General features: G+C 40.1%; 1 protein-coding gene across 1 annotated transcript; it reads left to right on the top strand.

The window, feature by feature from the left end:
• Nucleotides 1-54,914: 54,914 nt before the first annotated feature.
• Nucleotides 54,915-125,774, top strand: spon1a (spondin 1a). The gene is made up of 16 exons (XM_073464939.1): nucleotides 54,915-55,146; nucleotides 56,090-56,196; nucleotides 60,746-60,879; nucleotides 70,564-70,637; nucleotides 71,124-71,246; nucleotides 76,573-76,721; nucleotides 105,585-105,649; nucleotides 113,795-113,996; nucleotides 116,884-117,024; nucleotides 118,065-118,140; nucleotides 118,251-118,433; nucleotides 123,040-123,210; nucleotides 123,304-123,471; nucleotides 123,805-123,969; nucleotides 125,252-125,518; nucleotides 125,611-125,774. Exons 1-16 carry the CDS (start codon nucleotides 54,915-54,917, stop codon nucleotides 125,772-125,774), a joined length of 2,421 nt encoding a protein of 806 aa, XP_073321040.1.
• Nucleotides 125,775-134,663: the final 8,889 nt, after the last annotated feature.

The following is a 134,663-nucleotide window of genomic DNA, read 5'->3' as shown; positions in this document are numbered from 1 at the left end:
GCTACATCAACATCAGGTAATTCAAGCATCCACACCATATCAACGTACCGTATCTCTTTTAAAAAAGTTCAAGTTTTACACTTGACTGTCCTTGGCTTGCAAATAATTCTTACGAGACTAAAATTGTAGTTCCTATTAATTGAATTAATCTAAAAAGGAGCAATTTGAAAGACATGGCCAGCATTTTTGTGTAAAACCTGTCCTGCCTAAGACACGACAGTCCAATAGCCCCATAGTTTCAGCTGTGTGTGTGTATATATATATATATATATATATATATATATATATATATATATATATAGATATATGCCAGCTGTTAGCGTAATAAATGAACAAACTAAACTTACAAAATGTCAAGAAATGAAATCCTCTTACTTCTATTTTCCTCGCTAAAAATAAAAAATAAAACCGACACCACCTGAATTCTTTTGCAGAGCTAAAACGAGCACTTCATTCAAACCCGACATATACTACATGAAACTCATCAACACGGTCTTAGTTTGACTTTTGGTCGAAATAAATCCTCGATTCTCAGAGAACGATGTGAAAATATTCTGTCTTGTCGTGTCTTGTCGACCCAGAGTCCTAGTGCTGGTCAGAGCAGCTGTAAATCACCTCCATACTGTATCCCCTGTTGACCTCTGTCAGTCTCGAAAGCTGTTCACTTTCATGCCAGGCTGCCAAATCCAGTTGAGGTGGGATCCGAGGTCCTGGTCCAGACAACCTCTACGACAGCTGGCTAATAGCTAATGGTAGCAGGCTACACCTAAGGATAGCTAGCAGAGAGTCATATCTATGTCACCCATGTTTTTTGAGATGCCTTCGAATTCTGGCCATATTCAACAAATTACACCTTTAAGCTGCATCTGTTATGATGCAACATATTGGTGGACATGTTTGCCTTGATGTACCCTGAAATGGAGGGAAGCATTTATCCTTGATTGATGATGATTGACTTGGATGACTTATCAGATGATTATTACAATACTCTATATTACAGCTGTTAAGTACTGAAACCACAAACTTTGAGTTAAAGTTATTTGCAAAAACTCACATGGAAAAACTTTTAAGTGACTTCATATTTGCAGATGGCGGGACATAAAAGAGTTGTAGTTTTATACTGAAATCAGTGGTTATAAGATGCACAGATGATTTAATGCACATTCAACCCCAAAAACTTTGTCACAAAACAGTTCTTTTCCCCACAATTTCTTGTAAAGTTAAACCATAAAGAAGGTGAATTCATTATTTGTTTACTGGCCTTAATACATCTTGGTCTCAATGGGTGCATTTCATGAATAATATACAAAGTATAAACTATTGGCCTAATGACAGGTCTTACATCAGTACTCCTGTTCTCGGAAGTTATAAGTGCACAACCTGTGATGTCTTTGTGTAACATTGTGAATGCCTGAGCGTCGACTCAGACTGAGTGTACAGTACAGTACAGCACTTGTCATTTTCCAAGAGCTGTTTCAGAAACACTTTGTTCAGTCTGAACATATCAATGTACCCCGGCATCATCCAGTCTGTTATGGTGTAAATGGCATATGTGCTGAGGTAGACATTTACCTCAAAAATCTAATTTCATAATCGGTAACTTGATTTGATAAATGCTTCTTCACGTAATCAATCGTAATGATACTTAAAATCATCCCCGACAGTACATGAGTGTATGACAGAGCAACGTAACGAGCTTCCACCGACCAAAAACATCATAATTATCAACATGTGGAAAAAAAGTAGACTAAACGAAAGACTACAAACATAAACAAAAGCAAAGACTCCTCCCGACTTCATGTAAAGTACAAAGTAAAGACACAAGTGAAGATGTTAAAAAAAAGACTTCTGATAGCTGGAATAAGGAGAAACCTGCATGCCTGAATTATTCCAGTAGCGACTCGAAGGAAAGAGGTCAACTCTTCAAGGATCCAACGAACCTTTTTGATGACACGCTTCAAATAATATCTTATCGAAACACATTTATTAATCATTTAAAAAAAATAAAAAATAAAATCAGACAAAGGCCACCATACCAGGACAGTGCACAAAACAAAACTCTGAATTATTCCATTAATCTCCTGTGAGAACAAAAGTCATTAAATCATTGCACGCATGAAAGTAATTCATCTTCCTCGGACAAACACTCACATTTCACTGTGGCATAAAAGCCGTCAATAGGTCATGATGAGACGCAGGGTTGCTCGGGAATGGAAAGCGGGACTGAGTGCATGTAGGCCTATAGCAGTGGTGCTGCAATATATTTGCATAAACATTCAGATGCTATAGCTTACCTACTTTTACTGTGTTATTGCAAATCACACTGAATGCTTTGCCGATTATTATAATCAACGCTGTCGTGAGAGAGATGCCAGTTGTGACGCGAGAAAGAGAACTTTGAGTAAAAATGCCTTTAAATCCTTATTTCCTGTCGTGCTGTCGCAGCAGCCCTTGAGTTCAGCCTAATTGCATTCTGACTTGTGCGCAAACCCTCCCTCTCTTCTTTTATACTCATGCCTGTTGGTGTGTAAGTAGGTTTAAGGAAATACTGTATGTCTTAAACTCGACAAGAACTTTGTTGTTGCTTGTTTTTTTCCCCAAGATTCCTTTTACCCATTATTCAGAGGAGCACTTAATGTCTTAAGAACTGTACTAAATACAGTGGAACCATTTTTGTGTATACCAGAAGTGAACACCTTTCTATACTCTCATGCTGGAAAACTTAGCGTTATTAAATAAAAAAGGGTTTTAGGTGGTTTTATTGGTTTAGACAAATGACAAGTATTTATTCTATAAAATGAAATATGAAGTGAGCTAAATCTATGAAAAATCAATGTCTTTTTTGTCTTCCTGACAGGTTTTCTCATTTCCTTTTCATCTGCTTGATCTTGTTATATTTGATGTTCCTCAGAGATTGATCTGACAGAGACCTTGAGACAGATGGAGAATGAAAGAAATATTAGCCTACATGATTAAAATCAAATAAAAGATTTTATTAGAAGAATAAATCTTCAATCTGTGTCTTCAATACCTCTTACTTTCTGCATGTCGTTTTTCCTCATGAGCAATGTCAAAAGAGTTGAAGCAGTTGTTGCGCTGATTCTCTTCTTCTGGTACTTCAGTATGCTATTGTCTTGTCATCTTATACATAATTAGTAGTATGAGTGATTATTATTACCACCTACTTACACCAGAGACGTCAAAGATCTTTTGTATCACAGTTCATACCGTATACAATTCACAGATTACTCTCTCGCTCCACAAGGCAGAGTAATGTGTGAGCGTGAAGGCGTTCAGAGGCCCGTCAAACGAGCTGTTGTCAGCCGCGATCGTGTAGCTTTTATCATTCGCTAATGCAACATCGAGACAGCTGAGACACAATACACACAGATATTTATGTCTTTTGGTGCACTGTGATGAATATAGAGGGAATCGTTTACTCATCTAAGAATTTATCGGCAATAAAAAATGAATTTTAATCACTCGGTGTCTGTAATCACTCATCCAGTACTACATTGTTTGGCTGAAGGAGAATTGGTAAACACCCAGTTCTCATCTATGTTTTTGTGAGTTCTTCAAACCCCTGGATGACAACAAGCATCCTATTTTGGAGCCACTGTCGACTCGTCTAAGCCTTTGGCTCCACCTAGCAACCATCTGAAAGCTGAATAAGAGAATTAAATTCTACGTCTATCTTCCTAATTCACATTACAACATTCCTCCTCTCACAGCTCACAAATTAAAATGTCTCTAGCATCTATGAATTTAAATATTTTTCAAGGGCGCAAGTCCAGTTTCTTCCTGTACTGTAGTCTCTCCCAGGACAACTCTTACCTTGTAGGATGTTGTCACAACATGTACGAATCTGGCCCTGTTTTTTGAATGAACTCCTGAATCTACTTCTGGCTTGCGTACCCTCTCGCATGGACCGATTCTGACTCAGTTAACACTCTGTCCCGGGTGATGTTTGTTTTTCCTGATTCCATTCAACCTTTCCAGTAAGTGAAGGACGCACCCGGTTTTGCTCTGTCCTTAACCTCCAGTTCATTAGCAGCTCAGCAGGTGTGGCTCCAGTGGCGGTCTAATGGGTCGATATTTCAGCAGACACCTAGTAAACTTTGTTTCAAAGCCCCCTCCCTCCTTCATCTTCCTGATGCCGTCATGATGCCTCCTTGCAGTTGTCACATGCTTGATGCCAGTCCGCTGACAGGAGACAGCAGGGACTGCGTGTGTGGTAAAGATTGTCCTCAATTTTTCTAATGTTATGTGTCACTGTCAAGTCATAGACTGCATTGTGTGCAGCTTCAATCTACTCAAAGGAAGTGTCAGTGACAATCAGAAACATCTTCTCCAGTACAAAAAACCACATGAGGTCTAATGGTTGATTTGGCCACTCCCATGGATGTAGTGTTGGTGATGTTAGTATATCTTGCTTAATTTGGCATTCATGGCATTTTCTTGCTGCAGACGATGCCTTCATCCTTGAAACCCCTGGATGTACCTCATGAAGTTCCTTAATCATTCTCCTTGCAATGCAATTAGCACCCTGCTTCTCCACATATTTCCTCACTGAAATGCCAAGGGCTGGAGAGGATAAGAAAAATGACATACTGAATGCAGAGATGGTGCCTGTGCAGTCCAATGAGAATTGCACGTCTGGCGCCTACGCCATAAAAGTTTTCTATTGTGGTGAAGTTCTTTGAATAACCGTCGATAATGCCTTTCTTTTTTGCTATGCCACTTTGGAAAACTCTGCATATTGTGTCAATAGTGCCAACAATTGTTGTGGCAGCTAATTGTTGTAGCCTAACAGCCTTCAACCAATTCCTGCCGAGCAGATTTGGACCTTCCTCTTTAACAACAAGCTCTGCCAGCCTCTTTGTTTGCCCCTTAAACCAGTCTGTACATACATCTTTGCCTGGCACCCCTGCCCTATCTCTAATTTAAGTGTACATCTTATATCTTGTGGGATGAAATAAGTCATATTTTCATATTTTAAACTCGTATGAAATCTTTTTTTTTGTCTTTAGTTTTATTGCTTGAGCGTTGTGGCGTATGTGAACTGTAAGCTGTCACAAGGAATCCAAATAGCAAGCACACTGCATCAAAACTGGCGACGTGACATGGAGAATAATGACTCAATGCAATCCTCAAGTGACTGATGCCATAGCTGCTGACAGGTATTAGCTTTTTAAAAAAACCCTCTACTACCGACTTTAGGTATTTACTTTCTACACCCTTGCTCCATTTATTTGACAGTTGAGCCACAGAGAAATATATGATTGTCAAGCCAGACATCTAAATGCATTCCCATTTACTGTTAACAGTTCAGTGTGAGGAGCATATTCAGACTGTTTCTGTGTGTACTCTATTTACCCCACACTCAGGACCTGCACTCTGAAAAAAACCCTCCCAAATGTGAACATCTATAGTGTATGAAGGTAAGCTGATGGTGATATTAGAAAAACTCCCTGTACGCCTGAGAATATGGACGAGCAAGCCACGTGTCAACTGAGTTCCTAATTTTGCTGACCATCTTTCTGGAAAGTCTCATTAGTAAGTAAGTCATTTTACCAAATGTTGTCCAAAGGAATTTTTCTTGACCTTCTTAGATTTGTTTTCATAAGAGGTATTTTCCTAAAGGGGTTGTAGAAAACGCAGTGGAAGTCATTATTCTTTACTAAATCTGAGAAACATTCAGAAATGCCACCCTCAGACTTGATATGCATTGTAATACCCAGATGCTTCAATAGGTTTCCTGGATATTTTAATGGATTCCTACTCTGAATGCCCACATAAAGAAGAAATACCACTCAGATGAAATGATGAGGAGAATTTCTGTGTCACTTTATCTACACAAACACATTGACAATTTTATTTTCTGTCCTTGTGTTGACAGCACTGGTGACAGAATGTTTCATCTAGTCTTTTCTCTGTGTGTGCGTGTTTGCATCTCTGGGTAGTAAATCTGTAGTTCAGCATTTTCCCACCAGGGCTCAGCCTAAAGCCGTACAAACAAATGTTTTCTCTCAGCGAGGGAAGCATTTCCTTATCTTGCTCTAAGTCAGAGCACGGTTAATTTGATTTTCTTCCAGATTTTATGTGTATTCATGAATTAAATATTGCATGGAGTAGACAAAAAGAAGCAGGAAGACTAGTCAGTATTGTATGGTATAGTTTAGTACAGGAGTTTTTCCAATTAATATCCTTTTTGAAGTCTGTAATGTGTTTTGATGGCATTCTGTCAGAGCATTGTTTATTCAGCTGTGTGTATGGATTTGTGAGGCAGAAATTTGTCATAGTGCTGTATGAAAATGCATTATATTAAAAGGCTTACAGCAGTGGTATGCATAGATACTGCTAATTAACCAGGGGTAAACAGTAAAGGTAATCTAATCAGGGGTTAAACCTGTGCATTCATAGGGTTGATGTCAACCCAATCACCAGAATAAATGTTGGCAATGTACGTTTCTGCAAACAGATATGTTGCAACTTTTCAATTTTCAATTTTTGTCTTGTAACAGCACAGTGCTTACGTTGTGGTTAGGTCTAGGCACAGTTGCCTGTGTATTATTCATTTTCTAAGAAAGTAACTCATTACATCAATAGGGCACTACATGACAAATGGGAAGGGATGATGGAAGTAATAATTAGCAATAATAAAACCCCAAACACTGAATATAGTCAAGCAGCTAAATTTCCTCTGTCATGATTTCTGAATGCACAAAGTTCGCCATTATCCTTCATAACACAAAGAGATTTGTTTGATATTGTAACCCTCATGAACAATGGCTCTATATCCGTCTCTAATTTTGTTGCCATTTCTTCACATCATATTCAGTTCCACGCTGTTACATGGGCACCCTCAAAGTATTATTCCTCAAAAAAAGAATAGGGAGAGTTTCATAATAAGAGAATGAAAAAAATGTTTCCCATCTGATATTTTTGTCTGTCGTCAAGGGAAATTATGTATTACGTCTGTAGTTTGCACTCCTCCACTTGTTTACACACTTATCTGATTGCGCTCCTTTTGTATCTGTCTCCTGAAGACAAGTCTGTGTTTTAATTCATCGACTTGTACAACACTTGTTAAACTCTCTCAGGTGGAGTGTAGATATTAGAGCCTAATTTGGCAGCTGTAATTAGATGTGTTCTAATGCTGAAGGTCCATTATCTCTAATAAAGGCTACTTAAAGTAATTATAGTGCAGCCTTCTTGAGCAGACATCAGCACAGAGATTAGATAATTACCACAATGGTCAGTGCAAGGACAGGTCAAGGGAGGAAAACCGACTTAAAAGCGGCTGAGTGGACAAATCTATGATGTTCCCAATCTCTGATTGTCTTTTACATCACTCTCAAACCGGATTCAGACTGTGGTGTTGATGGGAAGTCTGGGGAATTAGACAAGATGGTGAAATGAAGTGTTACCACAGGTTCCCGGATATTATTCAGTGTCAGAAGGCCTTGATGAGACAAATGATAAATGACTTCACCCTGAAATTATCTCATCCAGAAAGATAACATTTTCTTCTTCTATCTATATCATTTGACATGGATGAAAATGACACATTGTTTTCCACTGACTGAACTCTCTACCAGTGCTGCAATTTCAGTATGTGAACTCAGTGGGTGGTGCATTGAAAGTCAGACTCCAAACCAGACTGACTGAGTCTCATTAACTGAGGCGCCTCTGAACTACTCTGATCCACAGAGGAACAGAACATTAAAATTATCTTATCGCCTGTCGTGCCTCTGCAGCTGATGCTCCAGCTCAAATGAATCATGCGTGTGCAGTAAATAAAAGCTTTTTGCAACTTTCTTCTGTGTCAGCGCAGTTGAGCTCTAAATAGACACACCTTAAGGGTTTTCGTAACAGCAGTTCTGTGTGGTTCAGCCTGATATTTCATGTAATTCTATTGATTATTTCTCTGCCTACTCCCGTTGGTGCATCGCAGCAAATTCCACAGTCCACCAAAAGTCGTCCACCTCCTCGAAAAATGATCAGACCACTGCTTTGACCTGGTTAGTGTGAGTGAAAAACTTTGTGAAGATTGTCGGTGCACAATAGTGAGAAAACTGCATGCCCTTTCCAGTCTTCCTCCTCACGCATGTGTTGTAGTGCCTGTTTGAAGACACTAGGGGATGTCCAAGATACTTAAACGTGCAGATACAGCATCACCTCAGTACCACCTTCCTGCTGAAAGACAGGCAGTTAGGGGCTTTTTCATCACTGAAAGCTATCAAACATTTATTGCACTGATAAAATGTATCTCTCAAAGTCAACGCTACATATTTATGCTCTGATTGAGGCTTTGCCAACATATATATTTTTAACCAAATGAGCTCACAACAATTGTTTTCTGACTGGTTCATAGATTGCACTTTCATCTGGCTGGTAAAGCCTTTTTTTTTTTTTTTATCTCAGTGTGAAATTACCCTTTTGATGAAGACCAGTTTTCTCTTGCTAGTTTGTTTTGTTACACTTTGAATTAAAACAGTCTCTGAATGTAATTTAAAGGCATTAAGTAACAAAAGGGCACACTCACCCAGTGAAGTGATGAACTCGCAGGGTGTTTACTGCATTATTGCTAGAGCACAAGACAGTACACAAATTATCACCTTAGTATTTCTCTCAGCTGATTTTCTCATGAAGCTCATCGTTTACCAAGGCTTGGGGTAATACGGTCTGATATTTTTGCTTCATAATACTGATTGAGTGTTAGGGAATATGAGTTTCTATTCATTTGTCATTTGAGCGCCACAACTAATCTTTCTGTTATTTCAGTTGGAATGTGTGTGCCTGCAGAAGACTCCTCACATCTGTAAACCAAAGCCAAGTCTGCATGATTAGGTACCACTATGGGTAAAGAATAAAGCATACATTTGTAGTTTGTTTGGGTGGTTGCTTAACGCCTGATTCATTTCTGATCCTGATGCTGCTGCACTCAGGTCAGCTATCAGAAATACCTCACTATGCTCCACCAGAATACCAGAAACTTCATTCATTATCTTCTCACCCCCATGACGATGGAAAGTCGGATGAATTTTTCGTAGTCCACAAAACATTTCTGGAGCCTCACAGGAAAACCGTGTCGCAGGTATTCTATTGAACAACTGAAGAACATGGGAACTTATAAGCTTATAAAAGCTTATTAAACTTATAATCTTGTTATAATTTGGGATCTCAGCACTTCCAGAGACGCCGGACGGGCTGTATGGAGACATTTTATGTTTTTATTGGCCTGTAATATATGTTTTAAGTCCCCATCAGTTCAGTGAATGCTGCAACGCCATTTTGCTGTGAAGCTCCAGAAACATTTTGGGGGACTACGAATTTTCATTTTTGGGTGAACTTGTCCTTTACACAAGAGCTAATAGATAGCAATAGAAGACGTAAACAAATAAGTATGTAGTTAGTGCAATGCAATCTGTGCATCAAGGCTGAATACAGAGAGAAGACTGATCTCTTAAATGTTGGTACGATTACTGTGTGGCTTTGGCGTCTTAAAGAATGCACTGAAACCCTGCAAACACCTCCGAAATCTCACAAATGCATAGTATAAACCAAGTTAATTGGTTAATTTATTTCCTATTTGGAGGCTGGTCCAAAATCAATGAAAACATTCTACATACAAGAAAAAAAAAAGAAACAGTCACACGAAGGTCTCTGAGCAACCCCCCTGGGACTGTTTACCTATGTGCAGCCCAGAGAAACAAAAGGCAAAGCTTTATTCAGCATTGATTCATGGTGGTTGTAATAGACACCAGTGGCAGTTTGAAACCACTCTGGCAGTATAATCCACTTCCCCTCGCCCATTTGGAGGTTTGGTATGTTGCAGGCACTCAACTGGCTGAATACACAAATTCTGTTTGTCGTGAGCACAACAAGCTATTAGTTGAAACGCTGAATGCCTCTCTTAAATGCTCGCTTGTGCAAGTAGATATGGCGTATACCGTATTTTTTATATGTGTGTTGTTATGTACAAACATTTGTATTTCTCTGCCAGTCCATTATGTGCATCCTCCACTTGATATGATACAGTAACTCAGAACTCTGGAGTCCAGACAATACAGCATCATTTATTCACATCAGTGTATGTGAATCACTTTTGTTGTTAATGACAGGTGGACTAATATAAAAACAGGCTTGTTGTTAACTTACTTAAAATCATAGTTTCCTCCACCAAGGAGGTTATGTTTTCACCTGTCTCATTCCAGAAAAGACCCCACTGAGTTTTGGTGCAGATCAGGATAAAAAGGATGAATCCAGGATTTTTTTTCTCACTTTCTTTAAATTGCAAGATTTTTGTTGACATTTTCTTTAATTTCTGGGGGTATAACGCATGGATCTTGATGAAAAAATAATTAAAATATGTTTTATTTGATATTGGATTCGGCTTGACTGAATTAAAGTGGACTGTTGGGCCTTGGTGGAGGTATGTGCTCTACTGAGTGCCATTCTAGTTTCATTTAATTTTGTTGGCAACCGGCCAAAGTGGTTATGACAACCAAGGAATGTGTCCAATCCAAGAAAAATGACAGCTCACTGTAGCTCGGGCAAAGCACTGAGTGGGAGCTGATTAGCTGTTAAATATGCACAGGTCTATCTTGCGACCACTTTACAGTCGACAGAAAAAGCGATCTAGACCAGTATTGTTTCAGTGCGCCCTTGCTCTTTCAAAGAGCTGATGAGGCAGAGCCACCAAACTTATAATTCATCCCGAATGCAAACTCTAGAACGCCAGTTAAACCCATTCTCCAATGCTATCTGTGGGATGAGGGCCTCAAGTGTCTGATTTGGCTTAAGAGGAAGTGAGACAGCTGTAGCCTATGGGTTCAGATGTGTTATACAGCTCCTGCTGGTGCAGCTATAATGTGACGGTCCTTTAATTCAGATCCCCGGTCTAAACTTTTCTCCTGCATGTGCTTCTCTTTACAGCTTGTGCCTGCTCTGGGATTTTAACTATCTGGCCAAACTGCAAACACTAATAAATAAGACAAGTTGTTCTTTGAAATTAACAGCAATAATTTGTGCATATTTATATAATAATTTGTAGTGAAGATTAGGCACAGAGCTATAGTTTATGGACCAATGAGGTATAATTTTGGATTAAATTTGGAACTAGGTTGCAAGCTATGTGGCCAATAGCAGACTAGTTCCTCCTTTGTAACTTGGCCTTTAGATTACAACTGTCCCAGTTCTAATTGAAAGCATCTTTAGCTGGATGGGATATGAAGGGCTTTGGCTGGAGCAGAGAATCTGGCAAAGCTTAGCTCTTTTATTTGGATTAATATCCCCAACACCTGTCTTTGGGGAAATTAATGGGTGTTACTGTAAGCAGCTTTCTTTCTTCTTCTTCAAACCTTTTTCTGCTGATTTCTTACTTTCTTGACCCCTTCTGCCAGCTCCCTCCCTCTCTCTGTTGTCCTTCCCATACTTTCCCTCAGTAGATTAATTGCTCGGTGATACCGTATGTTAAGGACTGCTCTGAGTTTCCATACCCAGCTGTTTGAAAGCAGAGTAGTCAGCAGGATTTGGCTGCTTGGTCCTCACTTGCCTCTTTAATGCACTCCCTTGTCTCTTTTCCAGCTCTCCTTCAAGGTTCCTCATCTTGTCCTTCACCCCTTTCACTCATCTGCCTGCTTTCAGCGCAATTTTCCCTGCTGGTACTTCATGATTCGGCCAATTTTGGTTTTATCATTGCCATTTCTGTTGCAGGCATGACCATTCTTACATGTTTTATGGTAGTCTCGATAAATAGATCTTATTTTCTCAGATTATAACGAACAACAAAAATGTTCATCCTTATTTGGTAACCATGTTAACAAGTATGGGCTTTTGCATGACCCCTTCTGCCTTCTGTAAATTACTATCCGTTCTTTGTCATGTTGTTGGTTTTCACTTTAGACGTTTCCTGTTTTTAATTTGTATTTTGTACATGAGTTCATCCTCATGTGTCTTGTCGTGACTTTTCATTTCCTGTCTTTGTCTCTTTCCTGCCGTTTTACTGTGTGCACCAGTGTTTAATTTGTGAATTAGTCCCTGTATATTTTGGCCTGTGCTTTTCCGGTCCTCATCTTTTTGCCAGCCATAACATCAATAATATAACAGTAAGAGACGTATCGTCATTACCTGTACTTAATTTCTCATGTGAGATCAAATTACAATCTGGACTAATGAAGCTCATAATCAGTTATTGCTTGGTGAGCTCTCTGTGACACCAGAGTAGATGAACAAAACACATCATGTTCAGTAAAGTACTGCATGACTCACTGTCAGTCACATGAATTGTTCCCATGTGTAAGCAAACAAACAGGAGAATAAGGGGTTACAAGGTCATTGAAACAAGAAGGAGCAAGGCTGAGTAGTGATATAAACACAAGCAATAAAAGTAAATAAATTCTATTGTGAAAGCCACAGGTAGCCAGTGCAATGAGGCAAGGATGTGAGAAAATGTGCTCATATTTTTTGTGTTTTGTTTTTGTAAGAACCCAGCAGCAGTGTTTTGTACAAGTTGGAGGCAAATAAAGAGTTACATTAACCGAGATGGCTATTGAAGGCTTTAACTATTTGGAATTCCAAACCAATCCATAATGTAATCTGGACAATTTGCAGTTTCAATTAAAGATACCTACAATTTATTTTTAACTAGTCAAAATGTTGGTTCTTGATATCATCAATTCATTTCTTACTAGTGGAAATGTTTCTTCATAGATATCTGCTTAACTTAATTGCAACGAGTCAACTTTTACCATTGACTACTATTCAAACTTAACGTCTTAACTCCAGGTCGACACACTGTATGCATAATGTTATTTTGACCAGATTAACTTGCTAGCTGAACAACCTTGCAGGAGGTATTCACAGAGATACAGTGTGTTACTGCTGCAAAGCAGCCAATCGAACAGCCGTTACAGCAGGTTCATGGTGCACTTGTATTCTCACCTACCCAGGACACTTCCCATGCGTTGGCTTTTCTTACTGCTGCTGTCAAGAATAAGGAAGTGAAATGAGGGGAAGAAGGGAATGAGAGCCAGAGAGGCTTATTGAATACATAAATCACTTCCTGGATAGAGGGTATGTTGTTTCATTGCTAATGGATCTCTGCCACTGCTCCGTAAATCACAGTACACGCAACCAGACGTGGTACTACTCGGAGGCAGGACTCTACTTTAGGTAGGGAAAGAGAGATTGAATACATTATTCTGTTGCTTTCCATTTTGTGTTTTTCCTTTTCTCCCATACTCAGGGATCACAGAGAATTGCAAAACAAGCAGTATTTAGGTTACTGCTCTCAGCCCAGCCTCTCCCCTTTCTGGGTAAATGAGCACTTACTCAGCTCGGTCTGGATGGAAATAATCCCTGATGCTGAGCAAAGTCACCAAAAGTTCACACCTGACCAGGAAAGCCATACTGTCCCAGATTGTCACATATTTCTTTAACTGTAGAAAATCAAATTCATGTTATTTCCAGGAGAGCCTAAGTATGTATTTTAAACAAAACATCCTCTAGTTTACTCTGTTTTTTTCTGATTGAAGTCAACAAGACACAGAGGGTTGCTACTTTTGTATGCTAATGTAATCAAGGAGACTGTGTAAAGGAATTGTAATACCTTCCCTAGGCCCATAATTGAACCAGAGCAGCTGAGGACTTAAAGCAACATTATGTAGAAATTGGCATTTTGTGCGATTTGGCGCCCCCCCCCCCACAGTTTCTGAGTGCAACACCACTGTCGCAAATACAAATCTGTAACAACTTGACTAAATGTAGGTGCTAATTACAAACAAAGCTCATCACGTCATAACAATGTTATGTGTTGAAAACTTGTGTTGAAGTATAAGTGTATGTAACGCTGTGATCCTACCCTCTCACTGAAGTTACATAGTGCAGAAACAAGTGATAGGGGGGCGGAGCGGCTGAGACAGAGACACCATTCAACCTATTACAGGACACTGTTCCATCAAAATGATTGTGAAGCTGTTATTTTAAGGTAAAAAGTTACACAGTGTTGCTTCAAGCTCAACAAGAACACAATTTCAACCCTGAGCGCAACACCACCAGACTCCCTTACAAATCATGTGATCTTGAGTGAAGGGAAACTTAACAAAAATGGCTGCGGCAAATTCTAAATCATTTGAGCCTTCTTGTTAATTCGGCACCCACTGAATGTTATTCACCTGCCATGTAAATCACTATGTGCCAAGTGTGACCTTTTCTTGATCCTATGACTTTATTCTACTCTATTTTTTATGGGTGTCTCTGCAGTAAAGATTTTGAGATAATGAGTCAGATTCAATCACATGTGCCTAGTTCCTGCCAGCTGCTTTTCAAGGGTTGACGTTGATACTGACCCAATCTGTCTGCCTTCTCTGAGGGGTGACTTTGACTTTGTGCTCCTATCGGCTCCGGACTCCTCATGCTGAACTAGCTTTACTGCAGCGATTGCTAAAACCCCTCAGCCAGAAAAAGGCTCATTAGAAGGGGGAGATAGTTAATGAACTCTGACCCCATGTCTTCAACTGACACGGAGCCGTCACTCCCAACTTTCACTACTTAGCAACCCTTTTCACCTTTGGTCATCACTCTTCCTATTCCTTGTGAAGACCATGGCTACATATGAGATGGCACTTCCTGAAAGCAGCTGTGTAGACCTTTCTCAGATGAAAAAAGGGAGAGGTGACACTTAATCATGGTCTTTGGCTGCGAGGCATGTGTCCATTAAGGATGTATGAGTTGGGCTACCTCTGCAGCCTTCTGCAGAGAATCATAATGGTTTTTAACTTCAGTGAGATGTTATAGCTGTGGGAGAAATAGCTGGCGATTCTGTGTATGGCTATTTTCTAATCAAATGAGTTCTGTTGGTGCTGTGTTCAATCATTCAGGTGTGAAATGTTTTATAATATGTATTCATATGAAATTTAATGAATATTTTCTTCCCTTAAATTACTGAATTCAGTCCCATTAATAATCTATTTTAAATGACTTAATCATGTTGTTGTAGGCACTGAATGTTTCATATCATACACATACTGTTGGTGATGGCCAAGATCTCATCTCATCTCATCTCATCTCATCATCTGCCGCTTTTTCCGTGAGGGTCGCGGGGATGTTGCCGCCTTATCCCCCTTTCAGGGGGTTGCAGGGGTTGCGGGGGTTACTGGAGCCAATCCCAATTACTCTATGGGCGAAGGCCAGGGTACACCCCTGGACGAGTAATTTTGGGGTTCAGTATCTTGCTCAAGGATACTTCGATACTTCGAGCCAGGATTTGAACCAGCGACCTTCTGATCGCTAGTTACCTGCTCTACCCACTGAGCTACAGCCCCCCGTTTTATTCAGAATCAGCTGACTGAGGCTGTCATTTATTTGACTCAGATTCATTACAAATACCAGCTGAGAGAATAATCAAACAGACATCAGAAAAAAAGAAAAGGAAAAATGTTTAGACATTTTAATAACCCGTCTACTACTGAGATTCTGTGACAATAAATAGTAAATAGGAAAACACAACAGAATATATGAAAATGCAACACAACAGCAAATCAAAAATCACAACCACAAAACAGAAAACGCAGCAACATTAACTTCTAGTGTGAATGAAAGACGCCATTCACGAATTATACTGTATCCTACTGTTATTATTTAGGTCTACGCTTGACTTAAAATGTTAACTCATGGTTTATCTTTGGTAATGTCTGTTTTGCTTGTGGTACTGATGAGCGGTGGTTTATGAGCTGTAGTTCCCCAGGAAACACACCGACCTCTTCAGCCTCTCTACCGGTCTGCTGCTGCTCCTCTTGGGGTCACTAGTCCTCCGGAACCACGCTTTGTGTTACAGGATCTGAGCTAGCCCAAGTGTACAGACTGGCTGTCTGCAACGAGGGCTGCCCTGCTGCTGGTCCGCTCTGTCTCATGAGACCAGCTTCTCTGGCAGCTGTGACAGCCAAAGAGGTCAGTTTGTTTACTGGAGAAACGACAGCTAATAATCTGCTATCAATTGCTACCAATCTCCCTCCATATATGTTTGATGCTTTTCAGCCCAATTATCATAGGCCACGAGTGAGGCTGAGGATAAGGAAGACTATTATTTGACCATCATCATCGTACTTGTTATACCATAGAGTTATTATGTCAACAAACAAAGCTACCAGATTACATTTATTATTCAGAACATTCACAATAACCACTCAAAAACAGGGGAGGCGAGTAGAAACAGGTGTTTACATTTTTTTTTGGAAGGCATGCGCACACTCACAGTATAACGCCAAGTCAGTTAAACTTCAGGGATATCAATCTGTCCACTTAAGAAGCACAAGTGATTGTGAATCAATTTCACCCGCTTTGGTGGGTTGGTTGGTTTTGGATGTGGTGGCCACAGACAACTGCTCGCTCCTTATCCTTCCTGACTGATTCGTCTCTAGTTTTGTCTTCTGCTAGTGTCCTTGTCACTACTGGCAGTACCTGCAGCCCAATCAGGTTGCACAGGTAGTCCAGCTACTCCAGAATGGCACATCCATACGTGTGGTCTCAAATCAGTGACTGGCCTTCTCGTTCCCCTGACCTAAATCCAACTGAGCACCTATGGGACGTTATGTATCGTACATCCAACGCCGCAAAGTACTGCCACAGACCGCCAGGAGCTCACTGATGCCCTGATTCAGGTCTGGGAGGAGATCCCCAGGACACCATCTGCCGACCCATCAGGAGCATGCCCAGATGTTGTCGGGAGCGCATACAGGCAAGCGGGGGCCATACACACTACTGAGTCACATGATGAGTTGATGTGATAAAATTCACACAAGAACAGCCTGTGATTTAAATTGTTTACTTTGCTTTTTGGTTTGATTTTGAATCCAGCCCTCAATGGTTTGATGAATTTGGTTTCCACTGACCGTTGTTACGTCATTTTGTTCTCAACAAATCACACAATGTACGTCAGTAAATATTTTCAACTTGAATCATTTGTTAATCGAGATCTGATGTGTGATTAAAGTGATTGCTTCATTTTTTGAGCAGTGTATATACTGTATATGTATGTTACGGGGAGATGCAGGTTAATGGTCCTTTTACAAGGGAAAATGAGTTGTAAAAGGATAACCTTTAGTCCTGTTCTGTGTTTTCTACAATACCCTTATTTCATAAAGATGGACTATGAATGGAGTTGGAGAGTGCAGCACAGTGAACCTTTCCTGTCCATTGTAAATGTAGTGGCTCTCACTATTATGCTTCCCTCGAATGATGGTTCTCATGTTTGTAATTTGATTTATTGAAAAAGTAGCTATGTACAATGAGATATCTGCCCCTGTTTTGGTTAATTAAAACAGTATATTTTACCTGCCCTGTTGCTCTTTCAGAACACCCTTGTATTTTTTGTAAAACTGACATGCACTTTGGTCTTTAATTTATATAGACACAAAGGTGTAAAAGAAATAATACCTGACATTTCAGGCCTGTCAGAATGTGAGGCTGATTAGTTCAGCCTTTCCAAGGACACAGTACTGTTATCAGCTCTATTCAGGGTTCTTCTTTTGTTTTCAGTGTGTGTACATTGTAATGTTTGTCACGATCAACAAACTGAACGACTCTTAACGAGAAGAGAAATTACTCTGGTGAGGTGTTAATTGTGTTGCACGCACTGTATAGTGAACAACATAGTAAACACTTTCTGTTATACTGTATATTTCAAAGCTAGGACTAAATGCATGGCTAGCAAAAACTTAAAGAATCATGTTTTCTGTTGGAGGATCATCTTTGCATCAAAACTGAAGTCTGGTTGTTGGACTATGTCTCTGTGTGTACACACATGTACATACTAGCAGAAATGTGTTTTCCGTCTTCTATTTGTTTACAGTTTTATATATTATTATTATATAAAATATGAGTGCATGCAGGAGCTGGACTGAATGTTAGATGGTAAAAATGTATTTAAGAGTGTAGATTCAAGTGAGTCATTTTTTTAATGAATGGAAACAATATCAAATCACTTGAATATTCATTAAAGGGCACTGCGCTGCCACTTGTTTGAACTTCCAATAGACTGACCCACCACACCTCTTTACCTTCACCTTATTTGGCCTTGTGCTCATTTTGTTGGAGGGCATAGAAGATGAGTGACTGCATATTACCAGCAACCACGAGAGCCATTTTAAAGTTTTGATTACCAATCTAATGGCTGGGGAGCCAGATGGGTTTGGAGCTCAATGCATGAATTAGTCTATTAGTCTTGAATTGAGTTTTTTATTAGATGTTTTTACAGCAAGGAACACTGTGGTTTGACCTTCATCATGTCATCATATTCCCACCTCTGGTTTTAGTCTACTTTAATTTACTTTATCCTGGCTCACGGATGCGAACCAGCTTTTTAGAGTCTAGGCCAAGTATGCAAGGAAGAATGTAGAGAGATGCCATAGTGACTTTAACACTGAATGAACAGGGAATGAACTTCTGTGGCAGCGAACACAATACATGGCCTTTATGCAACTCTTGTGGTGCAACCTGACCTTATCTAGACACCTTTTGGCTGACTAAAGTAACATAACTACCCCTAGCATGCACTTTCAACGGGGAGGCTTGGCTGGTAACACATAAATGTAGTTAGACTGTGGGTGTGCTAACTTAGCTTGTTAAAAAGCTAATTTACAAAAAAGGTATTACACGCAGGAATTGCCCACCTGTTGAATTCATATTTATTTTTCCAATTAAGGGCACAATATCGACAGAGTTGAGATGTCCAACCTAAGGAGCATATAGGTCTCTCTTTTTCTCTACTTCAACAGCTGTAATGTTAAACAATTCACAACCTTTAAGCTTTTGCTAAAAAGCCTAAAGTTAGTAGCTGTTTAGTTACAAGTCTAGAAGAGAATCCCACTCGCCAAGATCTGTCGCCAGTTGTGAAAAGCAAGGCTAATGTTAACTCTTGGTTTGCTTCTATTTCTATCACTTCTTTTCTTTGCTGTTGGGTTCTTGCTGGGAGCGGCAGAAACAGAAAACGCCTTCGGAGTAGCACTACTTCTTCATCTCATGTTGGACTGGGGCAGAGTGGACGCTACAGTGACTCACTATTGCATCTTAAAAAGGTACAAAGTGGTGGGCTATTATGAGACAGGTCAGCCAAAGGGTAGCTGGTTAGCATGCTAACTTCAGTAGATGTCTCAGCCACACAACACATAGATGTCTGTGGCATAATATCAAAACTGTTATTTCTCTACATTAATTTCAGTTAATTTTTGAATGTTTTGAGCTTAAATTCTTACATGTAGCCCCTATATGTAATTTTTGTTTACACTGATGGTAACACTTTAGAATAAAAAGATACACAAAAAGAGTATCTAATATACTATTGGTAACTACTAATCATTATCAAATGATTTATTAATATAGTATCTCCCAGTCTGTTCTCTAGCAAATCATCATTATCAACTAAATTGTACTGAAATCTTAGTTATTCAGGAATTACTCATTAACAATTCATTAACTATCTAGTCGTTCCTCATTCGTTCCTTACTCACTCCTCAGTAACGACTCATATTTTGTTTACCTTATTGTAAAGTGTTGCCGCATTGATGGAAAGAAAGGGAAAACCCTTCTTTCCAGAAGAAAGATTGTACATCTGATTGTACACGTGTGTGTGAAAACTACTGAATTAACACGCTTTTAGCTCTTTAAATACGTCTACGGTACAACCTGATGTTGACTCTGTGGACTTGATGGGAAACCAAATGCTTAGAAATCCCTAATGCAAGTCTCCCTGGTCTTGTCTCTGTGATCTTTGAGTAGCAAGGACCAGTAGTGGCAAGCTCTCTTGATGACCATGCTCCATTGTCATTGTAGCCGAGTTGTGAGACTGTACTGCAATCGCCATAAATGTGTCAGCTTTACCATTTTGTCGCTAATGTTAGTTTGCCTCGTAAGAAATGTGCTCCCATTGAAGAGGCAATTCTCCGCATGGCTGACTCCCCCCTCAGTTTCAGACACCCCTTCCGTCTTAACTGAACTAGAATGGGAGATAGCTGTGATCCCCTATGAACACATTATTTTCATCTCACACAAATTCTTTCCTTTTTCCCCCTCTGTGCCTGTGAAAAAATATCTGAGCTTAACAGTGTTCCTGTCTGAATACTTCCAAAAAGCTTCTCCCAATCCACAATAGGTGGCCTCCTTCCATAGGCGGAGGAATGATTTGTAATTTCTGGAGCGCCTGCAGCTTGTAAATTGCAGTTCTATCACACCATCACACGTGCTGGTGAATACTGACAAGCCCGTATCTCGCACTCAAACAAACTGACGTTGCTGAAAAGTGTGTGTGTGTGTGTGTGGGGGGGGTGTAGATATGAGAGATTTGTTGTACACTATTGTATCAAAAGTGACTGTGTCCTTGTGAAGCTCCTAAGGACTGCCTAATAAATGTCATTGCCCTTTAATCATCCACAGCATCCTGGTGCCAGCTCTTTATGTGCTGTCACTTTCCATCCAGGGACAATGGACTGTTTTAAAGTCCCCTTCAGCCAGTGTGTGAGCATATGGTCCTAAACAGTGAAATGTCGGCTCGAGCCTCAACTGCTGCATGTGGAGCACTTAAAGCCGGGACCATGACGCAGGTTTTACTGGTGCACAAATGGACTCACAAATGCACACCCTCGCCCATACACACAAACACATGACTTCTTAGAGCAAAGATGTCTCCAGATTTAATGTGAAATTAATTAATGAGGTGGAGAAGGACATCAGTGTTTTCTGTGAGCTGACCTCAAGGAAAAATTTGTTGCATCTCTGTGCATGACACACTTTTTAAACGGTTAATAAATAGGGGTATATGATCAGTGATGTAAAGCCTCTAAAACATTGATATGACAGCTTACTTTTGATTGAGATGTAGTTCTAGTCAGTCAGTAGGGGAAACCAACCTTTTCTGTTACATATTTCATTGTGGCATTTTAAGTAATTCAAGGCATCCCATAAATTACACTGCCCTTCCACAGAGATTTGTCAATGATCACTCAAACACACGACTGCAATTATGCACACATGATACCAGGCTCCAGCCAGACCCATGGACTGTGTGTTGAGTTGTATAATAACAGCCTTGCAAAACCAATTTTCTTTCTTTTTTTTTTTCATATGGTCTGTGGTTGGTTGGTTCTTTTTTATATTCTCGCCCTTAATTTCCTTTTCAGAAAACTTGCAGCACTCTACTTCATTTAATCATTTATTTTCTGCTGGTAATACTAGGAGTAATAACAGGAACATTGTGATCCTTTTACCGCGATCATTCCAGGTTGTTATGACAAGATGACTGCATGGACTAAAGGGGACAAAATGAATAAAATATAAATTCACTTCTGTCTGGTTTCATGTGATTAAGCACAGAAGAGCTGGTCACTTGACCATATGTGATTTATGTGTGTGAAAATGTATGACTGTGTCTATTATGAAACCGACCATGCAGTATTTTTGTCTGGGTGAAGATGTGGTTGTCTCTTTCAAGGTAATAAATATACTGAATCCTGTAAAACACATTTTTCATTCAGCTTAGATATTTCACAGCTTTATTGGAAGCTCAAGGAAAAAGTCTTCAGGATATCATATGGTAAGAATAAAATATTTTGCAGTCATCTGTGGTTTTTCTCAAGGTGTTAAACTTTTCTCCCGCAGTCCAAACACATGCAGTTTAGATGAATAGGTGTCAGCTGGTGTGAATCTGTTTATCCATCTGTGATAGATTGGATAGACAGGCTCCACCACCCTGTGAGCCGAAATAGGATAAGCAATGAAGAACATGGCTGAATGTAGAGGATTTTTGCACTATTTTGTTGGTCTATGTAACTCAACCCTTTGATGCACAGGCTCTGCAAACCCCTCCTAATGCACAACATGGGTCGAACATTAGCCTTATTATTTTCTTATGTAATTTCATGCACGGCTGAGCAGTTCTTTGCTATTTCTTTTAAAATCTAATTATTTTATCCTTCCAAGCTGCTTCCAAGTATTCATTTAATACAATGTTTTTCATTGACACAAATTATTTTATTTTGCCTTTCCCACTTTATGAACAAAAATAGCAGTGTGATTTGTACCAAACAACAATACATTTATATATTTGAAACATTTGTGTTTATCACTTTGAAAAACATCACATTTCAGCTTTGTTTTGTTGACCTAGCAAATGCTAGGTAGCTAAAATGCAGTATGTCAACAGCTGGCTTGCTAATAGGACTACTGGACATGTTTCTTTTTCCTCACAATTAATGGATGTCAAGGTCTAGGTAACTGTAACCTCATGTTCAAATATGATGTAGGCCTATAGTTGTCTTTAACAAGACAAACATTTTCTAAGATATAACAATTCACATCAGCTGCGATGCCAGTCAACATGTTGATGATATTTGATACCCGTGTTTCCACCCGTGTGTCCAGTCACCTGTGCCTCCATCTCCGCCTCTACCTCCCGGTACTGTGAGCCCCAACTACGCCACCTGCTGTGCCACTAGCCTGAGCCTGAGCCACTATCATCTATCCTTCCACCTGAGCAAAACAATAAATTCCTTTAAAGCTATCCCCCTGCCTTGGTGTCTGCTTTTGGGTCCAGAAACCAACCTCCAAACGATAACAAAAAAAAAAAAGGGAAAAAATGTCAATTGAAATATCACAGAGCCTAAGGATCAAGAGTCCAAAACCTAAATATATTGTATTTAATTAACAGGGACATGACCAAAAAATTAAATAAAATAAAATAAATCATCTCATATGAGAAGCTGGAATCATTTACTCGATGGAATGAATAAAGGAAATTACTAAAATGATAGTTATCAAAATAGTTGCAGATTACTTTCTTGTCGATTGATCAACTCATCATTTCAGCTGCACATGGATCTACTCTGTACGTTCAGATTGTGCTCTGAATCTTGACAGTTGAGTTGTCAGCTGCCGCGTTCTACAAACAGAGACATCAAGAAACAATATTAACATTTGGTTAAGACACATACTATATTATTTAACCAAACTGGACAGGATTGAGTCTTGCAAGAGATCTTTATTTTAATGTATCTACTTGTCTCTTCCCCATCTGTCCCGTCTCTTTTCAACCAAAAGGGACAAGTAACCGCAACACCCAGCGGGCGTTGCTCTTGTGCTAAGACGCTGTGTCTTTTTTGCCCTGATATTCTGCACCATTGAATAACTGCTTTGGCACAACAAAGAAAGTTTTTTGTTTTTTTAATTAAAATTCACTCTTGACTGTAGTCAAGGTCACTACACTGGCAGTAACCATCATGTTCTTTCGCTATGACAGTGCTGTGATCCCCACATTTACCGAAGACATGCAGCGCAAAGATCCTCTGGTTAGGATGGAACAGCTGGAGTCTTTGATTGCTTTGTCCCTCTGCACTCATATTCTCATGAATCTAATTTAGTGTCTCAGAGATGAAGAAGGATGTTGTAGATGGCAGTTCACAGTTATAGCTCTTTTGAGGTGAATATGGTTTTTATCAGCTTTGAAATACATGCAAAGAGGTGTAGCATAACATCTGTGTCTGAGTTGTACCATTACATTCTGAGCACCGGTCACTCCTGCTATTGTTTTGTTGCATCTTTGAGTAAAAAAAACAAAATCAATAATCAATTAATCAATTCAGTTGAGTCGCTGTAATCGTCCTTAAGCTGCCAACACCCCAGTCTGTAGCTCTGTCAAATTTTCAGCTCATAGTTAGAGTTTGACAGTCCAACAGACCGACACAATGCTGCTCCTACACCTACTTACACATTCTCTCTCTGACTTGTTAATAAAGCACAGTGACTATTCCTCTGCCATGGTTATTGAATGAGGTGCCAACTCTCCTTCCCTCCTTCCATTCTCCTATCCATCACGGCTTTGTTGACAAGAGAAACAGCCCAGCTCTGTCTGTTGACAGGACATAATGGGCCCCTGTGGCCTTGTGTCATGTTGTGATTGACAGAGATTATTGAAAGCTAGATGTCAGTGCAATATTCTATGAACTTAGCAGTGCTGATCATTTACAGGAGCAAATAACAGATTAAAGTAATTTGTGCAATGCTCAACCGAATCCTCCTCAGTGCTGAGGACAATCTGTTGATACTGCACATGCTTTCCATTTCTAGAAACACAGACATGACAAATTAGTTGCATCTTTTTTATGCTCCTGAAGATTGTTCATTTGATTTTATGATTTCCACTTTATGATTTTCCACCCCGATTTCCACTCCGCTCCTGTGGTTTGTACTTTCTCATTTATTCATATTTTGGTTTATTTGCTCATTATAGTGTATGTGATTTACAAAACGATTGCACATGACACATAAAAAAACACTTTTACCCAACACAACAGGGAGCAGAAAGAAGAAAAACTCACCTGCCCCTTTCTTAATAAAAATTAGAGAGGGGCATTAGATACTGCGGATACAGATGGCCACCAACTCTTCTATAATATGGGAGAGGAATAGATTCTTTTAAAATGAATATTATTTGAGCAGCATTTAAAGTCATTGTCCAGAGAAGCACTGTGTGTGTTTGCGTGTTTCTCAGTGAATTGAAAGGAGCCCAAAGCCCCTCTCCTACTACTGCACAGAGTAGAGTTCCCTGTTGATTTAAACTTTCTTCTCTTCCGGGGATGATGAACAAGTGCCTTTTCAGGGGATAATCAAACTGAAATGTGCCTTTACAAGCTCTCAAGTCCCCAATGAAATAAAATGTTAAAAAGCTAAAAGGTGTATAGGGGCTTGGGTTTCAAAGGGTTCAGTCAAGATTAACAAATATAAACAAACAAAAGAAAACCTGCAGGTGTCCGGCTATTTCTAAGGAAAGCAACACAAATAAGGATGGCCCTGATGCAGGTAGCCTAGTTGACTGGTGACTTTTGTGGTCTCTCAACTTGGCTGCAGAATAAACACAATTTCCCTCAACTAGAACAAAATGGGGCAGCAAAGAAATCTCAATATGGGCCTAAACAGACCAGAGTTTCTGGCTGGCAGTCTATCCGGATGAGGTCTACAGTGATCCAGATCCAGAATGAGAGTGAGTCCAACCTGGGTGCCAGTCCCCACCTAGCTTAAGTCTTCACAAAAGGGGCGTCGTCACCGTCTGATTGGCTGGGAGGGGAATGCCCCAAGCTGCTTCCACTCATTCATTAGGAGTCAGTCCCCCCACCCTGTGCACAGGTGATCTGAATCCACTGCAATCAGTCCTGAGGGATTTTGAAATTCAGCCCACAAATTTCCATGTGACTTACACACTGGTCTCTTTATATATTCTTTATGAGGTTTCCAAGTTAAGTTTGTCATCTCCTACGTCTCCTAAAAATTTAGCTTCAGGCACTCTTTCAATGTGAACACCATCTATAACCATTTTGATTTGAAAAACAACAACAGAAAAACAACCCATACATGTATTAAAATTTAAGGATAATTTATTTTCATCAAACCACCTCTTAAGTCAAACATTAAGAAACTATTTTATATGTAAATAACATTATTTTGAGCTAATAAAAAATTCAAAGCAATACCGCTGCAACAAAGCCAATTATTTATTTCAGGCCTATTGTTTGGACAATGATGTATGCCTGTTTAGTAAAACCTCCTGACTGCATGCTACAACATTCACTGTGTCGAGGCTAGCCCACCTAATTATATATATCTGTCGATACCCCCGAAGACATGCTGACAGGAGATTAATGAGAAGAAAAGAAAACCCAAAAGTTGTTTTATCGCCACCAATCAGACAGACTGCTTCAAAAGTAGAGAGCTGAAATGTTGAAAGTGTTGTTATGTATGCTTGCGGGCATATAGGCACAGTAAATGAGTCATTACCAGTTTACTGGAGAGCCGAAGTTGTTTTTTTTAGATGCTTTCTCAGGCTCTCTACGGACAACATTTAAAGACACACACACACACAAAAACAACAACACAAACTTTAGCTGTAGATACTCTTACTATTAATAGTAATGTATATGAGTCTAGTTAAAACTCCTTGCCAACTTTTCCCCCATCGTTTCATGTAAAACTAAACAGGCTATTACATTTCACTCCCTCCAGCTGCAGCCCTCCTGATGTTTGAATGAGCGTTGCCAACTGCAAACCCAGCAGGAACACCAAACCCTGCATCAAAATGAGGCTCTGTAATGACCACTTAGTACTCCAAAGAAACTCTAAGTGACTCTGCTGCTGCTGCTACTGCAGGCACAAAAAAAAAAAACTAAGAAATAATTGATATTAACATTCCTGGTAAGTGAAAGTGATTCATGGATGTCCTGTTTTGTTTAATATTCTTAATGACCGGTGTTTTAATGATGTTCATCACTTATGTGTTTTGAAGCCAACGCTGTGCACAAAACAACAGAGCGACTGAATTGTCCTTCTCATTTTATATTCTTGGAAAAGTCTATTTATGAAAGGATCCACAGATGTTTCTTGCTCAAGATGCGGATGACAGACTTTTGCATTAAGACAGGAGTTGGAACCTATAGGTTCTGTTAGAGAGGAAAAAATGCAAGAGAAATGACAGGATGTGTCTATTTTCAGGTTCCCCGTTTCACATAATGACATCATCTGGTGAAGCGAGGTTTCTCTCCAGCTTTTGCACACACACCTGCCTTTCCTCACCTGGTGCAACCCCCACATGAGTATTTACTTTGAAACTGAAGGTATAGATCACTGAGGGGACCTACGGGCTAGCTTTCCATTGCACTCAGCTGTCTTTTCTTCTTGTCTTTGCCTTTGCAGTCAGTCAGAGGTGCCATACTAGTTACTATGTTGTGACTGAAGCCATCATCATCGGTTACAGTTAGCGATTGCTTAGTACTTAGCCAAGATAGATTGTTAGCAAAAAAAAAAATGCACAGGAAATGTTTGAAAGTGAATGTTTGCAGTGTTACAGCCATGGTAAACTGAATATAATCAATAATGTATAAACTAACAGCACTTCAAGGAATCATTCCACATGAATGCACGTCTACTCAGGCTGGACAGTTCATGATTGGATTCCAACACCTGATTGTGTAACCCTACTTTAGTTTGCAAGTTACGTTATCGATAAACTAATTGTGGTTGCTCACTCTTCCAGACAGAACTACACTTTTGACACTTGATAAAATTGTGTTTTATTTGCAGCTGTTGGGAATCATTCTCACAGCTTTGTGCCCATTACCCAAGGACTTAGATACTGAAAAATACAGTTTGACTACAAAGCAGTCACTTTGTGTTGACAAAGGACATACGGGATGAGGAAAACATTTTTTAAATGGTCATCGATGTCGAAGATTTAAGGTCAAGTAATGAGGTCAGAGTAGATAATTAAGACTGTAAAAATTGCAAATTGGGCATAAAAATTAATTTCATCTGACTAATTGTGCTCTTAAAAAGTGACAGGGACAAAATCGGTCATTTTAAAAAGTGGTTGGGACATATCCCATTGCCTCGGTATAAATGACACCTATTTTCGACTTTGCATATTTCAATTGTTTTCAATTGCATTTAGTTTTAATTCAACTGCAACATTCATGCAACCTTGACAGTGATTGACGAATGGTTTGTTCAATCACCTTACATGTCTTTTTTTTTAAGTGCCCGCCCTTTTTTAAACAGTTTCTAGTGGTTCTTTTCCAGATGGATTTGTGACACAAACCATCTGTCACGTCAGGTTAACATTAATTTAAAGCTGATATTTTTTCTCTCAAGTTATACATCAAGTAAAAAGTGCACATACTGTGTGGCAGCTTACCATCAGAAAACCACTCTAACAACCTTTAAAGATTGATTAGAAAATATTGAAATATGCGTCTGAGTCCATGCCCGTCTTCCACTGAATTTTGTTCTCTTGCATCTCATTATTGGATTCACCTCCACAACAAAGAGGTTATCGATTCCCACGCAATGTCACAGTTGCCTCCACATACGAGATTAAAGTGGAAAAAAGTACCTTAAATGAAGCCCTGTAATTTCTCTCATTACCACCCACCTCAAGTGTTAGGCAAGTGCCTTTGAAGAAAAAAAGCCAATTAACTTACCAAGGTGATTCTGAGGACACAACTTTCCTTCAGGGAAATAGAAAAGAAATTTGGATGTATTGGAGTACCCTCTTTTCTCTCCACCTATTTTTCATGATAATGTGCAAGATACTGAAGAGAGTTGGCAGTATATAAAAGACAAAGGTTCTTCAGTATAGAAATGTTCTAATTAAGCTTTACTCTGATACAATTACATGTTCCTTTTACTGTGTCATCTTCTCTGCAATAGGGTTACTTAGGAGGCATATTATTCTCATTTTCAGGCTTGTAATTTATTTTGAGTTGCTCCTAGACTAGATTTGTGTGTTTCTTTATACTGCTCAGTGCTGCAGCACTGTATTCACCCTCTGTCTGAAATGCTCTGTTTCAGCTCCCGTCTCTTTAAGGCCCCTCCTCCCATCGATCATTGATCAGCTCAGACATGCCTGAGCCAGCACTGCTTACAACAACAGAAGAGTGAAGCTAAATAAATTCTTATGTTCCAATCTAGCCACGAGGCATAAATTATGCAAATGTGTGACACTTTGAAGTAATGTGATGTGACAAAGTCACAGATTTAAAGGCAGGACTACTACTGGAGCAGTGTTTTCTGAGAGTGGCTCTTCTGTTGCTGCGGACTTCGACCTTTTTAACTCTAAATATCTTTAACATGCACAATAACCTATAAAAAACACTGAAGGAAAGGAAAAATAACCTATCCTTTTAATGGTGTCTGGCAATATCTAGTAGTATTGTCGCCATATCTGCCAACCTCACCCATTCTGTCTTTTGGGTCTTGATTTGCCCCTCCATAAAGCCTTCGTAGTAATAGTAGGATATGATGGCACAGAGGGACCATATACATTTTCATCCATTTTTGCTTTTTGTAGGAAAAACCATACATTGTATTTACAGTATAGTGAAGTTGATGTAGCTTGAAAGAGTGGTAGAAGGTATGCCACTAAGGGTTTGATTCTGGTCATTTCATGTCAAAATGTTTCCTCTTGCTCACCTAATTCTGAAATGAATACAACTAAAAGGGAATGCATGATGCATTGAATATCATTAGGCTTAGGTGCAGATACTGTATGACTGTAAAAGAGGTCAATGATCTGCCAAAGGAGGAACATATTGTTGTCTTGTTGCTAGAGATCAGGATCACAGTGACCACTTCTTTCGCTCTGCAAGGTCCAAAGGCCATCTGTGAGTACTGCTCTGTTTTGCTAATATTTTGCCCTCCAGCAATCAGGCTTAGTTATGGAAAATAGAATACGCTGGCAATAACAAATGTGCATTTCCATGTTTTTTAAATGAGAGGAAAGCATAAAAGGTTATTGATGGATGGACCATAGTAGAGATGGCTTGAAGGTAAAAGGGAAATTATCTCCGTTCAAACTTGAGATAATTTATAAAGTCATATTATTGAGAAAGGACTAAAATGCCAAAAGGCAGGACTGCATTCCACAATTACTGGCTGCAATATTTGCTCCTCACACAAGGGTTAAATGTCAAGCTATTCACCACAAACATAGCTCTCTTTTATTATTATCAAAGGTGGAAAAATTCTAAAACTCAGTGCACTCAGTCTTGTCTAAAGCATAGCACTGATGTCAAGCTAGGTTTCTTGGTCTTGATGAATGTCTTTGTAATGCATGCTTTGAAACTCATTAGTTCTCTTAAATGAATTGCATGGTAACCCCACTGAATTGGTTTAAAGTAATTAGTTTCACCTTAAATTATTCACCGGAACCCATCAGAAGCGAGAAGGAGAGTGTCTTGCCATTGAAAATGCACACACTGACTGCATAGCATTATGATCCAGAGGCTTTGGAAAGCCATGGAAGTGTTATATGTAGGAATGGAAGTATTGTTTGCTCATGCTAAAATGCTAATCTTTGCTTATAGGCTAATATGCTAATGACAAAATGCCAGGAACTTGCATCCAGGTCAAAGATAATGCTAATGCTATGAGACAAAACTCAGCAATGAGTTAGGGAGTAAGGACTTGAGTAAAATGAACTCATAACAACTGGCAATTGCCCCCCCAGTGCCCCCATCTTGAAAAAAAATGCCGCGAAAGTGCCCTCTTGGATAGTCCTACGGTAGATTAAACATGATAAACTGCCCTCTGGGATGCCCTTTCTGTGCCCTTTCTTTGGTGCGCTGGTGCCCCCCCCCCCAAGTACAGCTGGTGCCCTTTAAATTTTTTTTTGCCCATGCCACTCAAATATCCTGAGTCCGCACCTGGTCATTACTGATAGTAGCGGTGACCAAACCATGACAACAAGACCTAGATTGTAAAAATAATTGTTTCACATAGTCAAGTGCATTTTCTTTACTCACTGCAGCAACAGGACGTTGATGTGAATGTGTCTGTATGTGTAGGAACTCCTCCGTCTCATATACAGTACTTTATGTCTGCGTCTAATATGGCTGTCATCTTGTCCCCTTGTGCACTCATAAAGTACAAAGTGACCAGACCAAGAGTTAATAAATGGAGCAAGTTCAGGACAAGTTCAGAGACCTCCGGCAATGACAGTCTTTTATTTCTTTTTTCCATGTTCAAGGACACAAGCTGCATACAAATTAGAGGCAGGACTAGTAGAGCATCGATCGCCTGAGGTTTTTAACATCTACATTGGTGAAAATTGATAGTCAGATAATTCTAGTGAACTGAGGCTGAGAGTCGGAATAGCAGGTGTTAGCTTATAGAAGAGTCATATGATGGTCATCTGCGCTGTCTGAGATTTGCAGGCTGGTCATTTCCGATGGTTTGTCAGTTTTACCTGTTTTCTCTGATGAAATTGCATCACATGTCAGGGTTATTTTTATAGAATGTGAAACATTCATAATACTCTCTGCTAGTATACTTATAATGAGCACATACAGCTTTCAGTGGATTTTTTAGGAGCTTGTTATTCTGTTGTCTTACACAGTGAGATATTTGGCACAACCTCTGAATGCTGTGGGTTTCCTAATGATTGTGATTTGTGTGACTTTTATGCGCTACTATACACTAGCTCCCCTATACTGAACCCCTCGGGCTGTTCTGTAGCTCTCACAATGTACTGTTTTGTCAAACTGCCAGTCTGTTTTTTTGTCCATTGTAGGTCTGCTTATCTTGGCCTGTATGTGTTGCGCAGTGTGCTTCAACTGCTGCGCTATACTTAATTTTATGCTATTGTATTTATGGGTCATGTGTGCTTACTTTATATTCTATATTCTGCGCACTTGGCAAGATGTTTTAATAACAGGGCTCATACTGCATTTTTAACATGCAGCCAGCAACAAACATGTTAACATGTGTTTTCTTCTGTGCTGGCCTATATAAGATGCAAATAATGCATCACTGATGATATAAAATGATCAGTAAAAAAAATTCTGATATGTTACATTTCCATGGCCGTTTGTCACCTTGATTTACAGAAGTTAGAGATGGTTGATTGTACGCATTACCTCCATGCTAAGTCACTGTAACTTTGTGTGGCACCTTGACACATTATTATTAAACTATTCTCTTTCCCTGAGATTGAAGAGTATAACTACTCTTCAGCAGGGCAGAAAATTACATCACTATTATCAAAGGACATGCTGTTCTACCTGTGTTTGACGGGGAGTGATTTTGTCAGTGCTGATGAGCTACATTATCTGGGAGACAATGAGAGAGCGAATGTGATGCAGCAGATTGGTCTAATTAAAACCACATTTCCACTGGGATTTAATTTATCTTGTGTCTTACATCGGGTAGACCGCAAAACTTTTTGGTGTATATGCATAATTGAAAACCTTGTAGAGCGGGTAAGGCGTACGTGTGTGTGGCGTGGGTGTGGGTGTTTGATTGTGTGTGTGCCTGCTATATTTATGGTACTTTTAGACCCTCAAAGTGAGTTCTTTCTGACTGGTTCTCACTTTTCCATGCCACTGTTGTGCAGTAGTACTCAGGTTCATATTAGACTTAGGAGTATGATAAGGGGACAGGGAATTCATGTAGTTGGAGAACAGTTCAAGAAGATAGTGTTAGTCCTAAGTGTGTGTGCATGCTTTTATGTACTGTATGTGTGATATACTGTATGCACTCTGGTTTTGTTAGGAAGCTGATAATTTCAATACTGCCCTGTTGCAATGGGGAGTTTGTTTGTCACATGCTGTTGGCTCGCTCCTGTCTCCTCACTGGGTGGCCTTATTGTGCTGATGAAGCTCTTTACCGCAACACTGGATCAGCTGACTCGGGTCCAGATGTTTCTTACTGAGAGTTTTCTTGACTATCAGGTTTTTGGGCAAATTAAACGCTACATTTATTTATCATACCAGCACATGGATGTGGTTAGAATGGACTGTGGTCATGCAAAATGCATAACCTGCACACCAGAGAACAAGGTTTGCATCCAAAGCCCTGTCTGAGGTAAAGTTTAGTCAATAAAGCTGATAGTGAAATGCAAAATCCAACATTATGGCGGAAAAAGAACACATTTATTTATTTAATTACTTACTTATTTATCTGTCAGGGACAATACAAATTAATAAATATTTCCTATAAATATGCCAGAATCAGCAAAGAGGCTAGTTTTCATCTGTAGTCCCTGGCCAGGAACATGTTCAGAGTCAGAATATTTAAGATGTGCCAGATATGCTAACTAACAACATTTCCTCATTATGTTACTAACAGAAAGGGTTGCATGGTGATGGCTTAATTATCACATTAAATGATAAGTAATGAATATGAACTGCATGTGTATTTACATATAACTTCCCTGTTTAGATGACATGATGACAAATCCATAAATGAGATAAATAATAAAAAAATATATATAACAATTACCTCAAATTAAAATAAAGTTTTTAATATATTTTTCAAGAACGTAAAATATTTTCGTTACGTAACGACAGGAGTGCTTTGCATAGGCCGGGCTCCTCTGCGCGAAAACACGCCCCCCTCTCCCCGGAGATACCCGAGAGGGGGGCGTTCATCCCCGAGGTGAAGGTCGGCGTGTCCAGCGGTAAGATAGCAGTGTCGCAATGTAGTCGCTCAGAGCTAGACACGCAAATTGCTCTGTTGTTGGTTGTAAAAATCAACATAAGTGCCTTTATTCTGTCCCAGCTACAGAAGAACAGAAGAGACAGTGGTTGCGTTTCATTTTTAACACAATGTGCCGGCTACGGTTCATTAAGTCTGTTTGTGTGTGCTAACCACTTCACATCGGACTGCTTCAGTAAAGAGGGTCAGTACAAAGCGGGCTTTGCCTCGACACTGACCCTCCTAAAAGGATCAGTCCCAACCATACGGGACCGGCAACTGCACCCGAGCCACAGGTAAGTGTCGCCACGTGTTGATAGTATTTACAGTTGCCTACGAGTGTGGTGACGTCAGCTTGAAATTGGCTAACTAGTTAGCTCCGCTTCGGTCCGCTATGCAACGGCGTTTGAAGCGAGTTTAATGTTAATAATATTACGAGGGAGCCTGGTTGTCACAGTGAAAAGTCTGGAAACATGTGCAGACTGGAGACAGAGACTATGCGAACAGTGTCCAAGAGTTTGGAGACAAACACATCTTTCGCTAGCTGTTTATAGGTGTTACCTGTTGCAGGTCAGTGGGGGATGGGAGCCGGGCGGTTGTGTTGGGGAGTCCTGCTGCAGCCGCAGAGTCTGTATTTCTTCAGGAGCCTCTCCTTCTGGGTCCGATTCTGGGTCAAACTGGTGTGGTTGAACGACAGCATCTCGGCGAGCCATAGCGATACATCCACCGTAAACATTAGCACATGCTACCGCTAGCGTTATGAGCATCCTCTCCCTGAGAGGGGCGTGTAGCAGGCAAGGCAGGCGCTGACAGACGGAGCTCATTAGCATTAAAGGTGCAGGCACAGAAACAGCCTGCTCTCAGTAGAGCTCACTTGAGCGACTTTTAGACAGCTGAAGTTCAGGACCAGGATGGGTTTGGGGCAATACATTTCGAATACAGTGTTGTTGGACCTCTGACAGCTGTGTGAAATTGATTAAAAACAGTATAATATGGGACCTTTAAGGGACATTAGAAAAGAATTGTCTTCTTTTAAACATTACATTTTTTTTTACATTACTTATCCAAAAAAGTGTGTGGGCATGTAGTTTTGCTGATTGATGGTTTGTCTAGGTAACACAATGCTTGATTTAAGAGATTCAGCTTTGCAATTTCTTTATGAGGAAGGAAATGCATTCAACACCTCAGGAGACACAAAATGCATGTTGTTAATGTCTGACAAGCCAGAGAAAAACATGTGTATTTCATCTGCATAACATCGGTAATTTACATAGTGATAACGTTGCAGAATAGGTCCCAGAATGCTTTCTTGAAGAACTCCACAATCAGTATCATCTATTTTGGTTACAAATTGACCTTAAGGCTCCTATTTGTGAGATAGCTGAATTTTGAGCTGCATTCACAACTCATCAAATACTGACGCTGTGGGTTGGAGACCAACCTGGGCTACCAACCTAAAGTGTAAGTTTTTGATGAGTTTGGAATGACCCAAATATCAATTCTCTTACTAAGAGGAGCTTTAACTAAACAAAAACGTTGTTGCTCGACAAGTATGAACAAACCTAAAAAGCACAATATCAGAGACACCCACCCATTTCTCAAATAGGTTGGATACAGTGTCATGATCTAATGCAGGACGTAGATCTAACAGAATGAGAACACTGACTTTATTGTCACTATATCAATTCTAATCCTCAGTATGTCTGTTTCAGTGCCGTGGACAGACTGCTAGCCAGATCGGATGGAACTTTTCTAATATATTGTTGTTACTAAAGTTGGTTAAAAACAATCTCTCACAAAGTTTACAAAGAAAAGAAAGATTTGAGATGAGCCTGTAATCACCAAGGTCAACAGTTCGGGCTTCACAAACAGAGGTATTTTCAAAACCTCAGGGAAAATGTTTAATTGCAAGAAATGTTAATTACTCTTCTTGTTTCCTGGGAGAGGCACTGAATTGTTACTGTGGGATGCATTATTACTTCATGACTACCCTACCATTAGTAAACATTTTTGTATCGCCTCGAGCAAATTATACCACCATTCAACCAAGAGGCCAACTACAGTAACTACTGAGTTTTAATTGGGAGTGTACCATTCAAAAGAGCTCATGAATGTAACAAGGCAACAAGAGCAGAATTATTTTATCTTTTATTGTATTCACCTCAACACTCCATACTAATATATGTAGCTAAAACAACCACACAAGGCCAAGTTGTGCATGTGTCTCTGTGCCCTGTTTTAAGGCAGACACATTGAAGCCCTGCTGATTTGATGCTGTTTCAGGACCGCTCACACATTTAAGATCACATTGCTGAGACTTTGTAGGACAACCATAGCTAATGTAGCCTGACCAATGACTTTTAGTAGCACTGTACGTGACAATGGTAACTGTGGAGAGCAGCTACAATGCATTAGAGTTCACCATCCCCAAGAAAGCTTTGAAAAATGTCAGATTTTCTCCGACTCAGATGGGCCAACCGATGGGCCAAAATCAGCCGTAACGCTGGCCATGTCTCAACAAATAATAATTATTATAACTGTGTTTTGTTTATGGAATCTCTTTTACTGCTTAATTCAGCTCATATCCTCAAGAGAAATGTTCTTTCAGTTCAAAAAGGTTACGTTAGATTTTCTGGTAAAATGCTGCATCTTAAAAAGAAACAAGAGCCAAGAAACTTACAGCGTTGCCTCCAGCCCGACCACTGTTCAGTCTTAGCTTCATCGCTTATACTCCTCAAACCGGTGGACCTATTTTTTTTTTTAATTCATAGCTGCTATTATGTATTGCAGATATTGGAGTTCGGTTCTGTTCTTCTTTGTATAATATCTGTGGTTGCTTTTTCCAGACTTTCATTAGTATTCCTATATCATAAGTAAGACTTTAAGAGCACAATGCCTTTATTTGTGCCAGTTATGCCAGGGGAAATGTTGATTTGGGAGGTATTGTGGCTTTATAAACTTAACTTTGTATCTGAAAGATTTTCCTAATTTCTACTTGCCACACAAGGTAGTGACTGTCAAAATGGCAGGAGAATGAATAACAAAAAAGAATCTCATTTGTATCTAATTTGTGTGGTTAATGTGTTTACTGCTATCAAAATAAGCTTTTTCAAAATCTAATTGAAAACTGGGAGCCCTTTTTACATACAACTGTGATTTGAAGAGTGAAGCCAGAATGATGAAATTGCCATTGCCCTGTATAAAATTAAACTCTTTCATCCAAATTCAAACAACCAACCACATTTTCAGAAGTTTTTCTGTATTCTGGCTTGTCTTAGTCTTGCTGTGTGTCCCTGTTGTCTTTTGTTCAAGCTGTAAAGTACCAGGACAAATGTTTAATCAAGATTTGTTATGCTCAATCATATGCTGGTTATAAAGCATACTCTAGAGTGCAGTGAGAGTGAGTGGGAGTGAGTGTGGCCAACAATCGACATCCACATCAAAAACCATGCTAAAAGAGATTGCTGGCATGTTCCTAAGCAACACACAAATGCACAAACACACATAGATCCATCCAGGAGTGGGAGATGTTTTTTTCTCATAGTGTACTTCAGCTTCCTCTGATCCCTGATAGTCCTCCATTTTTCTGTATCCAACTACAAAACATCTCTAATGCTCCCTTCAGAACCCTACGCCTCCAGTCTCAGGGGGATGAGTCAACCTTCAGTTCAGCATCTAGAGCTTGCTAAACTCCCCTCTCCCACTTACTATTATTGTAATTGAAATAGAGAAAAAGTTTCATTAAAATGAAGGTAAAGATAATGAAACTGAAATTAAATTCAGAATGGTTGTACGATAAGTAAACTGACTGGTGAATAGATGTAACACACATGACTATCACATGCTGACTTTTTTCACTTGCTCTCTCTGCTCTCCACTATTTCTCCTGCTGATTCTCCATAGCCCACTCTCAGACAGCCCTCTGCATCTCCATCTCTGACCAGCAGACTACTTGACATTGTCTGATCCTTGCTGAGGCCAAAGTCAGGTTAAGATTGCAAGCTCTTCATTAGTATTCAGGTTTACGAGAGCTCTGTGGAGCTGAGTGGGCTTCAACTTCTGGCCAAAGCCTGGCTCAAACAAAGAGCTACTGAGACCAAGCAGCAAGCATCCTGATTCATCGTTCACACGAATGCAATTCTACAATAGTTTTTATTTCTTGCGGACTCTGTTATTCCTATGATACATTGCCAATGCAACATTTTAGAGAAATTACCCTACTGTATATATAGTAGATATTTTACCCTCTTTCTTTAATAGCCATGACGGCTGCAGGAAATACCCTTATGGATACAGTACACTTTGAGTATACACTCAGGTAAATAGCATTATTTTGTTTTTGTTCCAATCAAAACTTTTCTATTTTTTTTTTTTTACCTAGTTTACAACTTAACCCCACTGCCACCTGCTCTTACTCTGTATTTTTTTAATCCATCCATCCATATTTCTGAGTAAGTATGAAAGATACAAATAAAAGAAATCACTGTTGAATGGTGCTGAAGTACTTAAAGGGCAAAGTCAACCAAATCAAAAATGGAAATATCTTCTCTCTCACCCCTAACCATGTGGATCATTTTGGTCTTATCTGCTTCGATTTCTTCTGATATCCGTCAATGACTTTTCCTAGCCTTTTCCACACAGGAGAAGCACATATTAAAATCCTTTCACCCCTATTCCAGGATTTCTACAAAATCTCTGAAAGGGATATCTCTAAAACAAAAGGATTTAGCATGGCTTAATAGCAGTAGTGATAAGTGGAAAAATATGTTTTATAGTTGGGTGAACTGACCCTTTAAACAGCAAGGCGTGGGCAGTTTGAGGTATCTATAACTATGTAGACTTATTCTAGTGTGATGTAATGTTTTATTTTGTAGTATTATTGGCATGTCATGCATATAACGGTGTGATTATAAAACAGAATGTACATTTATTACAGTTTATTGTGAAAAGGTCTGCATGCACCACTTTCACAGCATCCTCCTCTATTCTCTTGTATTGCGATTGAAATAGCGATCATAAGATGTCATTACGGCTTGAGTGTGAAAAAACAGAGAGGGGCAGAATATAGTATGTGTTGTTGGGGCAAATAACCTCATAAGTGAGCAACAATAGTCGTCACATTTGCTCTTCTCAAGGTTAAAAAGGAGAAAAAACAACAGGTTATTGAGGTAAAGTGGCTCAGGATGGTAGCTGTGCAAAGGACACACAAATCTCATTATATCAGGATCAGTTCATGTCCCTCTTTATTTTTTTCAGTGCCTTCTTTTCATCCTGGTCTCGACCACATTATAACTTTTCATTTTCTTCTTCATTATATGTCTACCCCAGCTTCTTGTCCCTCTGTCCTTATTTGGTGTGACAGTCGAGAGCTGAGAGAGCCGGCAGACCCACACTGTATTAACCGATAAATCTTGCTACTCATGCTACTCCAGCATCTGCCGCCATCTCAAAGGTTTCTCAACACTTCTTTCCTTGTACTCCCCAGATCCCACACAATCTGATTCTCTCTACAGTCTGAAGCAAAATTGTACCCAGGACAGTCATTTCAAACTAATGATGCCTGGGATAAGAATTTAGTCCTAAGTCTGCTTTTCTCTCTCTGTCTTTCCTACTTTATTTCTCTCTCATATAAATTCAGTAAAAAAATAAAATAAAATAAAAAAAGACACAGAGATGTGACCTTAAAATGTTCCCCTGGCTCTCTGAGTCTGGCTGACCTCTGGGTGTGGAAATAGTTGAAAAACAGCTGAAGATTTGCACTTTATTTTCTTGCTCCAAGAGTTATCCTCGTGAGCAATGAATTGTGTATATCTGCTCTGTCAAACTACAGGCACTGACATGGACATGGGAGGCGAGGCACTGAGGGGGCTGCAGCAGCTAGTAAAACAAGGCATTACAAAAAACATCAATTGATTAAAAAAGTGTGTTGTGTGAATGGATCTCTCTTTCCTGCTCTATATGAAAAAAAAATTTCCATTTTACACAAAAGAGACATAAATGAATGTATAACATATGCCAAATATACAAGAAGGCTCAAATAATTAAGAATTTGTCATAGTCAGCGTTTCACAAAGTTCTTAAAGTTTCTACTATCTCAACAATGCTCAAAATTGAGTGATTTTGTAGAGGATTTGGGGGAATTTTTCTCCCTCTTCATCTCCTTGCTGTTGTTGACTAGTTGATGTGGCTGCTTTGACCAACAGTATGCTGGTGTTCAAATTTGTCCTCTGCTGTAGTGAAAAATTCAAATTGTTGTAAATTGTTAATAACTATTTGCTTTAAGTTATTCTGGTCAGTCAAATGAACACAAAAAACATTAATGGTGCAACCCATTTTCTATGATGTCATTACAACTGACCTCTCAGCAGCCCCAACAGTAACTGACTTCCAGCGTCACTGGACACTTAGAAGTGCCTCATATTAGCATGAACAAGGCAAGCTGTAGTGTCTTTCTAATGATGGTGATAAGCTTAACCGAGGTTTACTGTCAACCAGTTCCACCAACCAGTCCCATGTGAAGGTATTAAGATTCAGGAGAGTGGATGGTGTGATAATGCCCCACTGCTGTGATGATCTCTCAGACTAAGAAGTATCCCCACGCATAATAGAACTTACATGTAAGAGAGAAATACATCTGTTTATTGCCTGGAGGCTGATGTGAAAGCCTGTCGTCTGTGGTGTCTCTGTGTGTGGGTAGGGCTGGTGGATGGATGTGTGTAAGCTCATCTCAGAGCGTAAAGCGCTTATAGCACCGTAGCTTTTATGTTTATGACAATATATATATATTGGAAATTGAGTAGTGTGGGTGCTCTGCAAAGAAAAATGCTTTATATTGACATCCAGTTAATGTTTACTTCAGGGATATAAGGGGAGAAGGTGGAACACAGAGGAGTGAATCTGATTGCTGATACAGAAGGATTATATTTTCATCTACAGCCAGCAATAAAAAGAATAAAAACATCCTAGATGGAAATGCCTCCTTTCCCTTAGTGTCTTAAAGGACACACTGGCATGTTTTGATCCCGTATGTACAAATTGTGTAAATGTTTATTGGGGGTAACAATATTCAAAAGTGTACCCTAGTATACTTTCTTTAAAACCCTCTGTCACAGAAGCCACAGACTAGTGTAGAAACAGAGGCAATACAAGTAAATTAAAGTTTGGAGCACTCTCCCTCAGTGGTAAATGCCATCAACACATCTTCTTTATCTCAACTATTAACCCAAATGGAGTCAATATGGTGGTGTGGAGATGGTGGTAGTTAGATGTTGACATCAGTGTCAGAAGCAGCAGGCAACAGCACATTAAGTTTATACCAACAAGGATCATTTGAGATTGGCTCCCATGTGAAACAAGAGGTCCTAATGGTAGTTTTGGGTTTATTGATTAGATGGAATTAAACAGGAGATTGCTTTTAACTTTTAAATCAGAAGAAGTAAAACATATCAAAGGATTAAGAAGAAGAAAACAGAGAATGAAGTAGTCTTCAGCACTCTGTAAATCTTGATTTGATCTGTTAAAATCTTTCATAATAAGATAATGAGTAAGTGAAAACATTGTTCTTTTTTGCTTTACCTGATCATTCTGAAGTAAATATTAATTGCACAAGTGTAATGGCTGTATGAAAATGACACCATCTGTGTATAGATTGGTTCCCAATTAACCTCGCTGTCACTAAGCTATTCTCTCTGCCACCGGTCTGGATTTTTTCCCAGAAAAGTGAAGGTTGAATAACTGCACAGAGGAAGCGTGTCTGCCATTGCACAACCCACATTTATTTTCACAGGTCACTATCCCCAGGTAACGATGGAACATCTGGAATAATTGTGTGGCGTCCACGGCATTTCAGAGTGCAACACAACAACACTCTTGAAAATGTATGTCGTGAAGTAAACATGAATGCTCAGGCTTCTTCTGCAGTGCAACACTCAAAGTTTGCACAAGCGCTGGACTCAACTCAGATCAGTAGTGCCAAGCTAACATAATCTGAAACAGGAGACAATAACACCTTGCTATAACATGCTAAACCTCAGAGCTAACTACACTGCACAGCAGTTACAGGTTGCTTTCAGGGAACCCCTTAAATCACAGAGTTGAGGCAGAGCAATTGGATGACTTCAGAGGGAAAAAACTGAAATTGTTCTCTGTAAAAAAATGATCAAGTTTCACCCACATCAGTGATAGTTGGTGCTTTGTGTGATGTGCTACCATAGAGTGTTGCACACTGTAATGCTGCCTCCTCACTGAAGTTACATAGTACAGAAATAAGCAACAGGGGTGATATGGCTGAGACAGAGACACCACTCACCATATAACAAGTCAATGTAACATAAAAATGATTTTGAAGCTTTTAAGGTAAAATAGTTACGTGATGTGATTTTTTTTTTACCATCCAAAAAGTTAAAAACAGGCATTCTAAAACCAAATTCATATTAAAAGTTTTAAACCATTTTCATAATTGTCCATCTTGGCCTTCAACTTTCTGGCACCATCTAAAGATAAGCAAGATGTCAATGCTGTCAAAGATACAAGCTTCAAAGCTGCTGAGGTCAGCCGGCCTCTTTATTTCAGGACTGTGGTTGAGATACACATTGGTAGGAGGAAAGGGTTGGCTCTGGATGGCTGTTCATGGTGTTCAAATAAACACTCTAGCTGATGAGCTTCCATGCCGACACCATATTTAAGGTTTTTTCATAATAATCTGTGCCATATAGCTAATGATTTTAGCTGTTTAAGCTGCATGAATATGGACTGAAAGAAATCCAATAGCTTAACTAGAGCTGCACAAGATGAGCTTCTGCTGATTCCATGGCACAAGTTGAATGTAGTGTGTAACTTGTTAGGCTGAGCTTGGATCATTTTTTTTCCAGTTTTATTTTTATTTGGTTTGTCGTTCCACCACTTAGTACAAATGACAGAAATAGATAGATAGAAATATCTCACCAACTACTGAATGAATTTACATGAATTGTTTTGACACGCGATCCCCAGAGGATGAAGCTCTCTCATTTTCCCGACCCCCTGACTTTTCCTCTAGCACCACCAGCAGGTTGAGGTTCTAGATCTCTTATGCAATTAAATATTGCGATTGTGACATCCCTCTTAACATTTACACAATGTTGTCCTTGAAAAACAATATTTCAAAGCTGTCTCTCGGGACAGGGTTGGAGGGATAGGATTTGTGAACACAACCCTGCCAACTGGAAACATTAACAAGTAAATCCTCCTTGAAATGAGTCCAGATCATCCAAATGTTCCTGCAAGGAGTATAAATCCATCCCTCAAACTTGCACGTCTGCTGAAACAGACTTGAAGTAGAACTACAGTGGGTTTGATGTGTGGGCCTGATGGATGTGTTGAAGGATCTGATGCTTACAGTATGATTTACAGTTCTTTTACCTCTTGATGAAGATGACACCAGGCACCAGCATGCAGAAAGTCATGATGTAGACATATTCATAGTGAAGAGAGGACACTTTATCACATTGTCTCCAGTGGAAAGTCACCCTAAAGGGCCCTAAAGAGTCCGCCAGTGCTCAATCTCTTGACCACGTTTCACCTCTCATCCAAGAGGCTTCTTCCGTTCTAACTAACTGGAGTTAGTGTAGTTAGTTAGATACAGCACTTAGAATCACCATGACCTGGATCAACATATAAAAATGCTAGTTCACCACTTCACTTTGGGTTGGTGAAGAAAATGTTCAGGGCCCATTTCATCAAATTCAGCTGTCTGACTGACAGGAATCGCCCAGATATTCCAATATATGCAAACTGATGCTCAAGTTGGTTCCTAATAATGGGGACTTTGGCAGTATCATTGTCACTCAAGCACTGCATGTCCTTCTGAAAGAAAAAACAAGAAATGCACTATATAGGACTGGATATGGTTGGCTGTACTGTAGTTAGAATAGTGACTGCTTTGGTTGGCTATATTATCAGAATGCAACGTAAAAGAGAGATCAGTGAAATGGCATCATCAAAGGGAGATACTGGCAGAAAGGAGAAGCAAATGCAAAATGCAACACACATAAGGGTTTGGGTTGCTCTAAGCTGTACCCAACTGCCACAATGGAAGTTGGATTGGAAAGCCATCAGCCATAGGTAGGTGGGAGGCGCAATATTGATTGAATAATATGAGTAAAGGTGAACATTTTCAGCCAGTCTCTGCCCAAGGGCATCCATATTGTTCCGCTCAGGTGTTCAAAAGAAAAGTGACAGAATGGTTGTCAAGAAGAACAAAGAGAGAGCTGAAAGAGAAGTTTGGACCTTGGCTCCTTCTCGACCTCTGCAGAGCTGTCCAATCAGGGCGTGAAGTGGGTGTGAATGTCGAGTTGTCAGTTTTTACACAGCTCCTATATCTGATGTCAACAAATTCGACCATACGACGAGCACATCTGAGGAAGCATACTGGCCTCTAGCTCCAAATCACATCTGAATTATAAGATGAACTACTGCTATTTTACAAATTTACAAAGAAAACACCATCCACAAGTGGAGTTGCAGGATATAGAGAAATGATACATGTTTCTTGAGCAATGAAGCTGGTGCTTTAACTTACTTGAGGCCATTGGAGTATATAGTGAGGTGCTGGTTTCTATTGGGAAACCATAGCTTCACTGTGGATGCAGTTTCAGTAATTAAGCTCCTTATTTAGTGTCAATCCCCTCAAACTTGAATATCTTTTCACCTTTTTCTCGTTCCCCCTCACACCTTCTCCTCTCTACCACTCTGCACTGAATGTAATGGGATGAGCATGTACTGGATATGATCTATGTGTGATTAATGCAAATTTTCTGGCCCCGGAGGAAACTTCCTTGTCAGAAGCAGCCATATTTCAAAGGCACTTCACTGAGATACGTGCAATTATTTGCCTTTTAGTCCACTTTCTTGCTCTCCATCCTCTGCAAAATGCTCAATTCCTGGAGAGACCTTTAACAGCTACCCTCTTGAAATGAAGATGACACAAAATGCTGCATTTCTACAAAAACATAAGGTGCCAAACCTGGATGTGTCTGTGGCATAAATACTATCTATGTAATTGATGTGCAGCATTCCTTGCTCTGGAGTGCCCAAGTTGAAGCCTTTAGGGGTTTAACATTGATTCAGAAACGTAACCCTTTTAAATGAAAAGAACCTACCTGCTGCTGATACACTCACATGCTCAACATGTGGGTGTGTGCACTATCCACAGCAGTATGATAATATACAGAGAGATTTACAATTCCAATGGTATAAATACTTCTCAGGTGAACAAATCAATACAGTAGTTATTTCCATCTACACAATCACAACATGCTTTGACTTAGTAACGAGAGAACACTTCATGAGGCTGTTTCTGCAGTAATGAAAGCGGATGCGTATACAACATGCCACACATACAGTAGTTTCTGTGTTTTATAAGCTCTCTGGCTTCAGCTGAGCTGCTCAAACTGTATTCAGTTGTTGAAAAAAGATGCCATCCCCAGTGACTGATAAGAGACGAACTCTGTCTCAGAGACAGATATTTTTGGATTCCATTTAAGATGTGCGGAGAAGGTAGGAGGCAGGTTTGTAATTGCAGTAATTATCAAAGCATTATCGAGATATGACAATATCTGCATCATATTCACAACCACATTATAATTTGAACTCATTTTGTTGGCGTTTTTTTTTGTATAACACTAGAGTCACCATGTGAGATGTTTTTCATGAAGAAATTATATGGAGTTGAATCATTTGACAGACGAATCATTAAATTAAACAAACTGGAACTTGTTGGGCATGATGAATGTGCTGGTAGTAAAGCGCACTGGAGGCGCCTCCTTTTATGCTCAGTGTTATTCAGGGCAAATACTCCTGTGACCTCTGGGTGACTAAAGTATCTCCATAGACTTCTGATGTATGTCTCAGAGCTTTAAGGCAAGTCAAGTCCCCCACCCCAACCCAAGATACTGCTGTCTTACCTGCAGTATCAGGTCTGCATAAGATGAAAACACAAGGTATTAGTACCTGTATGACACTGATATTATTGGCCAGTTTATTAAAAAACTACTGATTTTCAGTTAAATAAATGTAATCAAACAAAAGACAAATACCTCAACTAAAGCTTCATTATTTCAAAATGTATTCTCAATTTAAAACACATGTAATGTCAACACTGACAACATTGAACATGTTATATTTTATATATGTAGTATTTAAACTGAAAATGAACACAGACAAGTCCTTCGAGTCATCATGTCTCAAGTCATGATTCTTTAAGTCTAAGTCGAGTCTAAAGTCATTTTTTCTGTTCGGTCACGTAGCACATCCACCTCTCTGCAGCTGACTACTACGGATGCTCCACCTGATGCTCCTTTAACTCCAGAGATCAAACAATCTGCAACTTTTTAGGATGATGTTGTCTCAAAAACAGTTATACCTTTCCTGCTGACTTTTAAGTTGCAAATGCAACAAAAAGCATTTATTTATTTATTTACAAAAGCTGCTGCAAATGTAGTCTTTTGTCGACAATCCCGACAAAAGTACGCATTCCCAACATACTTCAGTGCAGGCATCCACATATTAATGTGCATGTTTCTTCTATTGAATTTGAGCTGTGAAATGTCCGTGAGGAGTTTTAGATTCTCGGCTGAAGCATCGTGTTGTCGTTAGCACTAGATGTACCACTTTCTCAACGGAGTGTTTGAAGGCCGTATAAAGAACGCCTGGATGAATAATACAATCCAATACAACAGCACTGCAGTAAACACTGCTTTTTATAGCTTATAAATGTCAGACAGGATTCAGTTCTAGATTAATATTTGTCCAGTTCAGTTGTGTTGTTGGGCTGCATTATTCTGTTTCTTTAATTTTTTCCATCCTGTCAGCACCGATACGTAAGTGTGCTTTCAAAAAGTTGAATCATTACCTAATTATAAGCTTCACAAATATAATATTCATGCAGGGTCATTGTGTTGGATTGTACAACATGTGCATTGTATTGTGTCCACTCCTTCTGTGGAGCGTAATCTATTACCTTAGATTGATTTGAAAGATAAAAATGTAAAGTGCAAAGTGGAGAAGAATTGCTTTTGAGTCACTGATCTTCTGTAATGGGGAAGTGGTGTATGGGGTGAAAGGCTTGTTACCCTCAGTTATTCTGTAACTGCATGCATCATTTTCAGTAGGGTTAGGATTAAATCATATCAATTTTGTGGACAGACAAAAAACATCACTGGAGACATCTCAAGATCCATCGCCTTGTATAAAGGCTACTATTAACCTTGGGTCATGTAATTTTCCAGATGCATCATAAAGGATGTGTGATTACTATGTCGGCAATGATGCTGCTCATTCAAGAGATAAAACATGTATTTCTGCTTGATTGAGTCTAGTTACACTTGGTGTTGAACAGCACTGAATATACACTAAACATTAATGTCACTAGATAGAGGTACCGCACACAGATTGATATGTAGTTTATATTACCAAGTCATATGTGTTCTTTCTTTTATAAGCTCATTCTTCCAGGCCTTTTTGTTGACTTTCAAATTAGTTGTTTTTGTGATATGGTTTTGAGTGGGAATACAGTGGGATGTGTTTAGATGAGAGATACAGGACCTGAAGTGCTTCCGGGCATGACATTCGAGAGGAGAAAACACAAGAGCATCTTCAGCTAACGCATCCTAGCTAAAGGTCAGCGGCAAGTAAAGGGCTGCGATCGAGAAAAGGTCAAAGCCTCTTTGAAAATTCTGGTAACAATATAGTAAGCATCTTAAACAAGTGGAACATTTCAGGTCCCTGAACTCATGATAGTAAAAATAGTACCTTTAGTTAAAGAGAAAACTTTCGATGTGATCCACTGACAGAGTTAATGTGCAACAGGATCAAGATTTTGAGTGATGTCCTGATGAGAGTCAGTTACCGAGACCAGCGTTGGAGAATGTCACAGCACTTATGGCCCGGGCAGCATAGATGTTAATGTGACATTTAAACCAGACCACACAGTTGGGTGTCTTGGCCTTCAACCTTATACAGACACTGTGTCCCATAGTCCTCCAAGCGATATAAACTAAATGTCCTCTGTCACAAGCATGACCTCACATGGTTTGTATTTGCATGTCATCAAAGATTTATATCCAGTTTTTACATCCAGTATTAACAATATGTTAAGGAAGGGTGCCTTTGAGCTATCTCAACTAAATTCATAGTTAGAATAAAAAGTCACAGATGTATGTGAGATTCAATGTATAAAAATGAACACATTTTGCAAAGCAGTTTTGCCAAGGTTTTTGTTTCAAGGGTATTCAAACAGCCACATCTACTATAAAATATTACATTTTTTGACGAAAGGAGACATATTGTGCTCATTTCCAGGTGTATAACTTTATTTTGGGTTACTACTAGAATAACTTTACATGCTTAAGTGCTTAAAAACACATCAGTTTTCTTATTCTGTCCATTACTCCAGCACTGTATTCCCACTCTGTCTGAAATGCTTTGTTTTTGTTCCTGTCTCCTTTAGTAGACCCCACTCCTGAATACCAAGTCTCCTCTGATTGGTCAGCTCATGCATGCCTGACCCAGCACCGCTAACAACAACAGAGCAGCTGTGCTAAATCAATCTTTATGTGTCAAACTAGCCGCTAGAAAATAATTAAGTGTGATGTGGTGACGTAGTGTGATGTCATGAGGTCACGGAATTAAAGGCGGGACTACTGCTTCTGTTGGTGCAGACTTTGACTTTTTTTTTTAATTTTCAAAGTCTTTTACATGCACAAGATCCTACATAAAACACTGAAGGAAAGGAACAGATAATAATTTATAAAAGGTCTCCTTTAAATTAAAGTGATCCCTTCTAATGTTGTTTTATTTGACCTGGTGACGTGCAGTGACAGGGCTTATAATAGTGGCTTACGTCAGGTCTGAGTGCCATGTCTGGTTTCTCTAACATGCCCCTAATGTTATTGTGAGAGTATTTCCTCACCTGTCTCGTGAATCGAAGCCTAGTCTTCAAACTAAGAACTTATGGATGGATACTTGTCATTACCCGAAGTCAATAGACTGTTTTTTATTTGTAATGTACATATTTTATGTACTATTGTGCAAACACATTCATGCAGATCTCTCACTGAGCCAGTCTTCAGCAGCTAAACTGTAAACTGTATTATGCCTCCCGTAGACTAGTGGCAAACTTCGGCTGAGACAGTCTGTTTCTGAGACAGAAACATAATGGTTCCTGACAGGGTGTGTGATTTCCTGAAAGCCATTTAGATATGGCCCAGGTCTCCTTAGAGCTAAAGACAGGATTCAATAAGTAATGTCTCGGCAGGCCCCAGCACCTGGCGATCCCCGTCACCCTCTGGCTGACTGTAATTATTTGTGATAGCCCCCGTACGATTGCTGGCCTCCCAGCAGCACATGTTTCACTCAGGCTTTTAGACGGGCATCAAAATGCATTACCTCCAAAGCAGTAGATGTGGGCCTGGATGCGTGAAGTCAGGGTGGAAATAAAGACATTAACTCTGTCTGCAGACCAAGATTGCTGAGCTGTGCTGTGTGACATCAGAGCCTGTTATGCATATACATCAAGGATCATTAATGCACTGAAGTTCATTGTCATACATACATTTCTGCTGATTGCAGGTCTGAAATGCCGTGAATAAACTATACATTGTTTCGAGTAATACTCAAGGACTTTGTGACTGCAGAAGAGAGAGGAATAAGTTTCCTTCCTTCTTTCCATCTGTACCCTCTAACCACTTCTCTTTCTCCTTCAAATTAAGTGGAAACAACTTGGTAGATCTTCTCAGGTTCATATAGTGCTATTGCATGGTAAATATGGCCTTAATGACTCGTCGGCGGGGGGCTCGGCTGTTTAATGAGCAGGCTCTCCTGCTCCACCACGATCAAATGAGAGCCTAATTTGATTTTCCCTCTTGACCTCTATTCCTTCTAGAAAACAACAAAGCACCGGGGTTTTTTTTTCAAAGGCTTGTGCAGTCGAGTGGAGAAATTCAGGGGTGTGTGGAGAAAGAGTGGATAATGATTAGATTTTGCTCACAAGGATATGAAGCATATTATATGCTGCTGCTCTCACACGCATGCGGTATATAATGTACACTTATTGATGCAGTCACACATGTATTCACAAACAGGTTTCATGGGCAAAATTTAACATCAACCTAAAATGCTCACGGTACAGTTCAACATTTTGGGAAACACACTTATGCACGTTGGCAGCTAAGTCGTTCGTGCATGAAATATAATTAATCTGCAGTTGTTTGAGTTGTATAATCAAAAATGACGGTTTAAGGGGTATTTCCTAATTTCACTGTCCTACTTGTGCTAATGCAAATTGCATGCTGACTCATGTGAGCTCGTTCATCAGTAGCCGATGCTGTCTAAACGGATTAAAGATTTGCCTTTGTCATTGTTGAGGCTTGCAGCTGTTGCTAACGTTGGCTAGCAACGTTGGGTAACATTACTAACACTGGCTAGCCAACATTAAAGCTGCTAATGCTAGCTAACGATAACATTCCTAACGCTAACCAACCTTAACGTTGCTTAAGCTAGCTAGCTAACATTAGGGCAGTAAAGTATGATGGCTAACTGTCAGTTTTACAGTTTATTGGCATGTATTAAACAAATGAAATATGGTGCTGGTCAGTTGATTTTGTTACCTGTGCACAGAGGCAGGCTAGCTTTTTGCCCTTGACTTATTGGTGAAGTAAGCTAACCAGCTGCTTGCTGCAGTCTTATAATTGTTGGACAGACATCAGGGCGATATCAATCTTTAAACCAACTCTCGACAAGAAAGAAAATAAGCCTATTTTGCAGAATGTTAAGCTTGAAGCATAGTGTGTGTTAAAAATGAATTCATTCAAATTAATCATTAAAAACTCTTATTTCAAACGACAGCCGAAAGAAAGCACAAGCTTTTAAAAAGAGGTAGCTGGTGAGGATTAAAATCAGCATTGGTGTCTGTTTTTGCAGGACCCCTGTTGGAAAGCATCCCCATGATTTGATCCCTTAGATGTGGCAATAGATGAGACCACTTCAGAAGCGAGCAGCAGACCGTGGCATCACTACAGAGGAAAACACACAGTGGGTGTCTAGACCAACAGCAACAGCCCCATGTGCTGATACCAACACATCCACAGACCACATGTGTTCGGTCAAACTGGTGTCAGCAATGAGAAAGACTTCTGTTTTTTAAAGGCACAAGACATGAATCCCTCCTCATGTGGAAAGTCTCCACAAGTAGCAAGTAACATTTTTTATCAGTCTTTACAGAAATCTCTCTTTTCGCCACGTCAAACAGCTCCAAACTTTTTACATATTGTAGTTACTTTCCTCTCACCCAATGGAATGTAAATCAGTTCTGATATAAAAATGTTAAGATAACTTTTGTTACAGCAAAGAAAAGGTCAGCTAAAAGTGGAGGCTATTTCCAGCATTTCTGTTTCACACATCCCTCGTTGCACACACGCATACCTGGGTATTGATGCAGTAGATTCGGTCTCCTACTGTTGCCTGTGAGTAGCTCCTCTGGAGCTGTTGGGGGCTAAGTGTCCAACTCAAGGGCAGCTCAAGAATAGTTGTTGAGGGCATGACAGCTCATAACTCATTCAAGCACACCACTCATTTTATTGACTGGTTTGGGAATTCAAAACAGGTTCCTCTGCTCGGAAGCAACTTTTCCAACATTATGAAGCAATAAAACATGGAGACACTCTCGTCTCTGCAGAGAGTAAGGAAAAACTGGAGGGTAATACGAAAACAAGCAACTGAAGGCTGCCCAATTTATTTTTATGGGCTATAAGAATTGGTGCGAATGAAAAAATTGCAACAACCATCAGACCCCACTTGAGGCATGGTGCCTGCTGTATTTGTAAAGTAGAGATACGTTACATATGACCATGTATTATATTAAAGGAGACATACTGCATTATGCTCACTTTCAGGTTCAGAATTTAATTTTGGTTACTACTAGAATAGGTTTACGTGTTTTAATGCTCGAAAAACATCCTTCAACAGCCTTCTGATAATGTCCAGTACTGTATTCCCCCTCTGTCTGAAACACGCTGTTTTAGCTCCTGTCTCTTTAAGGCCTCTCCTCCCGAATACCCTAGTCTCCTCTGATTGGTCAGCTCAAACACGCCTGAGCCAGCACCGCTACCAACAACAGAGCAGCTGTACTAAATCAATCTTTATGTGTCAAACTAGCTGCTTAATCAATTTTTATGCGTCAACCTAGCGGCTGGGCATAAAATTATATGAATGTGTGACATGGCGACGTAGTGTGATGTCACAAAGTCACAGAGTTAAAGGCGGGACTACTGACGAGGCGTTTCAGCAGCAGTGTCTTCTTTGGAAGAGAGGCGCTTCTGTTGGTGTGAACTTTGACCTTTTTAACTTTCAAGATCTTTTACATGCACAATAACATAATAAAACACTGAAGGAAAGGAACGAAAACGCATAATAGGTCTCCTCTAAGCTGTACTGTGGAGAGTGACCATCCCTCGTACAAAAGAAAACTGTCTCTGAGTGGGGCTACACAAGCCGGCGTTTTTCAGCCGCTTCTTTACTTCCATTGGTAAAAAAGTAAAGCGAGGCTCTTGTGGCGATTGTTCAATGTGCAGTATATTTAGTAAAAAGGCAAGGAAAAAAGTGAATGTGGTGAAGAGATTTTGCTCAGCAGGACTGTGAGACAAAATACTTTCATGGCACCTGCTGGTGCTGCCTCCTGCGATTCAGACTCTTTTCCTTTCCTTCCCCATCATCCATCCATCAACCCAGCGGTAGATGCACAGAGCATAGCCACTCTCCATTTGTCAGTGCCCATCAGAAGTTGTTACATTCTCATTACATGCCTGCTGACCCCTTTGAAGCCCGAGAATAAACTCTGGGGGTGTTGCATAAGAATGTCACAAAGGATAAAATGTTGCCTATCGCCTGAGCAAGATTGAGAGGCAAAGAAACAAGAGGGATTACGTCAATACTTTTCAGTTTATCGCCTCACGCCCAGTGTTGTGTAGTCGTTGTGCAACGTGTCATGTTTTTTTTATTTCAGCGATTGGAGAACTCCTGTTGTACGGACCATTGTCCAAACCAATATGCTTTTGAAGAAAAAAGGAGCTAAAGAGGCAGAAAAGAGGGTGGGGAAGATAACAAGAGAGGGAGGCAATGAGCGATCAGGAGAGAACATATTATTTCTGAGCCTGTTAATGAGACACACGAGATAAAAAATAAAGCAAAGCGCAGCAGAGGTTAAAAAGTTATTAGTAAGTAATGAGTTATTATCGTCTCCTGTAAGGTAGTTTTGCTGCCGAGGTTTGATCCAAACACTGTGTTGTTGTCTAATATGTTGTCGAGAAGAGAGCTAATTTCAACCATCAAGGCTTAAACGTGCAGGCAGTGGTTGAGCTTGGGTGAAGTGCAGCTTTTGAAACCATCTGTCATTATCAAATTACATCACACCTGGATATAAAAGACACTTTCCTTTACCGAGATCGTGAGAAGCAGCTGAATTCATGTGACATTGGGTTTAAAAGCAACGAGAGAAAAAGCAAGGTGGGAGAAACAGAAAAGCAGAGCAGAAATACAAAGCAGACAGCTTGAGCTCGCATTTTATCAGAGTACTAGGAATCATCACTCAGATCCCCCCCAGAAATGTTTGTGCGAGGCTTTTTATTTTATTTCAGTGGCTTCACAAAGAGTGAACCGTCAGCATTCAAATAAATTGCCTTTTTTTTTTGCATTTCACTAATAAATCAAATAAAACAACACTACATGTACTTGTGTTTATACCCCGCATCAAGCGCCATTCACCACTGCTCCCTTGTAGCCTTACCCTGTCAGTGATTTTACACAAGAAATAGACAGCATTAGGGCATACAGTATGGTCTATAGGTATTATTTGTAAGAAAATGTGAACTAAATGTTGAGATACAAAATGTATATAATGTAGTATACATTTATGTACTGTTATCTGACTTGGTGGTAAAAACTGCCTGATGCTAGATGGAGCCCGACCGACCGACACATTGGTTGTCTGATACGTCCTTGTGTGAAAAATGTTTGTTTATAGTGATTATGCATTGCAATATGCAATCAATGCAATCAATAATTCATAAATTCCCACTGAAGTTTACTGTTTCAGCGCTCTGATGTCATTTTAGACAAAAAACTGTAAAACATCTTGTCGGTATCGTCATCTGCGCCAAAAATCATCGGTACTGATTGGGTTCTAATGCTAATTTGCACAAACCACAACGTGCAGCTGAGGGTGATGGGAATGTCAGACATTTTGCAAGTATTTTTTCATAGAACGAAGTATTGGACAAATTGAAATATTGACCTGAGGGGGGTGCTAGTTGAGAAATCAGAGGATCACCAAAGTCATTACATTTTACCCTCAAATGGACATGAATGTGTGTACCAAATTTCCTTACAATCCATCCAACATTTCTCCAAAACCACAATGTGACCATCATGATCTCACCAGAGGATTAGTCAGGGGATCCCCAAAGTAAGTAGGATACATTTGTTTGGGCACTATGGACGTCAGCACCAAATTTCATGGCAACGCAACCAATAGTTATCATGATATTCCACTTAAAAATGCAATGTCAAAGGTTAACCTGGTGGTGGTGCTGGAGAAACAGTCAGGGGATCGCCAAAGTCAGCAGGCTCTGTCCTCTGGGGACCATGAACGCTGGTACAACATGTCACGACAATCCACTCAGTAGTTGTTCTGCTAACGTGGCTAAAACTGCTGTTTCACACAAAGTGCAATCATAAATCTGCAAGGCTATACCTCGCTGCCTGCATAAAAACTTAATCGTGATCTGCAAGTGTGGCTGCGGAGTGTGAGAACAATGTGGACCAACGTGTCTCCTGGTTAGTTTTCGGGGTTACCGAAGCTGATCAACATTCAGTGAGAGGCCCCTGGTGTCCTGAGAATGATGTGAAATCTCGCTCCTGCTCGTGTTGGTAATGACGGCACAGCAGCTCCTCCTGGTCCCTACATGGCAGGGTCTTGATACACCTCATTATTCTGCCTCATCTGACATGTTGAATCAGGTGGAAGCTCACATGCCACGCTGAGATTTCATCAGTTGACTTTTGGTACACCAGGAAAATAGAGAGCGAGGGAGTCGACGAGCAGCCAATTAATTCAACTCTTATTGTTTAATTAGTCACCTTGACAACCATTAGGCACGCTTTTTTTTGAATTCCTTTGTGTGTCGCTGTGTGTGTTCCTGTCTTCCTTTGGGGCTCTTGAGTGATGACAACACACGCACGCACGCACACACACACACGCAGCGCGCCGACACAGAGAGTTCAGTCCAAGTATGTCAAACGTGTTGCCTCCTCCCAGCAGTCGATTGTGGAAATGTTTGTCTTTGTTCGCAGTCTGTTGGTTCAGATTATTCCTCACCTAGTCTGTGGGTAAACACTGTGGCCTTGGAGACGGCCGCACATCGCTCACCCCTCGCTCGGCCGTTCCCTCGGACCCCCTGCCTGCCACCCGGCCGCTCAGCTCGCGCAGCGGCACGCAGTGTGCAGATCTCCTACAGAGAGAGCGCACAGCACATCCCAGTCAGTCCTCCTCCTCCTCCCTCCCTCCCTCCCTCTCTCTCTCTCTTTCTCTCTCTCTCTCTCTCCCTCTCTCTCTCTCCCTCCCTCCCTCCCTCCCTCTCTGTGTCATTCGCACCAGGATGGATCTACCCTCCGAGCAGAGCAGAAGTCTACTTCAGCACTTGGCAAGTTGGACTCTCATTTAGAAGTGAAGCGGGAGCTGAACGTTTCTCATCCCCCCTCCCCTCCCCGTCCCCTTGACAAGATCCCCATCTTTTTCTTCTTCTTCTTCTTCTTCTTTTTCTTCTTCTTCTTTTTTTCCCCTCCGCGCATCAACTTGTCTGTCGGAATCCTCCACGATGACAGCAGCCGGGCGACATGCTCGCGTCCTGCTCCTGCTTTGCTTCGTCTCCACCGCGGCGTGCAATATGTTTGCGTTCACCGAGGAGCCCTCTGAGAGAGCCGGGAAGTCAGACGGGTATTGTAGTCGGATACTACGGGCTCAGAGCAATCGAAAGGAGGTCAACAACGAGTTTCGCCTCCGCGTTGAAGGAGACCCGGAGAGCTATCAGCCAGGGAGCACATACAGAGGTTGGTGTTTATCCGCGGGATTTACGCACACTGCGCCTGTTGGCACCGTGCGCGCTTTGTCAAATAAACACTCATGTACGGTCAGTAGGCTACGCAAACTTAAAGTAAGTTTCTGCAGAGTGTACTTTTCATGCCACGCTTGTGTATACGCACCGAAAGTAAACTATACCCTCCATCCCACCAGGGAAATGTGCCAGAGGTGACCAGACAATTAGACTTTTAACGCCTCAGAACTCCTTTATGATCAAAAAGGTTTAGAGCTTAATCCCTTTGCGATCTCTGTCAGGCGGTTTGCGATTCTCTTTCATAGTTAAAACAGATTTTTCAAAAGCCAGCAGTCCCCCGATCACCCCATTGCTTTTGTCTAAAGTGGAAGTTATTGGGTGCTGTTAATGGGCATGCACCATCTGCTCTGTGAATCTCAAGGGCTCATGCTGTTCTGGTCTTCACATCTTGGTTCATTCTTTTCTGATTGAATCACAAATATTTCCACAGCATTCAAACCGAATAACTGTATTAGCTCAAAAAGTCACAATTTTTGCAATTTTTTTGCCATCACCTGAAGGCCTGAAGTCTAAATATCTTCTCCTAAGATGCAGATAAAGTCAAAAGGTACAGGAAGTTAAATTTCCCCTTAAGTAAATTAATTATTCCTTTCTGCTCTGCTGGATTACAATCTTAAACTCTTCCGCACTTCCAGGCTGAGCCTTTTTATAATTACTGTTATCTGAGCTCGAGAGCAGGTGCAACGCCTGATTGTACATAAAAAAGAAATAATTACTATTATATTAGAATATATTACCCTTTATCCACCAGACTCCGGCACATCTTAATGTAACAGTACTGAGGCAGGCATCTAATTAAGCCCGCTTTAATTCTTGTGTTTGGGAGCTCAGCTGTTTTCTCCATCAGTTGATGTCACTCCTGTTTGCTTTCCATCCAGTGCTTCTGACTGCATCCAGCCCCTCCTACTTCAGAGGGTTCACCCTTATTGCCCAGAGGGAGGGAGCAGAAGGAGACAGGGACGAGGACTACATTGGAAATTTCCAGGTGAGGCAGCAGCTATTGAAAAGACTGCTCGTACAATCTCTGTTTTTACAGTGCAGTTACCTGGGAATTTAATCAGCCTGTTCACCAGAATGACCATCTCTCAAATCTGTGATACGTAGGACTGCAACTTACAATGATTAGGTCTTCAAATTGCTTATTTTGTCCAACCAACAGTCCAAAAACCCAAAGACTCCTCACTTACTATCATAAATGACAAAGAAAAGCAGCAAATACTCACGTTTAAGAAGCAAATATTTGAGATCTTTGCTTGAAAATGTGATACAATACATTTAAATGTCACGCTCGGCTCTAATAAAAGACAGCAAACCAGCACACTTACTCCCCACACCTGGGTTAACCGTTATATCAATACCATACATGACATGTGTGCAGAGAGAGAGAAAAAATAGATCTCCCTATAGCTGGATGGGGGGATGGGCGGGGGTCTTGACAGATTCTTTTTGCACAGCCTTCCCATCTTCACATGTCAAAGTGTGATTATTCTCACCTCACCTCCTCTAATAGGCTCGATATAGCATATGAAAAGAGCATACTTTCAGCTCAGCTCTATGCAGCTCCGCTTTGCCAGGCTGTGAAAGTACTCGTGTGTGGAATACGGACAGTTGCGTGTGTGCGCGAGCATGCGACGAGACAGCTCAAACATGTAGGAAGTGTGCGCTTGGTGTAGTTGAGAGGCTAATAAGCGTTTTGCAAAGGCAGGTCCAGCTGGAGTTTTAGTAGGAAGCAAGAAGACGATGGAGTGCGAAAGGAAGAGGGAGAAGGACAGGAAGCCGGTGGTGTTGTTACGCAGCCGTGACAATGGACAAATATGTGAGGCCTTTGTGATTATGATGCAGCGTGAGGAGTCAAGTTGCGGATAGAAGAAGACCTGTTGATTGGCTGTGTGAGGATTAGAATTATGTAATATAATGATGAACTTTTGACATAAAACACAATATAATGTCTCCAGTTGAGTTTACAAGACATTTACAGTGTATAACTACATTGTGAGTTGAACTACAAGACGTAAATGTAATATTACATTCATAACCTTTAAATTCCTTCCGCCTCACTGGTCCTTTTCTGCTCTCATGCCTTTTAGCTCGCTGTGTCCTGCCAATGTTTTGTTCATCGAAAGTCACGGCTGCAGTTTCTTGAGAGATTCACAGAGCTCACACTGCACAAGATGACAAAGGATTTGGAAAGAAATTAGCAACCGAGGAACTGGTTTTCAGCTTTATTAAGTGCCCAAATACGAGAGACATGCCAGAGTGTTTACAACAGCAAAGGCAGTGTACCCCGACACAGTGTACTCCTCATAAGAAAAGGCAAGGTAGGATAGGTAACCAGGCAGAATTCAAATTCATGAAATCAAGTGTTTTCTTAGAGAAGACCTTGTTAGAAAGCACTTGTTAAATGGGTTTCACAGCATGTGCGGAGCTCTCCTTTTCAGACTTTTGTGAACCTGTCGGTTTCAGTCTCTTCCCACATAAAAAACCCATTATTTTATTGAACCTGCAGTACAATGCATGGGGAGGTTTGCACAGCAGTCCTCCCCATGCTGTTCTGATCACAGTTAACTGCCACGCTGTGGCACTCGCAGTTAACCTGAGCCTTGAATATTGGCCGACAAAAAAACCCAGAAACATTTAATTTTTGTCCTGTGTGCACCTCACGTCTCATTACGCTAGGGTTAATACTGGCGAGGTTTATTCTGTTTTATTTGTCCTTGCGATTGATTTCATGCTGTTGTTATTTAGTGCCAGCCTTGAGCCATGTGGCAGAGCGTGGCGTGGCGTGACAGGGCGCTAAACGCCAGGAGTACAGAGGGGGAAGCGCTCCGTCATTTAGTCACGTTCAGTCACTTTGCTCCACACACGGGCGAGGCTTGATTGCGGAGTGCACAGAGAATGATAGATGTGATGAATGGATGTGTGACCGTCAGCTTTAGATGTTGGCATCGAATGTAAAAAGAATGGACGCGCCGTTTCTAGAGACCTGCCTTTGATTAGAAGAGATTTGAAGAAGTTGAAGGTCTCGTTCACAGCTGCAGATGATCACCTGTCTTGTTCCAAGCACCATGTGACAGTGAAGTAAAAATAAACTGCTGTCCAAAGAGATATCCCTCCATCATCACCTACTCTGTCAGTCTTTCATGTTTTATGTCTTTTATGTCAGAAAAAGCACACACACATACACGCGAGCGCTCACACAGACACACACAGTATTCCTCCATTGTGAAAGAGCTCTGGGTGGGCCGGCCTCCAGGCACGGAGTGAAAAGAAAGAGAAAAGAAGCTGCAACAGAAGACGTCAGGCTTTATTTAACATACAGCTCATTTGAAATCTGCTGGTGTGCCCCATCACAGCCGTCTCAGGACAGCTCCCGACTTGATGAAAAGCACTTTTATTGAGCTTTCTGGGAAGGTCAGCTGCCACCGTGCGTGTATATGTGTGTGTTTGCGGGCAAGAGTGCGAACCAGCGGGGCAACCCTGCCGTTGTCTGATGAGACATTGCTTCTCAGCAGGGTGCGATGATAGAGCAGGAGAGGGCAAATTGTCGGGCGGAAGTGTGAGGGGCGAAATCGGTGCCACTTTTGACATAAGCGTGGACATAACAGACACCGTGGGTGCATCATCATCACAACATAATTCCACAAGGAAGATCTAATATGAGCGCAGCAAAGATGTGTGTTGCGTACGGAAGAGGATTAGGGCCACTGTTTGACTTCTTTGTCAGAATTCTGAGTTCAATCTCAGAATTAAAGACAGATAAATGAAGTAAGAATTCTGAGTTTAAGATACATAACCTTTAAATTGTTGTTGAATGTTATTGTTTGGGTATACAGTCAAGAATTTAGTCAAGAATGATGCACAGATTCTTGCATAAACCCTGAAACACAACTCAGTTTTTGGGAGAAGATTTGAAAACTTTGATTTAGACACACACACACACAAAAAAAAGGGTCATGAAGTCATTTTGCAGCAAATTAGTCGCCTCTTTCAGCAGATGTTGTTTAATGCATTCGCATGAGACCTCGCTGGTTTTAACATGTGTCGAAGCCCAGTCAGGCCAGCCCAGGATGCCTCTTAGAAACCATGGGAACACGGAGGAAGGGGGGGTGGTGTAATCCGTCAGACCGAGATAGGCTGCACACACACACACACACACACACACACACACACACACACACACACACACACACACACACACACACACACAGCTCCCAGGCTCCCCTTCTCACTCTGACTCTCCTCCTCTCACGGACTCACACACACACATACGCACACACACAGACGCATGCGTACCCACACTCAATCCACTTTCAGAGGCAACTCATTCATAACATGGCATGACAAAGGAAATTCTCTGCTGACAGCTTTATGGAGTGAGAAAGTTCCCCGTCTTTACTGCCCTGATGTCACTTCCTATCAAACAGATCCTCGGTCTCTAGGTGGTGAATATTAGCTTGCTGGCTGCGCTCCTTCATGCCACCCGACCCTACTAATTTCCTGTCCAGTTAAAATCAATGAGATGCTCCGAGTAGAGAGGGCAGCAGGTTTTTGGACTCACTTCAGTTTGACCCCGAGAGTCTGGGGACTTTTTTCTGTAAACTGCCTACGGTGATGGTGTCAAGATTGGGGTGATAACTTTTGATTGATTTGAGTGTGGATTGAATTCAATCCAATTTACTTTATTTCACCAGGACAAATCACTTAGTTTTAGTGCTGTTAATGCTACCTTTCAGCTCCTGGTAGCTGCCAACTTGAGTCCACTAGGCTGACAAAGTGGAAAAATAAGAGTGCAATGTTTCCCCCTTTCACTGGCCTGCATTAATTGCTTTTGCTGTTTGGTGTCAAATGCCTTCATCATCTTTTTTTTGTTCCTCCACACACTGACAATGATAGTTATTCACCAGGACTGGGATGAGAAAAATCTCAGCCACAGCTATCCAACCATCAACTGTTCAATTTCACTCCCGTGAACCCTTGAAAAGAAGCAGTGTGGTTCCTTTTTCCAGGTTACATGTATCTGAGTGATTTTCCCTCTGAACTTCAGAGACTATTTCATTTTAATGAGAGCAGAAAAGTATCCAGTATCTCACAAGGAAAATCATTAAAGATTAAAGAACAACAAAATTAGTCTGAACATCCTGCATGTTGTGTATACGTGACAGAAACCTGTACAGTTCAGAGTTTAGGTAAGTTTTAATTAGCAGAAAAACATACATGGTTGAAGACTAATGATTTGTATCTGTCTTAACTACAATTTATTTTAGGTTGTGTATTTTTTGTATTATTCCGTAAAGTAAATCTCCTCATGTGTCCTGGAAATGTGAAATTATTGATGTCAGTTTCAGCTGCTAATTATGTTTATAGGTGCTTGAGCTGACAACAGAAGAGGAAATGAATGTGAAATACTTCACCACCTAATGAATCAGATCTCATGTGGATATTTTAATTGCCTCTTGTCTGAGGACGTTTTTATTCATCACTAACCTCTTTATGTGTGTGTGTGTGTGTGTGTGTGTGTGTGAATGCTTTTACAGATAATTGATGAGGAGGAAACACAGTTTATGACCAACTGCCCTCCCGCAGTGACAGAGAGCACGCCTCGCAGACGCACCAGCATCCAGGTGTTTTGGACTGCGCCCCCTAGTGGCTCTGGCTGTGTCCTCCTCAAGTATGTATACAGCAACTGAAGTCCTCAGCTCAAACGCTTTGATACACTTCACGCTACCAGTGGAGGATTAACTCAGATGAAGAGGTCCGTGTGCTTGATGAACTGTCATTCATTATGTTATAAGAGGGCTGGCTTGCTCCCTTCTATCTAATTCTTATATGGCATTTTTTCACCTTGCATCACTGAATGCAGAGCAATGGAGGAAACCAGATACAAGCTTAGCCTGTCAGTCTTATATATCTTTTGCCAAAAAAACAGGGGAGATTTGATTTGTGATTATCTCCTGGTGGCCATTCTCAAAGCATTTTATATGTTTTGAGATGGATAAATGTATTTTTTCTGCCTTCAAGGTAGCAGCAACAGCATGTCTTATATTTTTGCCGATTGGATCCTTTTCTTATCGCATTTGATAGCAGATTGATAGCATTTAGGTCAATGTGGGTAGACTAAATAACCTCCCTAAAACAGTTTCAACAAAAACTTAACATTTTAACAACCATGAATGTGGAAACTGTTGTATTTGACTGCATTCATTTTAGCTACATGTACCTAATAATCTAGCAGCTGAGTGTATACCAAACCAGACCCCAAAACCCAGGTCTAAAACAGTATCTAGGTGCTAACTACAAACTCATTACATCATAACGATGTACCTCGAAGTAAACATGTATGTAACGCTGTGATCCTACCCTCTCACTGAAGTTACATATACACCATTCACCCTATTAAAAGACACTGTACCATCAAAATGATTTTGAAGATGTTATTTTAAGCCAAAAAAGTTACGTAATGTTGCTTTAAATCTGATATACTGACGGCTTTAAAGGTGCTTTATGTAAGAGTTCACACTCCACACCACAATCATATTGGCTGCAGCATATCTCCAGAAGGTTGGGGTGTCCAACACCATCGTAAGAAAGTGTAAGAAAATGCACTTTTGCTTCCATAGGTCTGTGTGTTCAGCATCAAACTTCTTCTTGTTCTGCTTCTATTTCTATCACCTCTTTTTTGCTGCTGATGTTGTCTTGCCGGGAATGGGTGGTGGTGGTGGTGATAACAGTCGCTTGTCAAGAGCTTCAGCCATTGTTGCGCCTATCGTTCCATTCATTGACTACTAGTCGTTAGATGGTCTAAGTGTGGGCCGGTCCTTCAGCATGACTGACAAGAGGTTAGAATACATCCTCGAGACAGAGCTGCTTTATCCTCTCATGTTGGAATGAGAGCAGACTGGACGCTTCAGTGACTCGCTGTATTCTCCTGAGGTAAAAAGTAGTACTATGAGACAGGACTGACTGATGCTAGCTGATAAGTATGCTAACTTCATGTGTTGGATGTCTCTCAATACATGAACGCCTTTTACATAACGTCAAAACTGCGATTGTTGTAGACTCAAATTTTTATATAAAGCTCCTTTAATCATTCGGTTTTCAACTTTTTTAATCTTAATCTTAATTTTAATCTTTAAAATGTTTTCCAAGATTGGTTATATGGCTTATACTTCATTCTGTCATATAGCATTACATCTAAGTTTTAATCATTTAATGTTTTATGAGTGTATAATGAGATTGCGAGTTATGCTGCCAGCACACAGTATATCAAGTCCACATGTAGAGTAACTTTCATTACCTCCCTTCCCCTCAAGCTAGGCAGAGTTGAATACAGAAGGTCTTATCAAATCGCCATTCCCAGTTGGCTTCATAAACTATTCATTGCCTTTATTAGTTCTACGCTTGATTGACACCAATCAATTCTGTTGTTGTGTGTCCTCTGGGCTTTCTTGCATACAGAAGTGCAGTCATGTTCAGCTGAAGACAGATCATGGCAGAAATCCATTTATTAATCCAGTACTGTGGGGAAATACAGGACGTGGAAAGATACTGAGGGACCGTGACTCACAAGGCCGTCTGATCGATGCATTATTTAACTGTTTACGTCCACAGACGGTTTCTCTGCTGCCTGGACCAACTTTCTGCCTCACAAAGGGGTGATAAAAAGGTTGCATTTCTTAGTAAAGCATGTTATTATGTGACCGCCGCAGAGTGTGATGAGTTTCCCTTTGAGTTATCCTGGAGTATCTTCATAACCTGCCTGAACTTTCCTACTTTCCTTTCTGCTCCTCTCTCCCTCCTCCTCGCTTTTTATCCGTCTCTCTCTTTGTTTTCCACTCCGCTGTGTTGTTGTCATCGTCTTCTCAAGCAGGTCATGTCGTACGGCACTTCTGCTCTCCTCATGGAGACCAGTGGGATGATGGTATTCAGTTAAGCGCACGGATAGAGGCAAAAGTTGAAAGTGTGACAGAGCACACAGCCTTAGAAAGAGATACTTGAAAGTGCAGAGATGTGGATGTAATACCAGGGTGCAGACAATAGGAGAGTGAGAGGTGTGAGAAGCCTATGGTTCAAAAGAGATGCCTCTGAAAGACATGATTACAGGCTAGGAGTGGGTTTCTTGCCACTGTTCTTTCTTCTACCTAGCAGTCATAGAGATCACAGGGTTTTTGTGCACCTCTGTGCTGTAACACAACTAAAAGTCTAACTTATTGAGGAGGTACAACTCCTGTAACCAACTGACAAGTGAAATTTGTTTATTCAAAGGAGACGTATTATGGTCAGTTTCAGGTTCATAATTATATTTTTGGTTTGTCTGTCTCTTTAAGTAAATTCGTACGTGCCAAACTAGCAGCTAGGCATAAATTATGCAAATGTGTGACTCTGTGACGTAGTGTGATGTCACAAAGTCACAGAATTAAAGGCGGGACTGCTAACGAGGCGTTTCACGAGCAGTGTTTTCTGTGGGAGAGAGGAGACTCCATTGGTGCAGACTTTGACCTTTTTAACTTTGAAGATCTTTTACATGCACAAAAACATATAAAACACACTGAAGTCAAGGAAAAAAATGAAAAAGCATAATAGGTCTCCTTTAAAGGATCTTTAGGTGATGCCATGCTAACCACCCGGTATTCCTGGGGTTCACACTTGACATACAACACATATCCCATACACGGTGAACAATAGTTGCATAATATACTTAAAATGACATTAATATACAAAAAGCAGGAAATATGTTCATGTACAGTTCAAAGCCACATACAGTACATTTAGGTAGAATATAAATGATGTATTAAAAGAATGAGAGACACTCTTGTATACAATGACTCTGTTATCATATAGCCCTTACCAGCACAGACTCAAGGGTACACAAACACACAGTGCAGTCTACAAATACGCACAGAAAGAAACATCACGATAATGTGAAATGATATTATAGATCAGGACAGAGAGGACAATTTCATTACCACCACAGGCAGGGTAAATGTTTGTTTTTAATTTCATTTCATGTCCCCAGAGAGCTCCGTCACTGCCCGTCGTCGGTGTGCCTGCCTGTAAAAAAGAAGAAAAAAAATCATGTTATTTAAAAAAACGACATCTGGCCATGAAATTAGAAGTGTGCATGTGTGTGTGGCATGTGTGTCCCTATGACTCAAATGTTGTCCCAGGAACCCTGCTCCTCCCGAGTGGTTTGCTGCAGTATAATTGACGGGCAGTTGCTGTCTTATAGATGGAAAGACTGAGCTCGGTGGTTGGGCTCCGTCTAAGGTCGGTCTGTGATGATAGGGTCAGGCAGGGATGCTCATTGAAACTCCTGAACTCAGAGCATCATCTTTGAAAGCCTACCATCCAATCCAGTTATTTTCGGCTTACTCATATGCTAGAATCAGATCGCGCCAAGGTTTCCTTCACGATGTCTCTGTTCCTTGTATCCCACTCATGGTGTGTGAAAATGTATTCTACAAAATCTTGTTTCTGCTGACTTTTAGCAGTTGAATTTTGCACCTTTCTGCAGTGATACAGATAGGTATAACAGCCAACTTTGACATCACTGTTGGTTATGGATACAGATACAACATTGCACACTCCTGACATCACCCAGTCGTGATACTAGATGTGTTCAGAGATAGGGAAGTATTGAATCGAATCTGCTTTTTGAATGTGATTGCTTTCGAATCCCTTTTTTAGATCTGAATAAGTTTAGCTTATTTTTACGTCAGTATCGTCTATCATCTAAAACTCTACAGCTTTTAGTGGGAGCAGAATTAATGTTCACAGCCTGTTGCTACAACCTGTAAATGTGATGAGCAGCTCAAGTATGAACTGCTGATTAAATACTGTTTGGATCATTAATAGCAAGTGTCTCCAGCTGGGTTTTACACCGTATTTCTGACAGGCTTTTCTCTTCACGTTACAGAACGAATAGAGATTAACACACAGATATGTATAGCGTTCTCACTTAGCGGGTCTTGTTAAACTACAAAAACAAACCGTCAGCTCACGGTTGTACTGTGGTGTTACAGAGTGATGTGTCTTTTCACATATAAAGATATTTTGCCAGTTCAGCAACCGGCTTACAGTTCACTTTTTGTAAGTTAGTTAATGACAAACCAATGACGCACTGGGAGCACAGGGAGCCAAACAGAATCTGAGACCAGAGAACCCAGAAAGTGCAGGACTGACGTGGACAAACGGAGTGGAACAGACAAACTGACCAAGAGTGAGGGGGAAACACAAGCTTAAATAAACAGGAGTGATTAACAAATTAAACACAGGTGTAAGGAAAAGAGACAAAGACAGGAAGTGGAAAGTCACAACAAGACACATAAGGATATAACTTCAAAATATAACAGGAATAAACTAACCCAAAGACCCAAACCACGACAGACGTTGGTCATTTTACCAGGTGGAAGTGGCATCAGTACCGACTAACAGCAAAAACCTGCGATTCAAATGTTTTGCTCTTTGCTAATAAAAGACAGCATGGAAAGATAAATCTGCTTGACTAAAATGTTAGATGAGTGACTGCTAAATGTAAAACTTGTCATTGTCAATCGCCTTCTCTGTTCCCCTGATTTTTATACACTGTTCTTTACACAATTTCAGATTAAATTGTCAAAATTCTCTCACAACAACTTTTAGCAAAGAAGGGTTTTTATCTTTATTTCCTCCCAACTTTGTTCTGAACCAAATGTTTAGCTTTAACTGTGGAACGTAATGATTGTCACAGCTGAAAACATGGGCTACGTCGTGGTTGTTCCACAGAGCCACATCAAAATACAATCCATATATTGCAGTCGCCATTGAAGTTGCCACTATCTTTTATCTTTCCATTTGTAGGTAGGAAGCAATTTATTTGTCATCTCCCTGTGGCGTCCGATATGGTGGGGTTGTGCGATGTGTTCTGATGGGCTGTCTGAGTGAGACAGTGTATCTGTGATCAGATGAATGTCACAACCACGTGCAGCTGTCAGAACGCGTTTATCTCCTTCAGCACAATGATAGGACAGATCAAGGAGGACTTCGACAGGACACTTTAGTCAAGCAGAGCCAGGGAAGTGAAATGTAAATACATTTGCTTTGGTGCAGCGGATTTACGTGTCGTCTCTTAGTTGTTTCTTTTCTGTGAGTTCCGTTTGTAGCAGCTGCGGCAGATGGAACAAAATGAACTGATTTAATCTCTGAATGTAGCAGGAGCTACAGGGACAAAATGAGAATTTATATGCTTCTTTTAGACATCTATTGGGAGTGCAAATAGAAACGTAGTTAGAAAAGCAAAATCTCGCTCTCTTTTATTCTCGCCCTTTATTCTCTTTCTCCCTGTCTTTCTCTCTTTTTTGTTAAGCTCTCGCATACATACTCCTTCTCACACCCCCACACACAGTCAAATCAGTGGACTTTTGGGGTGATTGGGATTGGTGGTGGTGTGGATCCGGCCAAGTGAGATAGAATTTAAATTGGATGTTAAATAAGCATTACTCTGCTTGATTGTCTGGCCAGCCCAGGGAAGTGGGCAAGCAGTGAGGCGGAGTGTGCGCCTCTCTCTCAGGGAGATATGTGAAATTGGGGTGAGATTGAATTAAAGCGTGAACAATTAGAGATGTGCTGGTGGTGTCGCTTACCTTGAATCATTTCATCCACGTTATGAAAGGCCGTTATGGCCACAAATCATACTGGCTCTCTCACGCATCACCCACAATCTCACATAGGCACCAATATACTCACTATACAGTAATATGCATGTGAATCAGTAAAGATATTTTAATGAGAGTGAATTATGGTGTATTTTAGAGAGATTGAGAGACCAGACACACTACACACTACTCACTGTAAGGGAGAATACTAGTGTGTGAATTCAGACAATGTGCGTGAGATGGAATGAGTGTGCTGATGGTGTTCTGTATGTGAAAGTGAGTATAATAATGTGTATGTGAGTATGATGTCATGTAAGAGAGAGGTATTTTTCTTCTAGAAGGAATAGCATTGCCTGTGATGAGTGGTATATATCAGTCTTCAACTTAAAAATGTATCTTGATTTAACTTAAAGCCTCTTCAAATCAAATCCTTTTATTTTTTTTCCATTTTCAATCAAACTCTCTTACACACAGCTTTCCTTAATAACATACTGGCTACTTGACGTCAGAGTGAACACAGCTGGTATTTAGGCGTATAAATCATAAGGTTCATCAGGATATGGTATTATACCGATTCTCTGGACAATGATACGATATTTGCCGATATCACAAAGTCTGCCACGATATAATTTCGATTCGATTTGATACAGGGGCCTGCGATCGATATGAGATGATATCATATACCCAACTCACAAAGAGCAACTAAAATAAGATTTGACAATTTTGTAACTGAACTCTTCAGTGAAAATTATTTTATCAGTGGTTCCAGACTTTTAAATGAAAAACAATCTATTCTTTTTAATAAAAAGCACTGTTTAGAAAGGAGTTGTGCATGTACGGAAACGTGTACATAGACATGCCATGACCATATATTTAAATTACTTCTTTAAACTGTACACACACTGCACTATAACGTCACTGCTAACTTCGTGCTCAGTGTCACAAACGCTCTCTCTCTTTTTCTCTCAATGGCACACTCGCTAATGTTATGCACCTGCTCACTGAGTTATTCCCGAAAGAAACTTGCTACTTGTATAACGCATTTTGTTTTAGAAAAACATCTTAAAATACAGTAGAAAAATATTCCACGGTGCTTAGGTTCAGCAGGATTCAAGGTCCGGTGGGTTGCCACTATTGCAATGCACTGGCGAAAACCCTGCACATACAGAAAGTATAGCTATAGTAAGTACAGCTGTGAGTAGTAGTGAATGTAGGAGAGTTTGGTGATGAGAACAAGAAAGTGTTATTAGTAAGTAATTTGCATGAGACCTACTATGATTTATGGCCTTAATGGCCTCTCATATTTCGAAGCAGAACTGCCTCTCTATACTCCTGTTAGGTCCATCATGTTCCTCCACCCAGTGTTCTGGATATGACCCGCCTTTACCATCACTGATAAAAATGACGATGACCTCTCGTTTCTTCTTTTGCTCTCTGATCTTTTGTTGTTTTTCTTCCTGACTGTCTCTCACATACACACTGCTTACATTAAAAAGGTAAATGAAGCTTAGAAATACGAAGACAACATAAGATGTAGTTATCTCACTGTTCTTCAATGTTACTGTGGAGATGTGGACTACACATAGCTATCTCAAAGCCAGTTGATCATCATTCTTAATCTTGTTACAGAAACTAACATAAAATAAATTAATTAAAATGAATATTTTTGCACTGTATTTAATTTTTTTATTTTAGGATATTATTGGCGTATCTTGACATCTTATACATTTCGGTAGTTTCTCAAAAAATCCTCTCACTCTGACTGCCTTAGGGTCTTAATGCAGGTCTCTTTTTCAGGATCAGCCGTTGCAGCCGTTCCCACAGTGCAACATCACATACTAATAGACACATTTTCACATCTAGTAGACAACCTTCGTGACTGCCTCCCGTATGAGAATGACAGCTTTGCCTTCGCAAGATATTTATTAGATGTTTATTGGCATCCAACTTCATGTCAATCATTCTCTTTTTATTTAGTAGGCCTGCAGCGTTGCTCTGATGACATGTTTGGCAGCTTGTTAATTAATTAAATAATTTATTTTTATGTAACCAGGAAGTCCCTTGAGATTTAAATCTGTTTTTCGAAGGGAGACCTGCCCAAGATAGCACACCATTACACAATAGAGTAAGCCAAAACAGGAGCAATATTTTCCCAGAAATATGACTATTGAAACTGATAGATATGTTTTGTTTGCTAATGTATAACAACAGGACATGAAGTTGTACTTTGTGAAATTCTTCTTTCTACTCTTTATTAACATTTTTGTGGATAAAACTTGCCCACAAACGGAGTAGCACAGGTAGGTTGAACAGGTTGAAATGAAATGATCCATTGTCAACACATTTGTGCAGTTAAGGAGTTTGTTGAATCTGACATGGAACAAAGAAACCGGGAGAGGTTTGCTCACATAGAAAAAGGTAGAGAGCTTCTGGATAACAATAAAAAAGTGTTCTGACTGTGTGTCACTGTCATTCACTGATATGGACTGTACAAAAACAAATCCACAAAACAAATAACTCATCATTTATAATGTGTTTTAAAAGCCAGCTTGGAGAGATGTCTGGCGTCTGTCACACAACTGGTTCATAGCAGTATAATATTTCCCTATAGAGTTGGTGATTAAGTTACGTGAGGTACATGATGTGTGTGAATATCTCATTTCTATCATCTTCTAGCTTAATGAAGATTCCCCACGTCACTGTACATCTTTTCTAGCTTTGAGGAACCGGTTCTGGGAATACAACTCAGCTTAGTGTGATACCCCAGAATAAATAGTGTCCAAACAGTCCAGCTGGATGGGGCCCACCTGGACCAGACCTTAGCCCAGCACCTCCATCCAGCACCTCATTGTTGGGTTTTATCCCCATGGAAACCTTCCTGTAGCCAGGGTTGGTGTAGAAAGCTGGTGTTTGTGAGGAAGTTAGGTGCCTGGAGGCTTGTTTTCTGTTGTTGTTTTCTTAAGTCTGCTGGCCTCTGAAAAGGCTTGTTTGTGGCTGATTTACATGTCAAGGCCCCTCTCAGACCCGTGTTCTCCACCACCCAGTGGAACAAGCCTCTAAGACAGCTCAATCTAAAGAAGCTCCCCTGTGCCAGGCCTCGCATTTTGGGGAGCATTTCTGTTCGCCTGTCAATCAGTTTTTATCGACACGGTGCATGTCCCACCATATAGTGTGTCTGTTCATTTCTGCCTCTTTTCCTTACAAATTGCTGCAGGGACTTTCTTTAATGCAAGAAATTCTCCTTTAGTTGCTGTCTCTCTTTCAGCTTTTTCAGCCTCTCAATTCCATGTACGTGTATGTCTTAATGCTGATACATTCTTTTTGTGGTCTTTGTGTGAGACGTTGAATGCCTCCGTCTGAAAGACAGCCTGATTTTGCAATTTCCCTGTGGGCTCTGATACCTGCTTTTAGGAGTTCTCTTAAAGAAAAAAAAATACAGAAGAGATTCTAATGAATAGCGCTGCACCTGTTCCATCTGCTATCATATCTTTAAAACGCAAGATTTCCCACATTTCTCGCTGTCTGTTTTCTCCTCTTCCTTTTTAAAACCTCATAGCCTCTCCAAAAGTTTCCCATCTTCTCTGGTCTTTTTCCATTACGACCTTCATTCTTACTTTTGCCCCTTATGTTTATATGTCTCTACATTTTCACTTGGTCCTGCCTGGTCCCCCAACAAACTTCACCCCTCAATGCCTCCATCTCTTCTCTTTTTTTCTGTGCAGGGCTAGCATTGTGCAGAAGAGGATAATATATTTCCAGGATGAAGGCTCACTCACCAAGCGAATGTGTGAGAAAGGTAGGCTTCTTTTATTGACATGGAATAAATAATTTACCATGAATTTCTTATCCCTTCAATCTCCCTGCTGGTACTCTATTTCGCTCCCTACTGATAGTCTCTTTTTTTCTTCCTCGTCTTCTTTTACTCTATTTTCTTTCATTCTTGATTTTGATGCAGGGACTTTCCTCTCTGCTGTTATGCTCTGGCATGTGAATGATTGTAAATGAGTGTAACCCCTGGCTGTGCATGACATTGGATGCCACACTGAGCAACAGATCAAAAGCCCTGTGCTGCACATCCTCCTCTTTTTTCTCATGCTCCCCCTTTCTTTTTCCGTTGGCTCCCCACTTTCTTAAACCAACCATCTCCTATATGATGGGAACCACTCTCATCTACTCCTTATACTAATGAGCCATCTCTCTATGACTGTCTCATGATCGTCTATGTTTCTCACTTTGGCTCTTTTCTTTTTCCCTCCTCTCCCTTCCCCTCATTTCATCGCAGAATCCCTGTATGGAGACACTACAGAAAAACCTCTGCTCGACTGCTGTGCCTGTGGAACAGCAAAGTACAGAGTCACCTTCTATGGGAACTGGTCAGAGAAGATTCATCCCAAAGACTACCCACGTAAGCACAGACTCTTCTTTGTCACACATTTAAAGAATGAGCCTTGTGGTGTTCAATTTTTATTTTTTCCCATCAGATGTCTCATAAAAAGACCAAAACCACCAGTGAATTAGTCAGTATTGCCTGCATAGCCCAAGCCTGTTGTAGATTATTCCATGGACTACCATCACAAGGTTGTGATATCACAACAAAACAATGAATGCTAATGTGGAAACACAGCGGTCGGTGCCTGCTCAGGCCTGTGAGAACTGACGAATCAGAGCAGACCAGATTTTTGGGAGAGGGCCCTTAAAGAGACAGGCACCATTAAGATAATTTGAAAGACCAAGCTGTTTAATTTTTTCACATTGGCTCAAAATGACTAAAAAAAATAAAAAACGTTGCCCCTAAATGTGACACTTTACGTTGAAATTGTGTAATAAAAATACTTAAAGTCAACATTTTGACCATAATGTACCGTAATGGACCATATGAGAAAAATAATGTGTTTTTTGAACATTGAAGCATGGAAACTGAAAATTAGCATAATATGGGACCTTTTTAAGAATTTAGGAATGAATTCGAACGATTGGTCAAGGTGCTGAGAGCCACAGACAGGGTGGGGAAGTTGCAACAAACTGAGAAAAGGACGAACACTTATGGGGCTTATCATTGGTTTTGTTGACATAAACAAAAATACCTACCATCTGCAGCCTTATTCTTTACTCTTAATTGTAGCTTCGTAGCCCCAAAAACTCTTGATAAGTTCCCAACTCATGGACAGTATTGACTTGGTACCTGGCTCTCAAAAGTGATGTGCATGGTGAGCTACAGTATGGTTGGGTTTGATGTGTGTATAACCTTGAGCCATGCTGTCAGGATGTGAATGGACTTAAGGATTACACCGGCTCTCTTGTCTAAAGCAGGCTCTCGCCGGTCAGATCAATACACTGATTAGAGTGGAATAAGATAAACCCTGAGATCGAAGGGAGCCCTAATTTACTGTCTCATGGAGGGAGTAGTTGGTATGTGACTCACTCTCAAACACAGACACGCAAACACACACCTCGCAGATAGATCAACTTGAAAGAGGATGGTGCAAGCTGTGTGCGTGTTTCTGTTTCATCCCGACTCTAAGGATGCTACAGTTGGATTTGTCTTGTCCTTGCACAAAGTCATATCCAAGGTAACCAGTTATTATAACGCTGCACAGATTGCACTGGACAATAATACTGACCGACTACAATACAGTATGTATACATGATGATCTGTCCTTATTTGAGTTCTGATGATACTTTCCAATCAAAAACCAACAAAAATACCCTTTTGGTGCATACGGTAGTCTTGAGGCATTTCTTGCTACTTGAGATACGTCACACGTCACCCTTTGTATTCTTAACACAACCTTCAAGCGCGTGAGGATTGGATCATTGTGGTGACACACATTCTGAGACCAAAAATTCATTGTAAAACAGGCCAACAGGCCTTTTTTTCCTGCCGACATGATAACCTTGACAGTTCTATTTCCTTTCTCCCATTGTCCCCATTGTAAGTCATGCAGGGCTGCATGCCTATTCAACCCAAGCAATGCCAGCTCGCTTGGACACAGCGAGCGTATAGAGACAGTGTACAGCCTGGTTGTCGGCATTGTTTTTTCTATGGGATGAGTAGGAGGGAAAGAGAGAGAAAACGAAAGAGGGAGAGTGTTTAACATTCCTTCATTGACCAAATAAAGAAGTCAGTCAGTTTCTTTTTACTCAAGGGAATCAATATATTGAGGTCCAGACTGAAAACATGCACACCAAAAATCAGCTGCCTTCCATCTCCTGTATACTTAACTCAGCCAACACCTTCTTACCCTTGACAAAATCAGAAATACTTTCATATGATTTCATACAAGCTTATGATGGTCTCACAAACACAAGGAGTTATAAATAAACAACAAAATAAAACATCACGTGTCATATTGATAACATTTTTATGTAGACAAATCATTTAATTCATTTTGTTGATCTACAGTAGGTGGTCAGCACACTGTATTGCCCTACCTTAAGCTAGTTAATGTTAGCGACGTTAGGGTTAGCTAGCTAGCGTTAGCAATGTTAGCTACAACAAACTGTCGACCACTTGAGGGGGCAGATCATAAGAACAACAGCAGTGTTGTAACATGAATGCAAAGGAAAGCGGGAGATGGAATGTCACATTTAGTGTCTGAATGTAATCAATAACACCTTTAAACACTTCTGCATTATTAGTGCAGGACATCATGTCTAGAAAATTCTGTTTATTTACTGACCTCTGGCATTACATAGAACAATATTAGTTGAGTGACCACAGGGATGTGAACTGTAATCCCTGATTTGGGAAAAACATTATGAAGTCAAATGTTTGATGCTGAAAGCATAAATCCCTCGCTCTGCCTTGATGACCTTTTTCCAGGTGTATTGCAACTATTGCTACTCCCATGTGTCTCTTTAAGTTAAGTCTACATGTATTGCTCTGAGGTCCGCCATGCACCGTTGATCAGACAGTCCTATTAACCTGAAGAGAGAGGTCACAGCGGACAGTTATATCCTTATGAAGCTCCATATTCTTAAGACAGCTCTGCAAAACTGTGGTGGGTCATTAATAGACACTGTGCACCTATCAGCACATATCACATCACTGCTAAACATTTCCACAGACTGAAGATGGAAACCGGCCACAATACTGACCACATGGTCTCATCCCTGCCAGAACTGCATTAAGAAGGAGTCTTGCTCCAAACCTTTGAAGTAAGCTAATACTGCTTCAACCTTAGGCGAAAGAACCCTGTGATGGATACACACCTGCTCACCGGTGCCATAATGCTTGGGTCAAAAAATTGCCTTAAAATTTTGTGAAGGACCATCAGCAAAAAGATTAAACAACTAATATGTTTGAAATGATATTGACAGAAAAAAACAGTAAAAATGATTGTAAATTGGGAGAAAGGTATCATCTGCTTCTGTTATCCTGACTTTTTCATAAGTTTGTTTTTTTTCTTACAATGACTGACAATACTTTAAAGATGAAATGAAGGACAAGGAAATTCTTAAACATTTTTATCATTGTCCTTGCTCCATACAAAGCACTTTTTCGGACTAAAAACATCCAACACATTTTAAAGAACCTTCACCTTTGTAGGCCTCGTCTACCGTAAAAATTCAGGTATTTAAAAATTAAGACCTCCTGTATTTGTAGACATTACTCAAAAATATATTCCCAGGTAAGGTCATGGCTTTTGGCGAATCTAAAATTTAACGCTTAACAAGATTTGACCTCATTATGGATGGATGGATGAAACTCTGCTGTGATTTTGTGAAGCCTACACAAGCCATAACACTCAGCCTGCTATTATATCATTTCTAGGGCGAAAGAAAAAAGGAAAAAGAGGCATCTACTATCAATCACGCAGCTCATGTACTGAAGCCTGATACCCTAATAACTGATATTCTCTAACAGCCTGAGCACAAACAACCACCACTAACCTTCAGTCAGTTGACAATTTTTCAGGTTGGAGCTCTCAAGGTGCTTCCCCAAAAACTGCAAGGCAGATAAATGTGATGCACCTGGAGCACAAAAGCATTTAACACACCCATTAAAGGGGCACCTTTCACTGCTAAAAACACATTAAGATCAAGCCCTAGGAGATGATACTGACTTTGCTAGTCCGAGTTCCTCGGGCAGGTCATTCCCAATCCTGCTCATCATTAGTCTTTAACCAGGACACTGGACGAGTTAGAAAGCTCTGTGCAGCTTGCAGAGTAAGAAAAGTTTTGAAAGTTTATTAGAGGCCAGGTCAAATGAACGAATCAGTTCAGTTGGCAGGAAAAAAATGTTGGTTATGAGCTTAGCTTAGCTGATGGTCGTGAGGTGGAAGTGATGCTGCTGGAGTTACAAGGGAGACGGCAGCCAAGCCAGTGACCACAGTTCGAGACTAGGTATTTTTCAGGGGACCTTAGAACAATTTCTGGCTGTGTTTGTGGTGACATCAGGAAAACAGACAAACTGACAAAGAGAGAGGGAAAAAGACAGACTTAACCACACAAGGCCCAATGAACAAATAGAACACAGGTGTACACAGAAAAATGGCAGGAGCCTGACGACATAAACTGCAGCTGGGCTACAGCCTTCAACACTACTCTTGTGAATAGCTCTTACAAACATCAATCAGGGAATACAATCATTGTTCTAGCGGTGTTTGCAAGCATTCATCCAGATATAAAGTAAAAACAAGTTTGTAGAAGTAAAAAGTCAGAAAGTGAATGTCTTATTTTAAAGTTAGCCATGTTAGCATTGTCCTCTGAAGAACTGTTTAAGTTGCCATTTACTATTACAGAAATACTGCAAACTCAGAGAATAGATTATCAGAGTGATTAATCTTTGTCCAGAGTCACGCTGGGAACCAGCAGAAGGCACAAAGGGTGACTTACAGAACTGCAGAGTCAGGGCTGTATTCAGGGCATCAAGATCAGAGGCAGACCTATGAACTATTTGAATGAACCGCACTTTGACTAAATACTGTAGGTGGTATAATGTGTTCAGACAGATGGTGAAGTTGTTCAAGACACATGACACAATAATACTCTTTGAGCTGGAATGAGTAGCTGTAGCCTTTCTTCACAAATCTCAAAGGACTTAAGCAGACATTTTATGTTGATTGGTACTGTGAAATGCAGGGGAATGATATGACAGTAGGCGGATAATAAAGGAATATGAAACAAATAGTTTATGTGTAGGTACACATGCCAGACTACTGTTATCCACAGTGGCATAGTGAGGACGACCTAAATCGGGATACAATTTGAGATCATTTTTTGACCCAAAACAAAAGACTTTAAGAAAATAATGTTAGTGTTTCCTCTGTCAATTAATAGAATATTTGTTACAGTTCATCAAAAAAGGACCGAAACACTGACACAGAGGCAGGCAGGTTGAACAACAACAAGTGAGCTTCAATGATGAGCTGATATCCAAATCAATAAAAGGCAGGTAAAAGAAAGTTCAAGGAAAAAATGAAAGAGAAATACCAAACTGAAGACAAGGACACAGGAATACAAGAGATGCAGGAGACACGACGAACCATCGATCAATGAGTGCACAAATTTGTGTGCACAGAAAAAAGGGCGGGAAAATAGACAAAGACAGGAAGTGGAAAGTAAAACATTTATGTTCAACATGAATATATTATTCTTAATTCATAATTGTTAAATCAACAAATTTTCATGTCAACTTAAAGATCTTTTATGATGGTCAATAAATTGAATTACTAAACAGGTTGGGATGTCCCACTAAAGAGATGTTTTACTTGTCTTTTTTCCGGCAGGTCGTGCCAATCACTGGTCAGCCATTATTGGTGCCTCCCATTCTAAGAGCTACGTGCTGTGGGAATACGGTGGCTTGGCTAGTGATGGAGTTAAACAGGTAGCAGAGCTGGGCTCCCCGGTCAAAATGGAGGAGGAGATCAGACAGAAGGTAAGATTCTCCAGCAGCACCAGAAGATGACTGACATGCTGTACATGTTGAATATAGCAAATGAATGTATCAAACAAATATTCAGCTTTCTTTCTGAAAGAATTTTGATTCAACTAAAACTTGTAGAGATGAGTTGCATAACACTGCTGGGGTCTCAGCAGATGTTCCAGGATGTGCATACCTGAGTTCAGCATGAGATGACAGAATTCAGCATTGCTTTGACATTGTTGTCCAGATTGATTAGTGCTTTCATGCATCTACACTATTCTTAGCCTGCCTCCACATCTACTGTGACCAATACTCTGGCTCTGGGGGTGGGGTGGGGGTGGGGTGGGGGGGGGGGGAGTACCTGGGTTTGATGTCAAAAGTAAAGATTAGAACGAGATTTCAGCATTACATTCTCGCATGTCAGTTCATCTTTGATCACAACCCTCATGATGTTCAGGAGGTGCTTTTGAGCTGATATCTACATGCTGTTATTTTTTGTTTATTAGTAGTTGATTCCAACTATGGTGAGTTATGTCTCTCCTGCGGCTCCTTCCTTTTGGGAAATTTTCTCCAGTTTCACTTTCAAACTGCTTGTCACTGCTTTCACCTTACTTTTACATATTAATGCGTAATCTTTATATATTTCTTCTGTTCCATTCCTCATGTTCTCTCTCCCTCCTTGGCCTCTCTTCTCTTTATTATTTCCACAAATAGCATGGTATATCTTTCCTCTTCCTTTCCTCTCCACGGCTGTCTCTCTCACTCTGAGAATAACCCGTGCTGGCAGAGCAGATGGTCCTGCAGAGTGCTTATTGTTGGCTAATATTGAAGACCTGGAGTCACAGCAGATAATGAGACCATAGTGTGAGCAATGGGGTCTCTGTGTCATTGCCGCCTTCCCACTGCTATTACAGCTCACTTTTCTTTTTTTAATATTATTCTCATCTCTTGGCTGGGATCATTAGATGAGTTTTTCCTGAGCTTGGAAATGAGAGTGAAATGGCACCAGGTTTGATTGATTAGAGCAGTTAGTGAGCTGAAAAACATACATTTTATAAGATAGTCATAATTTAATGTTGTTCATTTGTTGTTAGCTTGCAGCTATTTCTTGAGCACATTATATGAGAATTAATTTACCCACACTATTGATCATATACCCAGAGGTCAGTTATATAAACCAAGTCGGGCAACTGTTTTCTAGAGGAAAGCTGAGAATTATGTACAGCACCTACAACAGTTGGATTTCCCTTTTCTCATCAGCAATTTGGTAAATTGATTTAACAGGAGGAAATCGGGCATTTTCCTCACCACCGGTGACCGTAACATCACCAGGTGTGGCTAGGCTCAAGCTGTGGTTGTAGAGGATAATTGCTCAATTGTGAAGTGGGACGATTACACAGGCAATCAATATAAACCCTGATTAGTCTGATACTAGCACGCTGCATACTATCATTCACTGCCTGAAAAAGCCAATGAGTAGTCAGCCTTCGTCAATACTCTGCACATGGCTTAAGTTGCACCATTTATGTTTGTGTGTTTGTAAGTGAGTGGACATACAGTGTGATCATACTTAGCTGATTGCACTTAGCTTTTGTCTCGTAACTGTCATTCACATGACATATGGATGCTTTGCGGTTCACTTTGGTAGCTGCTGATATACCTAGAAACTAAACAATCTTTTGTTGCCTCAGACACAGAGCACAAGTTCCTTTTTCCACATCTCAGACAACACACAGAGTCTGTTGATGCCCTTGAGGTAAGGAGGCTGGGTGAAGGAGCCATGCAGAGCTCCTTGCTAAACGCTGACACAAACAGAAAGCTGATTCTCTTTTGTGTCAGGTGGGGCATCAGGGGGAGCAACTAGCGATGAATGCAAAATTGATATTCATAGCCAGGCTCCACTCCAGCCAAGGGGCGCACTGATCAGAGTGTTCATACAAAGTGTAATTTGCAAAGCCAAGCAGGCACGCAGAGCGTGCAAACATGTGTGCACACGCACGCACACAGAGCCCTCTTTATCCTGCTCATGTCAATTCAGAATGTGATCGCTTTATTTTACTTTGAGTTTAGCAGCCTCTCAGAGCTTGGACAAGGGTGTGCTACACTGCATGTTGCGTTGTTACTGCTCAACATCTGTGCTTATCCTCTAGGAATAACACTTTGTATTCTGTTGATCATTTTTGATAATTCAATTCAATGCTTAAACAAAAACACCTACAGAGCAAAACTACAGATGACAGTCATATTATTTTCATTATTTTGTGTGTTCTTAAAAGAACTAATGAAAAGGAGGAGTTAGGATGACGGGCACAGTTTGCTACATTTTATTTAATTTGTCCCTTTCATACCATTATTCTTCATGGCCAGCTCTGACCGGCTGCTAATAAAAACATGATTGCATGTCAGAGCCTCCTCAAACGCAGCCTTCACCCACACAGTCTTAACACCTCTGCACTGCACACACAAGCAATCATGACACCATGCCACTTGTCATACTGAAAGGGTCTGAGCTCATAAGTGTGACCATTACTGCCCTTTTAAGAATTCATATTGAACAGTATAACATTTCAACACAGTCGTGGAGAAGGCACTTTTGTTTGATTTATGATAGCTTGTCACCTGAGATGCAAATCAAACTTGTATCTGTTAGTGAGTGTATTATAGTATGTTAGATAGGTGATATAGATATGTCTCGAGATTTGGTGCATACAGTAGTTTAGCAAAAGAATTTATTGGGGGACAATAACAGAGGCATTATGCTTTTGGGGTAGTCTGTCCACCTGTTCCATTCTCCTGAACGCCATATCTCAGGAATGCATTAAGGGAATTTTGTCAAGCTTGGAACAAAAAAATCTACAAGATCAACTGATCAGAACTTGCTAGTTGGAGGTTAAGTCCACAAAACACATTTTTGGCTACAATTAACAATTCATATGCAAGTTATGACCAAAATTTCACACAAATGTGAAAATGATGAGGTGATGACATTTTATATCCAAATCGTTAAATCGTTAAAGGTCGACTTCACAGTGACATCATCATGTTCTGCAAAAACACTTTTCTGGCCATTATTCAATGCCATTACTCAGGAACAGAAGGGGAGAATGCGAATTTCACATCTAGTCGAATGCTGAATTGGTCAGACTCATCTTGGGTGCCCACCTTGAAACTGTGGTGGTTGTATTGATCATCTGTGCTGTTGGGTTGAACACGTGTGAAGCATCCAGGTTCAAGAATTTGCAGTAATTCTTACATATTGCACCTTTTAAGTGTTGTCTTTCAAGCCATATATATCGGGTAGGTTTCTCACTGAACATTATTCGCTGGAAGCATACACGTCAATATAGTGAAATCTTCCATTTCACCCAAAAATACACTCAATACCTTTAATTAGATAAATTCAAAGTCTTTACCACACATATAATATGAGTCTAGATGGACATGTCGCTAGTTGACATGGATGTCAACTGAACATGACTGGTTGGCGGAGGCATGCAATTCCCAGGCGGTAATTCTACTTCCAGACTGTAAGCAGATGTGCAATACTGGTCCATTTGCCAAGTACAAATGCTCTTACCAGAGGACTTGGCAGCACAAGGATGCAGCCTGGGTCCGTTGTTGTCACTCCTTTCATTTCTGAGGTGATTTATATATGCATTCAGTTATTACAGAAGCTCAGTGTGTCATTAATGAGAAGTTTAATGAGACTCTCTACATGGACCAGGGCCAAAGTCTCAGACAGATTATGAAATCTCCTATTTCCTCTCGCAGCATGGGGTGTTTTTCATTATTGCACAGTATGCTTACGGAATCCTCTATTATCCTGAGCGCCACAGCTGGGCCACGGAGCACAGACAACATAGCTCGGGCTAGAGCCAAAAAGAGACGTTATGAAATACAGATCCATGTCCCTTGTTACAGTGGCAGTCCTTTTGGTGTCTGGCACCTTTTTTAAGTTTTAAAAGATACATGTGCAGATGATAATGGATAATCTGACTGACTCCTGGGAAAACTCTAATTTCCTTTTGAATATAAAAGCTAAATGCAGGATATTTCTGAGCAAGATTCATATAAAAGCTTTTAAACCGTAATGCCAATTGCTACTTGTACTTTATTGCAGTCAAATTGCCAGGTTGATGAAAGTGCTTTCACAGTCTGCAGGGAGCATTAGAGCTGACTCGCATATTTAGTTTGCATGATGAGTAAAAGAACAACAGGTATTATGGAATAAAATGCCTTGTTGTTAATCTTTCTCCCTCTGCTCCTCTCTCGGTACACCTTTTCAAGGATTCAAATGATAATTTTGCAGTTTAGTTGTCGTGAGAACAGTAAGGTCTGCCATCTGTAAGTGGGAGGAGTGCAGTCAGGAGCGTGGGCAGAGAATAATAGATATGCAGGTTCCTTTGGGTCCTTGACTTTCCCTGAATGAGCAGGTGTTTATGTGTGTTTCTTTGTATCCGGAGAATGACTTCAGACACACTTTTCACTGCACAGAAATCTGAATTCCCCCTGTGTCTTTTGGTACACTTTTAATTACCTCTTGTGGTTGCGTTGCCAGGTCGTAAATCTTAACAGAGTTTGTTATGTCTGGAGAAGTAATGTGGCTATTTAGATGCTCAGGTAGTAGAGCTACTGTCTGTTGTATTGATCTTCTGATCTTCTGCGATTGAGGGTGTTTGTGGGAAGGAAAAAGTAAACTCATTTTATTTTTTGAATAATACCAGTGAACTGTCACTGTCTGCTGTCTTTTTACGTTGTTTCTCTCTGGAGAGTGCATCCCATAGTGTGTTCAGACCATTGACCGTTGAACCAACGGCACACTTAACACAATGTCTTGGAAAGGAGCCGATATGTTTTTTGCTTGAAAGTGTCTTCATGTGGAGCACAGACAAATTTCACTCCATTCATCACAATGAGTGCACGATTTAGTAATGCATGACGTGAGTAAAACTCAAACACGCGTTAGAAAAGCACACTCTCCCCTAAGTAAACACATAATGGTTGACATTTTGATAATGAGGGATTGTGAACTATCTTTTCCCCCCGCGCACATCTCCGATAAGACCTGTATGAGGCCGGCAGATTAGAGAAGACTGAATGACCTGAGTTATTTTCTTGCATCACTAAGATTTGTAATGTCTTTCTGAGATCCAATCTCTCATCAAACAATGAGAGGTGAAGCTGGTCTCCACCTTGATGCTATTCAGACTCAGTCTTTCAACCCCCACATTTGATTCATTCCTCGGCCGTCTAATTAATCTCGTGCCGGGGTCCGTGCAGCATACAAACATGTATGATACATCAATGAAATTCGCTCCCTTTTATCTTTCATGAAAGGGTCGAGTCGTGATTGCACACTCATTTACAAATTCCTATGACCCCTCCATGTTTTAATGACTGAATGAATTGTAGAAATGTGTTGAGTAACTACAGTGGCCATTGAGCTGCATTGTGTGAAGTTCTTTAGTGGCTTGCTGAAAGGGGTCAAGCTGTGAGGGGGCTTGGGGGTTTAAATGCTGTTAGGATTCAAAGTGGTTCAGATTTTTCCTCTCGAGTATTTATGAGCTAAATCCTTTCTCAGCCATGTTTTAATGTAATGATACACAGCGAGGAGAAAATGACCCATCAAACGCTCTTAAAGGAGGCCATGCATGCCGGAGAAATACAAATCTTTCAATCTTTTAGAGGTGTAATTTGAAAGAATTAGCGTCCTTTCAAGTTTATACTCAAACTAGATAGGTGGCAGCATATCGCTGCTGCTAACTGTAGCAATCACTAGCTCAGTAAGCTGTGCAGCTAGCAATCTGGACAGGGAGCTCGGGGACCATGGGAGTGTTGGTAATTACACATCTAGAACAGAAGCTTGGACCGAGATATACTTGGGCTAGCATTTTCAGAAGATATCTCAGCAACACAATACAGACATGTTAATGTAAAAACTGTTAAAACTTCACATTTTGTTGATAATTTTAGTTGATCTTTGAATGTTTTCGACTAAAACTCTTACACATTGCTCCTTTAATGTAGATAAACTGACACAAAACATGTTCGAAAGGTATTATCTTTAGGTACTTATTATCTTTAGCTATATTATGTAAAATGGATGCAGTGAATACACTGAATCATATTTCATAAAGTGATGTTAGTCAACTCTAATCTCTTCCAGGCCTTCCAGGAAGTCCAGCAGGACTTGCGTTTGGTTTAACTGAAGTGCTAAATGATACATTACAGGCAGCTCTCCTCCAGCCCGGTGGAGTAGGGCAATAGAGTGGGATGTAGAAGTTGTTAACATGAAAATTCACACACAAACAGGCGCTTTTTCAATCTCCCTCTGTCTCTGTTTTTTGTCTTCACTCTATTCTTTCAAAACATACCATTTGTCATGTCCTCGTATTCCTCATGTATCTTTCTGCGTGAGTGCTGCTGCATGAGGTCAGGTTTGCCACAGTGGGATAGCAATTAGCTATAAAGGGGCCTCCCAGAGGGTGAAGTCTTGACCCCACCTCTGTATCCAACCTTGCCAAGCCATGGTGCACCATGCCAAACCCCAGTGGGTGTAAAGAGCATGCAAAAATGTCTCCCGTTATTCACCGCCAACCCCCCCTGGCCACTTCTCCCTTGCTACAACCCTCCTTTGTTTTGTTTTCCGGGTATCTTCTAGGCTGAATAAAAGCGAACACCCGAGTTTAGGAGGGAATAATTCTTTAATTTCTCTCAGCCTGTCAAGTCAGCTTTATGTGCCCAGAAGAGATATTCCTGTTTGGGAAAACAAAGCTCTCAAAAACCTTAATGCCTGCCTTGGTTCCCAGGACTGTAATTATGATTGCAGAAATCGAGCCGTACAGCCAGAGGCTAGTACATTTTGAAATGCAGTGAATTAGACAGTATGTTCTTCTCAGTGTATGCGCATGTGTGTGTGCACATGCACGTAGTTTGGGCATCTGACTGGGTTGTTTATTTTTCTCATAATGAAAGAGTCAGAGTGATGCGTTATTTTATTATTTAGAAGCACGCAGGTCATTATAGCTCCCCATGCAGTCGATGGCTCTTAATGTAGATGGCATGTGTTTGTGATTAATATGTATGATTTGTTGGCATATTCATGCGGATCTGTTTGCATGTGTCCTCCATTTGTGTGTATGTGGGCCTTAATGTTGACTTAGCCAGCCCTCCGTGCAGCTGGCTGGCTCAGGACACAGGGTTACATACACAGTCACAGGGATAAAAGCTGGATTATTCTGGAATCTCAGACATCTTGGCCGGAGGCAGCTTTGATAGAGCCATCCCGGTGTCCAGAGAACTGCTTGGAATAAGAAAGTAGTAGTGGACCCCGCTTCTGCCTGTCCTGTTTGTACATCGTAGCATTCAAAGATTAGACATTTGTCGTGTTTGCGTTATTTGGATATGCCAGAATTTTTCTCTGAATATTTGTCAGTTCCTGTAAGTGTGAGATGACACAGTTGAGGGATATTAAGATTCAAATTTAGGCCAAAGATTGCAATGTTTTGAGTTTGCATTACATCTGTAGTCTCCAGGGGAAATCTCCCCCCCTCTTATCAGTTAGTAATCAATGCTATTAATATATCTCTTACTGGGTTTCATGTGTTTTTCTGCATATACCACTGAGTTTTCGAAATTTAACAGGAGATGTCATACTTGCTGTGTCACTATCTGTTTGTGAGGATATATTGGTGGCGCCGAAAGTGCTAAAGCTTGCACACTCAGTAAAACGAGTGAACAAGTTAAAGGACAGGGGTTGGAAAAACTGCATCAGAGAAAAAGTGTTTTGAAAATACCTGAGTAGTACACATGATGCATACATGGTTAAAGAGACATACTGTGTGTGTGAGACCATATGCCTCTAATACAGTATGTGTACTCAACTGTGAATAGGTTTTGTGAGATGAAAGTAAGTATTACTCAATGCATTTCATTTCCATACCATCTGTTAGGAAGTGAAGCCACTGTGATTCACCCTACATTAATGTTAGTGTGTGCATCGTGGATTACAACCCGTGCGGAGCTGAAGTGCTGATTCTCCTGAATGAGGTTGGATATCTAATAGAAACGTCTCTTATGTTTTTCTTACATCTTCAAAAGATCAAGGCCAGCTAAATACAATAAACCCTCATTATAAATCGTTGTGATCTTTTATTCATGAGGTGGCCTCGACAAATCTGTTTTCAGAAATGGCTCTACATGTGATGTTGTCCCTATGTAAATGAGACCATGGCTCTGAGGCCCTGAATTCAGCGCAATCTCCATATCATTTGGTGGGGTGGGGACCTGGACTCTGTCATCCCAGGGATGGGTCAAAGAGATGGCGGAGACACAATGTGATTGACAGTTAAGGACATGGTAGCGCATTCAGATACGACCACACACATATTTCAACACATTCTCACTCCCAATTTGAGACAGTGGTCTTAAGTCTCAAAGTCGACGCTCTGCCCTCTAGCTTCAGTTTTGCACAAGTTAGCAATAAAACATTTATGCAATGTCTCGCTACCCTTTCAAAATAAAGATTGCTGACAAACAGTTTACATATTATGACACAGTATGGCTGCTGGACCGTTATTAACATTGCCAAACAGTCGCTGTTTGGTTAGGTTTAGGCACAAAAACTACTTGGTTAGGTTTAGGATCCACAACTAATCAGTTAGGTTTAAGTTTCAAAACTACTTGGTTAGGTTTAGGCACAAAAACTACTTGGTTAGGTTTAGACTCCAAAACTAAATTTTTTATATGTTAACTTATGTAACATTACTCAGAAACAATTCACTCTTGATTATTGGTCACAAATAGGACCCAACCCTGGTTTTCAGTCCAGTTTATGACCCATCCAATCACCCCAACCACCTCCTGACTCTGACTTTTCCTGCTCTTTATAGAGTACTGCTGCACTAGAGGGTAGTGGCATATGGCCACTGACCAGGCGGCATATTTCTGACACACAAATCAAGTAGAATACAGTTTCATACCTCATAAGATCTGTCTCGAGTCTGATATATGATAGAGTACGTCAGCAAAATCTATCCAACATTTCGACTGTCTATTGTGAACACGATTATCATCTGCTATCCCTATTATTAGTCCACAATTGCTTTTCATAAGAGTTGGGAAGACAGCAGAGATGTATTATCCAGAAACCCTGTTTTTGTAGAGCTACAGCTTTTGCTAATTCCAGGTTATTGCTTATTCCATTACTTTTAGTGCGGCGTCTTTCATTTCTAACGCTGCATTATTTTGCCTCAAATGCATTAAAAAGCTCATTACTCTGTGTTTGTGTGTGTACTTGTGTGTGAGCACACTGCACACAAACAGTAATAATTGTTACTCTGTGGATATGATTATCCTCTGCCTGTAAAGAGAACTAACAAAAACATGACATTTATGTTATCAGCTTAGGCTGGCTTCCTCCTGGATGATGGACTTTAAGGGCAGTGAAACTGGCCACTCCTTGTAGCAGTGTACTGAGAATTTGATTTGTCAGTTGTAAATACTTTTCTGTGGTTTCTGTTTGAATAACCGGGGCGACTACAGCGTCACAACCATATTAGCCCTGAGTAGCTACTGTGTGTTTTGAGATTGCCTGCAGCTATGTGCAGCAACTAACCTGCATGTTATGGTTAATGGGAACAGTGTTGTGGGCACTTGCAACACACATACAATATCTCTCTCTGCAGGCCTTTTTGCCTACCTTGTGTTAATTGTTGAAAAAGGGAGAATATGTTCTATTTATTTTAGTCCGTCATATTTCTTCCATGCTGGACGATATTGCTTTGATGTACCTCTGCTTCAAACATCCGTAGGTTCCTGTTTGTATTGACTGTTTGCTAAAATGGACACACACACATACATCATATATTCTGCAAAGAGATAGCCTCTGACATTCTCTGTAGTGGCATTGCTGTTGCATACTATGTTTAATGTTTTTCCTTTAGCATGGGTTTGTTTTTGTTTTGTATTTCCCCTCGGAGGTGATGCCGGGTTAACGTCTCTTGTGAGTATTGGACTGAATTATGTATTCTGACGCACAGCAGTATGTGTGCTTCAAAGGGACTGATAAGATGTCTCTGGTGGTGTAAATATATAATAAACACATGGATGGATTATATCTGGCTATAATAAATCTTAAAACTTCAGGTTTCGGCCTCAGCAGTGGGCAGTTTCGGGATCATCACACACTCTGCAGTGCAGTACATCTAGCCTCAATGGCCAATGACCTCCTTACAGAGAAAGGATTCTGGAAGTAAGAATGAAAGTTAGTAAAACGGAAGAAAAGCTTAGAGAGCGACAGACAGCCTGAACTGGGTCATCAAAGGCAGTTACCTCAATTCATCTCTAATAATATCCCCTAGCCCTGGGCTCAGGTCTGCTGGAGTTGCCTGTATGATGGCTCAGGCTGCTTGATGAATGAGTGTGCCAGGCAGCACTATAGGCTTCCAGACTGTACTGCAAGGCTCAGAGATTTGCAACCGAGGACAACCGCAGTCAGCAAATCAATTCACAGCTCTCTAGAGAAGTAGTCAGCGCTTACAAACTCATCTGCCTTAAGCAGGGACGATTCTCTTGTCACCACGTTGTCCTCCCTGGCCGGCGGGATTTTTTCTCCTGTCCTGTTTAGAGCATGATTGGTGTGACTGAAGTGACTTCACCTATGCAGATCTGGACTGCAGTTTTTTCTGCAGGGCAGGATTTGGGGAAGTCAGTGGAGATTTAATTACCACCTGAAGGCTGTGTAAGGCTTTACGCTATGTGCTGATAACAGCCAGCATGCATCCCATTGGAATTTCGAAGCGATTTTTTTTTTTTAATGTCTATTAATAGTTTGGAGTACGTGCTGGGATAGACAGATCAGAGAATCCTGAGCAGAACTTTGATTACAACATCAGAGGAGCTCCTATCTCACACGGGGAAAAAAGCTCTTTTAGAGCAAGCGGGTGGTTTGGCTCGGGGCTCTTAATTTCACATAATTGTGGTGTCCTAGGGAGTAGTTTGACCAGTTTAAACACAGAATGAAGTACTCTGCCATTTAGAGTGGGCCAAATATTTCAATGCAACAATAAAATGAGCAGCCACTGAGCCCTCACACGTAACCACAGGGGTTTAAATGACTGTTTGAATGATAAAAAACCAATACTATTACTAAGACTCTCCTGCTGACTTGCTCATATAAGTGAAATTTGTGATTTAAAAAAATATTCAAATTTTTTCTCATGTAGCAAACCTTATTTGATATTGAATGTGTAACTAGAATATATAATACAAATATTTGATTTTACATAAATATTTGAATAGGAAATGTCTGCGGTTATTTCAAAAGCCTTCTTGTCATGTGACCTAGTTACTCCAAATAAATACTGAATTGATTTATAAGACATACCTTTGTTTGTTGGATTTTAGTTCTTCTTTCATTCAATATTAATATTTGATCAAATAACGGCATTTTCTTCATGAGACAAAGCTGTTTTCACTCTTTCTACCATGCCATGCCCTTTTGTTGATATAACAAGGTATAAAAAATAGAGCCAGGAATGTGATATGTGCCCAGAAAGATTGCATAATGTTGATGTTGTTTTACGTTGATACACCATCATTTGTCACAATCTTTGCTTTTCATATTTTTGTTCCAGTTTGTTATCATTTTTAAACCCCCATGGGCACTTTCGTCTGGCAAATCATGGTCCTTTAACTGATAAGAGCAGTTCCCCCCAGAGATGAAAATTCAGTCATCATGTACTCATCCCTGTGCCAATGCTGCAGCATTCTCCTAAATAAATGAAGACGCTGGGGACTTTTTTTTAGGATGTAAAAAAAAACAACAGAAAAAACAACATAAAATGGCTCCATACAGTTTATCAGGCTGATTTGAAAATACATTGTTTACACCTTTTTTAAGCTTTACTATAGCTGCTTAACTAAAAGCTTTGGTGTGTCAACCTGTCTGATGTGGATGCAAGAGCATGGATGCACTTACATGCGAGATGCTAGAACTTGCTATCACTACATACCTCAGTGTTTACCTTCTACCCAAGTTTGCCTCACACTCAGAGAGAACTTTGCTGATGTTAACACATGCCTGTGTCAGATCTTACATTACATTTTGCGTCTTATATATTTCCTAACTATTATAGCTTATTTCAATAATGCTGATATATAAAAAAGCTCTATGAAGACATTTTCAGAATTGTTTGTTGTTGTTTTTTTTTACATTTTGAAGGAGCAATCCGTAAAATATGGCCAGATTTTGTCTTTAAAACAACAAATTAACTAACATGAAAAAACACCAGTGTTGACGTTACCAGATAGCCCTGGCCCGTCCTGTCTCATAATACCACTGTGTACCGACAAGAGACAATAGTTTGATAATATGTAGTTTTACCTGGCGGATATATGCCAGCTGTAAGCATAATAAATGAACAAAATAAACTCACAAATGTCAAGGAATGAAATATTCTTACTTCTATTGTCCTTACTAAACAGAAAAAATACAACCGTACACCTTCCGAACTCAAGTTTCTCTCTTATACCGAAGACGAGCTTATCAGAGCCATGAGCCAGTTAGCTAAAGCTAGCTAGCTACAGCCATGGATAGCTAACAAAGAGCAACAGTTGCCAGTTACTGTGTTGATATGCTTCCCCAAATGTTTTTGGAGCTACCTTCGAATTTAGGCCAAATTTAATACGTTACACCTTTAAAACAAGTCCCCAACTTCTTCAGTTGTTTCACCAGCCTTTGCCACCTTTGACGCACACATTTTCGGGGGAAAACCCTCTTATTTTATTTGTCCAGAAAATGCAAATGCAGAAAATGCACTTTCACATTGATTGACCAAGAAATTAAGAGGAAATTTCATGCAGTTGGATGTTTCCCTGTCACAGTCAGGTTGCATTCTACTAAAGCAGTGAAAAAGCATATAAATGACTTATCTGCATAGTTGTGCACTCAGAGGAAATACGCTTTTCTGATAATATTAATGAGGTGAAAAAATAACAGAGGTATTTGCATGGTAATTAGAACTAATGATCATTTTAGCATGATGATTATACGAGTATGTGCTGCGACTGATACTCCGATGGGAATCTGAAAAGGCTGAAGCTCCAGCTGTTACCGCTTCACGTGTTCTTTCCCGCTATTGCAGTGAGTAAATGGGTGTTACTTCCCTCATGTTGTTAGCCATCACAGCCACCAGGAGCTGGGGATTGCTATTAGTATCATTTTTCTCCAGAAACTGTGTGAGTGATACGGGCAATTTCCACAGCGGTCTCCTCTCGGCTTGTGCTTCAGTGTCAGACTGGCTTTGTTGGCATGAAAGATGCTAATAGGATTTTATTTGCATTGGGAACCTGGTCATCTGCGCTACCTCATCTGTTTTCCAGAGCAAGACTCGGGGAACATTATCATCATCACTGTTTAATGAAAACTCAACCCTACAGAGTCTTGGTTCAAAATCTGAACGCACAATTTCGAACCTGTTCCTCCTACTCATACAAACACACATGTGCCCACAGAGTCCTGGAAAGTATCACAGAGTCAAAGGTTTTTTTGTCCAAGGGAACAATTTTTGAAATAATGGACTGTTTATTTACATCAGTCATGACAGTCTTGCACACACATTGGCATTCAGCAGTAAGTAATTAAAGTGCAATTGAAATACGTACAGTTTAAAGCAGTCAATAAAATAAAATCACACAAAAGAGGAGTCAGAACAATCCCTTTCATTTGTTCAACAGTCTTGATTATTCACTGTTTAGCAGGTGGATGCTTGTTGGAATAAATGATCTGACAGCTCTGATTGTTTCAGCAGTGAAAGCTGGTAGTGGCAGCCTGAGGGCAGGATGGAGTATTCACTGTGGAAGGGTTGAGATGGATCAGCAATGATTTCCATCATAAGAGATGCAGTGTGGTGTTCTGAAAGCTGTGTGAGCTTGGGAACAAATGTTTGAGCATTTGCTGGCAATAGTAAGTTTTCTGTTAAGTTTGTTCTTTTTTGGTAAGGTCTCATGAGCTTTCTTGTAATCTTGTAATCTGCTTTAAATTAAAAGTTTTTGTTGGGCTTTGGCATGTTCATCTGTACTGCATTCTAGATCAATTTAAAAGCCTATGCTTCCGAATTACTGGTATTTATTTATTTTTTCTATTTATAAGATCTGATCTATCACCAGTAATTTGGTCAATTCAGTAAATTGCTTTCACTCAAGAGCAACAAGTGGATTGCAGATCTTTCACTGCCTTTATTCTTGATTTGTATCATTCCAACGAGTGCTGCATCATCTGCAAATTTGATGATCTGCCATCTATCGTGAATGCTGCTGTAACCATTTATGTAGAGCACAATGAATAATGGCAGTAGATAAGACCGCACATCTTTTAGGGACCGTCAAACGAGGAGGATTGGCCCGGTTATATTGGATATAATGGCCCCAGCAGGTATCCATCCAACAGTATCACAAATTCCAGCTGTAGTTCCAATAATTCAGTAAGATAATGGTTTCAGTAAGATTCATGCATGTTGTCTGGTGGTATGGGAATATTAGGAGTTGGTATTTGGAGTTACATAAGTGAATTTTCCACCTCAGCCAAATAGGAAAACTTTTTTTGCATTATTTAAGTTTTCCTGTGTCTTCATTCAGATGTTTTTTACATGTAATTTTAAGAACAAGTGGATGAAAACGCACTTACAGTCTGACAACAAATTCCTAATCCTTAAAGTCAGCTGGTTGGTTGATGATATTAATCTCTTATTATAGCAGATTATTGAGTGGTAAAAGCTGATGAGAATACAGCAACATAAGGTGCATTATGAGTTTCCATGTGTTTATAGACCAGGTCCAATAAGGTTACTGACACCAGCCTTTCTTTACAATTTTGTTCAGTCCATCCAACACCCAGCAGACATTTCTAAATTACTGCCACTCCCCATAACACATCTCTCCACTGTATGTCGGCTAAGTCCTGTGGAACCACAGAAAAGGGACAGTTAGGCTATGGCGAGGTAGGTAAAATGGATGTACCAGTCTATTTTTAGGCTCCTGCTCCCAAGTCATATCCTGTAATATAAAGTGTATGCCAACACAATGTTTCTCTTGGATATTTACAGCTTCCCCCTAGATAAACTTGCTTCCTTTCATGGTTACTACTTTAAAAAAATAATTTGACATGATCTTGAAAACCATTCTTCATCTCCACAAACTGCTGAACATAAACTTGAAGCCACTGTTAATATTTTTCTAAATCAATAAAGGGCTGGGCAATACCCAGATAGCAAAACTGTACCAGACACCCTCATCTGGCCCACATACAGATTAATTGAGATGTATGTGCATTTAATTTTTCATGTATACTATATTATGTGTAAAGTGGAAACTCATTAATAACACTATTACAGGAGAAAAAGATGTAAGGTAGCTGATTGATCTAGCAGGTTTTTGAATGTTCAGTCTGCAGTTAGAAAGCACACAGACGACTGTATGGCTGCCTCCCTGCCCATATTCATATTAAACCATTACAGTTGTCAGTGGAGCAAACAGGCAATATAATACATATTAACACTGTGACTCCTGCCTAACCGTTTCCTATTTGCCATGATGCCAGTTTAAATGCCGTTTCTTGCCTAACAGGGGATTACAAATGCTAAATCAAGCATTGCAAATGAAGGTTCACTGCGCTTGTCAGGACTAGATGGAAATTATTCATGCAATATGAATCTTTTCCCTCCAAGATGAAGAAGCAGTATGTCATCTGCTCTGCATGATGTGTCTTCTCTAATGGAAACAAGCAGTTCTCTGTTCTGGAAATGACTGCGGTGAGCTTTTTTTTCACAACATAAGCCAGTTTTGATTGAGTGAGCAAATATAGTATAAAATAGAAACATGTTCAAGGTAAGACAGAAGCTTCCTACAAATGAAGTCTTTGCATGTACACACTATATTGATGCTTTGCAACCTTTATAACCTAATCTTCCAGGAACCACATGTGGGAGAGAAACATATCCATAATCTGATGGTTTCCTACTGGGAGCCTTGAGGTTCAGCTGGTTCTGCCTCTAATTAGGTTTTTGGTTGAGATATACTTTAAATTTTTCCTGGGCTTTCTCTGAACTTCCTGCAAACTGGAGTGTTACATATATTCAGCCTTTGTCTGTGGAATAAAAAGTAAAAGATGAATTGCCTTTGAACTCTGTTGGATCTTGATGTTTGCCTTTGGTATAAGTTAACATATGAACGGGCAAACTGGACCTACGTTGTGTGGTCACAGTTTGGTTAGGTTTAGGCAAGAAAACTAGTTGGTTAGGTTTAGGAAAACACAGTGGTTTGGGTTAAAATACCTACCTGACTTCTGTAACTTCAGCACAAATGTACCTACATAATGTCAGTAAATCACATTACGTTATGTACGAGTAAGTTAAAATTACTTACCGTTGACTTCCAGTTTCACACTGGACACAAACAGCGGCCTCCTGAATGAAAGTCATGTGCTTGTTTTACCATTTTTCACTCTTTATTCTACTTCTCCCCACTTCCTCCTTATGAGCTGTGACAATTGCTACAGCCACTGGAGGTCACTGCCAAAAAAGAAATGTAAGTCTGGATCGTAATAAGATGATTTCACTGTCGATCTATGTACATGGTTGTTTTTCCGATGAGGACAGGCTGATATTCTTGCTCAAGGTCCACATATCGAAAAGCAGAGAAATGTGCCAAAGAGAGAGCTTCCATATTAACCATTCACAAATGACAGCCTTGTTAATGTGAAGCTGTAGGAAAAAGTGACACGGGCATCAATTATACATCCGTTGAGGGTCTATGAAGTGATTCATAAGCAGATAATTATTTAGTCCTGACACGCACAGTTATTCACACTTTCACTCTATGCTGATATTAGTCAGGAATGGTCTGTCCCTTCTCCAGCTTCAGTCTCATTATGAAGCCCTCTCTACAGATGATATACTGTAGATGCATTGCTCAAAAAGGTTTCCAGTTGTCAAAGGTTAAGACGAATACGTGTTGAGCTTTTTCTGTGGCTGCACCTTTTTTTAAAGACAGCCTTTTTATTGGTGTAATGTTCATTGTGTCTGAAATGTGTAATCTTTAATGAGCTCTTGCTCTTATGTCGAGCTTTTATTGCTCTTTTTGGCTTCATGCCTTAATTTTAGCTTTAATGTCTCCTTTTCTAATCTATTAGCCATATAAAACCATGCACAGTTCTGCCTAGGGACCAGCATACATCATCACTGTTGAGATGAATTTAAAAAGATTGTGTCACCAGTTGAGTTTTTTTGCAACACGCAGAACATCCGTGGTTTATTTAATGCAAGGGCCTGCTGTTTTTCTTTAAAGTACTAAGTAAAATACTTATGATCTATATGCCCACCTTCCTCCGCTCATGTCTGTTTGATCTTTTGCCCTGAGGCTTTAAGTTGGATCAGTCCCTCTGCCTGCCCATTTTTCTCTCACCAGTAACTGCAAGTGCTAAATAAAACTTACTGCCATCTTTACCATCATGAATCTACTCTACTATATACTCTTCATCAGGGAGGTTTGTTCTATCTTCATCTCACCCATGCATTTACATAGGAATAGAAATATTAGGCTTAATACCGTCAATCATCAGAGGGAAAAAGTGTTTAATGATTCCCGTGATCATCTTTTGATGCTAATAACTCATCTCTTTGTAATAGTCCACTCTGTACCTGTCTCTGTTACGTTCAGAGCAAGTAAATTTGCTATGGAGCTGACAGTCAGTCTCAGACAGATGATTGAGGGATCAGAGGTTTGAAGGGAAATTGTGAAATCTTTTTTAAATTGTGACATTATTTGTCACTTTTGAAGGAAGGTACAATATTGATTTTAATGTACAAAACCATACCTAGACAAGCTACTGTACTTCCTGTATGGAGACTAGAATTAGTACACCAGCACTACATTAGTACATGTTGTTGCTTATCACGCCAATCTTGAATTGAATAAGGTTGAAACGTCCATGTATCAATACATCTGAAGAGAAATGTGTTCCAGGCAAGCTTCTAAAAATAAATCCTACAGTTGTCATCACAAATGTTTCTCACATGTGTTTGCATGTGCCATCCAGCTGACGCAGTGGATATCGGTAAAACACATACACCTATCAAGAGGTGACAAATTAGAAGATGTGCATTTATATAAGTCGTTATGAGAATATGGAGTGATAATTGTTTTGGGGCATAGCCATGATCCTACCTGCCTAAATCTCAAACCAGAGGCAGAGACATTCACATTTCTTTGAGGACCTCTTTATACCTCCGTGGATCAGGGTGAAGCAACAAACAAGCAATGTAAATGTGATGAAACACAAACTGTGACAGCCTTCCTCCCATTGAGAGGCTTCTCCACAGAGAGAATTGTATTTGTTTCAACACTTGTAGCTGTGATATGATGGCAGCGTGTACTCCCTTTCATTTTTACCATCACATTCTCTCCATCAGTAGTCCCTGTACATTTACACATATATTCCACTGATGATTCTGCTGAAGCCATTGTGGTTGTTAGGAGTTCTGCTCGATGGAAAGAGGAAAAAAAAGTTATTTTTAACTGCGTGTTTGGTTTTAATGGCAGATACTGAGAAATGGTACTTTATTCGCAGTATTAGTCAGTCTATATTTTACATTCAGTATATAAAAGTCTCATTTTGTTGTTCAAATAGCTTATTGTTAGCTAAAACAGTTGGTGGCAATTTACATGTATTAGCCACTTCTTTATAGTCCATATGTGAGCAGATTACCAATGAATAATTGTATTTTCACATTGTTAAAAAGGTAAAGATTTGCAGACGCCAATACAAACTCTGCTTATTGAATCACCTTGGAAACACAGTTGAGATGAGTCCATTTGTCTGACAGCAGCTATGATCCAAGCAATAATTGAGGCTGTGCTCAGAGCGCTTTGCATTAGTGACAGTGCTGGTCACACAAACACAGACACATATGCAAACACTGACATGCACAGATGTTCAGAATCACTTACAGTGTATGACCGTGTTGGCATTTGAAAGCCAATTAATGCATGAGCAGGCACGTAATCACACCACCTTGTCAATAAAAGGGCTCAGGTGCAGCACAGATCGACATGACACCAATAACACACATGGAAATCATGTCATTGTTTTACATGCAAACAGACAAGAATGTGTTCCCCCAGCGACACAGCCTTTCTTTCCTAGACAGCAGCACCTGCACCAGAGACAAAAACATCACGTGTACCAATGTTTCCTCAAAGGTTGAGTTTATTTTTGGTGTTCTAGGCTCTGAAATCTGCCACCTGAGGGCTGACTGCCAAACAGCATCACTTTAATTAGTGATATGATATTGCACCATTTGGGAAGATATGTCAAATATTTCACACTTTGGTGTTAAAAGTGTGCGTGACATTAAAGAATGTTTATTTGAATTCAATATAGCGAAACTTATGCAATATCACAATGTCACAAAGAGCCGATCACTGTTAAAAATAAATGATTTTATGTTTTTTGGGGGGGGTTATTTTTCAGATTTCCCCTGTCCAAAGTAAAATATCATGACAAATCTGTAACTGTGAAAGACCATAAATGTTAGATTATTTTAAAGAATTTCTTTTCCACATAAAAAATACTAACTTACACTTGCATCGTTTCTTTTTTTTATTGAAAATGTTAAAATCAGGTTAATGTTATGTTAGTGACAGTAAGTTCTTGTCCAATTGACACACTTGTTACTTGCAATTTATAGTGCCAGATACAGACCCAATACATAACTTTATTACATTTTACATTGATGATTAAATTATATGGTTATTCACGTGAAATTATATATTAAAATCCAATGAAAAACAGCACTGTTCTGCAATTTTAAGCCTGGTTATATGCGTTTTAACAGTGTTTGACCATATTCAAAGGTAATTTCATTGTTTTTATACATTTAAATATCCTTGATTCAACATTGAAAAGCCAAAAAATAAACAAGATCTTGTGTAAAATTGATCGGAAAAGGAAGGACTGCGTTTACAAGTTATTTTCTGTTGTGTGTGTTTTTTTTGTTTTTTTTTAAACAATATACTGAGTTTAACTAATCACATAGAAAAAAAAGTAAATGTTGCATAAAAAAATGTGTCCTGTAATAGATTCTTCACAAGTTCTCACTGTGAAGAAAAGAACTGGTTGACAATTACGATGGTTCCTGTAGACATGATAAAGAATCACCCTGAACAGTTGTACTGCTGATTGAAGAAAAGGAAAAGACTGTGTCAATGGGAGAACCGCACACTGCTCGGGACTACTGGGGCAGTATTTAAAGACTACACCCACAGCTTGCCTTGAGCCAATTTCATGCCTGATATCCTCAGTGTGAGGGACTGCGACAGGGCTATTCCACCCCAGTAGGACAGGCTTGGCCTCTGGGGTTCAGAAGCCTCTGACAATGGGCTCTCTTCCAGCACATAGTGTCACTATTTAACGGGTCAGGAGGAAAATCAAATCAGTGTAGTTGTTGTCTGCATACTTGAGAGCCACATATTGATTACTGCAGTCTTGAAGATTAAATGACAAGAAAATGCATCATTCAACAAAAAATTAAGAAGTGCAAGAACCTGAAGTTGGGCTGAAAACAAAAAATGCTTGAGAGGCACCAGAGGGGTGTCATCACTTACAATACTATTATGATGTCTTGCATGATCCAGCTAGACAATTGCATCACAATCTATTGGAGAAATGACACTCGGTGACTAAATAAGTGATGTCGTCAGCAGGTGAACATAATAAACCACCATCAGCTGCCTCACATATTTGGCAAATCTTTCTCAGTTGTTGCAGAAAAAGAATGCTGTTTAGCCATTTCTGAGCTGCTTATTAGCAAGTATCAAAATCACACCATTAAAAAAATGTTTGCATGGTGCTCACGATTGTTATAAAGATTAAAATCATTAAATGCAGTCTGGAAGAAATTGACTCATACGTCAGGTTTCCATTCCCTTAACTGCATCCACATCTCCTTCACACGCATCTTCAGCCCCTCCCACTGAGGATGTAAGGAGAGAGGAATCAAGGAAACATATTTTGGGAAAAATGAGACGCCTTGAGCTGTATCTCCTGTCAGTTCGCTTTAACAGCTCTTTAGTGAACCTGCATTCTGAATATTGCACATGAACTGTTTCTACTGGCAGCAGTAGTCTTTTTTTTAGTGTTGTTATTTGCATCTGCATTGATTAATATTCTGTTTGTTCATTCATTATTAAACCATCCAGGTTGTGATTAGAATGTGTTAGCATTTGTAGAAATAATTTAGAAGCATTAATATTTTAGGAGAAGAGGGAATTATTATTATTATTATTAATATATCTCACATCAGATTTCTACCTGACACAGGGGGGATTTTCAGCCTCACATGTGACTCAACAGGGATGACGTTAAACAATTAAGATGTGTTTATTGTTCATTAACAAGACACTTCCCTCCTCTCTCCAACTATAATAATTTCCACTATACACATTAAAGGAGGAAATGATGGTTTGATTGTGTCTCTTTTGTTAATCAGACCTACTCTGAAGTATAATTTTTTTATGATGTGCAAAAATGTAAGTCTCAATTCAGAACTGCACCAACATCAACTATTTTACAAAACACTGTTTAGTCCTTGAATTACAAAGACTTCTGATATGGCCACTGAATAGTGTGTAGCCTATCTAACTCAGCAGCATCCATCAGTTTTCTGAAAGATTTCATAGCAACTAGGTAATAATTCATAGTGGTGTAGTTCTCATGGATATATTGAAATTTGGATTATCAATTCTTAAATGTTCATAAATTAGCTAATTTGCACCACACACAGTTAATGAGTTCTTTTGGATAAAAAATAAACACATAAGGAGTGAGTTACTAGCCTGGCACTGATGAATGTGCCTTTGTTTCACAGGACTATGGTGAGATAATTAACTTGGAGCAGATGTTTTGTGTTATTGTAGAGAATAATTTGATAAGTCACACTTTGTACTGTGATGCGAGCCACAGTGTTTGTCCTGTTGGGCAGATGTTTCCGGCTGCTGTGGTCTGTAAGTTGTGAAGGACACAGAGATTGTGATACACAACACAAAAAACAGATTTGCATTCCTTTTGGATGTGTTTAGAGAAAGTTTAAGAGCAATGGTGATAGTAAGTGATAAAAAAAAACAAAAACCTTTCGAAAAGAATAGGCTGATGCCTGTTGTAGCTTCTTGTGAAAGTCGAAATTTTGTAGGCTATGGAAACAGGGCAGAAATGATCTTTTATTAAAGGTAACATCAGAGGGTTCAGAGTAAAAGCCAAAAAGTCAGAAAGAGATCAGCTGTAATTCATCAGTGCTTATAGATTCAGTGCACTTTGTGATGAAAACACCGTAGTTCCTAAATACATCTATTCAAGATTTCAATAAATCAGCTTTATTTTTGACCCACAAGAGGCTTGAAGGGATTCAGGGTCATGAAACTTAATGTAAAGGATAATAATTCAAATAAAATGAGAAAATCCTGAATGTAGAGCCTTGGAATGTGAAAGCAGCAAGATACAATGTGTGGGTTTATTAGTACTGTAGGTAATGGCTTGCTGCACTAAAGCAATATAAACTGAAAAGACTTCCCTTAGAGCTTGTCTCTCAGCTGCCATCGTACAGAATAGAAGAGAATTATAGATTTGCTTTTGCTCAATATTAAGTTAGTGGAAGGAAATGACAGGCTCTCTGAAAAGCTAACCACTGTGCGAGTTGGGCAGGAGCAGCAAGGGACGAGTTACTAATAGGTTCAGCTTTAGAGATCCCTGTCATTAGTGGAAATGCGCTCCATTTGAGCAGCAGAAGGCCTGCCTTTGGCATGAGGAACAGCTTGGAGTGGATTCAGGAATAAATCTGCCAGTGGGAAGACTTTAATTAGTGGTGTAAGTTGTCCAATTAACAGGTAACCAGAAGATTCTTCACTTCGCCAAGTACGGTGGCCCCAATGTGCTAAATCATGTAGGAAACAAAGTTAATAAGATAAGAATATAATCAGAAAAAAAGGAAATGGAAGTTTACAAAGATGGGATTGAGATAAATATAAAATGATAAAGTGATTGCATCCTCTTTTATCTCTTTCAGTCTTGTTCTCTTAGCAGCATTGGAAACCATAACACTGTTGGTGCACTGCACAGGAAAATGAGATTTCTTCTACTATAAGAAAAGAAAACAAACTGTCTCAGTAGTTTTTTATTGTTGCAACCAAGTTCTGAAGCAGATGGTCTGATTTTAGAAACTATAATGAACTGTGTGGGAAGGCTCTACCTTTGTTGCATGTGTAAAATTATCATACATAATACATTGTGTATCAAGAATACAATACCTGTGTCTATTGTTATTAAGATCAGATGGTTGTATGAATAATGTGGAAGGTGGCTGTAAACTTCATCTCACTCAGAAACATGCTCCTACTTTCTGTAATATGTCTTTATGTCAACATGGAGTGCTCTTTGTCACACTGTAAAAAGCAGGCACAAAGTTTCTTCTTCATTTTGCTCTGTCTGTCACCGCAGTCAGTCAACATAAGTTGACATTTTCAGTCGGGCGTACTGGCGGTTTAGCTGAATGAATGGATGTATGCACAGTTAATGCTTGTTAATTGAGAAATGCATTCAGAGTCGGGGGATTCTGTGCCAAGGTAATGATCTGTTGCACATTTTGCCATTAGCCCAATAAATCTCTGTGCCACCAGTCATTAAACTCAACAGCAAAGTTGTGTGAAGCGGCGAAAGTGAGTTTATTTATGGCAGCATGCTTTAATATTCGTCTCTAATGTATGGACACAGCAAAAAAAAACGGCTGCGTTCTCTCTTGAGTTTTACATTTAATAGACATACAAATTGAAATGAAATTTTAATTTCTACTAATTCTTGGAAAAAATGCAGATTTAAATCCTTGTGCAAGTCAAATTGCAACATATTGTACTGTAGGCAAGCAAGGCCTCCATACCAGCAAAGGTTTGTGCCGGAAGTGACAAATCATGATGCCATGTGTAATGAGTAGAAAAACTTCTCAGGACACGTCAGAAAGTTGGCTTCTTGTGCCCGATTTGTCCGTGCATATTTTCACTTTTATGCTTTTATATTTGCAGCTTAGATGATTTTTCATATTCCCGATAAATTTGAAGAATTTTGTTTCCCTTTATAGACTGAAGTAGAAACATTCCTATTGTAGTTTATAAAGTTGTTAAAATGAAAACGCATTGTTGGCAAGCTAAAATCATGGCTGTCAAACATAACATTTCCGTTAAAACCTCTTTAAATGAGTATAACTATTTTCACCATAAACCACCATAAACGGCTTAGCTAATGCTCAAAAAGATGGAAGCATGTCTGAGGATTTGTATTCCATACAGAGCAATTCATATTAGTGTCAGAAGCAGTCCATTATGGTGTAAGGGTCTGTGACTCTGGCACTGAGCTGTGCTTTTGGTGATGAAGGAGGCTATTTGCTTGTAATGTGTCTCGATTTGCATGAATTCTTCAGTGACTGAGATGAAAACTCGGAGCGCTCAGCTCAAGCGACATACTGTAGGTGCAAAGAAACAGAAGTGAATACCAAATGCAAATGGCCCTTGAAACACAAACTTAGTGAAACTCAACTGGTGTGTCGGAAGTCTTCTTTTGCTTACGTGTACGCAACTGTGCAACTGCAATGTAACTGTTAACTATTAAACTAGTACATTTTAGCATTTAATACATATTGCATATTTGATGCTGCAGACCCATCTGCACGACTGACTGTCAATTATAAGGAAATAAAACATTTATAGAAATGTACTGAGGGGCAGATGAGGGCCTAGCTGGCCGACACTGTTCTGACAAATCTGCAAATTAATTATAAAACTCACCCATTCCATCAAAATGTCTAGGGAGCTACTAAGTGATGGGTTTCTGGTAATTAGTGAGTAATGATGTGAAGTATTGGATCACATCCTCTACAGTATATTGATCCTACAGAGACTTTCTACATTAGACTGAAGACTCACTTATGGCTGAGGGCAAAGACAGCCAAGAGTGAGATTCTACTCTGTACCCTGTTGTATGCACATGTAGGGAACATGTAGCTCAGTGGTGTGATATGTGTCATGTGTATGTGCATGCATATACAGTATGTGTGTGCATTTGTTTTTGTGTCCTTTAGACACTAAGGAATGGTAATTATCTCCCGTGTATATCTCCTCTGCCTGTCATAAGCTATACTCATTAACACTCAAAATATTGGTCTTTGTGTGTGTGTGTGTTAGAGAGGAGGGGGGGAGGGTGAATTAAAGTGTAAGACACAAGGTGTTTGTCATAAGCTATCCTCATTCTATCTCAAAAGCTCACACATTTGCACTCAAAACATCTCTCTCTCTCAGACAGCTCCAATGCAGTATATGGAAGCCCCCTCTTTGATAGGTAGACATCGCTGAAGGAAGTCCCCTCTTGGCAATTTCTTTAGAAAAACAAAAAGAATACATTTAAAGTAATATTATGGTGAAAGACCTTAAAAGAAGCTTTTCTATTTTATTTTCGTTTTTTCAAAATGACCAGAAACAGAGGTCCCCTCTTAGTTTGTGGAGAAATGTAGTGCCCTGTTGGCTATATTTACGTGTATGTGTGTGTGTGTGTGTGTGTGTGTGCATGTGTGACCATGACCAACATTACTGTGTTGGAAACCAATGAACAGAGTAATAACAGCGTCTTTTTTCCTCCCAGTGTCCTAAAAGACAGTTGAATGTAAAATATAGTTAACAGTTTATTTATTGAAAATATGGTACATTGGGTTGATTCTTCAATCAGTGCCCTTGACCGAGGCACTGGCTTCATTCTGGAGTTGGTAATCGGGCGCTGTACGTTGGCTGCCCACTGCTCCCATGGGATGGGTTAAATGCAGAGCACCAGTTTCACCATGTTGTACATTGTATAATATGTGATGAGAATAAAGATCGTTCTATTCTTCTTCTTTAGATATGGGCTAAATTTTCCAGTGGTGTCTTCATGACCAGAGGCACTCAGTGTGCCTGCTGATAACGTGTGAAGCTGGCATCAATTACATCCAATCACATCAGCTCCCCTGATCTCTGTTAAAAGCGTCTCCCCAACCATTATGACCGACTAACACTTTGGGGAAGGAGATCAGGCTGTTCTCTCCCAAGAAGAAACAAATATTCACATCAGCGTGGTGTTTTTTAATCCATAGTGGAGGAACATATTTTCCTCACCTCTCTTCACCTTCAAAGCAGAATCATGCTTTTTTACAAAATTTTAGGAGGCTAGGCTTCATTAAGCCCATATGGCCATTCAGGTCTAGTTATTTTGGGATGTTCAAGGGCAAAACCTTGAGAGACAAAGGGAAAGAAACCTGTCTGTTGTTTCTAGGGTTGCAGGTGCAGAACATGAAATGTGTCCTTTTCAGCAGTTATGAGTCTCATCTTGACAGTTCAATTTGTTCTGCAAACGGCTGCCAAAAGACTAAATTGTGGGCTCAGGTCTTTTTTTGGCTTGCTCACTAGTGATCCTTGTCACTGTCTTGGGCGCTGCCATTGTGAGCTCTCTGTTTCTCTAAAGGTCTCACAGCAATGTTCGCTAGCTCTATTCCTCATCAGACCCATATTTCCAAGCTCCTTCCTTTTCACCTTCAGCCAGGGAAATTGGATGTTGAAAACCTCTGTCCTAGATCACATTTAAGAGACAGATGGTGTGGTGAAAACAAAAAAGGAAAGCTGTTCCTCTCTGTTTAACCTGCAGTAACTTGAGAGGCTGTCACAGCTCTCATAATACAAACTTTATTTGTATCTTTAAAAAAGATAAACATATTTCCCTTTTCCCCTTTTTAAATTAACCTGAGAACCTGAAATAAACGTAGCACCTGTCAACTGCTATTTATTGTAAGTTTGCAAGTGTCTCAGTAAATATGATTTAATACTGACTGAAATGTTTACCCAAAAGTGTAAGGCCTCCCCAAGAATGCAATACTGCGCTGAATGCAATGTGTCATGAGCACATAATATCTGAATCCTTACCACAGGCACAGCCCATCAGTAACATCCTTGAATCTAAAACAGGATTAGTCCGCTGCGCTTATTATCAGTCTGTCAGACTTGCTGCAATGAAATTCAATAACACAGAGCAAGAGACGGGGCAGGGGAAGTATGAGGACCACATGAAGTACATCATTGCAACAATTAAGCACATTATGAATATATTTACACACCTTTTCAAAGAGAGTGATTTGAATGAAATGTAGTTGATTTCCTTTTTTTTTTGCATTTTCTGAGGAGAACGTTTGTTACAATGTTTTCTGATGGTTTCAGAAGGAAACAGTTGAAGAAGCTATTGACTGTGTACGCTTGAGATTGATCAATCCACTACACACGGGCAGGATGTGATGTTCACGTTCAGTTTGCCTCGAGGCGTTTTATTAGATTAGTTATGATGTTATTGCACTCCTGCGTATACCTTATTTTTTCTTTGTGGTGAACAAAGTGTGTGAGTTTTCTGGGGCACTCACTGTGGAAACGATTATGGGTGCTTTCAGTGCTTGGCGGAACTAGCGTAAGTATTAAAGTGACATAATAACTGAAGCAGCGGCAGCACTTTACAGGCTTGAGAAGTGTTATTAGTGTTTGTAGTATCTATCTTCATGAATGAATGATACCTGCCGCTCTAAGAAAGAGGATTGGCGTCCTTTTACTATAGAAGACACTGGTTCCGGCCACATTGGCTGGGCGAGCAGCACATGCACGTGGCGTACAGCTTGCTTTTCACTGCGGCGTCCATGTTAACAGGTTAGAGCAGCCACGCTGGCGGTGTGAGTGGCGCTTCCTGTGTGTGTCAAGCGAGGCTGCAGCGTCATCTAGAGATTCAGAGTCTTGTTTTTGCTGTGACGCATGCGGTTCTTAACAAAAATAGACCCGAAAGCGACCTATAGTGCCATATCAACATCATAACAGCGTTTCACTCCAGTTTTAATGTCTGTACACACAACAGGAGAAGGGCAGTTTTTTTTCCTGTGTACTCTCACAGAACAATATGTGCATTAACTTGAGAGAACCTGCTGGAAATGTCAACAGTGTGACACTATTATTATGTGTTGTTATTAACATATGATCATTCGTGGACTTTAAGATGGAGAGAATTATCTGTTGTATATTTATGGCACACTTGCTGCAGAAGCGTCATTGTTCTGTCAACTTTAGAGGGTTATGAGTTATTTTTCCTTCTAGTTGTATGGCTTCAGTGGCATCGGATGCAAAATCAACACTGTTTTCAAGTTATGCTCAACTGTCTAAAAGACGTATGCAGCCTTCAAACTGAGGCCAACCCTCTTTGTGTTCTGGAAAACATCTGTTCAAGAGTTTGTGGTATGCTGTCTTGTTATTTGAGGTTTAATAATATTCTTTTATCAGCCATAACTTTCTTCACATAGTTTGTCAGAACAAGTATTTTGAATTTGACTATTTGAGCAGAAACTACTATTTTATTCCACTCCAAACTTCTTTCAGTGGTCCTTTGCCTTCACATAATTTTGAAACTTGTGTGAAAATGTTGTTGGCCTTCTCTTAAACCTCCTGTTTCCATTTCATTTTTTTCCTCTCAAATTTAAATTAACCTTTGATCTGTCGCACAGTGCTTTTTTTTTCTATGTTGAAGTTGCATTTTTGGCTCTTCTGACCAGACATACCGTCTTCCTCTGCTGACCGTAATTATTTTATAGATTATAGGAGTGTTGAAATGGAAAAAGTCTTTCATTGATCCCTTTTTAATTATTCCCCTGCGAAGCGTGATTGCTCAAGTGTTGGTTATTTCGGGAGACTGAGATTGAAATTTTTTGTGTCCTTTTATCTGTCTCTCTGCAGGGTGATGACGTCCTGACAGTCATCAAAATGAAAGCACAGTGGCCGGCCTGGCAACCACTTAATGTGTAAGTAATATTTCCTGATTATCATAATAGTCACCACACATCTGAGTTTTATCACAAATTGTAAATCATTTTCATCATCTTCCCCTTTATTAAAACATATACAGGCACCTTCTAGACAGTGTAAAGTCAATCTGTGGAGACTTGAAACCTGCTGAGGTCTAACTCTGTTTTCACTGATCCTATTAAACCCTTATGATTGATTCATAGGGGTATTCTGTGTGGGGATAAACTGTTCATGATACTCAAGACCAAAGGCCTAATAATTAAACATCTGGTGTGGAGTTACCTTGACGGAAGAACAGTCTAGGATTGTATTATGTATGAATTAATAAAATTTTCATCATTGTGTTATGCGAGCAACTATGTCCAACCTACAATCCTATGTAATATCACAAAAAGTCACTATACAGTGCTATAGATATCAGAATAAATTCAATTTAATCAATTGTTTTTCAATTCAGAGTAGCTTTATTTGCAGGACAATATAAATGTGTGTTGTCTAAGCATTATAAATCATATAACAAGTAATAAATTAAACCAACAGATCAGCAAATCGTAAAAATACATATTAATAATCATTTAAAACATCATTTTAGTTGTATTCACTCAGATATGTGTGAAATAAGCACAATATCAGTCATCAGGGTTCAATACCAATTAAATCAGCAAATTAAAAGTTTTTATACCTCAGTCTGTTCCTTTTCTCAGAGGCTGTGGCATGCTGTTACATATTTTGCTGATAATAATAGGCACTTCTTCTCTCCAAATATTATTGGCACGTTTGTGCTTCTGACAGGGTGCTAAAATGCATGAATATTTTTGAACATTTGGGGTAATATGTTTCCCTTATCAGAGTATATTTTGGACATGAGAGAAGAAAGCCGGTCTTCATTTCTAAGAGGTCACAGCGATGGCACAGACTCCGGTCTCTGGGTAGCCAGCATTTTAAAAATGTCTTCCTTTTTCACTCTCAAAGCGGTGAGGCACCCGAGTCTGTTTATTTGGTAGAATTTTCCTCTTCTTTAGATTTTTAGGAATTATTTGGTATTTGGCTATGAAATCTCTCTGTTTAGAATTTGAGAGATTTGAAGTTTCTTTTTGTTGGACTGGATTGAATAACCAGTCCAACCTGTGATCATTTTTACAAAGATGTCTGAGAAAATTACATTATTCTTTAGTACCTTCGAGGTAAGAGAGCTATATGGAAAAAGAAAAGAGATTACATTGGAAGATATGACAGTGACATCGGGGCTGATGGGGAATGGATCTTAAATGTTGTATAAAAAGTCACACTATTTTTGTTCTTTTGACTTCTAAGTAAAAAACATGATGTAACAGTTACATTTCATACATTTCTGTGTGATTATAAACAGGATAACGTTTAAGTAGTGTGGAGAAAAAGGAGTTGTATAAATGATTCACAGCAGACCAGCAACAGGGGGAGTCTGGGATTACAACAGCCTCAGATTTACTTCTAATGTTGAAGTCCCTCTAGCACTTGTCTCACTCCTGCAGTGAATTTCTAATAGGCTGGACTTCAATCATTATTGAGCAACTGTGTTGGGTCTGCAATGGTTCTGTGATATATCTGTGCCTATTTTAATATAAAATTTGTGTTTGACATGCTTTGAATTTAAGGTCTTAATAAGTAAGTCACTTATCTGCAGAGGAATGCACTCATTAAAACGTGTGGCGCAGAAAATGTTCAACACATTAAAATACAACTACAGTTTGTAGTGAATGAGCTGTGACACTCTCTACAACTAATAAACCACTTTAGATGATTCTGCAAGTCCGAAAATTTTAAGGCGTCCGAACAAACGTTAAGAAGTTAGTCTCCAAAGTTGCACCCAGAGATTGCTGATCAGTGAAAAACCCAGCTCAAAGGTGTCCTGAAACTGCCGTCTACACCCTGCTCACAGTGTGTGTGTGCTCATTTACTCCCAAATTTATAAAAGCCATTTAATCTCTTATTCATGAGAAAAACAAGGAGCTTGTTGACTATGCTTGCTCAGAAGAACTTCAGTGGTAGAGGCCTCAGTGGTGCGGTGTTGTTTCCTCAACCACAGGGCCTCGGTGAGGGCCAAGTGTTTGGTCTCCAAAGGGACGAACACAGCCAGGAACAGAAGCAGTGATATCCACCAGGCCTAATTAGCTTACTCTGTGCTGTATGGGCAGCCAATTAATTGTTTCACACGGTGATCGTGTGCAGCGCATGCAGGAGGGAGTCAGATCAATTTCAGGGGCTTGTAGCAAGAAAAGGGAAAGACATTTTGTATAGATGACTACATGGAAGTGTCCTGACCACATTTTACTGAACCAACTGGAAGATGTACTTAAGTCTTGAAAGAGTCTATAGAGAGCTGATTAGCTTTACATACTGTAGCTGCATAAAAAATGCATAAATGCATATTTATGTCAGCATGTTTCACAGTTGATTGTGTGTGTGTTTGTGTGTTACTGCTCCAGAAATACAGTGTAAATATGCATGTTTGGGCTTCTCTCATCGGGTTTTTTTTGTATTTATTTCACATTTTTTAACCAGGAAGTCCACGGTGCATAGCATGAAAATGCACATATGTTTGTGCCTTCTCTTGTACACATGTGTATGTATAAAAAGAGGTTAACACAAAAACGGGCAGTCTTCAGTTAAAGCTTCCAACATGCCTTGCTTTTTGACATATGTGAAGGATGAGAGACAGGAAGAGAAAGAAAATAGCAGTTATTAAGAATAAAATGCAAAAAGTGGGATTTAAATACACTAGTAATGCTTTTTTGGGTCAACGTTGTAGTTAAGAAACGGTTTGTGTACTGCAGCTGCATTCTGTAGAGTGAACCACAAGCTTTCAATTTCATTTGCCTATAAAGAGAAAAAATGATTGCTGGAACAAAGGGCAAAGCAGCAGAGATGTAGAGTAAGAGCAGAGGTGGGAGATGAGAAAAGAATGAGGCTGAAGAAGTGGCAGCCATTATCACACATATTACAGCAGAGTGTCCACGAGAGTGGCTCTCCCGAGACCTTAAACATAATAGTGGAAAAAATAAACTTGAGTACAGTGGGAATTTATATACCAGAAAATAAGGTACACTAGACAGCTCCTGAAGAGATGTGTCCATATGTTTCTGGGTCACTGGACTTTAATGACTACAGCCCAATAGAACAGGAAAGGACACAGACTTCTATGTCAGCAATTCAACAATGAAAGTGACAAATTAATAAAACAGCTGAGGTTTTATTTTTTAGTATTTACTTTATTACTTAAATCATCAACGGAATGTGAAAAAATAACAGGTTTGACGTTATGATCTAAAGCTCCTGTGCTAGCAGTGTCAACACAAACGCACATCTGGTCCCCGAGCTCCCAGTCTGGACTGCTAGCTGCTAACGGCAGTTAGCAGTTACGCAGATGATATGCTGCTCCATATTTTCTTTGAGTATGAATTCGACATGTGGCCAATTCTAACATATTCCACCTTTAATACATGGTAATTGCTACAATTCGTTACGTGGAGCACCCTCACCATGACATCACTTCCAGGTAGAAAACTGGCTGTTGATTTCCTTTGCTGTTACTACGCTCTTGTATATTTTTTTAAGTCAGTAATGTTGTCCATCTCATCTTTGTAGGCTCATGCAAATGACAAAATTTTTTATTTTAATCTAAAATTGGTGAGTTGACTGAATAAATGTCACAACTCCTCATGGCTTCCTCACCACATAGGTGACTGACACAGTCACTGTTCTTGTCTATTGTCAAACAAAATCAAAAAATCTGTTTCAGACTGTGGTGGGAACAAGTAATGCTTAAATTATGCTTCTTCAAAGATCCATCCCAACGGATCAGTATGTAAAGAAAGGTTCTAGGCGGTGTATCGTAGGCAACTGGATGTGTTTCAGTTTGTTGAAGACGTTTCACCTCTCATCTAAGAGGCTCCTTCACTTCTAACTAACTGGAGAGAGTTGCAGGCTTTTAAACTCTGTGTGGGAGTGTCCCTACAGAGTCATTAAGCACATGTGTGAGCTCTGACTTTCAGAGTCGAACCGGCTTTCATGTGGGTTGCTAGGGCTATGTGAGCCCAGGTGTGAATGGTTGTTAAGCTGTCTGCGGAGGGAACTCAGTGCTGCATTGTAGGTGGGTGATAAGTAATGTCATAGGCCACCTCCTCTGTTCAAAGATGGTCATTGCAGTTTGACTGAAGAAAAGAAAGAAGAACGGTGTTTTGGGTAACCACAGATCAGAGAGGAGCTCATGTGCACACCTCCAAAACTCTCAACAGCCTGTTTTGCGGATTTGCACTTCAAGGAAGTTGATTAGTTGATTTAGTTCCTGTCAAGAGGTGTGTTCGAAAGGGAGACACAAACAAACACGATGTACATCATACAAGTATCAAAGTAACTGTCACACCAACGTATCTGGGTGAACCGTGTATTGTTCACCTTTGTGCAGCCTGGAGACGTATAATTCCAGTCAAGTCAAGATGCTGTTTGGCCAAGTGGATGTGTTGTCCTATAATAAGACATTAGGTGTACATGTCACTGTACAATACAGCCAGGCTTATTTTTCAGAAGAATAAAATGACCTTGAACAGACCATGTGAAAAACAACCTACACGCATATATATATATATATATATATATATATGTATGTATGTATGTGTGTGTGTGTGTGTGTGTGTGTGTGTGTGTGTGTGTGTATATATATATATATATACATATATGAGTGAGAAAATGTAATACGTTGGAGGAGCATCCTTTAAATGCAGGGCAATTTGCTCTCCCAGCCTCAGCTCCCTTCAAGCTGTAATCATTTGGACAGAAAGCATGGTGTGTAATGATGGCTGTCTAAATTGCTCTGTACCTCTGGAGAGGCAGACGATGAAGTATTCTATTTATTTCTTTGTCCACAAAGATGAAGAGGAAGTCAAGATACCGTTTAAGTTATATCATTTTGGTCCTTACAAAAAACTACCTCCGACTTTCTTTGTTGCACCGTATCCTCCCACTCTCTATAGTCACATTATACATGACAGTGTCTTCCTCCTTTAATTTCCCCGCTAAATTTCTCTTCATTATTCCGACCCGTATGCCACTTTTCCCACTTTAAACTGGATTAAAATGGTTTCATCCGTGACAGCTGCAGCACCTCCATGACGTTCAGCTGGCTCCTTATTGTCTCCTCACTCCCACTCTCTCTTGTCAGGCGTCTTCTTAATAACCACAGGGCTACTTTGGTGTACAACGGGTTACATCTGATTAGCAGCTAAAAAATTTTTAAAAAAATAAGCCCGTTGTCAGCGGTGTGAAATAAGGAGCTTTTGAAGACAAGACTACAGCTGTTAATGAGCTGCCTTTATTTCTGTCACTCTCAGAACTACTTTTTGGGGTTGTTGGAATGGTTTCTCTCCTCTCTCTCTCTCTCTCTCTCTCTCTCTCTCTCTCTCTCTCTCTCTCTCTGTGTATTATGTGGTATAATAGTCAAGCAAGCCTTGTCCCACTTCTGTGCAACCAAGTATTTTTGCATACTTGAAACATATGAATCGTAATATTGTGGTGCTGATAATGTATTGATGATCAGATTGAGCTTTGAAGCACTGCTTTATGAAACCTGTCTGCAGAACAATAAATGCTCTCAACAAAATATTTCAAATGAAAAATCCTTGTCGGGCCGTTTTATGGATGTTACAGTTTTGTGCCATTTATTTTTGAAGGCAGTGTTTCTCTTACCTTAACCTTTAATGACTAAATTTCTCAGAAAACACTGAATTGTATCACAGCCAGTTTTTCACCAGTTAAAGAAAAAAAATAAGATGAAAACCAAACTTGATGACAAAAATATTCCCATGGTAAATCATCAAAAAATCTATATTATGGGATTAAGAAAACAAAATTATGGGGGGAAAAGTAACAGTTATAAAATACAAATACTTATCTCATAATTGTAACTTTTAGCTCATAATTACGACTTTTATGTCATAGTTTTTACTGTTTACCTCATAATTTTGACCTTTTACCTCATAATTATGAATTTTGTCTCATAATATCCACTTTTTAAGTCATAGTTATGACTTTTATCTCATCATTTAGACTTTGTATCTCATCATTTTGACTTTTATTCAAATCATTTGAACTTTCTATCTCATAATTGTGACTCATTATCTCATATCTTTTTTGTCATGGCTAAGTTATCATCATTTCTTTTCTGTAGCTGTCAGAAATGGGCTACGATAGATTTGCCACCTCCACAAGTAAATGTAAGGGAATGAATGTGTAGGGGAATCATTAGGGCCTGATATCCATGTAGCAACACCATAACACCTACTAACATGCATGCACACAATTGCAAACCAGAAACAGTGTTTTGAGTGATAAAAGTATTTCACTGGGGTTATCTAGGGCGCTTAATCCGTTCCTCATTTGCTCCCAGACTCGCTCCGTCTCTCTTCTCCGTCAGTTACACTTTGCCTTTTTGTAGAGCCCAGGTAGCTGTCTGAGATAAACCTCGGATGTGCAGTACTCACTGAGCAGAGGCCCAGGAGTGTCGAGTCAAGTTGTGTGTTCCCAGGGGATTCGGGCTATTTCACATCCTCAGAGGCCATCATTAGCAGAGTGCGCGAGGGCAAGACTGAGTTGGCTGAAGTCAAATGGATTTATACGGGCATGGTGACAGGTGAAAAGGAATCCCTGGCTAATTGTCAATGCCGCAGCAAGAATCTCCCCACTCCTAATTAATCTTGTATTGGCTGAGAAAATTCTTGTAATTAGTTTAACTGTCAATCACTGGTCAAGACAGATGGCCAGAGGTGTGTGTGTGTGTCTCCGGTGCTGGAACAGAGCAAGTGCGGTGTGGAGATAAGTGTGGTCTGGCAATGCAAGTCTGGAATATGTCAAATAAATAGATGCCAGTCTCTATGATTTGTAGGCACTACAAGTGCAGAGTGTGGAGTTTAACACTTCCAGGCGAGCTTCACATCCATTTCACAATGTTCCTTTGTTTCTTTCTGTTTTCATTTTCAAAAGGTGCAACAACTAGAGCTTCCTTGCGTTTCTGACATAGGTTCACTGTCTGAGCCTCATGTAGCTGTTGAATGCTAACAAAACTATTAGTCTTTGTTTCAACGATAAGATGTGCAGCGGTGTGGAGAAAGCGAAGCAAGGGAATCCTGAAGATCGGTATCAGGGCCAATGCGAGAGTATTTGATTGATTGATCAGTGTTGGCTACAAACATGATTAAATGCTCATCCTTTTACTCTGTATGCAACTGTATTTTGTGCACCTCAGCCTGCAATTGTTGCAGCGCTGCCCTACTTTATAACATCAAAAATCAGAATATCAAATACTCTGAAAATCAAAGTGTGTTTGTGAATAATTATTGAGGTGCACCAGCAACTCTGAGTTCTGACAAATACTGTATATGTTCTCTGAGCTTTGACTTTAACAAATGTGTTTCAGGAATTTCACAAGTTGTTTCATATCATGTCAGTGATTTGTGTTAATGAACTAAATCATGTTGAACCATGACCTAAAGGATGGCCTGCTAAGTTCAATCATCAACAGAGGTCCTGACGGGCGATTGAGGAACATTTTTGGTCTGATCTAAATTCTTTTGTCTCCTGTGTTCATGACTTGAAAACTGGTGGGAAAAAGGGTTTACAAGGATAATCTTTTTAACTTCCTTTTTTTTTCCATCTGTGAGAACAGGTGAAAAAAAAAATCCGGAGAAAAAAGAAATCCATGTGTGAAACCAAGTGAAAAAAAGGTTGTCAGGAGAAAAAAAGAACCTTTTTCTATTATTCTGCCAAAAGTGTCACACATTTAGTTTTCTTTTCACTTAGTTTCACACATGAAAAAATATTTTTTCTAAAGAACTTAGAAAGATTATCCTGGTGAAAAAATTAAGTCATACACATTGGAAAGAAAACAACTTAGCTTAGACTTATATAAATATATATATAAAACGGATCACAAGAGAAAAAAAAAATCCTCATTTGTCCCTTGGGGCTTCCGTAGTTATCATCTACTGCTGTGTATGCATTTATTTTAACTATGTAGAAATGTGTTTAAGGATTCGACCTTACCACATCCCTTACTCACATTTCCGAACTGCTTTGATCCACTCACTCCTCAGTCTCACCCTCCTCCGCAGGCGGGCTGCCCCCTCAGCTGAGTTCTCAGTGGACCGGACCCGCCACATCATGTCCTTCCTGACCATGCTGGGGCCCAGTCCGGACTGGAATGTGGGTCTGTCTGCTGAGGACTTGTGTACCAAGGAGTGTGGTTGGGCCCAGAAAGTAGTCCAGGACCTGATCCCATGGGATGCAGGCACCGACAGTGGGGTTACGTACGAGGTCAGTCAACTCCTGTCGTTAAAAAAGTAATCCTGACGCTTCGGGTTTCCCAACTTGCCAAATACTGATTCATAATAATCACAATTATTGAAATGTAGCTTTTACACCTGATAAATATTTAGTGAGGGCCTTTAAAAATGTTATTAAAAACTTGGAGGGAGACTGAATCATCTCTTACTATAATCATGCAACAAAAGCAGCGGTGTCCCTCTGAATGTGTGTGACTCATCTCAGGTTACAATCTACAGCCTCACAGCGATCACAGCCTTTTACAAACTGTTATTCTCTCCGCCTTTTACCCGCTGATAACCTTCCTCCTCACTTTCATACCCAGCTGAGTCCGTCCTTCACTCTCACATTTTGACCTTGTCATTATACCAACCTCTTCTTCTTCGTCTGCCCCTCTGCTCGCAGTCGCAATCACTCCCTCTTTCACCTCTTCACATACTGCCAGTGTGCAACAATTCAAGTGTCATCACCCGTCCAATTCTCCTTTAACAGCCTCGAACGTCTCCCCCCCCCACCCTCACCCTGAGGTGCTGTCTGCTGCATGTTGTGTGTCTCCAGTCGGCTCTAACAGATTAGGCTGTCGATGATGACATGTGTGAAACCTTTGGCTGATCCCTCGTAGCGCATAGATGAACCCGCTGAACCGCGCTCTCTTGCTTGTTTTGGCCGGCCTCTGCAATAATTTCGCTCTTCATAGTCCTCTTTCTTTTATTCGATCTTGTGCTTCAGCTTGCCTTCTGTGCATTATCCTTTGGACAGCTCCATAAGACTTGACAACACAAAAAATCTGCAAAAACTGTGAAATGAAGTGGCAGAATTTGAATCGTGTACAGCAGGGGTTTTTAAACTATGAGATGTGGCAGAAGGCACAGATTCTTTATGGGGTTTAAGGGACAGGCTTTCTTAAAACAACAGGAAGTTAGTAATCATTGTTTGACCCGTTGATTTGACCCACTTATCAACGCGGCCAGCTGATGGAGCTGCAGCAGTGGCCATGACACACAGCTTATGAAGGCAATAAAGCTACTTTAACAGCCTGGGCATCTAAGGCCCTGTTCACATTTGGTGTCGACACGCGCCCTAATTGATCCAATCACAAGTGGACAGGTCTAAATACAGGTGCAAATACCCCTAAGATGCATCAAGGACACATTTGAGATCCAACCTCTGAGACTACATTCGGCGGGGGTCTGGGCCACATGTGACCACATTGTTTTAGCAGTTTGTATGCACATGTGTCCTGGGCCACTACTCAACTGACAAGACGAAGAAGCCACAACAACAGGCAGAATGGATTAAATGCTGTCCGATTAATTACATGTTTTAGCTCCCCCTGTGCAGAAGACTCCCTTACAAATTGCAGGATTTCAAGAGTTGTTGCATGAGGAGAAACTTAAACTTTGTGAAACAGCTAAGCCATATTCTAAACAATTGGTCCCTTTGTGTAGATTCAGCAATAAATACAATACATTAAGATGTTTCCATTCTTGTAAAAAGGTACATTTTGAGACTTGTGTGAGCAGAAACTCTGTGTACAACACATCCTTAACTATTTGGGCCTACTTGTTAATTCGGTACATGTAAAAAACATTGTATTCTTTTGTTCCAGTGATGTAGGTGTATATTTCCATTTCAATCAGGAGAGACTAGTGAATGTAGTAATAACAATATTTATTACAGCAGATGATGTGAGATAATGAGTCAGAAGTCTTTGGCGCTTAGACTCTGCAGGGAGATTTCATGATCGTAGGGCATCTGCTCTGAGCAGCAGCAGCAAGAAGGATCCCCCCGTGGTGCCCAGACACTGGGGGTGGTGGCTGATGACTCTTCTGAGACATATGGGCTGATTGACATGATGAAGCTGATGAAGCTGTGAAGGCTGGGCAGTGATGGGGAGGTGGAAGGCGCACGCAAGACAGCAGCATGAATGAACAAGAGGCAGGAGACAATTGTATTTAAAATGACAGCCGCAAGATGATCGGCTAACAGCGAAGGTGTGTCGCTGTGCTATTGGATGGATGTGCACGGCTGATGTGTTGGATGCACCTACTGTAAGTCACTTTAGATAACAGCATCTGCTAAACAAACATCATGTGAACTGAAGAGACTCCCACAAGTTTTGTGCTTGTTCTTGCATCGACATCTAAAACATGTGGGTGTGAAATATCCACAAAATAAAAGTTGTCCATTTTTCTGTTTAAATGACAACCTTCACAAACGGTACCATCCGTACAGATCACACGCGTATCATGTTTGAGCTTCTTAGAGAGATCAATGAAAGAAACCCTCTATCCAAAAATACACGGCGCGGCGGAGGAACAGAGGCTATTCTGGACTCAGGGTGGGACTTTGGCTCTCGGTTTGTTAAAGACGCAGGACTGTAACAGAATGATGAGATCCGTCCTTTGTGCCATTACTTTTACTGTGTCTTCTAATTAGTGGCCACTCATTACCCTTCTCCCTATCTCACAGTGTCTCTCTCTCACACTAACAAAAAACACTTGTGCTATTTCCCTGTGTTTTTTATGGGTGGCCTCAGCGGGGGGGGGGTGAAGGATGAGCTGGTCTTCAGCCTCCAGACAGCCTCTGGCGGGGATGCTTCTATCGACCCCACGCTGGCAGACCTTTTACTGTTGACTAATAAGAGCATCTCCCATATAAACTACAGCACTCCTCCACAGCTGCACTCCAGCTCTGTGATCTGTCCTCTGCGTGACTTGTGCTGCGTGTGACTTTGACTGACTTTGTGCTCATTGTACTTGCACAACAGTATTTTTCAAGCAAATCCTGACAGTGTGTTATTTTTGAAATCCCAAAGATCCACAGCTTTGCTTTTTTTTCTCTCTCTCTTTTTTGTCTTTCTGTGTCCTTCTTTTAGTCTCCCAACAAGCCCTCTGCGCCCCCGGAAAAGATCCGTCCCCTGACCAGTCTGGATCATCCGCAGAGCCCTTTCTATGATCCTGAGGGGGGCGCCATCACTCCCGTGGCGAGGGTGGTGGTGGAACGCATTGCCAGGAAGGTCTGTTTTTACAGCTCTTGCTATATTCTTGGTAGCTTTTCAAGGATAATGATCATAATGTAGGCATTTGCATAAAGCATCACAGCAAGCAAAAAAAAGGTCCTTGTTTGGGTTGTTTTGATCTGTTGGTGTGATTACACAGTCTCTGAAAAGATCCTTATGTTCTTTCAGCTCAGCTCCACACCTTCTCTTCACACCTACACTTAGTTCTCTCAAAGTATATATGTGCACTACTTGACGTAAAAATTGATACTGGCATCTCTTAATATCTGTAATCATTGTGAGGTATCAAAGCTTCAAAAGTAGAGATGTAGAAGAAGGGAGAGAGACATTTCTTTTTTGGTGCTCAGCAGGTATAATGATAAGTTCAGTCCTGTACTTCCTGTATTTAGGTGTGCTAGGTGGGAGTAGTGTTTCACAAAGTGAGAAAAAATCCCTGGGACACCTTTCAACAAGTCTGCTGCTTTCCGAATTGAACAAAAACGAAATGGAAGCTCTCCGAAATCTGATTTATGTCAGTTGTTAGTAGTGGTACAGTAGTAAGTGATGAGCAAGTAAACACACTTTATATCCAGAATAATAAATTACATAATACCTCAGTTGTGTTGTGATGCAACTCCAAAAAGAACTTCAGCCAATAACTTGACAAAAAGCATTGAAAAACGTCAAAGCTTTTATGCCGGCAGGTACTAAAATTCACTCTCTATAAAATACAGCCTTTCTCTTATTATACTTTGATGGGTGGTGAAACACTCTCTGGGAACTCTGGCTGCCAACCAGAAAGGGATAAAAGGTTAGCAGTCCTTCAGTGGCATCTAGAGGCAGCTGTGGGGATTTTGTTATTGCTTTATTCATTTGCCACAACCCATTTTTCATCATTTACTTATACAAACAACACACACATGCACTCGGTTTACACTTGCTGAATGAATGTACATTCATTCTCGATCCTACAGTGAAGAGAATGTGTTAAGAGAGCTGAGCAACAGAGAACCATACAGAGTGTGTCTCAACACCGCTGTGTGTCTGTGCGTCCACAGGGGGAACAGTGCAACATCGTGCCAGACAATGTGGATGACATTGTAGCGGATATCGCCCAGGAGGAGAAAGAGGAAGGTCTGGACCCTGCTCTCATTTCTCTCTCTCTCTTTCACACACAAGATTAAAAGCATAGTAAACAGTTGTAGGCTGTATATCGTATCTATACTCCACTCTCCATCTTGCAGATGATACTCCTGAGACCTGCATCTACTCCAACTGGTCTCCATGGTCAGCCTGCAGCTCGGCCACTTGTGAAAAGGGCAAGCGGATGAGGCAGAGGATGCTGAAGGCCCAGTTGGACCTCAGTGTGCCCTGCCCACACACCCAGGACTTTGAGCCCTGCATGGGGCCTGGATGCAGCGATGAGGGTGAGTGTCTTTTCGAAAGACTGGAGGTCACTGTGAATGCAAGGAAAACAAACAAGTCCGTGATGACATAAAAAAAACATCTGAAATAATTCTCTAAAGGTTCAACGCCTTTTTTTTTTTAGAAATTTTAGGGTTATTGCTTCCAGTAATGTTTTGACACTCTTAAGAAGCGAGTGCATGTTTATAAAAAAGCCTTTATTGCTGTAGGCCATCGCTAATGCCCAAAGTACCTTTGTACAGCAGCAATTAAGAGTGAGCAGAGGCAACAAGAGCACTTTGTTTATAAGGCAGGCTTTTAAATTTTACAGTAAGTCAAGGTAAATTGCATGAGGTCATCACATTTATTTTGTAAGAGTAATTCACCCAAGAAACAAGGTCTGCTGTTCTCTGTTTTTCTGCTGGTTCATGGTGAAGAAAATTGGTAAAGGGTCAAACAGCCATTTTAAGCAGGTTTACCAGTGTTAAAAAAACCTGCATATACACGCGCATTTTGGTGTAAAAGTGGTGTATATGTCTTTTTATCTCCCTACAATCATTTTTACCCTGGATGCAGCAGGTTGGGTGAAGATCAGACAGTCTGTCACTCTTTGTTTTCAACTGTTTGGTTTAATTGAATGACTTATGAAACATAAAGACTTTGATGACCCTATTTTCTTCTAAAAAAAGGAAGCGTGCATGTACTCATGGACGAGAGGCTTGTGACAGCACAGGATGTAAACATTAATTGCATCCTTGATGGATAAAAAGCACTACGTGTGAGAGGATAAATATGTAGTTTTTATTTTGTAGTAAACTCTCGGTCCCTTTAAGATGAATCCATTGGTTTGAGTTGCCTGTTGGTGAAGCGAGCCGTTGATTGCTTTTTAAATGGCAGAGAGATTGTTCTTTTAGAAGGTCGTTATTTGTGCTTTGTTTCACACTTATTGCAGAAATTTTAAGGCCCCCACTTACACTAATATGGCAAAGTTTATTTATATAGCAGCTTTTATAACTAAGTCACAAAGTGCTTTATCGGGCAAAAAAGATCAAAACACTTCAGCGCTGCAGTTTAATAAAATCTGGCAAATTAAAGTGCAGAAAATACTACAAGAGGCAAAATAGGCAGCGAAATAAACAGTATAAAACCGTTTGAGTCAGCCAGAAATCACATTGGCCATAGACCCAGCCTCACAGATTATTCCAATTAAATGTGCTGAGATATTAACTCCTGCTTCCTCCTGTTTGTGCCCATAACACACGCACACTGGCATCCTTCTTCAGTGTAGCCTGGCTGGCTGCCTACACATATTAAATGGGACCAGAATAACATCTTGGAGGGACTACATATAGCAAGGGCAATAATTTCTACATGGTTCATTAAATGTGGAAAACGAAGCTGAAAGTTGGCATTTTAACCTCACAGTCACTGTTTCACTTCAAATCCAGCGAACTGGAGCAACAAATGTCACAGTCTTAATATTTACCTTCTGCCACTTTATCTCCAGACCCAAGCTCATCTGCTACTGGATCCCAGAATTATGAGATTCAAATCAGTCATTGCTGGCTTTTATTAGTCATTTTGTCCCATGTCCCATTTATCCATTTAGTTATTTTTGACATTTTTAAATTCTTATTCTTATATAACTTTTCATAGCAGAGACGGTCTGCTGGAGAATGTGGTGACAGAGGGATACGGTTAGAGCACATTATAACTATTATGTGATATCCATCAAAAGTGTTTATCTTGTCAATGTGTACTTTCTGCACAGATGCAGACATGAGGTGTGTGTAATGTGCACAACATGATTTACTGTGAGATTTGAAAGATGTCTCTCTGCTGTCTTTTTCTGATTTATTAATAATAGATTCAAAAGCATAGTTTGCCTCAAGAAACTTAATCATTATCTATTTAATGGCTCACTGTGCTTGAGCCTAAAAATTTTCCCTTTGGACCCCCGGGTCTTCATAAAGTGATGAACTACTGAGCCATGGCTATTGGTTAGATAAGCTGGTTCATGCATTACTAGTTCATCTTTCATCCCTGCATATGTTGAGTCTGATGTAACCATGTCATTAAAAACTTTTGTGAAAAAGAGAAATAGTTTTCACCTGTATCCTCAGCTAAACTGGAATATAAACTTCTGATTATTCTTGCCGGTGGAACTACAAACAAAGAAACGAAGCAACATGATCCCCCACATATAGGACTTCCTCTCCTTCCTGTTGGTTTGACAACGAATGGCTGGAAATTTATGTTGACATGAGAGAAAATCTGTTGTTCTGTGCGGCCTACATAGACAGCAATAGTGCCTTCTTGTGGCTGTCACTGTGTGTTGTTTTAATGATCTTACATTATTCTAAATTTTTTAATATATAATATAATATTATAATATAAGCATTACAACTTTTTGAAGAAGAGATGCAGCTCGGAGCAATTTACACTGAGAGAAAATAACAATTAGAGAGAGATCGTCAACAGCCCGTATGCCACGAAGGAATGGTTGATTAACTTTTAATTTAGCACAAATAATGTATAATGAAGGCAGGAGACTCAAGTCTGACTTTCTGTCCTTGGATCCAGAGGGAGACTGTTCCCAGAGGCAGCTTCACTGTAGGGCTTTTATGCCTCTCACTGTTTGGGTGCAGTGAGCAGTAGAGAGAAAGATCTGATGGCTCTATCTGGGACTTATAGCATATGTATAAGCCTTATACTCCGGGGGCAAGTCGGTGAATAGATTTATAGACAAGTAAGAGGATCTATCCTCAGACTAACTGGAAGACAGTGCAGGGACTCCTGTCTTTGGTCCACTTACACTGCCAGCAGCATTTTATACGAACTGTGACGGATTTTTAGAGATTTTGCAGACACCTGACATTTATGCACTGCAGTAATCTAACCTACAAGCTTCCTCTGTATCTTGGGTAGAAGTGGCCGTTTTTTAATGTTCAGAAATGACTGTATGCTGATTTAGTTACATTCTTTATGTGCAACTAGAAAGTTCAGACCCACATTACACACATTTAGCTAACAGCCTGTTCTTTCCTGCAATGTAATTTAACTGACATAATGAAGTTAGACAGTGGTGGAAGAAGTAATCAGTTGACTTGACCACGGTTTGGAAAAACTGCACTACAAGTAATAGTCCTGCATTTACTTAAATAAAAGTATGTAAATATGATTTGCATAATGCACTTTAAGCATAAAATTAAAAGTACAAAAAAATGCCTCTGTCATCGTTTTACTGTTATATATGATGTTAGGATAGCTGCATTAATTTGTTTATGTTGCATTTTACTGCTGTAGATTTGGAGATACATGGTTTTTACTGGACATGAAGGGTCCAAAGTAACTAAACCTAGTAAAAAGCACAATAATAGTCCCTTTTCACGGCAGACATCAAAGCAGGAAAAGCCCATCTGTTACCAATAACATTAACAATGGCTTTAGTCCACTAAGTGTCTCAGTAAGCTACTGTATGTCACCGAGGGAGCATGCACAATATCAGAGCCCTGGAAGTAGCTCACCTGAATAGAATACAGCCATCACTGATGTTATGAATTTCACCTGTGCGTGTCCTGCTCTGACAAATCAAAATGTCTGCCGTGAAAAGGGTATATTGCCTCTGAAATGCTGTACAGTACAAGTACTTAAATTTGTACTTCATTACAGTACTTGAGTAAATTTACTTTAAATTCCACCACTGGTTGATCATAAGGGCAAAAACTAGAACCCATGTGCCTCACTTCAGCTACCAGTGACTTGTTGAGCAGAACTTTTATTTTCAAGCATTAAGTCTAATTGTTATAGTTACACAAAAAAGGGACCCAAAGGCAACACACACACACACACACAGAAGCAGGAAGGTAAAGAACAAAGAGCGAGCTTTAATGGTAAGCTTAAATGAAAGCTCCAAACTCAAAAAAATCCAAAAATGTGAGTCACAAAAGGGCCGGCAACGAGTAGAATCCAGTAAACCAAACACTAATACAACAACAGAGGAAAAACCATAAAGCCATGGGGAAGAAATCCGAGACACAGGGAACAGACGAACTCACAAAGAGTAAGAGAACAACACAGGCTTAAATAGACGGGGACTAATCAGCAAATTAAACACAGGTGAACAGGAAACAAAGACCAAACCAAAAACTCAAACCATGACATTAATGCTATCAGATATCATGAAACTTCAACAACACTGCAGAGCAGCTTCACCAAGTTCAACCCCACAAGAAACCATGAAAGTTTGTTTTTGCTATAACACTGATGAGTATCAAAAACAGGAATATAAACACAATGATCCACTTAACAACCCCCAAAATGACGAAACGAGCTGTGTGTTGTGTGTGTACCAGTGGAGCAGATGGACAGAGAGACAACTAAATGATGCAACAAGCTTTTGAACGTTACGTGTAATAATTAAACTCATGACTATCAATCACACATGAAACGAGACGTTCAGGTGCAGCAGTTTTTTCTCTAGTTGTGTTCTTCTTCTTCCAGACAACTGATGTCTGCTTAGCTATAAATTCACATCATTTTGAGTTTAACATTTTCTGTCAGTGAGCAAAATCCCTGACCTCTCTTCAGGCTTTCTGACTTCACCTTCTTCGTCCTTTGACTCTTCAGATGCCTCCACCTGTATGCTGTCAGAGTGGATCACCTGGTCTCCGTGTAGTGTGTCCTGCGGGATGGGCTCACGGTCCCGGGAGCGTTACGTGAAGCAGTTCCCTGATGACGGCTCGGTCTGCACCCTGCCCACAGAGGAGACTGAAAACTGCGTGGTCAATGAGGAATGCTGTGAGTTTTCCCTCCTCCTTTTAAGTCATGTTATGGATTTATTGTAAGTGGCATTGTGGTTTATCGTATCTCTTCTTTCCCTCTTGCCCTTAGCTCCCAGCAGTTGCCTGGTTACAGAGTGGGGGGAATGGGATGTCTGCAGTGCCACTTGTGGTCTTGGCATGAAGAGGAGAGAGCGTTTGGTGAAGATGCCTCCTACAGATGGCTCCATTTGTGGGGCAGAGGTGCTAGAAGTGGAGAAGTGCATGATGCCAGAATGCCGTGAGTTGCTGCGTTTTCAGGACCACAACTTTCCCGACACCTCCCACACTTCAAATCTGGAGAAAAAATGTCTCATTAAACTGCAGGGCACAAGGGGCTGGTTACCCAACTGTAGATCCATGAAAGTAGCACTGATGTGACAATACATTAGTATTTTGTTTTTAAAAAGCACTAATTAAAACAGAAACTGAATACACTGATATGAAACAAATTGCCAGCTGCAACTCTTCCTATTTCTTTTCTTTTAAAAAAGTGATTTGATCAGTTGCAGTGAAAATATGTCATGCATGTTAACTCTGGATGTATGTGTTACTGTGTGACTGTTTTGTGTAGATACAATCCCCTGCATGCTGACTCCGTGGTCTGACTGGAGTGACTGCAGCGTGACCTGCGGGAAGGGTTTGAGGACACGACAGCGCAAGCTCACGTCCCCCGTGGAGCTGGGAGACTGCACAGAGGAGTTAGAACAGGTGGAGAAGTGCATGCTGCCAGAGTGTCGTAAGTAATAAACATCTCTGTTTACACACCCACATGCTGTCTATATATATGTGTATATGTACATGTGTAATTTATGTAAATGTAATGATAATCCTTTGTTATGCAACCTGGTGCTTTAATGCAGCTACATAAATCACAGATGTAAGTTACTTCACAGCACAGAGAATAGGAGTACTTCTGTGTACCCGTTTTCAGATTTTCAGTAATTAAGGGCTTGCTGGTCTATATGAGTGGTAACGGATTCCTGTCAAATGCATGAAATAGCCTGACAGACAGGAAATGCTTCAAATGAAATGTCCTATCCTAATATTTGAAGGGATTATAAATAAATACCTTTAAAATAAGTGACATTAGTTAGTCAGTAAGTCAGAGCTGTAAGACCGCAGTGAAATGAATCAAAATGTGTTTAAAGTCACTCAGAAACAAGTTATCCATCACGTAGTTTATCCTGGCACCTTATCTTCCGAGTTTCAAATGTCCTGCTCTGTACATGGTTTGGTCGCAATAGACCACCACAGCAGCCATTTTCCTCTGACATCACACTCCGGGTGGGAGAGATTATGGCAATATTTCAAGGTAACACAACAAATTTGATAACCGGATTTGTTTTACCTTGAAATACGGCCCGATGTCCCTCCAGATTTTTACTATCCATCATCTTTTGTAGTTGCTAATCAACCAGTGAAATGACAACAGTTTGTCAGATTCACCACGTGTATACGACGTGCAACCTCGAAAACATCAGCATAACGTTATCCTAACATTTGAGCTTCCCACCCTATGATGAGCTGTGTGGTTATAAAAAGAAGAATTACACTCTTTAAACAGAAATCTGTCGCATCCTTAACCCACTATCTTGATATAAATGATAACTTGACTTCACCAAGAAGTGAGAAAAGCCGTTGCCAAAGTGAGAAACTTTCAGGAGAAACACAATTTCTCATGATTTGTGTCCCCCATAAGGATTGTAATTTATGTATAAATCCATGTTGTTGTTTTTAGGACTTTGAGTTGTTAATACTATGATTTATTCATGTCAGGGCTTATTAGTTTACAGTAGTTGTGAGGATGCTACATCATACGCATGTGGTTATGAGAAAACAAATCACACCCTCTGGCAAACCAGAAAACTATTCTCCGCAGTGCCGCTGTATAATTTAAGATAAGACACAGTACATTCCCTGGACGTGGATTCATATATAATCCATGACCCACAGTTGCCCCTCTCTCTGTCACAACTTCCTCTAAACCCCTTTCTCTCTGTTCAATTCTGTCTCTTCAGCCATAGACTGTGTCATGTCTGAGTGGACTGAATGGTCAGAGTGCAATAAGTCCTGTGGGAAGGGTCACACGATCCGGACACGCATGGTGAAGCTGGAGCCTCAGTTTGGAGGCGACCCCTGCACTGAAACCATCCAGAGGAAGAAGTGTAAGATCAGGAAGTGCAACCGAGGACAGGCCAACAGCGACGAGAAGAAACGACGCAAGGAGCAGCGCGAAAAGAGGAGGAGCAAAACGAGCAGAGCCGACGTCACCTCCGAGCATCCAGGTTGGCCCTCGCCCTCGTCACATTCAGAACTACATCAGCGACATTATAACGACTGTCTCTCTCATCCCTCTTTCTTGATTTCTATCTTTTAGGGTGTAAAATGAGACCGTGGTCGAGTTGGACGGACTGTACCAAGCTGTGCGGCGGAGGTATTCAAGAGCGGCTCATGACAGTGAAGCAGAGGTTTAAGACTGCCCAGCTGTCCAGCTGCAAGGACAGGAAGGAGATCAGGGCATGTAACGTGCAACCCTGCTAGGAAGGAGTCGGGGGACTGGGGGTTGGTGCGTAAGGGAGGGAGGGGATGACAGTGGGGCTGGGGACAGGACAGGGCATGGCACACTGTTGCACAATGATCCAATGCACTCCGTTTATGGCTGAAGCAGCACATACTCGAATCTGTGTCGGTTAAATCCAGAGCTCAGGTCAGTTATGCTGAAGATCTCACTGGAAAACTCTGGATTTAAACTCGGCCGATTCTTCTGTGCTCTCCAACTAGCTCTGATACACGTACGGCTCTTTTGCAAGGTTACTGTAAACTTGTTGTGGTATAATATATCTTGAAAAATATAATTATGAACTATAAATTGATTTAATAATAAAATAAAGACCTGTTATATCTTGTGGTATCCTTCAGTAGTACAGTATATTCCAGACTTTTAAAGCACAGGTGCCCAGCCATTCCAGTGTTTTATATGCCTTCAATTGTTCAGTTGTTTCTAGGACACAAAATGCCCAGTTGACTTTTTACCCAGCTATATTGTTGTACATGTAGATGCACCACGATTGAGATCTCTATGATTTTGAGCATTACTAGAAGATTTTGTTATTTTTTTGCTGTGGAATTTTTTGATAAGAATGTGTCCCAAGATTCTTACCAAAGTCTTGTGTAGATGTTTTCTAGAGCTCTTCCCCTCCTTTTCTTTATCTCTGTTCCTCTAACATATTAATATTTTGGAATAATATCACCTTTACAATAAAAGTGAACGTGACAACTTGTCACCGGGGTCTGTCTTTTTATTTGGTGTACACTTCTGCTGCCACTAGATGGCGATAACTCGCTGAAAAACCTTTGCCTTGACTGGTCATTCCTGAGGCTGCTCGTTCCGATAACATGCTGTACCACCTTAACCCCTTTTCTACACATCCATGGCCACAAGGGGGCAGTGTGCTGAAAATCAAAATCAAAAATGACAGATACAGGCATTTCAATCATTTAAGAATTGTATTTTGGTATACAAGTAATATTTGAAACCTGCCTGAAACTGAAAATATGCAGCACTTTATAATTCATAAAGTAGCAAACTGACTAACTTCTAGTGAAAGGAAATGGCACAGGAAAATAATTTGACAGTAATGGCCTTCTTGACAGAAACTGATGAGGATTCAAAGGTCCTTCGCTGCTCAGGGCAGATGCACTCTCGCTTTAAAGTATCATGGAGGTTGGACTGAAGCTGAAATCTTGAAAGAATCGCCCCCCCTCCCACCCCTTTACTCTCTAGTGTAATTGGCGGGGGGAGGGGATGGCGTCAGGCTTTCCTCACCGTGAGGAACTCTGGGAACAGGGGTGAAAAATTCAATACGCACACATCACAATGCCACTGCTGTTTCCATGCCAACCCAATCACACATGGGGGAAGCCTACACACTTCACAAGCGCTGGAAAACATGGAAGGGGAATTATTATTGAGCTGTAGAAACAGAAACTGCTGCAGAGACTGCGTGATAAGAGGTTGCATGGGTTAAAAAAAAATAAAGAAGTGTGTGTTTGTTTATCTTCATGGAGGATCTGGTTGGAAGCCCCTGAAGACCTTAGCCAGTCGAGTGCAGTGCACGCTGGTGGTTGTGCAGTTGTGCAGTACTGAGATCAGACTCAGACTGGAAATCAACTCAAAGATGCGCTCATGCCAGTAGACCTTCCACGTCTCTGTGATATTCTAATGAGTCTCCTCTGTCTGTGGACACATTGATGAATATTTATATTCTGGGGGCAGGCCACGCTGCTGACATAAAAACTGAGCTCTCCAACCTTTTTTCTCACTTATCTTGTTTCTCACTCAGCTTCTGAGGATTCAACAACTGTGAGGAAAAATCAGGTCCATGATGTGGAGAATAGAGATGTCTCCAGCACTTTAGTTACAGTAGGAAGCATCTTTTAGCATCACTGAGTTCAGCCATAACCTCCTCTGCTAGCCTGTTTTTAAGTCTTTGTAAGATGTACTGTAGTAGTTAGTGCTGCAACGGCCTGTCCTTATTTATGCCTCAGGCACAACACTGTGGTGGAAGGAGTGTACAGCCGGTTTATGTGTGTGAGATTTATAAGACTCTTGGAACATGGATCATCAGTCTCAGACTGATATATTAGGTTTTAAGTCATTTCCGATTTTCATCTTGGTCAAACCCTTGCCTTTGAGTCACAACAACTGAAACGATCATTGAAGACAACAGTGTGTACCAAATCCTTCAATTATCACTTTTTAATGTGAACATCTGTGTGCACATTGAATAATGAACTGAAGCTGTGTAAATCGCCTACCAAGATAAAATACTAGGTTTTAGATGTCTAAATTACATTTTCACATTAGCTTTAACAGCAATAAGAGTCTACAGCTATGTGAGCAGCACTGTGACACTTAGTTTTATGTTAGCATGCTCACACTGACCATGGATACATGTTGAATTTTTAATGAGCAGCCTATAACGGTTGGTTACAGTCTTTCCATGTAAGCATGTTAACACTTGCTTATTAGTACTAAACACAAAGTGCAGAGAGGCTGATGGGAATTTCATAACTCGTTAAATGTTGCCAATGTACGTTTCTGCAAACCACAGATACGTACGTCAAAACTTTTCTTTATGTTGCACCTTTACGTTTCTTTAGCCTTCATTTTTAGTTTTATGTTGTTGTCGGTATCCAGTGGGGCTTACAACTCCACCACCATCCCCCTCGATGCCATGCTATGAATGTCAGGTTGTAAACATGTAATGTGAGCATAATATGACGCGTACAGTTTGAATGTCAGTGTAGTATGTATGACACATGCAAATTTGAATGTAACCGTGGGTTGCAGAAACATAAACTGCCAACATTTAATTCTTGCAACTGGGCTGGAATTTCATTGGTTTTGTGGTATTTTGTCGTGAAACAAAGTATTGAACGAGGTGGAATACCGATCTGATGGCACTAGATGGAAATTTCAAAAATTCATGAGGAAACAAAATGTCATGACAGTAATTCAATAAGTCTTCAAAGCCACATACACACACACACACACACACACAAAAACTCAATAGTGGCATTAGCAAAAAAGTCAGGTCACCACCAAAGTTACGTTTCATCGATCGACTGGCTGACAGACTGACAGTGCCATCCCTCGAGCTATGCCGCTAGCATGGCGGCTCGCACATGAATTTATCCTGAGCACATTTCTACCAAATTTGATCATGATCACATTATCATAAATCTTGTGGCTTCAGAATATTCAGCTTTACTAAAACTGATTCTATCAGATTAGCATCGAGAAACCCGAGGCCCACAAAGCCCCTCTGAAGAGTAAAGGACACTGAGTCCAACTCTGTCACAAGAGAAACACACTGACTTGTAGACTGCTGAAGAAATATCTGACGTGCCTTCAGTGTTTACTGTGTACCTTGTTTGCAAATACTTTATGCTTATTTGACATTTTAACGGGTGCACCTTGCTAAAACTAACGCAGTAGCACGACTGCCAAGTATTGAAACCTAACTTCTGACTTCAGGGTTATAACATCTTTTGTAGCTTCATGTTTATTTTAGAGGCAGTAGTTTATGGCGCTGTCGAGATTCACTGCCTCACACTTATTTAGTTCCCTGCCTTCTACTCAACAAAATGCTCTCATCTGACATTTTACCTACAGCACACACACAGCTGCTCCAGGAGGAAAGACGTGTCTCTGAACTATCTGTTCTTAGATTTCTTTAAAAAGTCTTTGGAGAATATTTCCTTTGTTCTTTTCAGGGAACCATTGCTTTTGGGGGCCTGTAAAGCACATTGAGACATTGTCTCTCAACGCATTGCCCTGACTACTAGACAATGGCGGCGGATTGTAGCATTTTCTAAGCAGAACTTGTGTTCGATGTTGGGTAAAGGGAGATATTTTGCGAGGAGATGTTGACTTCTGTGACAGTCTTGTGATGTGATCATTAGTGACACCACAGCCGACTGCTTAAAAAACATCTTGCGTATGACTGCTGAAGCTTACTGTAGTTTCTGCATGTTTTAACCCATTAATTACAAATTTGCATGACTAAGATCGCCATTTTTGAAACAGTTGGCTACTCTAGGGTTTTAGTTACCTTCACCTTCTTCCAGGCAGCCTTTGTTATGTAATAACAGCAATAAAAAGTGAACTTAGTTGACATTGTTGTCTGCGTTCTGATTTTCTGGCACGGTTTGCTGCCTTTTTATCAGAGCAATATAAGCAGATTAGATGAAATATTTGACTGAGGCAGTTCCTAGTAAACAAGGAGTGAGAAAGAAAATCCATTAACTTTAAGGCCATGGTGGTCTTGCCTCTAAATTAAAATGAAAACTTTTTTTTTTTTAATTCCAAAACAGCATCTGTGCCTTGTAGAAATATTTGTATGATTAAAAACAAATGGTATCGTGTATTTTATCACTTTATGTTTTATATTTGCCAGTTTTTAGTCTCTATACTTCATCCCCTACAAGTTTACAAGTGTATCTTATAATGAATTTAATTGTCCATTATGACTAAATCTGATGAAACCACATATGCACCAAGTTAAGGAATGTGGCTGTCCACTTATCAGCACGATTACACAACTGTTGCTGTCAATTATTATAAAGCAATTTAAGAATCAAAGCTCCTAATAATGACACATAATTGCCCCCTTCCCCTTTAGTAATCTATCTAATAATATATATGTTAATGAAGCTTAACTCATATCAGAAATATCATCCAGTTTGATTCTTTCTTTTGAATCACTTTATAAACAAAGTGTCGTCTTCGTGTCGTTGCCTGACACGCATTGCAGAAGTGCCCCGTGCTGCTTTGGCATCTGTCTGCTGACGTGACAAGCTCTAATTCCTGCCGAGCAGTTCAAACAATCAGTTGTCTCCTTTAAAATTATCCTGTGATGACAGTGGAAGAGCTCAGCTGAATGGGGTTTGGTTGTATAAAGTGGATTATTATTGTTTTCTTTCACTCTGACAGCAGACATTTTGTTTAGCTTTGTCAAAGGCAGTGAGCCATGAGAGGAACTGGGATGTTGGGTGATTGAGTTGGCAAATTCTGCTCACTTGGCTTTGATTTGCCTCTGAGCCTTTTTTGAACGTGACAGGGTCAATCCATTATCGACAAAACTTACGAAAGGAGGGGAGGAATAAATACAGCAGCCCTTCAGTTTTTTTTAAATGAAAAGTACAGGAATAGTATAGCTCTCCCGTTTCATTGGCCTTGCAGGCAGTTCCTCCGTCTGGACAGAGAGACAGAGAAAATATAGGATTTCATAAACTAATAAACCTCAGAGGGAAAATCAATATGGTGGCTGGCCCTGCAAAGGCTTTTTTCTACAAATTTATAGACCACAGCAGCAATCAATGTCCGGAGTTTATAACCTGTTTAGACTTGGAACAGGAGGGATCTGTGAAATGTCAGTTAGCATTAGAGCATATTCAGAATATTTAGTTAGATAAACAATTATAATGTGTGAGGCAGAGATGGGGCATCGCCGTGTGAAGTTTTGCAGCCCCAGGCCACAGATAGCCTCCCTGAGGGCACAGCTCATTATCTGGCTCCAGTGTTATGCATGTTTAATTTAAAAACCTGGAACGGCTATTCTGCTCATTGTCCTGTTCATTTTGTTTTTTCTCTTTCATTTACTGTCACCCCTTTCTAGTGCTGGCAAAGAGCAGGAAAACCCTTTTACAGTGATAGCACTAGATGATTTTCCTGTCATGTTATCTTCCTGTTGCTGGGGAAACACATTTTGCAGGGATTCACAGAGCGCTAATCTGAAATTGACTGGCATTCCACAGCAAGACTATAGAGACTCACTCTGAGGCTTCTGCACCGTCTGATTGTCGTTGTAAATTGAAGCTTGAGCGGGTCTCAACACAAATGAAAAACAGAACATTGAACGATATGAGATTATTGTCCGACACGATAAATATTTTAGGTATTACAAATTATATCCCAAAAATGAATCCCTGCTTCTCAATTTACTCTAATAATTGTCTCACGTTGTTATTACAAGCCAATACTTCACATTTTCATTTTGATTTTAGCAGTTATCAGAAATGTTAGCGGGTATTTGCCACCACTTTGTAGCACAGTGGTGAAGTACATGGGAGCACGTCCACTTTTTTAAACGGCCAATCTTTTTCTCCGTCACTTTTTAAAGCATAACTTGTTCAAAATGTTCTCAAAAGTAGCTTTCACCAAGAAATGTTAAAGCTCCTCTCTGTAAGATAGTTGATTTTTGAGTCTAATTCCCAACTTTGGCTTTCACAACTCGTCTGAAATACTGACACTGGGTTGGCAGGTGTTCCCATGTACCTCACCATGCAAGTGGACATTTAAACAGATAAAAACACTGTGCTGCAAAGTGGTGGCACATACCTGCTAACACTTCCGATTGCTAAAATCAAAATTACAATTGAAAATGTAAATTTTCAACAACGTACGGAGAGAAAAATAGGATCACTTACCCACTCACTTGGACCTTCTAATAATTAGATCTTGGTCTCAATCGTGTGGGACAGTAACTGTCTTATGTCTCTCTGTAAGACACAGATCAAATAGCAGTGACAGTGGACTGACTCACAGTGTGTTTGTAAAGGTGTAATGCCCTGTGTACTCCCCTGCCACACTCCAGATATCAGTGGTGAACTGAACGTTTTGCAGTGTTAAAATTCTCCTTGAGGGTCTCATTGTTACCATGACAACACAGCCCTCCCAATAGTTTGAACTCTTAAATAACCATATGGCTTTAAAGGGATAGCTCGCGCACATGATTCTCCTGCCGTTAAAATTGCATTTCATCAGCAGTGTCACAGACAACCTCGCGCCACAGGGCAAGATTTTCCTCTGCTGCCAGTGGATGGGCTTCCGCAAAATAAGCTCGACAGAGTCAGTCGAGATTAAAGTCAGGTTTTGTGTTGCTTAACATTTTAACGATTAATAAATCACCTCGAGCAAGTGATGACAAACTCTACAGTTTCAACAAATGATTCAAATTTTACTTCTAAGCAGTTGGGCCTTGCCTTTGACCATAAGTCTTCTAACAGATAACACAGTTTGTATTCCAACGAGCCACAGCTCACGTATAATGTTCATTAAAGTGAAATGCCAGTATGTATTACATCAGTAATTAAGTATTAGCTGTTTTCTTCAGAGCTGATTCTATAATCCACTATAATGTCTAATTAAACAGACCTGGTTTGTTTTGATCTCTCCCTCACGGCACCTTCCAAATAGAGACTAAGCTGTTTGTTGGCGTGTCCATACGTGGGTGTGTTTACAGAATGTCTCTGTGGCAACATCAAGGGAGAACTTTAACCTCTCTCACTAGGTCCGTTGACTCCTTCCCTTCAACCAGATTGGTATGAGTCGCAGGTAGAGACAGAGACAACCAGCATCACACTTCCATCTGTTGTCATGTCTTTTCTTACTGCTGTCAGCCAAAGCACTAGAACATAAAATCAGGTAATTAAGAGACACCCAGGGAGTAAAAAAGCTCTGCCAACGCAGAATGATTCTCTGACTTGAGGCTGCATCAACAGCGATAATTTCTGTATTTGAGATATTGGGTTTAGTTTTCTCACTCAGGATTTGGATTCATGTCTCTATCTCTGTAAGCTTGATAGCTGAAAACACCAGTTTTGATAGACATAGGGTAATTGTCTCAGGATAAAAATCCCAGATCCAGATCGGCACCAAACCAGAATCAATTACTGCACGGCCGGAGGACTATCTGACGACTGAGTTTCATGGAGATTTGAGTTACACTGCAGACTCTCAGACACGAGACACAACCTCCTCAGCAGAGTTAATTATTTTTATGGCTGCTTGTGTCTGTATTGTGGGTATTTATTTTGTGAAGTTATAAGGTTGACTGTAGGCTAATTTATTTTACCGGTAATCCTCTGGCAGTTCTCTCTCCATTTAGTGTTGCCAAGACTCAACAAAAGCTTTGAGACCTCGAGGCAAAGCTCTGTTTCCTCACTTAAATATATTGGCACATGGCAGACCGACACATGGCAGACCGTGTCGCTCTTTTTCTCACAGTCTGCTGTGATCCAAAGCATAGTCTTTTTCGATTAAAGTCTATATTTTTCCACACACATGTGTTGATACATTATTTATTGAACATCCCCTGAGCAGAAAAGGACACAGGTCACAGACAAAGAGGACAAACTGTTCCACGAAGGAAAGTGCTGCTTTTGTAAACTTGTCACCTTCAGACTACTTTATAACCCCTCACAGCACTCTCTGACTGGGACAGGCTAATTGCCCTACAGTCCTGCTAACACTTACTGCAATTTACAGTGTAATTTCACAGGATTTATAGTGTAAATTCGTCATTTGAATCATAACTCAGGCAGAAATATTCATGGACGAGGTAATGTTCAGGTTGTATTCATATTATGTTTTGCCATGCTTGTCAACTTTCTTTCTCATTCTCTGACTTGCTCCTCGGATGTTATGGCGACAGGCGATTTAATGAAATGCACCACTACCTTATGTAAAATTATGGATTTTGTCTTGGTTTGAACATTGTTGGAAGCATTTGGGATAATGTAAGTACACAACTCAACAAAATATCGAATGAAAATCTCATCCTTTTTAGACATTTTATTAAAAACGAACCAGCAGGAAGGTAAAATGAAAGTAAAACCAATAGCTGGAGAGGTAAATGGAGGTGAACGGTTGACAACAACGACATTGTGCGGCACCTATTAAGAAATATGGTGTAATGTATTTCACAGTTGTGATATGCTACCAAATTGGAATATGCAACCGGATTAAGCACAATAAAAACAAATGCGTGAGCCTTCGGCAGTAAAGATATGCAGCACTCAGGGGTTTGTTGTGCCTGTTTCCCATTTTATTGTATGATTTGAAATGAGAACAAGTCGAGAAAT

Source organism: Pagrus major, chromosome 4, assembly GCF_040436345.1.
Source record: "Pagrus major chromosome 4, Pma_NU_1.0".
Lineage (NCBI taxonomy): Eukaryota > Metazoa > Chordata > Actinopteri > Spariformes > Sparidae > Pagrus > Pagrus major.
Note: the sequence above shows the minus strand (reverse complement) of the source record. Positions and strands in the feature narration are given on the sequence as shown.

Bases quoted from the DNA above. Each gene is read 5' to 3' on its own strand.
- spon1a (XM_073464939.1), top strand. From the start codon at position 54,915: ATGACAGCAGCCGGGCGACATGCTCGCGTCCTGCTCCTGCTTTGCTTC. The intron at 55,147-56,089 runs GTTGGTGTTTAT...CTTTCCATCCAG, and splicing joins GCCAGGGAGCACATACAGAG to TGCTTCTGACTGCATCCAGC. The intron at 117,025-118,064 runs GTCTGTTTTTAC...GTGCGTCCACAG, and splicing joins TGGAACGCATTGCCAGGAAG to GGGGAACAGTGCAACATCGT.